Source organism: Amphiprion ocellaris, chromosome 2 (assembly GCF_022539595.1).
Source record: "Amphiprion ocellaris isolate individual 3 ecotype Okinawa chromosome 2, ASM2253959v1, whole genome shotgun sequence".
Classification (NCBI taxonomy): Eukaryota; Metazoa; Chordata; class Actinopteri; family Pomacentridae; genus Amphiprion; species Amphiprion ocellaris.
In genome coordinates, this window is record NC_072767.1 from 23,412,568 (window position 1) to 23,534,465 (window position 121,898).

Below are 121,898 nucleotides of genomic sequence, written 5' to 3' on the forward strand. Positions count from 1 at the left end.
AGGAGATATTGTTGGTTCTTCTGTCGCTCTGCAGTTTCCTTAGACTGAATACCAAGTTTAAATTTTAAATGATTTACCATGTGAGCCCAAGAAGACTTCAATAAACTCCCTCCATCCCCTGGACACAACATATTTTATTACCATGTTAAATCTTTTTTTTTTTTTTTTTAATGTTTTTGAGTTTTAATCATAGTTTTTTCTCTTTGCTTGTTTAGTTTTGTCATCTGTGTAAAAGGTGCTAAACAAATAAAGTTGAATTGATAAACTGAATAATTGACTAACTCATGATTGTGACAACAGAAGTATTTTCATTGTGATTTAAGGGTTTATTTCATTTTTAAGGTTGGGGTTAAAGTCTTGACAGAAAAAGAAGATTAAAGAAATAAACTACAAAACAAAAAGCAATTAAATCAAACAAAAAAATTAATACAATAAAACTTTTAAAAAGTTTTACTGTTAAAAAGATTTAAGAAATTTAAGATGTAATTTTCTAATTAAACATTTAATTTTTTAATTAAATGTTTTGTCTTTTTGAGGATTTAATAATCTAATTAAATGTTTTGCATTTTTTAAAATGTTTAATGTTCTTGTTTAATTTTATTTTTTAAATGTTTACTTATGGAAAATATTTTATCTGTAATTTTTAATATTTGTATTTTTAAAATTTTGTTTAATTTCATAATGACATGTATTGTATGTTGTTGAATTATCTAATTCAATATTTTGTCTGTTTAATAGAGTTAAACATTAAATACAATTAAATTATATGTACATATACCACCTTTTAATGTTTAGTTTTCTTTTTAAATGCTTCATTGTATTTTCTGTTTAATTCCTATTTGAAGTTTTATTGTCTTTATGAGGTAATTTTCTAATTAAACATTTAATTTTTAATTAAATGTTTTGTCTTTTTAAGGGTTTAATAATCTGATTAAATGTTTTGCATTTTTAAAAATGTTTAACATTCTTCTTGTTTATTGTATTTTTTAAATGTTTAATGATGGAAAATACTTTATCTGTAATTTCTAATATTTGTATTATAAAAATTTTGTTTAATTTCATAATGACATGTATTGTATCGTGTCGAATGATCTCATTCAATATTTTGTCTGTTTAATAGAGTTAAACATTAAATTACATTAAATTATATTAAACAGACAAAATATTGAATGAGATCATTCGACACGATACAATACATGTCATTATGAAATTAAACAAAATTTTTATAATACAAATATTAGAAATTACAGATAAAGTATTTTCCATCATTAAACATTTAAAAAATACAATTAAACAAGAAGAATGTTAAACATTTTTAAAAATGCAAAACATTTAATCAGATTATTAAACCCTTAAAAAGACAAAACATGGGTGCCCATATAGCTCAACGGGTTAAGCGGGTGATCCATGTACAGGGGTTGGTCCCCAACGCAGCGTCCTGGGTTCGAGTCCCGCTAGTGGCCCTTTGCTGCAAGTTTTCCCCCGACTCTTCTCCCCTGTTTCCTGTCTGTCTCTCACTACACCTCTCCAATAAAAAGACAAAACATTTAGTTAAAAAATTAAATGTTTAATTCGAAAATTATATCTTAAAGACAATAAAAGTTCAAATAGGAATTACACTGAAAATACAATGAAGGATTTAAAAAGAAAATTAAACATTAAAAGGTGGTAAAACATTTAAAAAGAAAAACCTTAAAGATTTAATCGAAACATTAACAGACTGTCTGAAGGGTCAAACTAACAGAGAACTACTCAAGAACTTTTAAGATTTCAGTCCTCAGACTGTGTGAAGGTTGAAACTAACAGAGAAGTACTCAGGAACTTAGAAGATATCAGTCCTTGGACTGTCTGGAAGTTCAATCTAACAGAGAACTACTGTGGGACTTAGAAAATTTCAGCCCTCAGACTGTGTGAAAGCTCAGGTCCTGAGGACTCGGGAGGTCTGGAGGCTTTGAAAGTCTTGGAACTGAGGGTTCCACCCTCCAGCACAAAGGCTGAAGTCCAACCTCCTGAGAAAAACGATCGACTCGAGACTCAAGTTAAAAAAAACTCGAAAATGGCAAAAAAAAAAAAATGGATGCTAAATGCGCAAAAAAAAAAAAAAAAGTATCGCGCGCAGCTTAGAGGGAACAGTGGTCCCAAAACTGTTGATAAATTATTTCTCAATAAAACCTCATAACCAGTTACATAAGCACACCCTCTTTACTGACTCTTTACCAATAAACCCCAAGACATACTTTGCCAAAATCCATAATAATCCATAAAATCTTTATTTGCACCAGCCCCATGTGAAAATGACATCAGTCTGTATTTGTAGAGCATCTCATGAATGTAGCAGCACCGTTTAAATGTTTCATAACACAGAATATAAGCAAAGAGTATATAGGGATACAGACAAACATGGGAAATAAGAAACGTGCTCTTCAATAGTTATTGTCATTATTATTACTAGTAATATTCTTTTTGTGTCCACTACAACCCATACAATCATCTAGTGTAGTCAAACAGGAATGTGTGCATGGCGAATCAAATCCAAAACAATCCATGAACCAACGACCACGTCTTGATTGCACTTCATATTATTGACCACTAGATGTCCTACTCGAGCACTGTGTGTCATTGAGGCCTCGAGTAATGAACCATGTTTTGAATGAAGTGTCGAAGCTTCAACAAAGCCTCGATCAGCCATCACTATCAGCAGGTTCTCAGGTTAGCAGCTAGCTGCTGGCTGCTAGCTCCACTGTGGGCGGAACCAGCAGCACAAAAATAGCCGTTGTCCTCCACAAACACAGAGAGAGAAGTTAGAGCACTCACTCTGTCCCACTTCACATCAAGAGAAGTGTTATTGATTTATTTATTGAATACTGCTTCTTCTTCTTCGTAGTAGTAGTAGTAGTAATAGTAGTTTTATGATAATAATAATGATAATAACAACTATTATTATCATTACATGCATGGCATACACACACTCTACACTCACATATTCGTACATCACAACAACACTACAAGAGTCACTTCATATTTGAATTCTATTCTGAATCCACTTTATATTTAAGATATTTAAGATAAGAAAATCGTGTATTTCTCCCCACACCAGGGGAAATTCACATCGTTACAGCAAGCTTATTTAGCAATAAACACAGTAATAGTAATAAAATAATAATAAAATAGTAATAATATTAACAATATGTACAGGGATAAGAAACAAAAATGAATAAGTATGATATTGGCACACTGTAAACAAATAAGTGCAAAGATGCAGCAGTGCAAGAATTGCCATGCAAATTTTATGGGATGGGATGATACGATATGAGTCCGATTTATGTTACCGTCAGCCAGTGATGCTGATGTTGTAGAGTCTTACACCAGATGGGATGAAGGACCTGCGATAGCGCTCCTTCTCCTGGTTTTAAATACTGATTCCAGGCGGTAAATACTGCTTCACATTTTCTGGATATGTTGTCAAGAACTATGCAGACTCTTTGTTCTGTCTCTTTTGAACTCTTACTTTGTTGGTATGTCCAAGCCAGATCGCATACACAAAACATTTTGCTGTGCACTGTACCATGTACAACTGTATATGTAGCAAATACATTTAATTGTATTTTATTATTATAAAATCAAAAATAAGAAACATAATGGTAAATAAAAGTAGGCATAAAACAGAATAACAAGTAATATCAAAACACATTGTGACTACTACCACTATAAAATGTATATTTAAGACCACATCACATGCACACAAATCACACAAAGACATGCAAACACTTGTTGACATGAAATACTTTAGTGGTAAGTTATGTCAGAGAAATATAATTAGGTGTAGAACTATTCAGGCCAATTTGAACTATGTGTTTACATAAATGTAATATGTGTGTTGAAATAGATAATCACATAAGCCAGATCAGGATGTGTGAGGAAATTCTATATGTAACCTGTTTTGTAAAGGTTATTTTGTCTGCTCTGAAGATATTTTTAAGGCCAGAATGTTCATAACAAAAGACAGAACAGAGATTGTACGTGGGTTTAATATGACCGGGACATGCAGCTCCTGCCCATGAGCGCAGAATCAGGAGATAATGATGTATTTGAGGACCTATGATGCATGTTGGGCAGAGCAAAGAATAAATTAATGGATTCTGTGACTATGTTTAGTTCAGTTTGTTTAAACTCTCTGTGTAGTGGACAATAAACCTACTGCTGGACGGAAAATCACTGATTCTGCTCGTTTTCTTCTTTTCATATTTGTTAGAAAACCTATAATTCAGCTAATGTGTTAGTGTAGGGTTTGATAGTCTTATTCATTTTACTTATCAATTTTAAAAATGTATTTTTCAGTCATTTAATGGCAGCTGAACAGGCCCCAGACTCTAATATTTTTAAAACAAGAATTGATTATATTTGAGTTGTTGGTACCTTTGAAAAATTCCCCACATCTTACGAATAATCAGCATGAAAAGGGTAATGTCATTATTAATTTTTTTAATTGGCTCGTCATCCATTTTAAATCTAACATAGAGATGCAAAGGTGTATGAGCAGAGTGTGAATGAGGCTTTTTCAATCTCCCGAGTGTGTCATCTTGCTAATAGACAATCTTTGCCTCACCTCAGCAGACAAAATTCCAGGTAAACTTCAAAATAAAGCCTCTGCCACATCCATCATCTTTTAAATCCATCATCTTGGAGCAGCTCTAGTTCTGACATTTATTCCTGCTTTGATTTAACTCGACCTTTTTCTGCTCATTGAGGGTGACTGGAGTTTGTGTGCATGTTACCATAACAGCAGGTTTAATAGGGCTGAGTCCTCTCATTGTTGTGAATGTTTCTCACGCTCAGAAAGAGAGTTTGGCCTGATAGGTCTGAGAGAGACGCTTTTGGTTTTATAAAGTTATAAAGAGATGTTTGGACGATATCAGAGATTATTCTCAACAGTATTTTTACATGATTTATAGTATGAGGAAAGAGAAGAAGATATGGACGGTAACATTAGAAAAACCTGAACCAGACTCTGGTCCACTGATTGTGAGTAAAGTGAAGAAATCAACGAGAACTATGAAGTCAAAGGAGAAGATCAAAGAGACAAACAGCAGGTCCACCACAGACAAAGGCACTACTACATGTGAGACAGGGAATATAATGAGGCTTTGTGTCAACTTAATGCCTGTTTTGGCCTCAGCAAAGGAGCCTGTGGAGGAGGAAGAGAAGACAAAAGAAGGTAACAGCTGCCAGAGCGAAAAGGAAGCAGAAAACAGCAGCAAGAAAGACCCATCTGTGAGCAAATAAGAGGAACAGAAACAAGATTCTGGTGATTCTTATTTAGGAGTAACTGCAGAGGGAACAACAGAAACCAAACCATCAGTGAGTCCTCGGTTTGTGCTGCCGCCGATGACTCAACTAAAAGCAGCTCCCGAGTGCTGTGAATGTCAGAAGATTAAGAGGAGTCACACACCGCTTCCTCCCATCGTTTCATGCCAGCAAGAAACGCACATCTTGCACATCATCGTCTCTTAGAAGAATCTTTCTCTAAAAATACCATGTGGTGTTTGGGTCCGTGTACGGAGCTGGAAATTGGATTTTCCGTTCTGAAACGGGTATTGAAAACCAAAAACGAGTGGTTATTTGATTTTTGTTTTAAAATACAAACATTAAAATTGAAATACAAGGTGTTTTTCCTTTTCATGATCAAAAAGGGATATACGAAATTTTAAAAATGCTTTGATTTTCATTTTATATTTAGAATAACAAAAAAAATGAAATCAGTAAGAGACAGAAACGAAAAAAGGTCCGTTTTTTTTTCATTTTCTGAGACCGCAAGTGGTCATCAGCAAGTGTGGAGCCAAACGACAAGATTCTCAGAGGGCGGAGCCAGAGAGCAGTGATTGGTCAGACTGACTGAGAGCCAAAGAGCAGTGATTGGTCAGACCATAGAAGACAGCGCGCTAGCGGATCTAGTCTGTGTTTATCTATGGTCGGCAGGTCTGGTAGCATTTCTGGCTGCTGTTGATCTTGTTTTTGGAGTAAAACACGGTAAGAAGATAAATACTTCTAACCAGTAGCGTTGTTTTGTTGTACGTTAAGTCAGCGACTTGTGAAGAGTTGTGTTTTGTCGTGTTTGAGCAGTTGGTCCGGACGCGTTAGCTAGCGGGCTAATTAACACAGGTGGCTAACTTACCGCTGAACACCTGTGTTAGCTGCTGCTGCAGCTGTCCGTCATTAATCCAATTCAATTTTAATTCAGTTTTATTTATATAGCGCCAAATACAGTCAAATTGTCTCGAGACGCTTTACAGAACCCATATGCCTGAATTATTAGAATGAACTTCTCAACCTGTATTTCTCTGCTGTGTATTTTAGCTTTTAAAAAAGTTATTTTACTTTACGGTTAACTGAAACCCGTTCAGCTGCACTGAAGTTTAACATTCAGCTGGTTTGAATTAAACCGCGCTTAACTTAACATTGCGCAACATTAACTCTCTGAATCTCCATAATTTCATTAAATTCCTTCTCTCTTCCACTGCTCAAGTTCAATCCCGTATATAAAGTGACATTAATAGTGAATAAACTAACAACCAGCCATTGTATTTATTTATTATTGCACGTATTTGTAGTAAAACATGAGATGAAACATCCTACTTTTGGATCTAGAACTGCACAAGCCGTTCATTTTCAGTCACCTGACGAGTTAAACTCCCCTTTTTATGTGAGGTTGAAGCAGAAAGTTGTTTATAATTTGTGATACCTGTTATCTCTGACTGAGGCTTTAGTTTTTGTTGAGCTGATTTACACGTAGAAACTTTGTTCAGGAAAATTTCTCAATAGCTCAGAGGACAGGCTGCTTTTTACACAACCTTGTAAGAGAATGTCTGTCAATGCTTTCAGTAGAATTTAGAAACACAACACTTCCTAAACAGATATTTTGAGGCTGTGAGGTTGAACGTTTGAGAGTATATCAGTGTGTTTGTTTGTGGTCTTTGTGTTTCTTTTTGTTTCTTTACTCTGACATCCAGTTATACAAAAGTGTATTATGTGTGCAGTGCAGAAGAGATTTACTTTATTGTATGCAGTTTTAGTGGCCCGTTAGAGAAAATCATATCCATATATAGATTTTTATTAATTCCAGGGCTGATTCAGTAAAGATTATAATAATAACTACATCAGATAATTCTTTGTCGCAGTTGGACTTTTGCAGCCTGAGAGATGGTTGAGGTTTGCAGTTCTTGTTTTAGCAAAATATGTTATAATAGAAGATCTTTATTTTCATTGTACATGAAATTATCTGCAAACCAGCAAAGTGTATCAGTCTGAGGTATCTAAAAATAAATAAGAAAAATGCTTCTAAAGTCAATAATAAACAGAATATTTTGAGGGAATATTCTAAAAAGGAAAGAAAAGCTCCATTCTCACTCCTCTCAGGATAAACTGTCATTAAAATTGACTTTAAATTTAGCTTCAACACAAGATAAAAACATTTACTTTCATTACTGATGTTGTCAAGTTTTAATAAAGTTCATGCTACTTTTATAAAATGATGAAAGTGAATAAATTGTATTTCTGTGATCTGCGTTTGATTTCTGTCTTTTCTCCTGTCATCCAGATGTTCAGAGGGAGATGATGCCACATCTGGTCCAGCAGATGGAAGGTCTTGAAGTTCTCTGACTGGCCTCGACTGAAGATGGTCGTCTCACTGGATTTAAGGTTCAGATGCTCAGTAACAAACTCCACCAATGTGCCAACAGGGAAGCTTTAGGTTTATTAAATGTTGCTATGAAGGTTTCGCTGTTTTTCTTTGTGAATGCAATGTGCTCCAACTGAAAGTTGAATTAGAATTTAGAAGTAAATCCTTCCATCTGAAAGGATCTAGTTGCATTAATAACCTCATAACATTTTAATTTTTATTCCAGTCTTGGTTGAAAATAGAATCTCTGTATTGATTCAGGTAAAAACTGAACTTCACAGCATCTTGAAGCAAAACAACCAGATGAAAACTGTGATGGTGTTGGATTGTCAGACTGTAATGTTGCAGCTCAAAGCAGCTTTTCTAGCTCAGTTCATTCTGACATTCAGCTATGAATCAACACAGCAGATGGTGATCCATGCTGTGGAAGTCTCACATCTCCTGATTTAATGGAGCTGCTTTGCACTTTTTACACTGTTTATTCACCAACACTTTATTTAATAAAAGTCCCATCTAGTTTTTATGAGGAATGTGATGTTTTAATTTCTCTGTGAATAACTGCAGTCTAATGCAACAGCTGGAGTTGTAACATCTGTCCTGATATTGATCATGAAGTATTGATCAGAATACTTATGGTTAGCAGTCATCCCTGAAGTTTTACATTAAAATCTTTACTTGTGTTGTGAACTTTGGTAAGAAGCAGAAACGTTAGCGTTGCCATGGATACATGTGTTAAATTCTGTCCATGTTTCCATTTTGGGAAATTCAGTCCAGTACCAGAATGTGGAGGAATTTAGTCTCACAATCACAGACAACAAATATTATCTGAAAGTCAGGTTATTCTTGTTTATCAGCACAATACAAAAAGATTAATGTTAGAAATATTCCAGTTAAGACTCTAGAATATCGTGATTTATGTAAATTTACCTCAATAATATGAATGTTCAGGTTAAGATTGTACAGTGATATTTATTATGTAAGTTTAGCTGATTAAAGTTTATGACTCTGCACTAAAATATTATTTAAATTGACATCATTATTATAATATTTAGGGTCAGACCCTACAGTATTGAGATTAAGAAATCAAATATTCTATAAAATATAAATACACTGAACTCATTTGGAGATATTTAAGTGAGACTCTACAATATTATTTGACACAAATCTATCTAAATCAAAATTTTAATAATTTTCATGCCAAAAATTTACTGGACTGATTTAAATATTAAAATCACTCCTTTCTAAGCTTCTGCTGTACGTTCAAACCTGAGGCCTGAAATAGAAACACACAAGTATCTGTTTGAAGGAACTTCTGCAGAGTCCTGGTTCCAGAACATGATGATAGAATTATAGACAAACTTTAACAAAAGCTGCCTGAGAGTTTACAGGTTTTTATGTTGGATTTCTTCAGTAATTTAATGAGCGTTATCAGCAAAAATCAAGTGTTCATTTGATGAACTTCATTTCCTAAAACATCCAGAATTGGAGCTCATATCTTTGGCAGCTGTAAAGTTTCTGCTCCTTCAAAGTTCACAACACAATGAATTAATTCCTAAAACACTCTCAGTGCTGGAGAGCGTTTGTGATGCTGAAGCAGTGAGCAGTTTTTCTGTTTCTTCTCTGGAGATGCACAATGAGGGACGTCTGCAGAGACTGAGAAAGAGTCTCACCACATCCTGACATGAGGAAAAAGACTTTATTGAAGACTACAATGAGAAAAACTATCAGACAGCAGACGGCTGCATTCAAGGTGAGCTCTGAACATTTGATCTGGAACAGGAATTCAATAACGGCAGCATGAGCTTCATTTCAGTCTGTAGCTGCTGAATTCATGGATGAATCATCTGGCACTAGAGAGGAAGACCATCAAACATCCATGTCAGCTGATGGAGGTCCAAGAGTCTCACCAAACAACCAACCTACAGAGTGAAGACCTCGAATCTGATTGGACGGCCTCCTATTCAGCCACATGTATGGACAAATGCCTCTAAGCTGATTTGTTTTCTAAAATAAATCTAGTTTGAGTCCTAATCTATGCTTGTGTGTTTGCTTCTTTACACCGCTGTTAACAGTTTAGGCTGTTAGATTGTTCCAGATAAGACAAATACAAGATTCTTCAGAGCCGTTCTACCACTAGCCTGACAGGAAGAACTCCAACAGCTACTGAATGTTCCTGTGGTTCCCTCAAGGCTACAGGAGGAGCCCTACGAGGACGAGCCGGTCCACCTGATGGAGGCCAGTCGCTGCAGTTCAAAGCCAACACCGACTACGTGGACTTCTACTGGACCACACGGAGGCCTTCAAACCGGACCAACAAGTTCAACGACTCCCCAACTCGTGGGTCTGAGGATGCCGCCGAGTCTCGGTCCAGCCGGCCTCCTGTCTGTGGATGTTTGAGTGCTGAGAGGTTTGTGGATGCATGTGAACATGTCTGTGTTGAAACAGCAGCTTTTGACTCACTAACGCTGGTAAAAACCAAGAGGTCCTTTATTTGTGAATTCCACTAAAAAACTGATGAAAATAAGTTTGCCAGGGTTCTGACTGATGACAGATTATTAAATAATGAAAATAATAGTTTAAATATTCCTTTAAACAATCCTTTTAGGTCTACATTTCCTTTACACTGACTTCTTGGTATATGTACAAGTATTTTGGGTGGATTATACCATTAAGCCCAATGTTTCAGGGTTCTTCTGGGAATATACCATTAAACCAGCCGTTTAGGTAAATGTTCCAGGATGTTGGGTAGAATATACCATCAGATCAACCTTTTAGGTCTACATTGGAAGATTTTAGAGAAGAATATTACTCCAAACCATCCTTTAGGTCTACATTTAAGGTGGAATACTCCTTTACATCAAGATTTTTTGGTCTAGGATTTTGGATGGAATACTCGGTTAAACCAACATTTTAGGTGCATGTCCAAGGATTTTTGGTGGAATGTTCCTTTAAGGTGGATGTGTGAGGACCTTGTAGGTGGAATACTTCCTGAAACCAACCTTTTATGTCAACATTCAAAGATTTAAGGTGAAATATTCCTTTAAACCAACCTAAATTTCATGTTTTGATCATTATCAAGTGAGAAACCTCAATCCAGACTCCTCATAATGATGTTTGAGATTTATGCTGCTGTTATTTGTTTAGTCCAGACTAAATGACAGAAATTCACAACTGTAATTTTATTTCAGGACTCGGTTATTAAATGTCAAAACAATCCATGTGACTCTAAAAACTCAACGGCTTTACAAACTCTGAGATTAAACTCTCCACAAGGATCTAAAATAAGTTGGACTTCTACATGAGAGCTTTAATTATTCTTCATCTACTTCCTAAAAAGTTTGGTCAATAAAAAAGACAAAAACCAATATTTTCAGTTGAACTAAAGACAGACTTTGTGACTTTTCTGCTCACATGTTGTGTTGTTGTAAACTTTCAAATAAATAGCCGCCTAACCCCCTGGAAACCAGCGTTTGTCCTGTTTTTGTGTTGCTCCTCGGTGACCCTAGACCAGAGGTGGGCAATTAATTTTCATACGGGGCCACATGAGAAACTTTGACGGCTGTTAAGGGCCAGACCAGTACACGTAAAACCTCTGCTCAATATATATCTCAATAAAAACAATAAATGAAACAATACAATGATATAATCAAAATGTGGAACACAGAACACAACTATTTAATGAAAGATTTTGTTTTTTTATTCAAACTATGATTGCTGCCTATTGAGTTGTAGATATTTACTATCATAAAGACATACTTAAAATGTGAAACTGATTTTCCAAGTGCTATAATTACTTTTCAGCAGTCACTGTTTTTACAAATGAAGTAAGTAAGCAATCACTCAGAATTTATTCTTAATCAATATGACCATCAGCTGGCAGAGATTTGAAACTTGCCTTATCATGTCAGTTTTTGTTCATCATGAATGCTATGAGGTAACTGCTACAGCTTATCTGGACTAACAGCTGCTGGATGTACAATAACACTGCAACCATCTTGTACCATTATAGTGTTGTCAGTTTTTCTAAATCTACATTAAGATGACTGTGAAGCATAAAGAAAGACAACAGCTCCCCGCTACACTTACAGCAATGTTCAATATATCTCAATAAAAACAGTAAATTACACAACACAATGATGTACAATGCCCAAGTCTTGAATCTCTGCTCTCATATCCCAAACTCGTTGAAGCATCTTGTCCAGGCTGATCCATCTGACAGCTGTCTAGTAACCAAGGTCACCATGTTCACTATCATCTCCTCCAAAAAGAACGAACTGTAATTCAATGCTCTTGCCCTGATGAAGTTAACTACTTTAGTTACAACATCCGTCATGTGGTTGATTTTTAGCACTGACTTACACAACACCTCCTGATGTATAATACAATGCAAAAATATCAGTTTCTGTTATGGATTTATTTCAGTCACTTTATCTTGCATCCGTTTCAAAAGTCCAACATTTTTCCCTGTCAAATTTGGACAGCCATCAGTTGTAACACCAACCAAATTCTCCCATTTTAGTCCCAGCTAGTTCATGCGTGTATTTACCTCAGCGAACAAATCACTCACCGTCGTGGTTCCCTTCATTGGCTGCACAGCTGCCAGCTCCTCCGTCATCTCAAAGGTTTTTGTTAGTCCACGTACAAAGAGGAGTAACTGGGCTGTGTCACGGACATCACAGCTCTCGTCCAGAGCCAAGGAGAAAACGTCAAAATTGTCCACTTTGTTGTGCAGCTGAAGCTCCAGATTCTCGGCGCTGCTCTCCACCCGCCTCGTTACGGTTCGCATCCTAAGGGGCACATTAACGAACGCTCCTTTCTTCTCCGGGCATATAAACGCTGCAGAGTCCACCAGACATTCTTTTATAAACTCTCCATCAGAGAATGGCTTACTGTTTTTGGCGATTTTGTAGGATATTAGAAAACTCGTCTTGACTGCTGCATCCCTTGATGTGAGCTTTGGTAAAACAAAGTCATTGCTGCTTTAGCAGTTTAGCTAGCAAACCTTCAGATATCCTCGCCCGCACTGCATCACTCAAATGTTTGTACTTCTCCGCCATGTTTGGTCTCGTAATGTCGATTCAGATTATAATCCTTGAGCACCACGATCTGTTCGCCACAAACTAGGCACACAGATTTACCTCTGACTTCAGTGAAGAAATACTTGGAAGTCCATGTCTTGTTAAAAACTGCATTCGGAATCGATCTTTCTTTTTTTGCCATTCACCAACATCTTCCCGGTTTGAAGCTGACCAACAAACCAATCATGCATAAACCTTATGCTTAGTACGGAAAGCACGCGCGAAAAAACGTTAACTTAGCAGACCTTTCAAAATAAAAGCAGTGCAGGCGTATTGCTTGCATGTATTGTGATGATATATATTTGCATTGACTTTTAATATTTTCCAATGACCTCATACGGGCCAGTCAGGGTCGTCCGGCGGGCCGGATGTGGCCCGCGGGCCGTAGGATGCCCAGGTCTGCCCTAGACAGTCGGGTTGTAATGTTTTTTGAGCAACACACCATACTATGACGTTTTTACAACGATGGTTCTACTATGGAACCAGTTTGACATGTTCAGGTGTTCTTTGTGTGAAAACTCAGAGATTTCAGGTATCAGAAGGTGGTTTTCAACTTTCTTTGTTAACTTTCTGCTTCAACTTTAAACTAAATTTCCTTCACTAACCCAGCCCTCTGGACTTCCAGTAAGCTGTGTTCCTATTGGCTGTCCAGGTGGCTGCTTGGTGTTATCAGGAACACCTGAGCAGCTCAGTGTCTTCCTGCTTTATTTAGCTGCAGTCAAACATTTCCTCTGCTTCTCTTCACCATTGAATCGGGTTTGGCTCCGTTGCTGTAGTTTGTTATTTAGGCGTTGGCTTGCAGCTTCCAGCAGTAAAATCGTCTTTAATGTGTTTCTTGTTGTGTTTTAGGGCTTTGTACTGGATAGTCGTCTTGGTACATGTGGTTCTTTGGCCACAGTTAGCACATGGTGCTGATGTGTGCAGTGATTAGTGGATTTGGTACAGCTGAGTTGTGTCATTATCTTGCCTGTAGTGAGTCTTTAGAGGTTTTTGGTTAGACACATTCTGTATTCTTGTTTGAGAACCAACGTTGGTTGTCCAGAAGGTAAGAGTTCCTGTCCTGATTCTCTGTTCTCAGAGGTTCTCTGGTAGGCTGCAGGAGACTTTAGCGTTTGGGTTGTACTAGTTTGGTTTTTGTATGGTTTCATTTGGACGACTATCTTGAGGCCCCTCCATGTGGTTTAGTGAGGTTTTCTGGAACAGTTCTACAAAGCAACCTGCAGCAGAAGAGACTTTGAGAGTTTTTAGGAAGTTCTGCAGACCAGACTTTAGAGCAGCAGAAACATTTGTCAGCAATTTGAGCAGGAGAAGGTGAGCTTCAGAGTAGAAATGAGACGGAAACCTTCTTGACCCATGTAGTGAGGTCTTGTACCAAGAGTTTGAGCAGGTTGTCTGTAGTTCTTTGGTCTGAAAGCACAAGAAGAGTCGACTCAAAGGAGAAAACAGGAGATGTTGTTTTTTCTGTCGTTCTGCAGTTTCCTTAGACTGAATATCAAGTTTATATTTTAAATGATTTCCCATGTGAGCCCAAGAAGACTTCAATAAACTCCCTCCATCCCCTGGACACAACATATTTTGTTACCATGTTAAATCTTTTTTTTTTTTTTTTTTAAATGTTTTTGAGTTTTAATCATAGTTTTAGCATAGTTTTTTTTCTCTTTGCTTGTTTAGTTTTGTCATCTGTGTAAAAGGTGCTAAACAAATAAAGTTGGATTGATAAACTGAATAACTGACTAACTCATGATTGTTACAACAGAAGTATTTTCATTGTGATTTAAGGGTTTATTTCATTTTTAAGGTTGGGGTTAAAATCTTGACAGAAAAAGAAGATTAAAGAAATAAACTACATAACAAAAAGCAATTAAATCAAAGGAAAAATAATACTTAAAATTAATACATAAAATTAATACAATAAAACTTTTACAAAGTTTTATTAAAAAGATTTAAGAAATTTAAGATGTAATTTTCTAATTAAACATTTAATTTTTTAATTAAATGTTTTGTCTTTTTAAAGGTTTAATAATGTAATTAAATGTTTTGCATTTTTTAAAATGTTTAATATTTTTCTTGTTTAATTGTATTTTTTAAATGTTTAGTTACGGAATATATTTTATCTGTAATTTTTAATATTTGTATTTAAAATTTTTTTGTTTAATTTCATAATTACATGTATCTTGTTGAATTATCTAATTCAATATTTTGTCTGTTTTATATAGTTAAACATTACAATTAAATTACATCTGGAAATCAAATCAGACATTAGAAAAGAATAAAAGGTGAGAAAAGAGCAAAACTAAACGTTTAAGAAGAATCAAATTAAAGACAAAACATTTGAAAAGACACCAGTTAGACTTTAGAAGATCAAATTAAACAGAAGAGACAATAAAACCATCAAAAAGCAAAAACACATAAAGGTCTTAAAGGGTTTTCTAGTCTGAAATGAAAACATCACGTTGTTTCTTCAAACATTTCCTCTTTCTATGTTCTTGGTTTGATTGTGGACAGATTTACCAAGAACTCATTTAAGAAAACTGCTTTCTGGATAAAGTCTACTAGTTGTTGAAGGCATTGATCAAACTAATGCTACCTTCTGATCTCCACAAACTTTACTGTTCAGTGAAGAGAATCAAAGTTTGTTCAGGATTTCTAAAAACCCACAGGTGAAGGTCTGAGAAGAACTCAGATGGATGGTCTAAACGTGAAATCAAGACTCATGGTCACAAGTTTTAAGGCTTCTGTTAACCATAAAGTTCAAACTAATAGAGAAGTACTGAGAAACTTTTAAGATTTCAGTCCTCAGACTGTCTAAAGGTTCAAACTAACAGAGAACTACTCAAGAACCTTTAGGTTTTCAGTCCTCAGACTGTCTGAAGGTTCAAACTAACAGAGAACTACTGAGGAACTTGGAAGATATCAGTCCTTGGACTGTGTGAAAGTTCAATCTAACAGAGAACTACTGTGGGACTTAGAAAATTTCAGCCCTCAGACTGTGTGAAAGCTCAGGTCCTGAGGACTCGGGAGGTGTGGAGGCTTGGAAAGTCTTGGAACTGAAGGTTCAACCCTCCAGCACAAAGGCTGAAGTCCAACCTCCTGAGAAAAACGGTCGAGCCAAGACTCAAGTTAAAAAAAAAACTCGAAAACGACAAAAAATAGATGATAAATGCGCAAAAAAAAGAAGAATTAGTATCTGAGCGAGTAGCTCAGGGGATAAAGAGACAGACTACCGACTGGAAGGTCGCAGGTTCAAGACCCACCACCGGCAATTTTCTTTGTTTGTCTTTGTCAGGATTTTGAGAAAATTTAAGAAGTGTCTGGTCTTGAACCAGCGACCTGCAGCTCCACAGGCAAATCCTTAACTCACTGAGCTACAGATCAGATACAAAGAAATAATTTCGTCGTCCCTTTGGCATCGTAGTTCCTCAAGTGACCACGTGGGCAGAGCCGAGGCGGAGTCTGGGTGGAGTCAGGGCGGAGAGTGGGCGGGGAGGTGGGTGGTGGCCTCCCCCCTCTACTTCTCCGCCTCCCCCGACCACCCACCACACCTTCCCCCGCCCCACGAGTTCTTCGAGTCGCCACGAGTTCTTCGAGTCTCCACAGGTTTTCCCCAGTTTCTGGAGTTTCCAACAGGTCCGAGGCACAACAACTTGACATGAAGAGGTGTTGAAGTCAGCCAGGATGGACTGACTTTTTACAGCCACTGGAAGGAAGACCACTAGAAGAGCAGGTCTTTAACCACCATCCAGAAAATCCATGGAGTTGGTCAACTTTTAGCAACCTCCATCCAGATGTTCAACTTCATATCTTTGAGATTTTTAGCACCACAAACCTTTAGTATCACACTTTATTATCATTCATTAGGACTTTAATGGAATCCACCAGCAGATTTAGTTTTTGTTGACAAACTTTATTCTTGCTGTCGTGGGACTGCAGTATTTAAAACTGTTCCTTCTATTTTACCTCGTTTATTAGTTTTAGTGGGGAAAGTTATTTTAATTGTCGATTAGTCTCTTAAAAAACAAATAATAAATTGGATTAGTCAAGAGGTTAAAATTTCTTACTTTGTCATATTTTAAATGACAAAAAAATATAAAAATAAAGCGTCTTGAGACAATTTGACCTGTATTTGGTGTTATATAAATAAAATTGAATTCAAATTGTATGTATCTTGTAATGTTGGAGTAATTCAGCCATATATGTTGGAAAACACATTTTCTTTGTCCATTAATCTGTTGATTGTTTTCTCCAGTAATTCATTTCTTGCTTTGGTTTATAAAATGTCAAACCCAAATATATTCAGTTTACTGTCATAAAAACCAAAAAGATTTACATTCCTGATGCAGGAATCAGGCAGTTTTTCACTTTTTATCTTAGTTTAGTCAGAAAGATAGTTGATAATGTGTGAATTGTTGCAGCTTGTGAGCCGTACAAGGTTTTAATCTTTGGGGCCGAGTGTCAAAAAACATTTAGAAACCAACATCAACAAAACACTCAACAAAGATTTGAACATCATTTCCATGACAGTGTCAAATTAAAGGACATTTATTTCCAACGTAAATGTGTGATATTCATCCTCTGGAGCTTTCTCTTCACATCGTCTTCCACCTGGACTGGTTTGGTCGGGAGTATGTGCAACAAACATTTGAAAAACTGCACTTTAACATCAATGAATGACACTGAAGTTTAATCTCTACATAAATGAGACTGAGTCTGAACGTGCTGCTCTGTCATTAACTCCTAAGTTTAGGGAAAGTTCAAACAAAAGAGGACAGTTCAGATAAGACTTGAGAATGAGCTTATTTTGAACAAACATCTCAGACTTTCTGAGCTTCAGCACCTCTAGCAAGATATTTTAACAACAAGCAACTCAAGAGATCCAGAAGTTGGAGAGAGTTAGCTTTAGCTGAGCCAAAGAACATGTGGGACACTAACCTAGCAAACATTTCAGACTTTTCTCTGTGAATTCTGAGAAATAATTTACTATTTAATGACAGCTACACATCTTAACTCAGTCTCATTAAAACAGACTCTAATTCAGTGTCATCCATCCATATTAAAGTGCAGTTACCCAAAATGTTTGCTGCATGAGCTCCAACAAAACCTGTCCAGGTAGAAGGCCACTTTGACAAACAGGAAGTGGACGATTCCAAGCAGATTTATAGAAGGGGGAACCGGACTGTACTAAGTGTGGTGGAGTACAAAGGGGTGTTTTATGGGTTTTTAAGGCTGATAATGATTATTAGTGAGACATTTGGAGGTAGATATTCATTTGCAGTAAATGAAAGTATTGAAAATCTTGGAGTTAAACTTAGAAGAACACTAACAGAAAACTTTGATACGTTTTTGTTTTGTTTACAGATGTTAAGTTAAAGGAGTTTTATTCGTGACGTATAACCAATCAAATCACCCCAGAAGACAGAGCGACCACAGGTAGATCAAGGTTCAGAGCCAAAGTAGCGCCACTTTTAAATTGATTTATTACCGTAAATCAGTAAAAAATAAAACACTATTAATCAGTAAATCAGTCAGCCCACAATTACTACAATTCTACAATGTATGTCTCTTTGCTTTGACTTGTTATTTGTACAATCTACGATGTATATGATGGCGTTTTTTCATACCAAAGGCTATACTATGATGTTTTCTAAGAGACATACCATGCTACTCTGGTTGTTCTGGGTCTGGGCCACTGCACTCCTCCTCTGTTGTTTTCTGGATTGTACTCAGCTGCATGCCTTCGTCCACCCGGCCTCCGTTGACTCGTCCCACCTGCCGTCTCTGGAGCTGAAGCTGGATTGGAACAGACCAAAGTACAGTCCAATCACGATTCCAGCTGCCTCTCAAAAGGCTCCTTCATCTGGCAGGTGGCAGCACTTCTTCTGAGGGGAAGCTGAGCTGGCCCGGCAGAACTTTGGAGATGTGTTCCAGTGGTTGGTGGATGTGTGGGGAGATAGAGAGGGACCTTTGAATTGTTCAGAAAGGAAAACAGGAAACCCATTGGTAGTTTTAGTTTAGGGTGCTGCTGCGGTGTGTTTTTGGGTTTTAAGAGGTGAACAGGAAGAGTTTCTTTCGTATTGATTATCTTTTACTTTGTTCATGGGTGGAATGCCCATCAATGTCAACATGAAGTTCACTTTTAGTTCTGTTGATTTATTTTTATTTTACTAACACCCATTTGTTTTTAACTCCCTCACATGTTGTGTTGTTGTAAACCTTTCAAATAAATTCTCGTCTAACCCTCTGGAAACCAGCGTTTGGACTGTTTTTGTGTTGCTCCTCACCTACTGACAGCTGTGGACTAAAGGCTATACTGTGACGTTTTTTAGAGCGACATGCTATACTATGATGTTTGTTGAGCGACACGCTATACTATAGGCTTTTTTAATTGACATATTACTGTGACGTTTTTTTTGTTTTAGTTTTTGTTTTTTGAGCAACATATAAGAATTCGAGGGCTGCACAGTGGTGTAGTTGTTAGCACTTTCGCCTTGCAGCGAGAAGATCCCTGGTTCGCGTCCCGGCTTTCCCGGGATCTTTCTGCATGGAGTTTGCATGTTCTCCCTGTGCATGCGTGGGTTTTCTCCGGGTACTCCGGCTTCCTCCCACAGTCCAAAAATATGCTGAGGTTAATTGATTACTCTAAATTGCCCGTAGGTGTGAATGTGAGAGTGATTGCTTGTCTCTGTATGTAGCCCTGCGACAGACTGGCGACCTGTCTAGGGTGTCCCCTGCCTTCGCCCGAGTCAGCTGGGATAGACTCCAGCCCCCCCGCGACCCTAATGAGGATTAAGCGGTGTATAGATAATGGATGGATAAGAATTCGAACAGTTTTAAAAGTTACTATACTTTTACTTGTGCAATGAAATTATTATTCTATGGCATTTTTTAGACAACATATTATACTCATGTTTTCTTGAATTACATGCTATTTTGACAATATACTGCACTATGACATTTTTTGAACCACATATCATACATGACAATTTTAGGCAACATCCTATCATTTTGCGCTTTTTGAACCACATAATAATCTATGTTTTGTTTTTTTCTTGCCAACATGCTGTACTATGTTATTCTTGAGTAAAGCATACTATACTTTGTCATTTTCTGAACTACATCCTATACTATGGCGTTATACACAGAGTGCTTTGGTTACATGTTGATTTATAATCTAGATTTTTTTCTGTTTTTTTTGTTGACAGGATTACCACAGATCTGACCATGAACACCGTTGACACCCACCTGAGGGAGACGCTGCCTAAGATCTCAAGGCTGCTTGGTTGTGGTCTTTCTGGTCCTGCTCCAGAACGCCTTCATCAACTACGTCTTCTTTTGAAGAGGCCCTCAGATGCTGCAATCTCTGACCTTCAGGAGCAACTGCTACTTTCACTCTGTAACGAGACGGCGGTTATTTTATAGACCCAGCTCCTGGCGGCTTTGAGTGAAAGTTTAACACCCATCAAAACGGAACTACAGACAGGTAAATCTGAGCTGTCTGTCAGTGTTTCAAACATCAAGTTCGACCCGGCTGTCCTAAAGCACGCTGTAGATGAAACTTCACTCTCCACATCACCGACGACATTGTCACACTCCAAAGCAGAGCACCTGTCTACTGAACTTTTAAAAGTGGACTATAAATGTGAACAATGTGAGCAGCAGCAGACTGTGAGCAGCGGAACAGATGTGATCAGAAAGAAGTCATTTTCTTTTTTCTTTTCTTTCTGGTTGACTTGATGCTGTTAGATGCAGATGTTGGAGCTGATTCTGATCTTTCAAGACAAAAAGCTGCTTTTCCTTCACAGACTTTTCAGGAAATTATTCTCTCAGGTTTTCTCTGCTATTTATATTTTTATTATCTGTGATTATTTCATTATTTCTTTATTGTAAAATAAAGTTTGAGGCATAAAGACTCATTTAGTTATTTTATTCCTGAAATCTTTGACGTAGCAGAACTAAACTTCCATTTTCCTTCTTGTACTTCTGATACTAGAACTAAACGTATCTTCAACACGGATCATCTGCTTTTAATGAATCAGCAGCAACATCACAACAACAAATGAGACAGTTTTCAACCAATTAATGAAACTGATGTCATTTAAAAATTTCAGAGTCTGTTTTAGTGTCAAATTAAAGCTGATTACTGACAACTAGAACATTAACGTTACTGTTTTAATCACATTTAAGTTTCCTGAACGTTACATTAATGTCAACCAACCACCGTTTTATGAACTTAATGAACCACATTACATGAACACAACACACTTCAGCTGTTTACATGAAACTCAACACATTAGCTTGATGCTACGTTAGCTTTAATCAGACTACGACTGAGCAGCTAGCTCGGTTAGCATCGCTAACATTAAAGCTAATATTTACTATGCTAACTTTCTTCTCTGGTCAACACACACTGAAACAAACTCCACCAACATCTGGAGTGCACGGCACACATTAGATCTGACACTAAAGCTGCATATAAAGTGCATTAAAAGCGGCACCGATACGAAAATAAACATTTACTTACCAAACTATCAGAGTCCTTTCAGTGTCTGCTGGTAGAATCAGCCGAAGGTAGAAAACTGGTTAAAACAAGCCAACGGGCAGGAAAACTGTCTATGGAAAATGTTGTGCTGCTCCACCGATAAATAAACGAACAGTTATTATATCAGAATTTATCCAAACGAGGAGAGCAGAGTCTCTGCTTCCTCCTCCATAGGACCTGTCAATCATTCCAGACCAGACTGTCAATCAAGTAGTCCCGCCCTGGCTTTGCAAAACTTTAACGCTCTATAAAAAAAATCAATATTGATTTATTTTAAGATCGGCCACCTGATCTCTCATTTTGACCATGAAAACTAACGAAAAAAATGTATATACAGTTTATGCACCGTACTCTGTTTGGCTCCACACTTGCTGATGACCACTTCCGGTCTCAGAAAATGAAAAAACGGACCTTTCTTCGTTTCTGTCTCTTACTGATTTTACTTTCTTGTAATTCTAAATATAAAACGAAAATCAAATCATTTAAAAAAAATCGTATATCCCTTTTTGATCATGAAAAGGAAAAACGCCTTGTATTTCAATTTTAATTTTTGTATTTTAAAACGAAAATCAAATAACCACGCGTTTTTTTGTTTTTCCATACCCGTTTCAGAACGGAAAATCCAATTACCAGATCCATACACGGACCTGTTTGGTTATAGGCGGCCATGTTGATTTTAGGCCTGAAAACAGCAAAAATGTCAACTATGGTGCCTGTCAACTATGTTACAAAAAGTCCCGCAATTGTATATTGACCCATTCATGTTTAATGGAAAATCCCAAATGTTAGCTCCTGGTGACACACCTCTGCTGAGGATCTGACATTTTATTATTTAATAGATAAATGACATTGCATGACATGAAAATTACATGCACATTGCCTCTTGTCTTCCAAATTTCGCTTGGTACAAGTGGAAATTAATCTCTTTTATGGCATTTGAACCCATTGTAGGAATGTCAACTATTCTACAGAGGTGTAAATACTCTGTATTTAACCCTCCTGTTGTCCTCATTTACGGACACCAAAAAATATTGTTTCCTTGTCTGAAAAAAATTCAAAAATTCAACAAAAAAAAATTCCCTAAATTTCTGAAAATTTGCAAAACCTTCAGGAAGAAAATTCCAATAATTCCTTAAAAGTTTCCCTTAAAAATTTTATTTTAAAAAAAATCCCCCAAATTTGGCAAGAAAATTCTTGTATACATTTTCAAAAAATGAGTAAAAATCTTCCAAAAAATCCTAAAAAATATCTAAAGTGATTACATATATATCAGTAAATCTTCTAATATTCTCTTAAGAACATGCACATAAAAATCAACCAAAATCCAGCGAATTTCGCTGGATTTAGGTTGATTTTTATGTGAATGTTCTGAAGAAATGTTCTTAACATTTCTTTTTTCCACCAAAAAATGTTCAAAGATTTCCCATCAGAAGTTTCACTGTGAAAATATTTTTTTTCCCCACATTTTCAAACTTTAAAACAGGTCAATTTTGACCCGCAGGAGGACACGAGGGTTAATAGCCTCGACAGAAAGATGTCAAAAACTGGACTTGGTCTGATGAAAATGTGTGGATGTCACTATTTACTATTATTATCCAAGACTTCATTTAAAAGCAGTAAAATGTCCTATCTCATGAACTAAACACAACCTTCTACTTAATAAAAAAAAACCACATCAGCTATATCTTGTATTTTTATGAAAATGTTTCAGTCTAACGATAATGTTCCAAATATTGGTCACTGAAGTCTGAAAATGTCCATCGTTACTGAATCTGCACAGGTCAAACCATATAAGTGGTTTAAATGTTATTATTGGAAGAGTTTTGACAGTTAAGTGTCAAATAAATGATTCAGTGCTAGCAGTAAATATGATTTCTTTTTTTATTCAGAGGAGCCGTTCCAGGAGCATCAGCTGGTGGCTGCAGAGTGAACAGACAACAGAGGCTCCCTCCACTTTTCCCTGCAGTCAAACCTCCACTAATCCTCTCGATGACTAAGACAAACTTCCTGACTTCCAACACGCTGCAATGACTTGACAAAAAAACAACAAACTGAATTCATAACATGTTTTAAAAATGGTACTGGAAATCAAACATTTTTATTTTCTTTCAGGACAAAACATTCACAACAGACATTGTTTTCTATATTAGCATATTTTCACGACATAAAACACATCTAATGATGCATAGATAAATAAATGTTCAAGTAGAACTGTACATTCACTGGTACAGATTTTCATTCCAAAATGACACATCCAGCGTCATTGGATCCAGCAAAAAGTTTAGGCTGAGCGTTTTTTCAGCACATGTTAATACATTTAACCAGATAATGGGGACAGAAAATGTGGGAAAGAGGAGAGTAACCACAGCTGCTGAGAGCCTTTCAGCCCTCATGATATCTGCTGAGTCAGTCATCACATCGCCCCACAGTTAGAAAACTGTTTGCATTTTGGAATGAAACCCTTCTGATATAATTTATACTTTTTCATGCCTACAGCGACTATAGTAACAATCTTGTAAATATATATCAGTGCATTACAGTGCAGTAACAACCTGCTTTGGACATTCAGCAGTCAGTCGTGTCTTTTGTTTTACAGAAACAAACAAATAAATAGCTTATTACAAAAACAACCGTTGACCAAAGGCAATGTTGTTGTGTCACTGATTGTTCAATGTTACTTCTATGACATAGTTTTGAGTGTTTGGCATATTGTATTTGAATTTATACTACAGCTAAAATAATGTGGAGTCACGCCTGTGTGTCTGCAGCTTTTTCAGTGAGTTTATATTTTCACAATTCAATGAGGTTTCCAGAAGTTTTAGGTACAGTGCAGGAAACCTGCATGTCTGATTGCTGAACAAACTGCCACACTGAAAGGTGAAAACTATACATGATTGAATACGAAACAACTAAATTACCAGACAGACTCTTTTCCCCTCAGACATGACAGCCTCCAGTGGACAGTGACAATGTTAACCAGCAACATGCCGGAATTAAAAAACAAACAAAAAAACATTTTCTTACAGACAAAAGACAAAATAATTTTGGGATTTACAAAACAATAACACTTGTAAAGTTCATCATGAAGTGTTTAAGGAGTATTCGACAATGAACTTGTAGTTAGAATTCTCTCCCTATTAGAGATACTGTATATTGTTCTGAAACAACCCCTCCAACGCTTTCTGATCTATAAAATCATCTTAACACATTTGCAGCATTTTTGTTTTTAAAGTGCTTTTTGCAAAACAAAGATGAGATTGTAAGAGGTCTAATGATTTGAGTCCTGAGGAACACCGAGTCCTGCATAATATTCATTAAAGAAAAATAAACCGTAGCTTTGGAGAGATGAGGCTGACAGAGGTGAGAGAAGACACAGTGTCAGCTTGATCAGCCCATAAAAAGGGTATAAAGCTACAGATGTGTGAACAGGTGAATAAAACACCAAAGCCACAATTATGAGGGACTTTTGGTTCTTTCTCCAGAGGCTAAACTGACCCTTTAAGACTAATTTTCTCTAACAGTAACACTTGAGTCCATTTTTTTTCCACTGTTGACTTCTTACTGACTCCGAAGAGCTCACGTTGCTGCGTTCAAATGAACATACAGGAAGTAATAATAAGCTTTAGTCAGTCTTTGGTCCGCTCGTTTTGAATCGGCGCACTTCACATTTCACTGTCCTGTGAGGTGGTGCCCACTATAAAGAGAGCAGAGGGATCTTTGCTCGAGCTCTTTGCTTTGTGTTTCGACCCTCGAGGTTTACTGGATACTTCCTGAACACTGCTGTTGCTGCTGCTGTCTGATTCGCTGCTGCCTCTGCGACTCGTCCGAAGCGTCTCCTGGGCCTTTTCCTCTGGCTGAGGTAACCTCACCATCGCCATACTGTTGCTTTTTTCTTTATTAGATTTGACCTTGCTAGCTTTTGCCTTTTTTGGTTTTGCTGCTTTTGGATTGGTGTCGGGTGATTTGCGAGGCAGCTGAGGAGAGTTGCTCGGCTGAGGAGGCGTGATGGGCGGTTGTGGTGGGACGGTGGGAGGGTTCATTCGGCTGGGCAGGCTCGGTTGTGCTGTTCCGTTGCTGACGACCACATCTGTCAGACGGTCGTCATCAGTCTGCTCCTTGGCAAAGCTGACGAACACCTACAAAAATGAGGCAGCTTTTGTGTCACAGCGTTTTTGTGTTTACATGTTTAACCAAGGGCTGCACAGTGGCGTAGTGGTTAGCACTTTCGCCTTGCAGCGAGAAGATCCCTGGTTCGCGTCCCGGCTTTCCCGGGATCTTTCTGCATGGAGTTTGCATGTTCTCCCTGTGCATGCGTGGGTTTTCTCCGGGTACTCCGGCTTCCTCCCACAGTCCAAAAATATGCTGAGGTTAATTGATTACTCTAAATTGCCCGTAGGTGTGAATGTGTGAGTGATTGTTTGTCTATATATGTAGCCCTGCGACAGACTGGCGACCTGTCCAGGGTGTCCCCTGCCTTCGCCCGAGTCAGCTGGGATAGGCTCCAGCACCCCCCGCGACCCTAGTGAGGATTAAGCGGTGTATAGATAATGGATGGATGGATGTTTAACCAAGGGCTGCACAGTGGCGTAGTGATTAGCACTTTCGCCTTGCAGCAAGAAGGTCTCTGGTTCGCGTCCCGGCTTTCCCGGGATCTTTCTGCATGAAGTTTGCATGTTCTCCCTGTGCATGCGTGGGTTCTCTCCGGGTACTCCGGCTTCCTCCCACAGTCCAAAAATATGCTGAGGTTGATTGATTATTCTAAAATTGCCCGTAGGTGTGAATGTGAGAGTGCTTGTTTGTCTATATATGTAGCCCTGCGACAGACTGGCGACCTGTCTAGGGTGTCCCCTGCCTTCGCCCGAGTCAGCTGGGATAGGCTCCAGCCCCCCCCGCGACCCTAGTGAGGATTAAGCGGTGTATAGATAATGGATGGATAGATGTTTAACCAAACGTTCACTAAACTTCATATGACGATTTTTAACAGACTAACTGGAAAATTGTTTGGTAACTGGCCTGATGGCAAACTGCCCTATAGTTGCTATTTTTTAAATCTAAAAATGGCATGTATTGCTCAGAGCAAACAGTTTAGTCGACCTTTTATATGTTACAGATAATGCTTGTATAATTTATTTGCATATTCATGCCATTTCATCATATACATCTTTTTAACTATAGATCAACTTCACATTGTACTATGGTGCATAAATATTTGGTCCTCAAGCATCACGTTAACACTGACATTGTGCAACTGACTTTTAATTATTGTGCTGCACATAAGTGGAACAATCTGCAGAAGCTACTGAAATTAGAGAAGCTATTAGCTTTTAATCCACCGAAATCCTTTCTGCCGATGTCCTTGGTCTGTTTGTTGCATAATTTGTTGGTGTACACATTAACTTCTGTGTGCTTTTTTGTTTTATATACTTTCCCCATGGTGTCCTTGTAAAAGAGAATTTGCTCTAAATGTTTAAGTAAAGGTTAAATAAATGACACAGCTGAGGAAACTAGTCTCAAACTACAACTCAAAGACTAATCTGGAGTTAAATCTTGCTCTATTTCTGTATAGAAAGTGGAAACCCTGCATTATAAACTTTGAAACTACAAATCAAATCTACATTTTTTTGACTGAACTCTCCTTTTATTTTGTTAGGACTGTCAAAGTCCTTAGAGTCCTTCAACTAAATAATTGATATCTGTGTGGAGAAGAATCAAATTGGTCAGTTTGTTGGAGAAAGAGCTGAGCAAAGAGCTACACAAGATTATATGTCACAGAAACATGCATTGGGAAACTAAACACATATTCTTTTGAGTCTTACCTGCAAATTGCTATTAGTTGTTAATTTAACAGACTCAGAGAAAAGTCTGAGGTGAAATATCATTACTGGACCTCATCATGACCATTACACCCTTTATCGCCGCCATCATCGCCCTCACCTGGTCCAGCGTCGTCTGTGAGACTGAGAAGTCGATGATGCCCAGCTCCTCGTAGTTGTTGGCCAGCACATCAAAGACGCGAGCCAGGCAGCAGGTGTGTGAGGGCAGCTGGTACTGCAGCACATTCTGGTGCCGCTCCTTCAGCTGGATGCTGGGAAAAGACTTCATCATGTAGGCATTGACGGGACACAAGTCCGGATCAACTTTGGTGTCGGCCAAACGCAGGATGATGGTGTATCCATCGCCAAACCTGAACAATAGGCAGAAAGAATACACATTTCAAGATTCAATACATACAGTTTAACTCTCTGATCGCAGCAGTTTTCCCAGTCACATTTTAACTCACTGTGGCCTCATTTTTCACAACAGAATAAAGTCCTGCCTCTATAGAAACAGTACAACCATGACTAGAAGTAGAGAGAACTCAAAAATGTCTTTTGTGCAGCATGACAAAGCTATAATACCTACAGACAGAAGAAACTAAAGTTGAATTTCTTTGATTACATCCTTCACCAAAAATGAAAAACCTGGAATGAATATGTCTTTATTGCTAAGTATAGACAGCATGTGGTTACCTGTTTTTCAGGTGTTGTACAGATCCGAGACACTGAAACCTGCCATTGACCATGATGGCCATCCTGGTGCAGAGAGCTTCACACTCCTCCATACTGATCATACACAAACAGAATAAAACCATTAACATCCCTTTAACGAAACCTTCAGCTGTAAATACTTGTGTCGTTGTGGTTTTTATTGCTCCACTGATGGAACAAGAAGCTCGTCTTCCCCCATCTCGGTCATTATGGGCTTGTTTTGGATTATATTCCCCTCATCTTACATATGTTTATGTTAATTTCATATCCATCTCCTCCTCTCCTCCTACCTGTGTGAGGTGAGTACAACTGCTCTGCCCTCTTTGGTAACACTGAGGATGCAGTTCCACAAAAACCTTTTGGCTTTTGGGTCCATACCAGTGGTGGGTTCATCCTATCAACAGATACAGACGTGAAACAAGGAGTAAGATGTCAGTTAAGATGATTTACTTTATTGCCATTCCTTTAAGGCTCATCCTTGGTGGTAAGAATCAAGCTCAGCGTTGCTCCTCAGCTGCTGAACAAATTTAATCCTCACCAGGAAAATAACAGGTGGAGCTCCGATGAGGGAGATTGCTGTAGAGAGTTTCCTCTTGTTGCCTCCACTGTAGCCTCCAGCCTCCTGCTCTGCATACTGAACCAGCCCCAACTTCTTCACCCCCCACTGCGCCACCTACAGTAGGGTACAGAAACTACTTCACTGTGACACTGTTTGGTGCAACATTTGAAATTTCCCTATGAAGAGCAGAACATTAAACGCTGAGTTTTAGAATGAGCTCTATTTCATTACATTTTGCCGCAGTACATGGTAGCTACATAAAGCTAAATAAAGGCAGCATCTCACCACCACTTCCTTCTTCATTAATTTCAGTTTTAGGGTCTTCTTTAAGTTACCTTGGTGACAGACTCCTCCGGCACCCCCCGCAGGCGGGCGTACAGCTCCAGGTGTTCGCGGCCGGTCAGCAGGTCACTGATGGCGTCAAACTGTGGACAGTAACCCATCAGTTGGTGGACTCGCTCCATCTCCGTCTGCACGCTGAGAACCACACAAACAGTTAAAGACAGTGGTTTAGATGATAAATCCTTTGTAGAGGTTGAAGTGACTTCAGCTGTGGAGAAGTTTTGTACCTGTATTGGTTGAGGAATGCCTCTCCGTGTGTGATAGGTGTGTCTCCAGTCAGCATGCGAAATGTAGAGGTCTTCCCTGCTCCGTTTACCCCGAGCAGGCCAAAACACTGGAGGGCAGACACACAACGGCAGTAGTTTACAAATATATGTACATGCACAACAGAGGAGACTTTGTAAAGGTACTTCGTCAAAACTTAACAGATACTTTTTATCTGCAGAAGCTACTGCAGTGGTAGATGAAACACTATTATGAATAGCAGTAGTAGAGGCAGTAAGTAGTAAGGGTATTTGTAGAACCTGCAGCACTAGTTGTAGAAGTATTAAAAGCTGTTATGTCAATGTAGAAGCCACATGTGAAGCAATAGTAGCAAGAACAATAGTAGTAGTTTTATCACTACATAATTGCTGTAAATAAATTACCTGAACGACGATAACTAGCAATGATCTCAGATAATAACTGGTAGACACAGATAACAAACAAAGAGCTGATTTGATGAGAGATACAAATGTGTGACTGTCTTCACAGTACTGTGGCATAATCAGTATTTGGTGTGTACATCTCTCACCTCACTGCGGGGAATCCCGAGGCAAAGTCGATCTACCGCTGGCTTTCTCCCTGCTTTATAGACCTGACAACAAAAAGTACTCTATTTTTTATCAAATTCAGATAATAAAAACAAATCTTGTATATATACATCCATGCTGATTCCATTATATTCAGCTACACAATTGGCTGTATAACTTATACAAGAGTGCACATGTTGCTATGTATTAAAGCGTTTTTTTTAAGTGACCAGAAGGCTGAGTGTAGCTCTTGTTGTGTGAACTTGAAGATCACCAATAAAGTAGTTGTTGCTTAACTTCATACGTGTGTCTTTTTGTTGTGCTTCTCTGACACATGATGCATTGGTTGTAAGTTCCAGTAGGGAAATTAGGCATGATGTCAGACTAAATAACTGACAAAAACACACAAGCACAGCTCTTACAAATAGGATTTAAATATGTATTTTGAATGTTTTGTGCGGGTTACTTTTTAACCAGAGTTGCAGATGTCTAATTACATTAGCATTAGAAAGGTGAATTACAACACAAACAATTTCAGTTTTACATTTGTATACTGGTGGTACCTTGCTCAGGTCTATCATGGTGAGGATGTCTGATTGGGCTTTACCACTTTTGACCCTCTCTCTCTCCTTGGCAATATCCTCGTCCTCTGGACCGAGAGGAGCCATCTCAGGCTCCACCCACCACGGCCTGACCAGAAAGACGACATCCATCAGTCTTATTAAGATTTACTACAGTGGAACTGTGTAATGGTGAGATCTATCTGTCTCATGTTTCCACACAGACACGTTTACTGATCTTACTCATTAATGTTGAAAAACATGAAGGGAGAAAGGTAGTTTTACCTGAAGCGAATGAAGAACTTGTACTGCAGAAGGATGGTGAAGATGAAGAAGATGACACCTTCAGCTGCCATCGCAAACAAGTTCTTCCCTACAAAGTCCCACTCAAGAGGGTCCAGAGTCTGTTTGGTGCCTGCAGGAAGACACAAAGCCATTCTTTGCACACATATACAGTACAATTATACATATGTATTTAGCCCTGTGTGTTTAATGCAGTCTAACATGGAGTTTAGGTGTGTAAAAATGCATGCCATGACCCTCTTCACAAAAACTTTCCTTGTCAAGAAAGGAAGTGAGCAGCAAGCATTAAAAGCAGACAAGTTTTGGTTTCAATTTTGAAATACTGTACAGATTTTTGGACAGCAAACATGTCTGTAGAGGCCGATATGGACATACCCAGTCTCTGGAAGGCATCAGCCATGGCCTGGTTTTTGGCCATGTCAATAAGTCCTCGTCCCAGGCAGAAATGAGGGAAAATTAAGAACACTTTCTTTAGGATCCTGTTCACCTCATTCAGATGCTGGAAAGACAAAATCATCCACAAGTCATGGACTAGATGAAGCATCGCTAATTCACATAACTTTTAGTTGCATTGCACAGAATAATTCATTGATGACGGCTCAATATATCATGATGTCTGGTTTAGCTCACTTCTGTAACACTTCCCCTATAAATCTGTAAAGCCTATAAATCCCAAATGTCTCATCTTACATATATTTGGGTCTTACTTATTTAATTTCATTCATTTTTATGATGTTGACAGGAAGTAATTCCATTCTCCGCCCTGCACAGATCAAAATGCAGTTCGTACCTCATCTACAAACAGCTCCAGAACGAACGTGGCGATGCTGCCGTTAATTCCAATGAAGAGATTGATGGAGGTCAGGACAACATAAGCTGTGCTCGGGACGGTGAACACAAAAGATGCTGGGTACATTAGAGGAGTTATGGACCACCTAAAAAAGGATAATTAGCAGTAAAGTTAAGCCAGATGTATTTCTTTTGTTACAGACCATCATCCAAATGGCGAAGTGGGATGACAGACAGTTTACAAAGAAACAATCCAATGAGCTCATTTAACCCTGACAGATTAAAAATGTTTATAGTTATGCAGGGAGCAAAAAGATGACTGAGGGAATGACTGAAAAAGAAGGTCAAGCACATGGTGTTTCCAGACTCTGATGGTAATCCCAGTTAACAGTAATTTGCTGGTAAGTATAACTAATTAACTGTGTTGAATGAGAGTGAAATGAGATTAAAATATTGAGACAATCAGAGCAAAAGAAAAGAGCAGATCCTAAAACAAACACGACAAATTTTGATTGTTTATTCTGGTCAGCTGTGTAATGAATCTTGTTGCGTGAAATGTGTGGCAGCAGGGCAGAAATCAGTGAAGTCTGCTTAAACGTACCCATAGAGCAGGAGTAGCAGGACAAGAGCAGGCAGGTTGGTTTCAGAGACATACGACTGCTGCTGGAAACTGATGAAAATCAGCACCACCATGGTGGCCGGGACAGTGTAGTTCAACTGAGGAAATACCAACAACCAATTCAGTACAAAGAGCCTAATATTTTTTCTGAGCCAAATCTGACAGTATCACTGACAAAGAGAGGAAAATACATCCTCTCCTTTCTCTTGAGTACTAACCATGTCCCAGACAAAGTTGGCCATCCAGTAGAGGATCGGTTTGACTCCGCTGACAAACTGCAGGTGTTTGGCTTTGCTGACTCGCTCCTCAATCAGAAAAAGCACAAAACTGGCCGGCACAAAAGACATGGCAAAGATCACACAGATGGAAACCAGAACATCCACTGACGTTGTCATCCTGAAAGAGGAAGCAGGGAAAAGCAAAAGTTTACATATTCAAAACATTGTTGTAGATCTGTGTGATGTTACAACTCAAAAATGCGCAAATCAACAATTACTGACAATATTTTGGTCCATTTACTGCCGACTCTTTTCAATTTATCTTAATATGCAGTACAGTAATAATGTATGCATTTTTTGCCTTCCAGAAAAACAGTCTTTTCCTCTCAGGTTGGTATAAAGATGAACTTTACACCACAGTCTTTTAAAGTCTAAATCCACTATGAACTTTCTTCAGATTTTAATCCATTACACTTCAGTGTCAGATACCTGACTAAACTGAATTTACCTCTTGGGACAAAAAATAGTAACATCAAAAGCAAAAGAATATAAATCTATTTGAATCATCCTAAAATTTCCACAGCTATGAACTCACATGGCCATTTCAGTGAGCTGCTCCTTGGTCAGGTTGAGTGGATGATTATAGGCAGTGATTCCATATTTTTTCCTCTCTGGCCCAGGTGGCAGACTCGCTCTCAGCAGGCCGTTGTTCATCACGTTAACAAATGACACCATGGCGTGCCAACCTTTGTTGTTGTACCACACCTGAGCCAGCAAAAAAAAAAATTACATTGAAGCTGATGGATATGTCTGGGAGAAAAATATTTTTATTTGGACAAAAGACAGATAAGTACAGCCAACTTATACAGAGAGTCTGATAAACAGACAACAAAAATGAAGACATCTGCATCTAAAATGTGGCAGCATTTAAGGCATGATCTTTAAAGGTTGTGGAAAACAACCAGAGGGCATAAAGGCAGAAAAACAAAAAAATATTCACCTTGACATTGTTCTGACTGTTCAGTCCTCCTACAAAACCTGGCAGTCTGTTTAGCAGATGATCCAGTGAACTGTTCTGTGAGGGATTAAAGAACATTAGGGCATAAAAATATTAAGTACGGAACATATAACGGACATTAACATAGTACTTAAACAACCTCGAAACCTCACAGTACCTGTGGGATTCGGTAACGAGTCCTGATTCCCATAACCGATTCTTGGAGATGTTGGACCTGAGATACAGTCTGAGTGGCGCTGCCTCCAAGAGAGAAGCCTCCGTATCTGCAACACAGAAATTACCTTTTTAAAATAGTATAACAGTAATTCAGCTGAATGAACTTCAAAAAATATAAGGGACTCAAGAAATTTTTATTACAGCTATGAGTAATGCAGATATTTTGTAACTTAACAGCTTACCTGAATTCATTCACCCACTTCTTGGTTTTTAAGCTGTTAATGGCACAGAGGCAGAAATGTTCAAGATTACAAAGTATGAAGGCTTCAAATGATGATGGAAAAATGTCAGTCAGTGAAAGTTTTCTTAATCACATGAAAGGCAGATACAGGAAAAATCCATTTAGTATTATTCATTATAATTTGTGCAAATAAATGACAATTAAATATAAATTATTATCCTCATGTCCAACAAAAATAATACAATGAAAACCTTAATGCAATTTATTAGTTTATTAGAGTTAGTAAGGTACCTTTTCTTGAGGATTTGAGAATAAGTCTTCACCAAGTAATCAGAAATGTTGTAAGTTGTCAAGTTTTGGAGAATGTCTCCAGTCAGCCTCTTAATCTGAAAAATAAAACTTTAAAATTATTAAGCTGAGAGCAGTGGGGCCTGATAGAGTACAGGCACATGCTACAGAGGATTTCACTATCGACTACTATAAAAAGCAAACAGTTCATTAAAATATTACAAGACTTCTGCTAACTTTAATTTTGCTTTGCCTGTAGATTAATTTCAAGTCAACTGAAAGTGCACTGGTGATATTTTCCGTCCAGTATGCAATCCCAGATGCAGTACGAATGATGAATTCTGCACATACAGTAAATTGATCCTGATCTGACTCCACACTGACCTGTGGAGGTGGCAGCCCACCTGCACCCTCTGGGCACTCGGGGAGCATTCGGCGGACGCTCTCTGTGCTGCACTGACATTCAGGTGAGGGTCTGTCTCTGCTCCAGTTGCCTTTGCTGAACATCTGCCAGGTGGAGAAGGAGACCTGTGGCCTCATGAATGGACTACTGCGCTCATTTCCACATTGTGGATTCCTGCAGGGATAAACAGTTTAATCACTGTACGCCTGTCCGAATGTCTGATACTACACCAAAGTGCATTAACAAATTATTTTTTAAACAAGGTGTACAGGTTCCCAAAATTCATGTTTGCTAATAGCAGATGCTGCAGTTTCTCATGAATACCAGTGGAGGTTGTTGATTGCTCAATATCCCCCCAAAATTGAACTTTTTAATGAACCCAGGGAAACATGCCTACACACTTCTATCCAAAGTAGTATTGTCTTAGTAAGGAAAGCAGAATGAATGTTGTTGAGTCTGGTCGTCTATCATGTTTAAAATCATGATGTCGCATGTGTCCCTCTACCTTTACTATGACCTTCACTAATGCCACTGAGACAAAGTGTTGTATTTACAGAACTAGTCTTACGTGCTGTTTTCCTCCAGCTCTTTCTCCATGCACTTGGTACCAAAACCTGGCTGGTCCAGCAGCGCTTCCAGCAAGTTCTCAATTGCTGGGTTCCCTGGAGCATCGTTGCTGTGTCATCAGAAATGAGGGAATTTGTTAGAATTAAGTGCAGAATAGAGCTGTTTCATAGCTTTAGACTTTCAATCTGACTTTGGTTATCTCTGAGTGAAAGAGTAAACCAAATGAATGCACTTCAGACTTTCATGTGCAGCTTAAGGTTACCTCATGAAGGTGTACTGCTCTCCGTACATCCAGGGCTGCAGCTGCAGGGCAGGGTACTTTCCAAACGGAGGAACAATGAGGCTGAAGAGCAGAGCAATCAGCACGAACAGAGCAGGCAGAACAATCTGAAACACAAACCAGATCAACTTTGAGATGACACGTCTTTCTCTAATGACTAACAGCTAATTACACAAAAAAAAGAAAATAAAGAAATATGAGCAGTCCACAGGCAAAACATTTCAAGTTAGCAATCCTTCAACTAGTGTGAACTAGTCGTCTAATTACGGAAAACATAACCTTCTGCTGACTGGTGGCTTTTGAACGTAGCTGTCTAACCTGAGCCAAGAACCCCCTTCGGCTCCTGCGAGCGTAGAGCCAGCGTTTGATGAAAAGCGCTCTCAGCTGCTGCCACGTCAGCCACCAGCCGGTCAGAGGGACGCCACCTCGACCATCTCCACTCAGCAGATCTGTCTCCTGAGGTTCTGCCGCCAGGACAAACACAGAGTGAGAACTGATATATGTGGCTGACAAATACACAGACATTAACAAAGATATTGACACATTTGACATGATGGAGACAAAAATCAAGAGTGGAAACTTGACAAAGCACCGGACATTGTGTGTCTATTACAATTTATTGTCATTTTACTTGTTTAAAATTAATTTCCCTTTTCCTAGAGAACAGTTGTGGTGTGTGCTTCCTCAAACCAGCACAAAGGGCTCCAGTGCTAACACTAAACACCAATAATCAATTATTTTTTAGCAATTATTTATTATAATTTAGCGTGAAAAGCACAGGAAAATACATTTTCCAAAGATTGTGAATTCAAATTAAGGGATAAAAACGTTTGCTGTTTATTTAATGACAACTTTCAGCAAGTGGTAAACTGAGGGTACCTTGTTTATGAAGTCTTTTCCTTCCTGGCAGCATTATGGAAACAAACAGTCACAACGGGACACAAAACAGAAGACCGACTGTACATGATACATGGTGTGTACACAAATCAGAGTGTCTCTGAGTGTGTGCTCACCTGTCTCTGGTTCCTCTGCTGGTTCCCCCTGAGCTCTCTGCACTGATGGCTGCTGGCTGTTGGGAGATTCAGCCTGCTGTCCTGGTTCACTGTCCACGCCAGTTTCCTCTGCCACCCGCAAAAAGATCTAAAAAACAGGATTGTCATAATAAAAGATATGATTTTACTTTTTGACAGAATGGGAAAAGAAAAATCCCTTGAATGGGTGAAGAATTCTGTTTATGGAAACAAGGGTAAATATACAAGATCATATTTAGCGGAGACATAATACTCCTCTCTGTAGCAGGCTCAGGATGAAGGAATTTCTAATGAACACTCTCAACCATGTAAAATTGGAACTAAGGTGTTCTTACAGTTAAAGCTACAGGCAGCAGGTGGCAGTGAAAGAGCATCCAGTATCTTCACACAGACGTCAGCACAGCATTTGACTGGCAAATTCAGAGTAAACTTATCAGGCTCCACAAGTCCACTATCAGTGCTAATCTGATGGCAACGTTAAGCCCATAATGAACTCGGCTCCTCCACAAATATCCAGCCTTCCAGATAAGACCTGGCTGAGCTGCAAGAAACCACAGTGGTGGGATGACTAATGCCTCACTACTGTAAAATGCTGAATCTTTCATGTACACACAAAAATATAAAAAGAAGACAGGTTTGCAGCCTCTGATGGCTTACATGTGTCCCTTGATGGGGTAGTTCAAAACACAGAAAAACAATATCCAGGAAGTCTTGCTTACTATTAAATGGTGCAGACAACAACTGGGAAAAAAAATACAACGTGATCTCAAAGAGAAATAATACAGTTTTTTTTTCTTTGAACATATATGGAAACAAACAGACTAATGCGCAAAATAATTAGTCTGAAACAAATAGCAGCTAGTGGGCTAGTCAACACATGAGGCCTTGTGGATCAAATATAGAGGGCACTAAAACAAAAGTACGAATCCTGCATTTGCCAAAAAAACGCAAATCTGTAATAAGGCATAATAATAAGTACTGTGCAAAATGTGGAAATGAATAAAATCCTGAAAATACTCAGCAAATACTGAATAAACAATAACACTTCATATTACTACTACTACTATGACTACTACTAATGATAAAAATAAATTAAACAAAAGTTTGAAAAAAGGAAAAAACAAAAATAACTACAGACTGAACAAGATAAAGTTAAAAAAAATATGTCTATGCAACAAACTGTATAATTCTGCTTCCCATATTATGAATGAACACACCACTTACTGCATCTACTACTGTAAAACCACCCTGCACTACACAATGGCAAATTGTAATATTTGAGTAATTCAACCGTACATGTTTGCACTGGAAACAGATTCTGAAGAAGAATAATGATAAAGAAAGCTCCACCCTGCAACAGGACTGGTTCTTTACTTGTGTTTTTTTTACATTTAAAATCTAAAAAGTCTAAATATATGTGTTTGAGACCGTCATCAGTACACTGGAGTTTCAAGTTGGAATTGCTCAGCCATGGTGTAGACTGCTTATTTCACTCCTCTTGTGTCTTCTGGCTTTAAGATCAGTCTACATCTATGCAAGCTAAAACACACTAGCTACATCATGCTAATAGGTTGCAAATTCTCTGTTGTACTCCAACAGGGAGTTGATGTTGCTCTTTCACTGATGACAGTGATGCATCTCATTTGGAATTTAATAAATGCCTGACCTGTTTCTAATTGTGTAAAGTAAAAATTTTCAAGTGCTCATTTTCACCTTTTTAGAAGTGGTTTAGCTTTAACTGTCGATTTACATGCATAATGAAGGCAAACTATTTCTTAAACCTTCTTATGCCAGTAACAGTCAGTCATATGGAATCACTGACTGTCTCATTGTTTTTCAGTAATTGCATATTTCTTCCTGTCTTGTTAGCTGTACAACGTGTGAATGTAACTGGATCTCACCTCCTCCAGTGTGCTGTCTGACAGGCCGTAGCTTTTGATGCCCAGCTCAGTGTGTTTCTGATCCAGGTCAGACAGGAAGAGAGCCAGACTGCTGTCCTTGGCGGCTGTCTGCGGCACGTTGATCACCGCCTCAGACCGAGATTCTTCCACCAGCCTTGCACCAGGGATGTGATGCTGCACCAGGGCAAGCAAAGCTGCCAGGTCTGACATGGAGATGATGAAGAGTCTGACATTAAACTGGCTCTTGCAGAAAGTGCGGATGCACCAAACCGTACTATTAACAATTAACCACCTCAGCTCATTGACAAGGTAATACAGCAATTTAACACTCACATGAGCTACTCTCTTCACTTCCCAGTCCAGTGTCTTCACTCAGGGATGACTCACTGTCCTGAAACACAAAGCAGTATTTGCAATATATTCTCATAATCTGGAGTTTGTTTATATGTGCACATTTTTTTCTTTGTTTCAATAATGAACTCATGTTAATACCCTAAAGACCAAGTTAATTTTTCTAAAAATAAAAAACTACAACTCAGTTGATAATGTGTTGCTGTCTTATGAAAAAGTACTTGAAGCAATGTAACCAGTCGCTGGGTGTTAATTTTTGTACTGAAACAGTGAAAACAAAAGCAAACCTTAACAAGAGGAGGCAGCTTGTTAGTGCTGATGCTGGTACTGGTGCAGATACTGGAGTTACTGGGAGTGCTGGTGTCCATTCCTTCCCTCTTCACCACAGTGAGGTAGTAACCAGATCCCAGGCGGGATTTCAGGAAGAGCGGTGAGCCGCAGCAGCACAGTTTGCCCTGGGAGATGATGGCGATCCGGTCACCCAACAGCTCCGCCTCATCCATGTAGTGGGTGGACAGGATGATGGTGCGGTCTGATGGAGAAAGGCAGCATAAACACACACATACTGGCAGTTTATTGAACTTGACTTTGTTTTGTGAGTCTCATGTTGCATAGGTGTAAGTAAAGTTCTATAAATAAGAACCGAAAAAGAAAAGTTTACCCAGGTTTCATAGTTATTGTGCTTTGCTAATATTTGCACATACAAATGAAGTGATAAGGTTGACACCCCAAAACAGCATTGTTGGTTTGGCAGTTCAGGTTGACATGCCTTTCCATTAACAGCACCTCGCCTTAGAAAGTAGCTTTTTGGCTTGTGGCCCTTTAAACTATGAATCCCTCTCATCCCCCTGACTCAAAAAAACACTATGAGATCCACGGTTCCACAACACCTTTACGGTATTTGAGGAGCAGGTCCCAGATCCCTCGGCGGGAGTACGGGTCAACACCAGCAGTAGGTTCATCCAGGACAACCACCTTTGAGCCTCCAACAAATGCTATTGCCACCGACAGCTTCCTCTGCATGCCGCCTGACAGACACACAGAGGGAAGTTCTTAAGTGTTAAATGAAAACACTTTTATCACAACAGAGGTGACTCCTTTAAATAAATACAATCTCACACACTGGAGTTAAATGCGTGATTTTACCAGAGAGGTTTTTGGTCTGGTCGTGTCGTTTATGCAGGAGGCCAACGTCATCCAGCAAAGTGTCCAGCTCAGCCTTCACCTGTTCTTCAGACAAACCCTTCATACGGCCATAAAACCACACATGCTCTTCCACTGTTAGTCTGACAGAGAGGGCGGAACATAGACACACAGAGAAAATATGAAAATCTGTTTAAATCAATCCATTCCACTTCCCAAAGCATTCAAGCCCCTTCATTTTATGCATATTTTTAAGTGTTGCAAATTCAAATTAAAACATCTGATACTGTTTTTTGCAAATTTCTTTCTAAAATCTTACATTTACAAAAGTAATAAAACCCTTAAGGGCAGTAAGAGAGTAAGTGCTGTCTTGGCTGCATGCTTTGGTTTGTTGATGTGCTAAACGGTGAACTATCCTCTCAGTCTCAGGTCTTCTTTTTCTTCATTGGAGCTCTCTGTAGCTGCAGTCTCCCTCCATAGTAAGATGCTGTTTCAACCTGCTTAACTGTAGGAACAGCATTAGCAGGTTCTACCCTAATAGTTCAGTCTTTGACTGATCAGATTAGAGAATCGTTTAACTTGTGCTTTAAAGATCGTTTAAATAGTTTGGAAAAATTCCAAGTGTGCCGCTATGTGTCTTTTATTCGGACGGGCTGCTCTACCATAAAGGCGTGCTTAATGAAGTATAGCTTAGAAGGTAGGAGGTTCATCTACGTGGAAGACTTTTATATCTCAGAGTCTTTCAAATTTCTTCCGTTATTGAGGACACTATGCTCCTGGGAACACTCAGATTTTTAAAAATGGTTTTATAACTGATCAGTGGCTCACCACAGTGTTACGGTGGAGGTCTACCAAAGTTTCACAGATTTCAAAGCTGAGTTCTTTGTCTTGACATGCAGTGTGACTTATGTGATCCTATATATACAGTTGTTATACTATAAAAATATTTGCAGACTGATGGAAAACTGAGAAATAAATCTTAAGGACAATCAGTTGTGCATGAAGTGAAAGGCGCTGAATAGTTTCTGAAGTGGCTGTAAATCTGGGCAATTGCTGTTAAGCATAAAATGTAGTTGTTTATTTGTTTAATAATGTGACTTATGTGCTAATTTCATTAAATGATCCGTAACAGTCAGTGACAGGAAAGTTTAAGGTATGAACAAAGCCATCAAACACAACATCACAAGTTGCTAGCAGGAATTTCAACAGTCTTACATGTCAAACAGGACATTGTGCTGTGGACACACTCCTAGTGTCTTTCGGATGATGTCCATGTCGTGGCGGATGTCCATCCCTTTGATGTACACAGTCCCAGAGGTGGGCGGGAACAGGCCAGTCAGGACAGATCTGACAAACATTCACAGAAATAGTTTTTCTGACACACTTTCCACATAATAGTAGATAATTATCCCTATCACAGTGTGAATGCAACTGTATCAGTTCTGTCATTTGTTTACTGTGATTATCAAATCACCTTACAATAAAAAAAGGGCTAAAAAAGGTAAACATGATGATTATGTGTATGATTTCACATACAGTAACAGTCATTTAACATTGGGTAAGTCTCACACAGCCAGTTAGATTACTTTAGCTTCTAATTTTATCTGTAAATATAAAACTGCCCTGATATAAATAATGATCGGGCTCATCAGTGCTGGTAATTTTCCTCTTTCTGCCCACAGCTCTTACATGGTTGTGGTTTTGCCGGCTCCGTTGTGTCCGAGAAAAGAGGTGATCTGCCCCTCGTAGAACTTCAGGTTCAGATGATTGACAGCTAGTTTCCCTCCCTTCTTGTAGATTTTCACCAGGTTTTTGATACTGACACCCAGGATCAGATTACTGGGTTCTGCTTCAATGTGATCTAATTACAGACAAAAAGAGACAATATAAAATCTATGAGCATGCTGGGTGATATCTGTGGCTAAATGTTTAAAAGTAATTGTGCTCTAAGATAGTCAGTAAATAATATAGTTTGCAGCAATGCTCACAATTCAAATTTGGAAAAAAACTTCATATGACAGGCATTCTGGACCGAGACAGAACCCGTCTGTCTGCAGAACAATGTGAAGTCTGGACCGATGCTAAAATTGCACTGCAGTCTCCTTGTTTCCTCAAACCATGTAATAAATGGGCTTATAGTTTTAGCTCTTTAACTTGATTTGCACTAAGTGGTCTTAAGATTACAAAACTGTCGGTATGGTCTTTAGACAGGTATGAAGAGCAGGACTGAAGATGGCTGACAGCAAAATCTGTCCAATAAACAAACTACTTATCAGTCATGTGTCTTCTGTTTGCAAACTAGAGTTTCTTCCTTTCTAAAAATTGTAAGAGAAAAGAGTGTAATCTAGAAGAGAAACAGCTGTTGATGTGCAGCAGCATCTCATACCTTCATCCTGCTCTGTAGGTGCAGGTGGGATGGGCATGCCTGCTTCAAGAGGAATTCCACCCCAGTAGTTGATCTGAAAGATGAAGTACCAGGGCCTGGGGATCCCATATTCACCTGGTGTACAACAACGCAGACAGACATTCATTAAAAGGAAAACGTTCGTACTTCAGAAAAGAGCACAAAAACAGCTTTTGATTTTGATGAAAGAACCAGTTTGACCAGTTTACATTCTTCTGTTCAGCTGTTTTCCACTAAGCGCTAATATCTGCTGTTACTGCAATGCCAGTGGCAATAATCCTAACCCACAGGTCAAAACTAAGACAAATCTGAATTTTTCTTTGCACAAATTCTCAGAACAGAGTTTCGATTTTACACAAAGTATATTTCACCAAACTAAAAGTTGTATTTTGAAAAGCGACTGTTGCTATCTTGCAATCACAGCAGCTTTTCTCACAATCATACATAAAATAATAATAGCCAAGATAAAGCTCCAGTTGCCCTACCTGGAAACACTGCTTCGATGTACCAAGCAGCAGTGGCATAGATAAAGGCGTCCACATAAAGCATAATTATAGAGGTAGTGAAGCTGTATGTGTCTCCTTCCACAGGGCTGGAGCGCAGGTTGTACCACTGGATGCCCACCCCTTGCTCCTCATACTGAGAGAAATACTCACAGCCAAAGCCAAAGGCCACAGGAGAAAGGAAACTCTGAAGGACAGTTACATAAGAAGTTGTTAAATATTTTTCTGACATTTCCAAATTTTGTTTCTGTTAAATTTCAAGATTAATTTATAACATGCAGACATAATTACTCCAAAATGCCATATTTGATGATTTAGGATGGAAACCTATGAGACATTTTCAACTTTTCTACTGCACCAATAACTACTTCACTCACAGCAAAGACTCGGTGTGTGGTGTTGAGGCGGTCTCTCCAGGCGACACACAGTACGTAGGGTAAGTAAAGGCCAAAGTAGATGAGCCCCCCACAGGCAGCAGCCAGGTTCGCTTTGGAGAAGAAAGTACTGATGAGGAAACACTGCATGATGGTGGCAGTGGCAAAGGCCATGAGGAAGAAGAAAACAACAGCCGGGTCGCTGTATGGCAAGATGTCACCCCACTGCAAAGAAGAGAGAGGATGAGCATCAGAAGAAGAGCTGATTACAAACAAATGTTACTGCTAGACTGTCAGCATCAATTGTAGTATCACAAGAAATCATCAAACATCTAAACATGTTTTATTTCCCACCTTATAATCTGTCCTCTCATTACTTTTACAAATTTGACAACCAACATTTACCTTGTCATTTTGCGTTTATGCTCAGCCTACTGCACTGTAGTCTAACATGTAATTTTACTTTAAATTATTTTGTGCAGTCAGTCATCTTGCCTTGAGCAGAGCAATAAGGAGAGCTGCAGAGATCAGGAATGGAACCAGACTGCTGATGAACCAGCTGAACCACAGTGTTCCTGTTCCCAGACCCATAATCCTCATGGTTTCCTTCAGCCTCGCCTCCTTCTCGTACACCACACCTTTGATGATCATGGCCACCGAGTAGATCCAGGCCAGTGTCATGAAGAGTGGCAGGGAGCGGTTGAGCACTCGAAGAAAACTGTCAGAAAGATTATCAATAGTTAAATGTATGTGCTGATAAAAAAAAATGGGCAGACAGCGACTGGGGTAGGTTTCTAAACATGAATCAGATTAAAATACATCTCGAGTGGTTCCCATCTGTTTTGTCTTAGATATTCAGACAACCCTGTCAGATAAACTTAAGTACCCCTTCAATGACAACACCTGATGTTCCAAACAGATTTGTTAAAACAGTTTTTTGAACTGTGTTAAATAAATAAAAGCTGATATGATTATTGTGAAATTATTCATGTTTAGCTTTGGTCTCCTTTATTCAGTAGGTTCATCCTGCAGATGAACTATGACCACCTGTGTGTGTACCATTTTAACACATTTTACTAATACCATTGGTGATCTATTTTATCTTCTGTGAAAACTGATTCAGGTTCTAACACCCTGTTGTAGTGTAGCTGATAGTTTACTGGTTATTGGGACAATTAATATACCAAAGATTATCCCTTATATATTCAATTCATAATAATAATCATAATCCCACAAGTGTGTTTATTTTTTCCTCTATAAAGTACTTACATGTTGGTGAATAACACATGTATGTGACTAATGTGACTAAATACTGTATGTATTTTATACTATATACCAGTGGTTCCCAACCTGTTTGGCTTGGAGCCCCCCCCTATAAGTTGCACCCCAGCCCCAGCGCCCCACACAGCGAGTCTGTTACTCTGATTTTATCCAGAATGTAAAAATCTATTTTATAACATCACAGCCTCAGAGCAGACAAAGCTTCACGCCCCCCCTCAGATCTCTGGTGCCCTCCCTTGGGGGGCGCGGACCCCAGGTTGGGAACCACTGCTATATACCATTAATATTTTTTAATTAGCTTACCTACTCCACATGTCTGACAACAGCAGAGAGCACAAGCAGTACAAAAAGTGCTTCTCTGGTTGCAAATTATTGTTGGAATTTAAAGAGAATTCATAAAAATCAGCTTCTTCTCAGCTTTTCTCCATTTTTAAGGAGACTCACTGATTCCCAATAAGGACCACGCAATGATTACAGAATCACACTCACCAAAACAAAAACCACAGGAACAGGTCTAAAAGGTCAAGGTCAGTTTTGTTCTGACCAACAGGCCAGGTGGACACTAATGAAGAGCAACACCCTCGCTTCATCTACAGCTGATTACATGACAAGTCACTGAATGGCAGATTGTGGCAACACTGGCTTGTTCACTGTGTGCTTTGTTTACAACAATATACAGTTAGTAACTGAATGTCACTCACACATCATCCACATAACAGGGGTAGGGCATCTGCTGGACGTAGATGCCGGTTGTCTGCTGAACTCCAGTCAGCACAAGGCTCACGGCTCTCTCCACCAGGTCCTGAATGTAGACGAAACCGCCCCAAATGTAGCGCATGTCACTGAATGGGTGGGCAGCTGGACCAGGATCCCAGAACCTGAAGGAAAAACATCACATTGTTTAATATAAATGAAATGTGTTTATTTTTTTCTGATAACTTAAATGCTGGAGAGTGAAAGTTAAAGCTTTATTAGAATATTGATTTTTGATAAGACATTCACAGTATTTCATAAACCCATGTGTTAAAATCACAACTTAATATACATCTTGTTATCTAATATGCTCACTCTTAACTCTGCACGACGTAGCCTGTCATCCTGTTAGACGTTCCCAGGAAGTTATATAACCCCACCCATCTGGCTTGCAAAGCCCTTTTACCTTCAAACCATTGTACAAACAACAAAGAGAGAACCACTGTCAGTTAAAGAATGGACTTTCTAAGTTAATCCTGTTTATTCAGCTAATGAGAAGTCATGAATGTCTCACACTTGTTTTGAATGTCTCTTTTTTGTGTGACATTGCATTAGATTCCTATGTTTAATACCTTGAAGACAGCGGAAATGCCAAGATAGTGCATGGAGGCATTAATGAGTAAACTGGAATAATGTCACTGTAATAACTAGGAACTTCAGTAGAAATCAACTGGACTTCTCTTTTAGGTTCTTGAAGACAACTAATCTCTCATCCAAGAGGATTCTTCAGTTCTAAGTGATTGATGGGGAGTTTCAGAATTTTATAGTCACTCCAGCTGACATGGCTAATGGCCCATTAAAATTATGAAACTCCCCATCAGTCAGTGAGAACTGAACAAGTCTTTTGGATGAGAGACAAATTGTCCTCAAGAACCTAAAGGAGAAGTCCAGTTGCTTTCTACTGAAGCTCCTAGGATTACCATGACCTGGATGTCTGAGAATCTACACAGATATAATGTGTTTGATATCACATTTATGTCTAAAAATATCCTCCAACCATCCGTACAACCGTCATATTATTTTCATGAATAAATTGTTGATAAAGCTTCTGGATCCAGTGCTCTGTGAGCTTATGCCAACACCTGCACTGTAGTTTCTTCATCAACAGTTTATTTTTGATTTTTTTTAACAGAGGACCAGATCATCCTTTCAACACTAATAATGACAAAAGCTCTCATTTTTTCACCTCAGAGTGACAAGTCCCATAGGAGAATGTATATTTACTCAAAGTTAAATTATTTTAAAGCTGAAACTTTTCTCATTCCTTTCGTGATTTCTGTAGATTACATTGTGTTTCAGTAGGGTTTGTGAGATTCTCTTTAAATACTCAAATGCTGTACATCTCAATGTGTGAATGCATAATCACATAAAATCAAAACCGTTTCTTCACAATTCTAACAGAAAGCTCTATAACTGCTGTAAAAGAAGGCTTTAAGAGAGACGTCTGGGTAGACTTTAATACCTGTCCTTGATCTTGTTGGTTCGGGTCACATCATCAATGTCCATTCGGATCTTGTAGGTGACGTGAGGCGGCAGGTCAGATGATGAAGTGTTGGGCAGCAGGAAGACCACACCTGCCCAGAACTGCCTGTCCTCCAGAAGTTCCAGTGCTCTGTCAATCAGCTGACCCTCAGTCTCCAGCCCCTCCAGTTTGTTCAGGGAGAAACACTGCAGGAGAGGACAGAAAATGCACAACATATGGACAGTAAATAAGGAGGACAACCTGCCATTAAATCAGAAAAACTGTAAGTGTTCAGTGAAACTGATTGTAGCTTAAAATCTCGCTCACTTCTATCATTACTTTGCAAAACTACAACAGCAGCAGTCACAAAGCAAAAGAAAACCAAACAAATAAAAATAACATCTTTGGCAATAGATTAGCTGTCTTTGGACTGCATACTGTAGAATGCCCCAAGACAAAAAGCAGATTCACTTTTCAAAGTAAAATATTTTCTAACTATATCTTTACCACATAGTTGTTCAAAGTATTTGAACATTTGAACACATACTTTTGAAAGTATTTGGGATTTCTTAAATAAAAAGAATCCATTCTACTGTGCAACCTGAAGGCTGAAATTTCTGAGTTTCTTATATGTTTTGAGAACAGCATAGATGTAAAAAAAAAAAAAAAAAAAAAAGAAAAGACAAACCTCAGTGACTTGTGCAAGAGTAGTGATAGTGTGGTTGACGTCATTGTAGACGTCCAGCCAGGTGGGTGGAGCTCCAGGCGGCCTTGGAGTGTCTGGTGAGCGGGTGGACAGGAAACGTGCGATCCGTGAGGCTGTCCAGGGCGTGTTTTCCAAGCGCAGGTTGACCAGCACGGCAATCTCTGGACGCCTCAACATATCCTATTTCACACAGCCACATAGACAGGCACTATACTGTCAATGAAAAGAGATTTGAAGGTATCGAATGTATCATAATGCAGTCATCCCTCCTGTCCAGGGAGAGCAGCTACTCAGTCACACCTGCAGAAGCTGAATCTCTACGCTGGTCTCCATGTAGTTCTTTATTCGTGGTCCCACCTCAATCCAGGCTTCATTCAGCTCTTGGATGATCTGCAGGTCTTCAAAAGTCTTGTTCACCTTCAGCAGACACAACTTAAAGTTAGCTGAAGCAGACGGGTCACAGCAAGCATGACGGCAGACTCGACATTCAATCTAAAGCCCATTAAGATTTTAAAATGTTGGTTTTAAGTATGCGTTCACTGCAGTTACGCTTCCTCTGATTTCTCTAGATGAGTGAACAGAAAAGGACCAGAGAAAATGTTTCCTCTTGAATCACAAGCTATCACACTTGTGTATGACAAGGGATATTGATTGATTTCAGAAAGAACAGCTTTCAGTAGCAATGAGGCATGATTTTAATGCATAAAGCAAAAACTAATAAATGTGTCTTCCACTTCAACAGTTTTCATCACAAGCAAATATATCAATTATCAGCAAAGACCAAGAGGACTTGTTGGTGATATCAGTCAGGTTTTCAGTCTTGATGATGTCATTGTGAATAAAAAGTTAACTTCATCACTGATTATATATAAAACATACAACAGGTACTCAAAGACAGTCAACGAGCTTTGGCTTGATGTACCTCTTTCATGACTTGTCGTACTGCAGGAGTGTCTGGCGTGTAGAGGAGTTTTCCGATAAACAGGGGTTTGATTCCTCGCCACACAATGCGTGACAGAGGGTTGGACTCCAGACCCTGGATCAAACTTTTACAGAACGGAGCTGCCAGGAGTAAAGAATGGCCAAACAGGACAAATGTTAGTATAAACAGTGCATATAGAATGGTATAACACCGGGGGCGTGCTGCTGCTTGGTGTTATATGTAAATTTTTATTTTTTTAAAGTAATGTGCAAAATCCAAATAACCTGAAAAGGTAGAAAAAAAAAGCTCTTACAAGATTTTATTTTTAAAAAGCAAATTAATAACTCAATAACCCAATTTGAGCAGATTTCCATTTGTATACTGGCATAAAAACAATCACACACTAACTCTGATGTGCACAGCTTCTTACTCGTGTTATTGTCGCGGTCCGGGTCCAAATCCTCAGTGCCATTTTTGCCCAAGAAAGATTTGATGTCATTGTCTTCATACCAGTTGAGCGATGGGATGCGCTCGCCGCCAATCTCAGGGTGACCGCACATGATTCTTGTAAAAGCTCTGAAACTTTCTCGGGGCAGCGCTGAGCGATTTTCTGGAGACAGAAGACGAAGAGCTGCACTCATCTCTGCAAAACTGGAGAGGTTGGAGAACTGAAGGAGGACAGAGAAGTAAGAGCAGAAGGTTTGGAAGAAGAGAAAGGAAACACAGGAGAGCAGAAATAAAGGGAAGAAACGGAAGGAAAAAGCATCAGCAGACAATCTGAATGTACGAAAAACATTGTGTAAGCACAGACTTAAGACAATACAAATTCACAGCAACAGCAAAAAGGGGAAAAAAGTGTAGAAGAAACAGCAAAGCCATTAAAAGTTCCAAGGTTGGCCTCATTTACTCATAAAAGTCCAAATGTGTAGCAACTCTAAAAAAAAATATGTCCATTACGTCAATTACTTGAGTCAAACACAAATTTAAAAATACAGGAGAAATAATGTGTTTTCTTACATCATCCATGAGGATAGCTAGTTCCTGGGAAACCGAGGTGACGGCCTGACTAATGGTCCTGAGCTCTCCAGCATTGACCATCAGACGCTCTCTCTAACAGGGAGGACAGACAGCAGCTCATCAGATACAGTACAAGCACCTCACAGTCACAGTATACAGGCAGAGAACTGTAAGTGAATTCAGCGAATGTTGTACTGCAAACAAAGCACAGGTTTCCTTGCCAAATGACACCTACCGTGGCGAACTTGGTCAAGTCGAGCTGAGAAAGGAAAAGGCGCTCAGCCTCCAGCAGGAGGTCAGCCGGTTGGTCACATAGCTGAGTCTGAAGATTAGTCATGGCGGCTTCTCCTCCATCTACTATCAGCAACTGTCCCAGCATGCTTGCATTGCACACTAAGTCCTTCATCTGCATCTGAGCTCCAGTCAACACAGGCTGGGAAGGACACATTTGATGCAACACATACTTTACATATGTTTACATATTTTTAGCAGAGAAGAAAAATGCTATCACCCATCACCTGTAACCAGTGGTATTCACTGCTTGGTCTGGTTTATTGTTTAGTTGTGTCCTTATTAAAGTAACATCCACATGAAACCAAGAACCTAAAGTTGTCCAGCAGAACATTGCATTGTAATAGGATGATCAAAATTATTCACCTCACCTATCAGTGGTTTTAGTTTTGTGGGTCATTTATTACAGCTTTCTGCACACTCAGACCTGTTAAAACCCTGTTTAACCTGGTTCTAATAAACTGGCCCTGTTTAACCTGGTTCTAATAAACTGGCCCTGTTTAACCTGGTTCTAATAAACTGGCCCTGTTTAACCTGGTTCTAATAAACTGGCCCTGTTTAACCTGGTTTGTATCACCAACAGTGTTCTGCTGGACAACTTTAGGTTCTGTTTTCATAGACAGGGCAAAGGTGGCGCAACGGTTAAGTCTCTGGACTACTGATCAGAAGGTTAGTGGTTCAAACCCTGATGTGGCCTCTGCTGGGCCCTTCAGCAAGGCCCTTAACCCTTCCTTCTCCAGGGGTGCTGTACTATGGCTGACCCTGTACTCTGACCCAGATTGGGATAAGCAAAAAGCAACATTTCACAGTGCTGTAATTATTTGTGACAAATAAAGGCAAGTTATTATTATAAAATGAAAGATAAAAAGTTAACTTCTTCGTTGAATGCATGAAAACATGTTACTTGTAAATATTCTGTTTTCTAGTTTCTGTTTTTCAATGATTCTTCATTTTGTTGAATTCAAATAAGTTTTACAGAATCAGATAAATCAATTAAGAGCAGTTAATTTTCTTTCTTTGCTATTTGTCACCCAATATCTAATTTGATGCCTCCTATTCATTATAATAAATTCCATTTATTTAGTTACTACCTGAAAGCGGAAAGGGCTTTGTATTTTCCGCATTTGCCAGAACAGATTAACAAATGTAAGAAAACTCAGATTCTCAGAGTTTTAGTGGGTCATTATTCAAAACAAGTTGACACAGTAAAGTTTGTCAAAAAAGGATCAAAGCCGGTTACTTGCCAGTAAATTAAGACGAGCGTTCAGCAGCTGGTCCATAGCCAGAGACGACAGACTGACATTGGTCAGGAGGAAGGTGGAAAATGTCTCATTGGCTCTCAGACATTCTTTTACTGGGAGATCTACAGTGGAAACACAAAGGTGAAGTACTGCACTTGCCAACACTAAAATTACTAACTAGAACAGATCACAAAAAACACTGTTTGTAGGTTAGCTTATGTGCTGTGGACACTAATATACAGTTTTTAAAACTTCAAGTACATGTAATACATTTGTTTTTCAGAGAATATACAATATACACACTTGTTTCTTAAATAGCTTTTTCCATTTTTATATCTTGGACTGGCTAACTTTAGGCTTTAAGGTAGCCACCACGCCATAATTTCTTTTTATTTTTTAAGAGTATTTTTTATCTATTTTTATTATTTGCACTGCTGCTAATTGTCGTGTTCTTCACACAAATTTCATTGTACTTCTGAACAATGACAATAAAGTCTCTTTAATCTTTAATAATTTTGTTTTCAAATCTGTGTTCTTCATATGTAAATAACCTGCTACCATTCAGAACTGAAGAGAATAAATTGCACTCAGATATAGAGGCAAAATATTCTGGTTCAGCTAATTTATAACTCCATAATTTCTGGCTCTGATTTTCATCTGGTAGAATAACACACTAGCTTTCCTAAGATGCTTGCTTGTATGGCTTATTTAAACATGGGAAATTGATTATTTATACAAACCACAGTTACAGGATTCGTAATACTACTTCATTTCTCTCTTATCTTTGGGTGTTTAGGAAAAACTGTGTCTGATTACTCCTGTGAGGTTTAAAGACACCATTTAATCATTACCTCCTCCCAAATTGACAAAGAAAAATCTTACTTTAAAAAAATAACATTTCCCTTAATTAAGAAGCACTTTCATAGCTTAAACAAATATTTAAAATTAGCAGATGATATTGTGGGGTTTGTTACAGAAAAAAACACATTGAAAATCTGCCTTCATTCACTCAATTGTTTGCCAAAGGCAGTCATGTAACTCAATCCTGCCACAGCAGGGAGAAGCTGAACAAACACTGTTACTTTCACAAACAGCAGCGACACACACTGAGCTGCTTATACAGAACAGACACTGTGTGCTTCTGTAAAACCCCAGTCTTGCTCAGATAAGTGTAGGAACAGAAATAATTTAAAATATATCTGTATGTTTTCTTTATGGCCTGTCTGAACCTTCTCCTGGTGTACTTGACATTTCTTTGTTTGTAAGCATGTCTTTTTTTGTATTTTCTGATTCAAACTGTGTACCATTTACACTTCTTGTCCTCCACCACACAGTGACTTTGTTCAAGCCACATCTACAACTTCTCTGACAGAAGCCAGGGCTGTAACGAATTTCTTCATATACATTATTTATTCTTATTCTTAGAAAGCAAGCTATAGATCCAAGTCCATTTTGTGTGCATCTCTGTCACATTCATGTCATCTGTAGTCTGAGAAATCTATCAAACTTGGAGGCTCACCCAAAGTGTAAAATCAGGAAGTAAATTCTCAACCAAATAAGGTACCACTTTACAAAGCTTCCTCTTCTTTGTTTAAGTATCACTATGTCATACTGGCAATGCATTGCTACAGATTGATGCTAGAAATATACAAATAAACTGTGTTACTTGGCCAGGCTCCAATTCTTTCTCCTAGATTCTGGACGCTTTTCATCAGGTCCTGAAAGCCAGAGAAGCTTCGGTTTCCACTGTAGGACAGAACAGTCTGGGCGTCCACAAAGAGTCGAGATAGTCTGGAGGAGAAGGAAAAACAAGAGGAATCCTTACTGGGACAAACAGATGCAGTTCAATTCTATGAATCTGCTGTGTTTTATCAGACTTTTCACTCAAAAACCACTGACTGTGTTCTAATTTAACACGGGTCAGTTCAAGAAATGTGATTTTGGTTCTTTTTTGAATTTCAATCATTTCTGTTTTGACACACATATCCTATATGTAATCAAAAAGAAAAAATACATTAGTTCTCAGAGCCTCATCATCGTGCAATAATAACGTAAATAACATCAGTAAATGAGCATTAAAGAAGGAAAATAGGAAAAAAGCTCACAGTACAAACAAAACTCCAGAAAGATTCTGCACCTGGCCAAGAAATAGTTCAGTGTACGACCACCCACAAAACCACAACAAAAAGTTTTTAAATTTCAGGGTTTGTGCAGATTAAACTAATAAGATGCAGGATAATGTGTTAATTGCTGAACTGTATAGTTGCTGGTAGACAGAGCCAGGCTAACTGTTTCCACTGTTTTCAGTCTCTAGTGCTAGGCTGAGTTGCTAGTTGTAGCTTCATATTTAACGTACACACTTAACAGTGGTATTGACCTTCTGATTTCATTCTTGGCAAGATGGTATTTTCCAACAACTCAAACTATTCCTTTAAGTTATGCTCATGTAAAGCCATGCAAAGTACACAGATAAGGTCACTCCACTTAGCAACAAACAACAAAATTCAACAACAACACGACTAATTAGGAACATTTTTATTTCTAAAATATACTCTTTCAAACAGTTGGTCTGTTTATCAATATGAATACTGTATCCTATGAGCAATAATCTTTCCACAACTCCACCACTCTAGACAGTCAGCCCTGGTTTTACTTCCAGTCTACCTACATGGAGTTGTCAAAGTTGCCAGCTTGGCCTGGTGTCTCCCCTGGTGTAGGGCTGTGGAAGCAGGGGTTGTTGATGTTGCAGATAATGCCCTGAATCCAAGGCAAGGTGCCGGCTGAAGGCAAGGCTTTGTTTGGAAAGTGACCTACAAGCAAAGGAAAGAGAAACAAACACGAACAGTTTAGCACCAGGAGATTAGCCTGAGATACAAAACAATGAAAACACTGTGTGTGACCCCAGATATAGTTGACCAGCACCTGATTGAACAATAACTGTAGCATAATTCAAGCTGCCATTATATGAACAACTACTGTATTTTTTTGTTTCAATCCTAAATCTGATGTTAGCTGATTTTACATGCAAGACCGATCTAAATAAGACAAAAACAAGAGAGATGAAGAATGCTCCTGTCTTTATGTACAAAAGTCTTGAAAACATGCACAATAAATCCTTATAAAGTATAAAGTATAAAGTATTTTTTTGGAATAAAACAAATCTTCAAAACCATACATGTATAGTGAATACAAGTCCCTCTAGTAATTTAACATTCAGTGAATAAATTTTCCCAGTGTGTTACTGTCCCAGTTTTATCAAGCACAGAAAATGTAACGCACCGACTAACTGGCTTACAGTATGTTGTGTTTTCTTACGTTAACATGTAATGTTATATCATCTGACGCTAATGCAGGACCTCTGGATGAAGGTCAAGAAGGTTAGCAAATGTCCGTGCGTGACACAAGAATCACTGTCAGTGAGTTAATCCTCTTTAGCGGGTTGGCAAAAGGCCATTTTTCAGACCTGTAAGTGTGTGCGAAAAGACACACATTGCATAATGTCACTCACACTGGCTCTGTTTGTAAGGACGGTGTGAATGACGAACAGAGATGAGGATGACGAAGAGGAAGAGCGGCCAGAGGAGTTCAATGACCAGCTGGATCTGCACAAGAGGAGAAGTTGGAAGCTGTCACTGGTGCATTAAATGATCAGCGATCTTAACTGCCTAGTGAGCAGGACTACAAATGAAACATGTTTTTACAAAAAACTTCACATGGTGTAGTTATTATAGCAATGTAATATGTCATGCGATGCAGTTGTAAACCAATAATAAGTTGTTTCACATGGTATAAGTTTTCTTACAGAATCAACTAAGTATTCTTTTTCTTTCTGGAAAGCGAAAATGTGGTCACCTTGTTTCTTCTGCGGTATGTGATGTTCTTCCACAGCAGGAGGTAGAGCTGTCGGAAAATCCCCATCGCTGCCTGCAGCTACCTGGCCATGATGTGATCCTGAAAACACGCAAGATGTGGTGAGAAAAAAGATGAGTTCAGCAGAGCATCTTAGTTGCCAAACTGTGCGGGACACACGTGTTTCAACAGCAGGAGATATTTATTGCATTTTGCCATTCTCTGAGTCTTGCTGTTTTGTCACTGTTTTGTCTGTAAAAAAAAAAAAAAAAGAATCATCAGTATGTGCAGCGATGAGAAACTTGATCCTGACCTTTACCCTCAGTGACAGGACTTTTGAGCTTAATTCTCACCAGAAACACCTGTCTTAAAACTTTTCTTTTCCACTCCCTTTCCTTTGACAAAATGTGCCAAAGAAAGAGAAACCTCCTGTACAAGAGAGGCCCAACAGGCTGTTTTTGTGTGTGCGTTAATGAGTAAAGGTTGTCTTTTGTGCCTGCTGTGATCTGCTCACGACAGACAATCCTCTGCTTTATCCTGAAATCCTCCTGATCCAAACAGCTTACCTGTTTCACTCTGAGACATTCACTTTTGCTCTGCCAGTTCCTGCAGAATACGGTCTCTTGTACTTGTAGTAAACAATCTGAGGCTTGGGGTTTGTGCCAGGCTAGAAAGAAATGCCCAGACTAATTTCCTTTGCAAATCTACCAGAGTCTCTGCATTCATGTGTTTCCAAGTCAGGGCTCAGCAGTTGTCAGGATTCCGTTTTAGGGACCATTGAGGCTTACAAACGTTTGACATGTGAACCCTCCTTAAAGTATGTCTACTTCCTCTCTCAGAGCCTCGCCTAAAGCAGGAAAACATTAGCTGGTTGTTATTTCAGTGTGATATATTTGTCAGGTAACGTAGCATGCTAATGTAAAGATTCACCGCCTGAAACCATACAAGCTGCGCACTTTAAATAAGGTACAACTTTGTATTGTTTGAACAAAATGAAAGCATTTCGGCATTTAATTTAGAAAGCAACTTGTTGAAACAAATGTACAGTAAATAAAATAATTTAGGTACTCTAATGAGCAGTTTCCTTCGCAACACGGCTCTGCTTACGAAAATAATTTGCTGTGTTAACAGTCAAGTAGGAAGCAAAACAGTAAAAACCGGATTCTGGTGTAACGTTAGCATCCTTTCCTTAGCATCTTACACAGTGATGCTGTTATCGGGTACAAGGACTCATTACGTAAACAATAAGTAACCGTATCAAGTTACTAACTCTAAAACTATTGTTAATGATTACCTTTCTGTGATAAAAGTGCTTTTAAAACTCCTCTTCAGACGCAGCAGCCGGTAGCTTGACATTGACTCTCCAATGTTTGTAACGGCAGGTGTTAGCTGAGAAAGTCCCGCCCACATGGCACACTGATTGGTCACGGTGCATAGTACGGGGCGGAGTCATATAAGCCGGTTAACAATCTGATTGGCTGTCATCAATGTTTTCGTAACGGAGGAAGTTTTCATTGGCCAGGCGTTGACAGCGAACTGACACGCTCACAGTGCCTTAGATAATAACTATTTCTTATATTTCAGTAGTAATAAAAAGCAGTATTTATTAGTACAAGCAGCGCATTATTATATATTATACCTGTAACTAATTAAAACCAAGTTGCAATATTAATGACATTATCAATGCAATCATGACATTAATATTCTAAAAGCAAATTGTCAACTTAAGCATTTTTTCAGTACATATTGCATATTGTTAACTCAGTTCATCAGTGTATATGCATGTGATTTGTTTTCAAATATTTAATTATATATGAAGTCAATAGTACAAAAAACCCAAATACATCTGAAATTTATACAGCAACCACTAGCTCTAAATAAATAACAGCAAGAAGATATCGTACAGATTTGTTTAATGAACAACCAAAACAGGAAATTCTTAAAAATATAAGCATCTCTCTATCAAATAAGGCAGTTACCTTTAATTCTGCATGATATCTGCTTCATGTTAGGCACAGTCAGTGAAGCATGTGCGAATGAACCAGAGAACTGTGGTAAATAGCCGTCTCTGAAGCGTCTGGCAGACACTCGTAGATATGTATGCATATGTGAGGGACTGGAAGTACATCACAATGAAATATGCAGACCGTTTGTCCTGATTCAATAAGGTTCCATCTTCCAACATGTTTACCTCAGGCATACAGGCAGCACACACCAGGCTGGAAGACTCATGAAGTGGAGCATACATGATGCTATTCACCACTATTATATTATAGCATCTCAGCTACTATTTGAATAGTTAAATATCTGATAAATATAAATGGAGAACTATCATCTATCCCTGTCATTTTAAATTACGCTTTCATTTCAAATGTATTTTACACCTTAAAAATATATAACTAGTCTAGTTTGTTGTATTCAGTGGTGTGACAACAGCTTAAAATATGCTGTATGATCAATTGCATAATCTTTTCTGAGTTTGGCAAAAGCTTCTGTAGCTTTAACACTGTGCAGTATTTTTGTCTTTGTGAAGCAGGAGGTGCTCAAAGAAACACTGGCTGCTCTTGTCCTGTTAAGAGTCGATACGTTGAGGCTGGCATCGTCTTCAAGTGAATCTGTCCAGGGAGAGAAGTCAAATGTTAAACTCTGGCAATATGTTGGAAGGGCATTTTAAAGTGTAAAAGAAACCGAGTGAAATAAAGAATAATACGTCACAAAAAGGTATTTAACTGTGTATATACGCATTTCATCGCTTCTCACCTCTCCGACCGCATTTGTCAGGATCTGGATGATCTTGTCGTGTGGCGTTGCAACCACACTCTGCCCGTTGATTTCAATGATACGATGCCCGACACGGATTCCTCCTCTCTCCGCTATACCACCTCGCATCAAACTGCAGATCTGCAACAAAAAGAGAGAAACTTTGAGATTTCATTTTCACTACAAAGGACTTGGTATGTACTGTAGATTTATTTAGTAAGATTCCCAGGTAAAATAAGTATTCCTCTTTATTAACCAAAGAGGTAACTGAGGGCACTGGGCTCTGGTTTCTAAACACATTCATAACGTTACACACATTCGTACCAGAAAGAAAACCACTAAAAAAAAAAAAATCACTGTCATGTTCTACTATTGGTCACTGAGGAGTTACTGGTTCATGCAATATGAAAATTGACATACAATGCCATCTTCCACACTGAAGCCCAGCTGAAACTTGGGTTCTGGTCTCCTGATAATCGCCATGGTGACCGGAGGACAGTGGACTATGCTGAGCTTCACATACTTTTGGCTTTTCAAATCCTAGATTGGAGAAAAAAAAACACATAAAACAAGAAGTTAGGGGGACTAGTTATAGGAACAGTTGATTCGCCTAAAAGTGTCCATAAACATATGGATAATAACAAGTGGTTAAAAACCAGCAAACAGAGGATGTACGTCACATAGGTTCACACAAGGCCAATATCCCACTTTGAACAGTATGGAAACACAGTGCCACCTAGTGCATCCTAAGGACAGCACACCGTCTGTGAAAAAGCAAGCTTACTTGGATATACAGTGATTATATTTAGCCGGAAAGCATTTTATCAGAAGAACTAGAGCATACTACTACTTTTATATAACTAGCTATTATTTGTTGATATTTTTCTCCTTATTAACATGATCAGGATTATAACTTTGTTCCCCTCTTACCCGGATGATGTTCTGGCAGGTGGTGATGGGCAGACCCACCAGGCTGGTGCCGTTGACGGACATGATGCGGTCACCGATGCTGAGCTCCCCACTGCGCTCAGCCGGACCTCCATGAAGGAGGTTGGCCACCACCACCGTGGGCAGGATGGAGCCCCAGCCGGACTCCACCACTGCCAGTCCCAAGATATCTCCAGGAGCCTTGGTGATGGCGATCTGAACCACAGACATACAGAGATTTGGTAAATCAGTGATCTCGTTCCAATTATCTACACTGGAAAGGTATCATTATTTAGTTTAATTTATACTTGGATTATCGTGGATGTTTCATGCAGTGGTCAGTGTGTGGGCGCATTTGCAGATTCAGAACATATAATTTCACCTTTAACCACCATTACAGCAGCCAGGGCACTGATTTTTTTTAACCATGTAAAAGCCTTGAAGGTGGAGGTTTTTATATACTTCTTTCTTGTGTGATCTGCAGTTAAGCAAAAAATATGTCTTAATGTTTTTGAACATTCTGCACTGTTGAGTTCACGCTCTATTTAAAGGGTGATGAACTCAGACAGGCAAAATATGAACAAGAATGTACTGAACAGGCAGATGGACAAAGTGCAAGTGCAGATTATGCCACAGGAGATGATGAAAAGTTTATTTAAACATTCTGATTTTAAATTTGCAGCGAACTATAATTCCGAACTGGCTTTAATCCTGTCCCACCTCAGGACTAGATGCTGCTTCATTATGGATTTTACAAGATGGATTTTATATGAGTCTATATGGAAAAGCTGAAACATGATTTTGAGGTAATTAGGTTAATATTCTAAGATTAATAAAGTGCTTTTTTTCTTGCATTCAGTAGCTACACCTGCCACCACTGTCTCACAGGTTCAGCTCTATGTGAATGACAAACCATCGCCACGACTAAGGAAAGATTGCAGGATGTTTTGTGTGAAAACATGTAGACAGGATCACTCTGCTTACATCTCGGAGGTTCTGGGAGTCAGAGAAGTGGGCCAGATCTCCGTTGTAGAGCTCCTGACTTTCCAGGTAGTCACTGTACTCGCCCGGCCTCAGATCACTGGCCTTGATGCCGCTGGCCTGGAGGAACTGCTGGTAAGCCACTCCGAACGCCTGCCCGATAGCCTGGGCTATAACCTGAGCCTGAAACAAAACAAACCAAAGGGATTCATTTGCAGTAAACTAAACAGTAAAGTCAAGACAAATCAAGTCAAAAATGGTTCTTCACTGTCCTATTAGAGTTGTATTTTGCTTTTTTCATCAATTTTTTTTTTCACTTGTTCATGCCCATTGTAAAACTAATTTCATCTAATTTTCATAAACTTTTTCTAAGCAAAAGTTTTAATATTACATGAAAGAGTTCAGCTGGAAACACGGTCAGCAGAAGCAGAGGCCTCATGGCCTTCAGTATCCCACAGCTAATTAGTTACTAAAAGAAACTCTTCTTCCTCCTATTCACTGCTGCCAACTTTGGAAAACTGGGACGACAGCCAGACCACTTTTATATTCAGGAGAACTCGCTCACTGTCTGGGGGAAGGAAATCAGGCCAAAGTGAGGCTGAAACTGTTGTCCCGCAGAAAACGGCACATCTGATGTGAAATGCAACATTGTGTGCTGCGAAAGACGCCCTGATATTCCCTTGAATCCTCAGCCTGTGTACAGTATATTGCATGAACATGACAAAAACAGCAGGAAATCAAATCACAGGAGTCGCTGAAGTCCAGAATATCATTCTTATAACTTTCCTCCACTATAAGAACATAAAAAACCAGAAATGGACTAACTCACATCCTCAGAGGAGAAGACATGGCAGATCATTAAGCACTTCTTCTGAGGCCCCGAGGATGATGAGGCTGGATCACCTTCTTGCCCTTTGCGCTTCCTTCGAGCCATCAGGACCACGATGTCGCCAATGTCAGCTATGTAAGAGATCATCTGCAGAGCGTGATCCATCATGGCTTCCTGAGTGGAAACAGGACATGAGGGGGTTAAAAATACTAGAAACAGAGAGAAGACAGGAAGCTTTAGTTGACAACCTGCTGAGACTTGAAACTTACTGGAGACTGAAAAGTAATCAAGAGAACACAATGAGCAATGACACACCTGTTTTTATTTTTGTCAGTAAGCTGCCCGGCACTGAACTTTCAAGCAGAGACCATTTAAACCCTTGCCTTAGAGAGATTCATGTTGAAGAATTCATTAATTTAAACCTGATTATTATTATCATCCTCTTGCATATTTCAAGCTGTTACATTACATATGATGGAACCTTGCACATTTTCAGGTGATTCATTTGCACATTCCTGCACACCGAAAGTACTTCTATTATCTTTTGGGGTTTATAAACCTTTGATTACATTTACTGCTAATCTGACCTGTACTTCTGCTTCTTATTTGTCTTATAATACTTACTGCTGACTGGCAACAGTGTTTTCAGTGACTATGTTGCTGTTACCTCTTATGTACTAAGAGACCAAGTCAAATTCTTTGTATATGAAAACCTATTTGGAAATAAAATCTGATAAACATGTTCTCCCCATGTTTAACAAAATCAAGCTAGCCAATGTCCTGAAACAGAGCAGGAAGGTTTGTGCAATTTCCAGTTCATCAAGATTATTCTTCTTGCCGAGAGGCTTCCCAGCATAAAAAAGATGGTTTTCAGTAAATTAACATATTGGTTCAAACTTATGGCCAACACCCAGAGCAAACTGGAACCCTGACATTAAAGATTTAATTCATAACTTAGACCAAAACACTCTTCAACGCTGGACTCACAAGCAATGTTGTAAAAAAAACAATAATTCATGCACAGACATCAAGATCATAAAAAAAGATTTAACAAACTTTCATGTGATGAAAGTGTTGCTGTAAAGAAGCCGACAACTGAATCTAAAATATGTTTTCTAATGCAACAAAAGAGAGAATTTTGAATCTCATTAAGTAGCTGAAACCCAAGGACCCCGATGTTAGAGAGAATGTAAAAATTAAAATTATGCTGCTCAAACATTAAATATATTATTTACAAACAAGAATGTTAAAAAAGAAAAGTGTGTTTATCTTTATGTCCTTGTTTCAGTGGGGAGCAATCGGCCATGCAAAGAGACGAGATGACAGCAGCTGACCCACTTTGAATCTCCTGACAATTCAATCACATAGTGGAAGAAAATAGACTCTACTATTACTGCAACATTGCTGCAGAGGCCTCGTATTAAATCACCACCCAGTTCTATATTAAGGATTTACTGCTGAGAGAGCTCAACTTGAAGGTGAACCTTTAGAAGTGTACATGCATCCTTGTAATATAAAAGGTTTTTCTAAATAATCGAATAAGGTTTTACACATTTACCTGATGTTAATGCTTACAGAGCAGGGAGTGTAACTTAATCAGGAATAATAACTATTCGAAACACTCAGTATGCTAGTTTCTTTTTCTTAACTCTTCTAATCAAACAGTAACAGTGCTGCTTGATATTGGAAAAAGTTACACTGCAACATTTTGCTTTTCTGTGGAACATATTACAATGTGAAAAAATATAGCAATTTTCACCAGAGGACATATTTATCTGTATTTGGAAAGACCTATTAATCTAGAACGATTATGGTGACTTTGTAGGGGAATGTATCTGTATGAAAAAAAGAGATTTTTTAAAAGCTATAAGAAGTGTTTTGGAACTTTTCTAATACAGTGCAACACTGCCAGATGCATCAAAAAGAGTGTTTTGCTTTAGATGTCATTTCCATCTGGCCTTGTACTGATCATACAAGGTTCTGAGGTGCTGATTTAAATAGTCATTCAAATTTGTTGCCTTGTGCCTTGTCTATTTCCATACAACTGAAGCTGCGTTTCTCCTAAAAGCCAACTCTTGGGTGCCCAGATAGCTCAGCTCAGCTCAACTCAGGTTTGAATCCGATCCATGACCATTTACCATTCCCCCACTCTTCTCCCCACGTTTCCTGTCACTGTCTCTCTCCAGTGTCCTATATAATAAAAGCAAAAAGGCCAAAAAAATAACTTAGAAAGTTATTTCTCTCTTGTTCCTCCCTCACTTTGCTATGCACACATGGAGCCTGCATGTCAACAAACTCTGTGTCTTGTAAATAAAGTAAGAAATAAATAAAAACCTTTGTGTATCCTGCAGCTTTTCATTTCTTTCGTATTAAGAAGTAAAATTGAAGTTGCCTGACTTCACACTGCATTGCACGTGATTATTGCATATATTTGCACATGGTGACGTTGATGCTGACAGGATATAAACACAGCAGCTCTACTTTACAACACACTTAACTCACAGACACTATTAAAAATCTTATGTATTTTCAGATCAAGTTGTCCTAACACTTGAAGATCTGAAACATAAAACCATATACATCTGGATTCAAACTTCATCCAGCATCCAGGAGTAAACTGAGATCCCACTGATCATCAGTTCTTGCTCGGTAAAAAGACAGGAACACTTCTTTATATGGGAACAAAATGGTAACAATTACTAACATATGACACTGATTTATTTTGAGCGACAGCGATTCTTTAAGTGTCACAAGAAAAGGCTAATGCAATTATAAAAGTGAGCAACAGGCAACAGAAAAAACTAAATTTAAGTGGTGAGCTGACAGTACCTGTGTGTCAGCAGTGAGCACTTTGATTCGCTGAGTGGAGATGAAAAGATCCACTTCTGTCATTGGCTGAGATTCTCCTTCTGGAGCCTAAAAGAGACAAAACACTAAGTCCAATGCAGTCCTTTAACAACAGTGCTCTTTGTTATTTTTTGCAGTACTGAGATACAAATGTGTGTTGTGCTGTTTCAAAGCATTAGTCAGGGTAATCCAACAGCTTTGGTACATCTCTCTTTTTAAATTCACCTTTATTCGGTCCACAGCCTCCTGAGCCTGGGCCATGCGAGCGTTAGTCGATGGGTTCTTCTCTGATTTGATCTGAGTGGAGCCCAAATATTTGGCACCAAATATGACTCCATCCAACAAGTCTTCAGGGTCACAAGGACCAGGCACTAAAAAGCAACACAAAACAGCGTATAAATATTCTTTCAGATGTCAGTGAGATATTTGACAGATCATTCTTCAGTGAAAAAAGAAAGAGAGTGAAGTTACTCACCATTTTTATATGAAGGTTGTTCATCAGCACTCTGCAATGACAGCATAAGGATAGAAAATGAATGAATTTAATTCCAGGATCAAACGCATGCTATGAAAAGACTAATGAGCTAAATAACTGGATAGAAGATGCACAGAAAGTTAACTTTAGCTAAGTATAGCTAGTTTAAAAACAAACACAAAGGAACCTGTTTTTATTTGTTGGTTGAACGTTTACAAACACAAAACGTAAGCTATGCCACTTTTCTTAGGAAGCAGTGTTATTAGATAATAAATCTGACAATCTGGTAACTAGTGCTAGGTTTTTTTTTTTTTTTACTTCTGATGTCACGTTGATACAATAATTAACTGATGAAACAATAAAAAGCACACATTGGATTCATTAACTTCTCATTAGAAATATTATTGGTTGTAACTCCAACATTCCACGACGTATACATGAAATTCATTTTGTTTTAATTCAATCTTAACTTTTGTTTTTGCACTGACACAGATCTTTTGCTACAAATTTAAATCATACAACTGTTTAAATAGATTAAAAATTACGAGTTACATCAGGAACAAGGTCTGCTGTAGCAAACAAGATTAATTAATTTTTATACCAACCAAAAGTCCTGCAAAAAATGGTTATTTTCATTGACAATTAATCCATTAATTGATTATTTTCTTGATTACAGGTTTATTTGTTTGCTCTATAATATGCCAGAAATGTTTGAAAAATTCGGAAAAGTGGTTGTCAAAGTCTCAGACCCTCAAACATTTAATTTACTGTCATAGAGCAGTAAATTAAACAGAAGATATTCAATTTTAAAAAGCTGGAATTAGAGAATTTTGACTTTTTTTAGCTTTAAAAAAAGAAACATCGCTTAAACCAATACAATCGTAATTGTTGGCATTGATTAATCGCTGCAGCTCTACTAACTAATTTGTGTTTTAGCTGACCGACCTGCTCGCTCTCTGCAGCAGCTTCTCTCTCTGGAGGATCCTCCCCCAGCTTCATCCACACCGGCTCAGGATACTCATCATCAGGCAGGGAGGTGAGGGAGTCCTCCCTGTGTCGCTGCCGTTCATGGTGCCCATAATGACCCCAGAACCTCTGAGTGTCCTCCTGGCTGTAGGAGACCGACACCACAGCGTCCACCTCCCCTCTGTGGGGGAGGCAGGTGGGTCCAGGTGTAGTGCCCATCTCAGTGCACTGCAGCAGCCCCAGCAGGTCTCTCTGGTGGCTTTCAGAGAACAGAAGCCCTGTGGTTTCTGTGCCGTCGCCTGTTAACAGGGAAGGAGCACATGCCTCCAGCTCTGACAGGTTGGAATAGTGACCATGAGGAGGAGTCTGGTGACTGAGATGAGGCTCTTCACCCATTAGCTGGAGCTGGCTGAGCAGGGTGTGGATGCGACTGTGGTCTTCATCATTTGATCTTCTGTTAGCAACCTCAACTTCCTCACTGATGTTTGTCTCAGTCTCTCTGAATGTCACCTCCTCCTGCTCTTCCTCTTCACCCTCTAAGCCATCAGCCCTCAGCTCTACCTCAACTGCTTCATCCTCTTCTTCCAGTTCCACCTCAGCATCTTGCACTGGCTCAGCAATATCCGCCACAAGCTGCCGGTGCTTCACGTCGAGTGGAATCAAAATATCTCTCACGTCCAAAGGTGACAAAACTGACTCGCCCAGACTTGTCTTGTCCAGGCTGTCAGCCGAGGGAGGCAGGCTGGGGTCGTCCAGATCATCTGCTGAACCTGCTTCACTGGAGGAGTCCGACCTCCAGTCTAACGGAGGAGGCTCAATCGGGTTGTAGGTATCCACATCCTCTGCCTCTGAACCTGGAGGAGCTGATACTGTCAGACTGCTGACCTCAACCTCAGAGGCTGCATTAGCAGGGACTGAGTCAGACAGTGTGGATGCTGTGGGTGCAGAGGCTGACTGATCAACAGGGCAGCAGTCTGAGTCCATCTTGTGAGAAAGTCTGTCAGAGGAAAACTGACATAACTGAGTCCTTGCTGAGGTCACGATGCAGCAGAATTATCCGGAGTTTTGTTCACAGGATTTCCGAGGACCTGAATGGCACTGTAATTAAATATATCAAAAAACACATTATTACTATTATTGATCCCAGCAGAGCAAACGACAACACCACATGTGGCTGCATCAGTCAAACCAAGCATTATCTGACGTACAATCTTTCACCCTTTGGTCCTGATGACGTCCCCATGATCATCAAGATAGAAAAAGCAGCCTAAAGCTCAAAGTACATGAACAACATGCACAGTGTTATATGTGCAAACATCAAACAGACTTATTATATACACCATGCTTCACATACTCTTAATCAATAAACAATCTGCTTTAAAACATGGACAGCATAGTGGCATAGTAATCCTGCTCAAACGCTATTAAGATAAACACACCATACTTCATTTCAAAAATGCTAAATTTGAGAATACTCTCCTTATTCTTAAATAGTATTGCCATCAACAAGGCTGAACACACGTTAGTCTTTACATTTAGGTCTTTTAATAAATTCGGCAAAGAAATGATCCACCAGGAAGCACAATGTTAAAAGAAATCTCAGTTTTGGTATTTGTTCATATTGCTTCATAGCACGCACTAATGTGTGAGTTCACTGCAGAAAAATCCACACAACCAGACAAAGTATACATTTTATAGATGAGCACGGAGCCTGGATCTGTTTAGCAGCTTTAATGGGGTGAAGAATGAACTGTTAGATCGGGTGATGTTAGTATATCAGCTGGCTAATATGGCTGCAGGACATTAAACAACAGGCTAATTTTAAATACACGACATCTAAATGGAAACTGGAAGTAGCACATAACTCGACCAACAAACTACAAGGAGACTCAGAGGAGGTGATTACACTGATTGGGCTGGCAGTAGGGAAACTAGTGCTCAGCTAAAAACGTAAACAAACAAACAAACAAAAAACAAAAAGTCCTGAAAAGATACCCATTTCACACTGCACAGCTGAGTTTGGCTAACTAAAGTTAGCAGTTGAAGTAGCTTGAAGCTAACTACTTAGCTAATGCTAACTGAAACTGCAGCAGCCGCATTAAGAAGACGTGGGGATTAAATAGGTAATATAAAACATGGAAGTTTCAGGGGCCATTAGAGGAGCTCTCACCTGATGTTTTAAATCTTCCTCGGTTTCTTTGTGTCCAGACAGAGACTCCTGTGGCTGCCACGACAGATGAGCTGACGTGGTTTGGAATCTGAACCTTTTCCAAAACTTTGGTGTAGTTTTATTCGTCATACTAACAACAACAGCGCGGTTAAATGTTGTATTTTCACATATTCCGGTAGTTAAAAGCACTCACAGTGTAAAGCAGTTTTCCCCACATTGCTGCTGCTGCTACTGTCGACTGACAGCTTTTATTTATTGGTTGATCCCACAGTTGTGCTGCGTTCATGTACCAACGTACCTTCTTTAACGATCAGCAGTTTTTGGTTTCCTCTTTCTCTTCTGCACGTCGTTCTGCACGACTGTATATATGATTGAACCACCGGCAACACATAGCAAATTCACTCTTTCTGTTTTTATAAACAAAACCTTTATTTTCTTAAAATTAAATATCGTGTCACATTTTAAAAACATAACAATCCACCTTATACATAATGGGGATATTCTTATAGTATCTAGAAAAACAATTTATAAAGATTAAATGAGGCTGTAAACTCTACTCTGATGGAATGAAAGTGTGTCTGGCATCTTATATACGGTCAATAACGGCCAATAGCCTCTTAATTACGATACATTTGTTGGTACCTGAAGGCAACAATTGGATACGTCAACAGCCAACGTGTTGAACGTTCAAGTCCTGCTCAATCAAACGTCGATCAAAAAAAACAAACTAGACAAGAATCAGTAATTTCATATTATTTATATTATCAAGTTTTATTTTTTTTTACACTTTATACAATTCACATTTCAGGAAGTTTTTACCTGACGTAAACCCGTAATAAAGACTCTTACTATATAAACCTTCATCAATGTGCTATAGCATTTATATTTTGGATAAGAAACAGCGCAGACAAAAAAAATGAACGGGATTCGTTAATTTATTTTACCAGAGGAGTGTAACGTGGAGGACAATAACATTAGCTTACGGAACGTCATAACCATTAAAAAATATGTCAACAGAGCATTGATCGAAATGCGCTTTATGAATTATTGATCTATTAAGACAATAAAGAAAATCTTGTCAGATCTGTATGATTGAAACAAATCACCCAAACCTACGTAAAGAGGTGACGATCGGGTTATTGCTTGTTTCGAAGAAGTTTTTTTTTTTTCGACAATTAGCTTAGAGCTAACCAAGTGCTACAGTTGGTGTCCTGTTGCCGAGCAACAGCATCGAAGGCCGACATGTCACACCACATTATGATGTCACAGCACATATGGACGTCAGTTAATACGTCATATTTGTCGTTCTGAAACTTATTAATCTGTCGTCTTTCTTCAGACAGTCAGAGCGATCCCAAGAACTTCCCAGAAGACAACGGAGCACTTTTCTCCAACCACTGAGAACTGAAACACTTGAACACGACTTGAGTACAATGGCCCAACGCACTGAAACACGCAGCAGTGCATGCAGAGCTGCATTCCCATCTGTGGAAAGCAACCGTCCAAAACCAGACGAAGCTGAAAAACTGAAAGAGAAGATAAAACAGCTTCAAGAGAGGAACCAGAGGCTTCAGCAAGACCAACTGCTGTATGAGAGAGAAATCTCAAGACTCCAGAGGAACAACCAGAGTCTTTCCTCTAAACTCAGGACCATTGAACAGGAGCTGCAGACCCAGAGAGACCAGGTAACGGCCCTGGAGAAAAGGGCATGTCTGCAGAGATTCTCCAGACACATAGAGCTCCAAGCACGTCTGGACCAAGCCAGAAAAGAGGCAGCAGAACAGCAACTGCTACTTCAGCTGAAGCACGAAAATCTTCAGGGGGATTTTCAAACACTCCTGTCAGAGAAGGAGGCCCTTCTGGAGGAGAACCAACGGCTGCAGCAAGAAAGTAGCCAGATCCTGGAGGAGAAGGAGGACCTCTTGCTGGAAAGAGATGTGCTGCTCAAGACCAAAGACGGAGTGGACAAAAAGGTCAGATTGCTGATGGCCGATAAAGTCCAAGTAGAAGCTGCACTAGAGGCTGAAAGAAACAACAACGCCAAGTCTAGCCAGCTGCAGCAAGAGGAAATCCAACGACTCCAGGCTTCGGTGGCTGGTCTCTCTGCGCTCCTCTGCGCATTTCAGGAGGAACATGGCAAAGAGGCCGTAGAGAGACTGGACCTACAGCAGCAGAAGATCACGCTGCAGCAAGAAAAGGTCCACCTCCTGAACAAACAGAACGAACTGCAGAAAGAGAATGAAGCCATGCAGGAGTTGCTGACGAAAAAGAAGACGGGATGCTTCAGCTTCCTGAGAAGGACCAAGAAGCCTGGGCCAAACATTGAGCAGAACCCAAGCAAAGACGGAGAGCAGAGAGCAGAGCAGAAAGACAAGACAAAGAACAAAGAACACAAAGATGACAAGACTGAAAGGAAGAAAGGTGGCTGGAGCTGGTGGCACAAGAAGAAGTGAGGCGGCTGGTTATAAGCTGACAGCCAGCCTAATGTCTCCTCCTTTCTCCCCCTTCTCCTCACCTTTTTTCCCCTCTGCTCTCACTCCTGCTTCTGCCCTCATCCCTCTCTATATTTTCACACCTCTCTATTTCACCTCTAGCCTCTATCTTCCTTTTCTACTCTCACACCTCTCTATCTTTTCACACCTCTCTATCCTTCCCACTCTCTCTATCCCCCTCTTAATAATAAAACTAAAAAAAAAAAAAAAATGAACAATGACTTGGAATTTTAACATTTTCAAAATGACAAATATGTTCCTAAATGACATAAACCTGTCCAGAAGGATGCGAAAAAAGGGTGCAACATAACAAATACTGTATGAAATGGTTTTAAAACTGTCCAAAATGTGTCTGAAATGAATCACAGTGTCTTAAACTTGTCTCAGGTAACAAAGACTTGTCCAAAATACAATGAAAGTTGTTTAAAATAATGACCCAATAATTGTCCATAATTATTTGAAACTGGTCCAAAATGACACCAGATTTGTTCAACATGAAATTAACTCAAAATGATATAGGACACTTGATAGAGTTTAGAAATAATTTTCAAATTTTAAAGATTACTTTTCAAGTATTTATTGCTGTTTAAGTCAATTATTTTTGTGTCATTTCTACTTTTATTTGTCATATCTGTTTATTATCCACTGATGAACATAAAGTTGCTTTTCATTCTTTGCTTTAATGCAATTACCAGATTGCAATTATCAGACATCCAGAGCTGCCTGAAACACTTAGAAGCCATTTAAATGGTGGAGTTGTGGACATTCAAGTGTGTGGCTACAGCCTGAACTGACATGCCAGCATCCATCACACAAACAGCTCAATCAAAGCGTCTTTCTTTTGTCTTCTGAATACAACCACATTTTACAGTCACTGGTTACTGGTCACACCATCTTTAATCCCAAACTGGCATTAGGGTTAGATTAGTGCTAGATTGTTCATATTCTTCTGGATGTACAGGTGACAATATTGCACATTCTTTCATGAGTATAAATACTGATATTTAAGTATTAACACTGAGCAGATTTGATCCATTTTGCACAGATTGGTCCATTAGGACCAATGTGATTATTATAGAATGTCTGTGCACCTTAGGTGGTTTGATACACCTGTTTTCCTCCTACCTGTCAGTCACTTTAAATCACTTTAAACCACTGTGCCTTGAAATGTGTAAATATTGTTGAGTGAATTTTAATTACAGTTGGTGTTCTATAGATTTTACAATTAGAAGTGCTTTTAATTTAATTGTACAGCAACTTTTTGTCAGCGTATATACTAACCTTTAATGCTAATGTTACTAACCTGCCTCTCCTGTCCTTTTATTTATGTTGTTGTATGTAAGCTGCTGAACATTTGAATTTCCCTTGGGATTAATAAAGTATCTATCTATCTATCTATCTATCTATCTATCTATCTATCTATCTATCTATCTATCTATCTATCTATCTATCTATCTATCTAAAGTAGAGGGAAATACTGATCTTGCACAGACTATTGTGTATGTAGAAATACTGATACTGTACAGTTGTAAAATGTACAAAATATTCACAATTCACTGCTTTGGATGGTTGATATTGCATCAAAAAGAGATGTGACAGTTTTTTGGTAACCTGTAGTATGAGCCATACTCCCAATAACTGAGGGAACAATGGATATACCTGCTATTGTGCATGGTACCGTTTTTTGAGGGAGGCTGTGGTGTCAAGCTTCTTTTATAACCTTACTCATACAAATACACTTAACTGGCATTTCCATGTAGAATGCTGCATTTAGGTTACGTTTTGGGTTCCATATAGTAGTGAATAAACACTTAGGCTTAAAAGAAGCCAGTAAGTGTACAACGGATTTTAGTGATACTGCACATGGATGCACTCAGCTTTGTTGCATGTTTCATTGCATATGTCTGAAGGAGGATCTGCAGTAATAAAACTGCACAGTAATGATGCAGTAACAGTGCAAGTTACAGACAGATGCTGTTTCATAACCCTTCCCATCTTTTAACTCATCATCTCTGATCAACTAGTTTGTCGTATCATGCACTGATGTGGGTGTGATATTTGTTGCAACAGTAAGGCAAACAAAGTAAATAACAGGACCAACAATGAATTCATTGATTCAATAATGAAATTTGTAGAATGTAAGCATCACCTAAGTGGGGGTCGTGACCCCCTCTTTGGGAAGCCCTGCTCTAGACTAAAGCATTCTAAGGTTTACACCAAATTTTAAATGAATTCCTCATCGACGCATGTTGTAATGTCATCAGCAAACAGAGAACAACTTCCTTTTTCTTCTAGTAAGTTCAGTCTGCACACGTTCCACCGGGCATAAATGATCCAAGACAGGACTGTCAATTCAAAAGTTTATTTGAAAAAAGTTCTTTAGTTTGTTTTTACACCATCTACAATTATTTTACATTCTATTCTGAATATATTTCAGGAAGCATTTGCGTAATTTCATCAGTAATACAGACTGCTTCTCTACAAAACGTCATACCACAGTCTCAAATTTTACAACTTGTATATAATGGAATGCCATCAAACATTAAAGAATGATTTTTGCTGTAAGTCAGAATTTCTTCAGATTTAGCCTAAACACAATCCACCGGTTTTGCACTGGTTGGTTTATGCAAATCAGATATCACTGCCGCTAATTTCACAAGAACAGTGTCAACAACAGAGGACTTTATTTATTCACATGCCTAGCTGCTGTAGTGTATCTGAAGAACTGAACTCATTTTTAAGCATGAATTTGCAGGATTCCAGCTGACCAAGTATCACAATCATACCAAGGCACTCAGTTCATCAATCAATGCATGATTTAAAGCCAGCAGCACTTAATGTGTCTCTGAGGCAACAATTTACTTCTCATTCCAAAGCATCACTTTCCTTCCTAATCCCAACTATTATCATCCCTGTTGGAGCTACTTGAGCACTGAATTTCAAAGTGACTGACTGAACACGACCAACTTTAAACCTGCTGTTAAACACTGTGTTTGTTACAAGAATTAACCTGTGACCTGAGAGGAAGAGGTTGCAGTCTTGGATCCACTTTGCACACTGATAAACACACTTGTACAGAGTCTTGCACTCTTTAGGCAAAAGAAGTGTGTACTGAGGACGACGTACACCATAAACTGCCTCTGTTTAACCTCAGAATCATTATGGCTTGAACTGTCATTTATGACCTGAAACCTGCTTTCTGAAAACTTCTACACTGGACTAAAGTGGCTCATAAAAACTTTCATCTGTGTGTAATTACACATAAATTGAAAAAACAGACAGCCAACTAAGAGTTAAACAACAGAATATTTGATCGATCATCTCCACTAAATTGAAGATTATTTGTCTTTTTTCCAGAGGCTTTTTTCAGCCACATCTTGATAAGTGCATGAATGAGTGAATTTATTACTATATTACTATTCACTTACTATGCAGTGATAGATCAAGATGATTTCGATTTTATTTGTATTTCAAGCTACAAGACTGAAATCAGCATCAGTCTGATTGGAGTCTGATCAAATCAAAGCTCTGCTTTGACTCATTCAGTCAGCAGTTTACACATTTATCGATCAAAGCATCAGATTCTTCCTCACTGCGGTGAAGATTACGTGCTGCCTGACTGGTTACTGTCGCCAGAGTTCATCTGGATCAAAGCGATCAGGGAGGACGTGGTGCCCATCAGGCCCACCAGCCAGTTGGGGAAGCGTCCCGCCCACAGGAAGCCAGGCGGCATCCAGTGGACGGCGTTGCTGAGGTCAGCCACGCTGCTGAGGATGGACAGTATCTCCCCTCGCATCTGCTTGACGAGCTGAGAGCGACTACAGGACAAAACACAGAAAATAACTTTCCAGCTGCACAACCATGTCACAGCAAAAACAATCCCTGTCTACATTTAAGTGCAAAGAAAAACAAGACGTGTATCAAGAAAACTGCAGACACAACACCTTCTGCCTTCTCCTTCCCTCTCGTACTTCCTCAGCTTCTTCTTCAGTAGCATCAGAACTCGGAGTGATCTAAAGAACAAAAGATTCATAATATGACACTTAGACTCAGGCTGAAGGTGTTTGACGGTTAGTTGGGACTAAAACTTCGAAAATGCTCTAGAATTTTGTGACGGAGCGCCTCTAAATGCCCCGTCACTCTTAAGCCCTGTGCGCCGTTTCTCCTCTCGGCGGCTCCGGAGGGGGCGGGGTGCAGGAGCGCGCCGCGCTCCATTATTCTCACAGCGCGCGCTGAGAAACTGTTTGCCGAGATCGCCCGCACGCTCCCCGGCCCTGGACTCATAAACTGCCTGTCATAATCCACCCCATATCTGGACTCAGCTCTTCCTTGTTGTAACGCGTCGAGGGTGCACACTCGGCGCCTACACGTCTCCCCTCACCAAACACACACGGACAATAACACTCACCTCTCAATGACTGTGCAGCCTCTGTGTCGTGGGCCAAACAGAGGCGCTTCCGGCTGTGGGATAAATGGGGCAAGTGGCGCGCAATGGGGCCACCACGTGACCGCGACGTTCTCATTTTCCGGTTCTGTAGTTATTTTGTGGTTTATTATGCTTTCAGAGTTGTTTCAGTTACCATAAGTTGGGTAATTTGTTTTGTGTAATTTTGGGTTAATTGTATTATGGATTTTGTTATTCTTTATGGTTATTTGTGCCTTTTCTTATTTACCCCCCCCTACAAGTAACTTTTGGTTTGCCCGGGGGAGGGGCTAGGGGGTATATATAGGGGCCCTGAGTTGAACAGGGAGAGAGAGAGTTGTTGGTGCTAGAGGTTCTCTAGGTGATGTGGCTGCCTGCGGAAAGTTTTCGAGCTCTTTGTAAATACTTCTGTTTTTTTTTCCTGCTGTGTCCACCCGTTTTTGGTTTTTTTGCACTGTAAATATTTATATACACTTTTAAAGGATTTGGTGCAAATAAAAGAATTCACTGTTTTGGGACTCTTCGGCCTTGCCATCATTTTTTTTTTTTTTAATTTTTTTAAACGAACCCGTGACATTTGGTGTCAGAAGTGGGATGGCTGGTCGAAGGAAGAGACGCTCGCAGCAGAGAAAAATGGAAGAAGAGGAACTTGCATCCGAAGAAGCATCGGAAATGGCCCAACCTATGAGTGAGTTCCTGGGGCTCATGAAGGACTTTATGATCGGGCAACAGAAGAGAGAGGAGGGGCTCCTGGCAGCAATGAGAGGACTCCAAGCTTCTTTGCCTGCTTCTCAGCCACAGCAAGCCCAAGCAGCCGAGCAGAGACCTGGAGTATCCAATCCAGCACCAGAAGGGGCAGCGTCGCCGTCTGCAGAGTCAACGCTGAGCCTTAGGGGTCTACCTACTCCCGCTCCACGTCAGCGGCGTAGCTCCCCCATAGCCACACCTGAGTCTCGTGGGGGCGGTGGAGAAGAACATTCCCGTGCAGACGCCCGACCCTATGGGGACCCAAAGATCCCTCAGTATGTGAATGGAGAGGACATTGAAAATTACCTCCTGCGCTTTGAACGCATCGCCAAGACATGGGCATGGCCACAGGAGGAGTGGGCCTGTCGCCTGGTGCCATTACTCAGTGGGAAGGCACTGGAGGCCTACACAGCGATGGACGAAGAGAGGGCCCACCTGTACCCCGACCTGAGGGCGGCGCTACTGGCTAAATTTGACATCTCGCCAGAGACGTATCGTCAGCAGTTCCGGTCCAGCACGGTTCCGCCTGGAGAGAACCCAACTGAGACGTACCACCGCTTAAAGGGGCTCTATCGCCGATGGATTCGTCCAGAGCAGCACACGAAGGAGCAGATTGGTGAGCAGATCATCCTGGAGCAGCTGCTGCGTGTCCTTCCTGCCGACATCCGCACCTGGGTGAAGGAGCATGAGCCTGCAGATGGGCTAGCTGCATCCAAGCTAGCGCTACAGTACATCAATGCACGGAGGGGAGGCCCAGCCGCACACCCTGGAGGTCCCAGTCGTCAGCTTGTGTCACAGCCCAGGCCAGCAGGGAGATCCACTTACCAGCCTCCTGGAGACTTCAACACAGCACCCAATCAGCGTGGGCCTGGTAAGGAGCTAATCTGTTTCTACTGCCAGCAGCCAGGCCACAAGGCATCCTTGTGCCCCATCAGAAAAGCTAAACTTACGGGGGCCTGTTACACCCCACGTGCTGAAGCTGTAAATGCTGTAGGGAGACGGCAGCGTTTTAAGGACATTACAGTTAATGGCCAGCCTGTGACTGCTCTCCTTGACTCTGGCAGCTTCTTAACCCTAGTCCGGAGGGACTTGGTGCCAACTGGAATGGTGGATTTTAGCAGACAGGAAGACATTTTGTGTGTGCATGGAGACCGACATGCCTACCCCACAGCTGATTTGACTGTTGGAGTGAATGGACAGGCCTACTTGCTAACTGTGGGGGTGGTGGAAAAGCTGCCTGTTGCTGCCATCTTGGGGGGGGACTTACCTGTGCTGCTGGATGTACTGTTGGAAGAGGAGGGCAAGGACACAGACTGTGAAAAGGGCATGTTAGGTCCGGTGATCACCCGGGCTCAGGCTAGAGCAGGGGTGACGTCTAAACCAAACCTAACCTGTGAGCCTCAGACAGAGCCATTTTCCACCCTGGATGATAGTCTGTTTGAGGGAGGTACGAAGGGCCCACGGAAGTCTCGCTGCCAGCGGCGCTTTGAAAAGGGTCTGAAATCCAGGGAGCCAGACTGTAAGGAGGGGCTTATAAAGGACAGGTGGGAAGTGCCAGAGGACATTGGGGCCGTGCAAAGGGAGGATGCATCTCTTAAGCCTTTATTTGACAAGGTGGTTGGGGGGTTGGACTCTGCTAAAGGGGACAGGGAATGTTTTGTTCTTGAGAAGGATGTCCTGTATGCAGTGGCTGACGGTGTCAAGCGCCTCGTGGTTCCTGTGTCCTGTCGGCCTATGATTTTGCACTTGGCACACTCCTTGCCTTGGGCAGGTCATCTGGGCCGCAATAAGACTTTTTTGCGAATGTCGTCCCGGTTCTATTGGCCCTCCATGTACGCAGATGTACAAATGTATTGTAAGACCTGTCCCATCTGCCAAAAGACTTCCTATGTGCGCCAATCAGATCGTGCTTACCTCCAACCAATGCCCGTGATCTCCACCCCATTCCGGCGTATAGCCATGGACATTGTAGGACCTTTGGTCAAAAGCAGTCGGGGTCACCAGTATATTTTAGTGCTTTCAGACTACGCTACACGGTACCCCGAGGCCTTCCCCTTGCACACCGTCACTGCCCCTGCTGTGCTGCGTTGTTTGGTGCAATTGTTTTCCAGGGTTGGAATCCCGGACGAGATTGTGACGGACCAGGGGACCAACTTCACCTCCCGACTTCTTCAGCTCTTCCATCGCCAGCTGGGGATTTCACCACTGAAGACTACGCCTTACCACCCACAGACAGACGGCTTGGTCGAGCGGTTCAACCAAACCCTCAAGAAGATGCTGCAGAAGTTCGTGGCCGATACGGGGCGGGATTGGGATAGATGGCTGCCTTTCCTGCTGTTTGCATACCGTGAGGTGCCGCAAGCCTCAACTGGTTTCTCCCCGTTTGAGCTGCTCTACGGCTGGGATGTCCAGGGGCCGTTGGACCTGCTGCGAAAGGGCTGGGAAGCTCCTTCCTCCACAACCAGTGATCGAACTGTGGTCCAATACGTGCTCGAGATGCGGGAGAGGTTGGCGCAGTACCGTGACGAAGCGGAGATTAACCTTCGCAAGGCCCAGCAGTCCCAGAAGGCGTGGTACGACCGTCAGGCCCGACATCGAGAGTTCCATCCCGGCCAGAAGGTCCTGCTCCTGTTGCCATCCTCCACCAGTAAGCTGCTCGCCAAGTGGCAGGGCCCATACACAGTCCTTCGGAAGATGGGTCCAGTGACTTACGAGATCCACCATCCAGACAAGAAGAAGACGAAGCAGACCTATCACATAAACCTGCTGAAGGAGTGGAAGGAGGCTCCTGTCCCGTGTCCAGTGACGTCCTTGTTGGTGTCCGAGGTGGACAGTGAAGGGGAGGAGGCGTCCGTGGCAGCCAGCTTCCACCAGCCTGTCGAACCTGCCCTTGACCACCTCTCTGCTGTCCAGTCCATCCAGCTCAGGGAGGTTTTTCAGCGTGTGTCCAAGTTGTTTGCCGCCAACCCAGGGAGGACTGTATTGGTTGAACACATCATCCGCCTGAAAGGGAGAGGGCCAATCCGCCAGCGCTCCTATCGGGTGCCACAACATCTCGTGGAGAAGCTTCTGAAGGAAGTGGAGGAGATGCAGCGTCTCGGGGTGATTGAGCCATCCCAGTCCGAGTGGTGCAGTCCGGTGGTCATCGTGGTGAAGAAGGACGGCTCACTTCGCATTTGCATTGACTTCCGGAAGCTCAACGCCATGTCGGAGTTCGATGCCTACCCGATGCCCCGGATCGATGATCTCCTGGAGAAGATTGGGCGGGCCAAGTTCATCACCACCCTCGACCTTTGCAAGGGCTACTGGCAGGTGCCCCTGGAAGAGTCCAGTCGCCCTTACACGGCCTTCCAGACACCTGCAGGCCTCTTCCAGTTCACGGTGATGCCTTTCGGTCTCCACGGAGCACCCGCCACCTTCCAGAGGCTGATGGACCGGGTCCTGCAGGGGTGTGGGGACTGCAGTGCCGCCTACCTGGACGATGTGGTCATCTTCAGCAACACCTGGGAGGAGCATCTGCAGCACCTGGAGCGGGTCTTGAGCCAGATCCAGCAGGCCGGCCTGACACTCAATCCTGCCAAGTGTCAGTGGGCCAAAGAAGAAGCGAGGTACCTAGGCTACAGGCTTGGACACGGCGAAGTCCGACCACAGATGGACAAGGTGGAGGCCATCCGCAGCTGCCCGCGGCCCCGCACGAAGAAGGAGGTGAGGTCCTTCCTGGGCCTGGCCGGCTGGTACAGGAGGTTTGTCCCGCAGTTCGCCACCATTGCTGCTCCGCTGACCGCGCTGACTGCGAAGGACCAGAGGAATCCTGTCGCCTGGAGCGAGGACTGCGAGACCGCCTTCGAGACCCTGAAGACCCACCTGTGTTCCTCACCCGTGCTGAGGAGTCCTGACTTCAACCAGAGGTTCCTGGTCCAGACCGACGCGTCCGCCGTGGGACTGGGAGCTGTCCTGGCCCAGGGTCCGCCAGGAGAGGAACGTCCGGTTCTTTACATGAGCCGAAAGCTGCTGCCCCGTGAGACCCGGTACTCTACTGTTGAGAAGGAGGGCCTCGCGATCAAGTGGGCTCTGGAGAGCTTGCGATACTACCTGTTGGGGAGGGAGTTCGACCTGGAGACCGACCACCGGGCTCTGACATGGATGAACTCTATGAAAGACCACAACAGTCGTCTCACCCGATGGTACCTCGCCCTTCAGCCGTTCCAGTTCCAGATCCGTCACCGAGCCGGCAGGACCAACGTCGTGGCAGACTATCTTTCCAGGTTGCCGCACATCGCCAACCTCGGGGAGGAGGGGGATAATGTGACGGAGCGCCTCTAAATGCCCCGTCACTCTTAAGCCCTGTGCGCCGTTTCTCCTCTCGGCGGCTCCGGAGGGGGCGGGGTGCAGGAGCGCGCCGCGCTCCATTATTCTCACAGCGCGCGCTGAGAAACTGTTTGCCGAGATCGCCCGCACGCTCCCCGGCCCTGGACTCATAAACTGCCTGTCATAATCCACCCCATATCTGGACTCAGCTCTTCCTTGTTGTAACGCGTCGAGGGTGCACACTCGGCGCCTACACGTCTCCCCTCACCAAACACACACGGACAATAACACTCACCTCTCAATGACTGTGCAGCCTCTGTGTCGTGGGCCAAACAGAGGCGCTTCCGGCTGTGGGATAAATGGGGCAAGTGGCGCGCAATGGGGCCACCACGTGACCGCGACGTTCTCATTTTCCGGTTCTGTAGTTATTTTGTGGTTTATTATGCTTTCAGAGTTGTTTCAGTTACCATAAGTTGGGTAATTTGTTTTGTGTAATTTTGGGTTAATTGTATTATGGATTTTGTTATTCTTTATGGTTATTTGTGCCTTTTCTTATTTACCCCCCCCTACAAGTAACTTTTGGTTTGCCCGGGGGAGGGGCTAGGGGGTATATATAGGGGCCCTGAGTTGAACAGGGAGAGAGAGAGTTGTTGGTGCTAGAGGTTCTCTAGGTGATGTGGCTGCCTGCGGAAAGTTTTCGAGCTCTTTGTAAATACTTCTGTTTTTTTTTCCTGCTGTGTCCACCCGTTTTTGGTTTTTTTGCACTGTAAATATTTATATACACTTTTAAAGGATTTGGTGCAAATAAAAGAATTCACTGTTTTGGGACTCTTCGGCCTTGCCATCATTTTTTTTTTTTTTAATTTTTTTAAACGAACCCGTGACAAATTTATTGAACTTTTTAGCAAAATCAGCATTTTCCAAACAAAATAAAAACAAACTGATTCATAAAAATCTATACAATTTTCATTTTGGTATTTTGGCTACTTTAAAACGCTGAAATTTTTTATTTTTATATATATATATATATATATATATATATATATATATATATATATATATATATATATATATATATATATATATATATATATATATAAAATTATAAAACAATAAACAAATTGAAACTAATTTCTGTCTCAAATTTACATATTTAGATTTTTTTTTCCAAGGAAAATAATCCCTTCCTGCCTTAAAAATGCTTAGATGCAATTCTGCACTCCTTTACAATGTGCAGATCTATGAAATCCTCTCCTCTCTCTCTATCCACCATTCCCTGTTCGCTGCACCTCAAGAACACCAGCTCACATACAACTCAAACGCAGTCAAATTATTCCATCCGACACAATGACAGGCTGTAATATTGGAGTAATTCAGTCATACAGCCAGAAACTGACTGGAAAGAAGAATACAGCAAGTAACAGTAAGTTTATGGGATTTGTTCCTTATGTTTGCTGTACATGAAATCTGTGTTTTAAAGTCTGTCATTGGTGTAGATACTCAGCCATGGTGATGACTGATTATTTCTCTCATGATCTGTCTTCTATTATATAAATAAACAGCCTGGGACATGTTAACATGCTTGAAAAAACTGATTTTCACCAGAGGAGATCTTTCAAGATTAACGAGGTATTCTGTTTTTTACTTTCATGAAATTTAATGAAATGACCAAAATTAACAGTGTGGTACTTTATCTCTCAGCTAATTTTGTCTTCACTGCTCTGTTTTAGCATTTCACCCTTTGGCCCCTTTAATTCCCACTGTCAACAGAAATCATTCAATACAAGTCACAAATACATAATTTCAATTTATTAAAAGGTAAATAACGTCTAAAATGGTTGGATATCGTAGTCTTTAGCAAACATAACTGAAATAGGTGCATTGTTAGGAATTATTTTCAGTTAGGGATTAATATGTGCTGCTAAGTGTTTATAGCTACAGAATAAACTGCACCTAAACATTGCAGCTTAGTGGCATGTTTGTAACTGTTTTTGGACAGAATCCATGGCATAGAGAAAAAAAGACATGTCAAACTGAGAAAAAGGATTTAGTAGCTAAAATGATTACTATACGGTTACTTTTACACAAATGTCGAAATTTTGGCAGATATAATACTCATTGTCAGTAAGTAAATATGAACTCAGAGTAAATTTGAATGATCACCTAATACCATCATCGTAGCTTTTCATCAGTGCACCCGGTCAGTAGGTGAGATTTGATGTTTGTGGACGGATGATCCCACCTGAGGACTCCCAGCAGCAGCGAGGTTCCCCACAGCACCGTGCAGAACAGCCACCACTTATCAGACTTCACTCTGATGAGCTCGGCGTCGGCAGCCCAGGCGATGTGTTCGCAGGGGTAGTACAGCTGGTCAGCCACATTGGTCAGCACTGATATCCAGCGAACGCCTGCATCCTCCTCCTAGGAAAGACGTGCAACATGTGTTAACGCTGGATTGTACACAGTAGAGCTCTGCATTCATTTGTTACATCAGCTGCTTGCTTTCCAGGTCACATTATTTGTATCTACAGAGAAAAGAAGAAGTGATGTGATCAAAGACATGTTACTTTTATTCTCCATATTGTACTGCAGTACTGGCCGGTCAAATGTTTACACCTCTTCATTTAAAAAGATTAACTTACAATTATTTTGTTACTTTGAATGAATCAACAAGAGTATTTTATCTTTACTACTTTTCATATCTTGCAATTTCAGTGGAACAGACCCCGATCCATCCTTCGTTGACTGATCTAGTGAGACTGATCAGACTTGTGAGAGAAACAAAAAGTGAGCTTCGTGTTGCAGTGTGAGTCACCTCAGCTCCGAGCCCATAGCTGTGAGAGTAGGCCAGCATGGAGAGGTCATCAAACAACCTCAGCACCGTCCGGCAGTGACTGAGCTGAGCAGAAAACAGCAGCAGACTCTTCCCGAGCTGCTGGGATGAAGCGTTTGTTTCTGCCTTCCGGGAAAGAGCTCCTCCGACCAGCTGAGAGCTGTAACAGAGCGTCCTGATCTGCAAAGACAAACACAGAGGAACAAACACAGTGACTAAACGCAGGGTGAAAAATAAAAAAAACTTCAAGGAGTCAGGAGCATTTATCAGAGACAGAGCGAAAGATGAAAGCTAACAGAAATCTCTCAGGCGTACAGTATGGATGTAAACAGAAGAATTCTGAAATACAAACATGTTTTTAACACATCAATAACAAGGAGGTAAAACATTTGAAAAGTACCAAAGGCTAAAAAGCACGGCTTGATTTATATTACTGAGTAACACTGTAATACAGTCAGCACTGACAGATCATTTACCAACAGTTTTCAAAGTAAACATCTGGGTTTCCTTTTGATAACTTACATTACAGGAGACAGCATCCAGATAATAGTGTGTATAAAAACAACCACGTAACACTTACACCTTTTACAGAACTGATGGACTGTTACAAGTGAAAATTCTTCTTATTTTAAATCAAACTAAATAGAAGGGTTGCGAGCTAATCTTGGTCAGTAATACATCAGGGGAAAAAAGGCCTATAGAGTCAAATGTGGTGTCCTCAAATAGCTTATTTAAGTTTGTTTGTAAGAGTGAAAAACCAAAAGATATTTATCTTAAAAGTACATAAGACAAGAAAAAAGCAGCAAAAGCTCACAACTTGTGAGCTTGAAGGTATGTGTGTAATAACAAGTATTGTAAAGGCAATTACCATAAGCGCAAAAATAAAAAAGACTGTATTCAACATTAAAAAGTAATTTTGTGCAAAAAAACTCAATGTAAAATGCATCTTAATTGAACTTTTTAGCAAAATCAGCATTTTCCAAACAAAATAAAAACAAACTGATTCATAAAAATCTATACAATTTTCATTTTGGTATTTTGGCTACTTTAAAACGCTGAAATTTTTTATTTTTATATATATATATATATATATATATATATATATATATATATATATATATATATATATATATATATATATATATATATATATAAAATTATAAAACAATAAACAAATTGAAACTAATTTCTGTCTCAAATTTACATATTTAGATTTTTTTTTCCAAGGAAAATAATCCCTTCCTGCCTTAAAAATGCTTAGATGCAATTCTGCACTCCTTTACAATGTGCAGATCTATGAAATCCTCTCCTCTCTCTCTATCCACCATTCCCTGTTCGCTGCACCTCAAGAACACCAGCTCACATACAACTCAAACGCAGTCAAATTATTCCATCCGACACAATGACAGGCTGTAATATTGGAGTAATTCAGTCATACAGCCAGAAACTGACTGGAAAGAAGAATACAGCAAGTAACAGTAAGTTTATGGGATTTGTTCCTTATGTTTGCTGTACATGAAATCTGTGTTTTAAAGTCTGTCATTGGTGTAGATACTCAGCCATGGTGATGACTGATTATTTCTCTCATGATCTGTCTTCTATTATATAAATAAACAGCCTGGGACATGTTAACATGCTTGAAAAAACTGATTTTCACCAGAGGAGATCTTTCAAGATTAACGAGGTATTCTGTTTTTTACTTTCATGAAATTTAATGAAATGACCAAAATTAACAGTGTGGTACTTTATCTCTCAGCTAATTTTGTCTTCACTGCTCTGTTTTAGCATTTCACCCTTTGGCCCCTTTAATTCCCACTGTCAACAGAAATCATTCAATACAAGTCACAAATACATAATTTCAATTTATTAAAAGGTAAATAACGTCTAAAATGGTTGGATATCGTAGTCTTTAGCAAACATAACTGAAATAGGTGCATTGTTAGGAATTATTTTCAGTTAGGGATTAATATGTGCTGCTAAGTGTTTATAGCTACAGAATAAACTGCACCTAAACATTGCAGCTTAGTGGCATGTTTGTAACTGTTTTTGGACAGAATCCATGGCATAGAGAAAAAAAGACATGTCAAACTGAGAAAAAGGATTTAGTAGCTAAAATGATTACTATACGGTTACTTTTACACAAATGTCGAAATTTTGGCAGATATAATACTCATTGTCAGTAAGTAAATATGAACTCAGAGTAAATTTGAATGATCACCTAATACCATCATCGTAGCTTTTCATCAGTGCACCCGGTCAGTAGGTGAGATTTGATGTTTGTGGACGGATGATCCCACCTGAGGACTCCCAGCAGCAGCGAGGTTCCCCACAGCACCGTGCAGAACAGCCACCACTTATCAGACTTCACTCTGATGAGCTCGGCGTCGGCAGCCCAGGCGATGTGTTCGCAGGGGTAGTACAGCTGGTCAGCCACATTGGTCAGCACTGATATCCAGCGAACGCCTGCATCCTCCTCCTAGGAAAGACGTGCAACATGTGTTAACGCTGGATTGTACACAGTAGAGCTCTGCATTCATTTGTTACATCAGCTGCTTGCTTTCCAGGTCACATTATTTGTATCTACAGAGAAAAGAAGAAGTGATGTGATCAAAGACATGTTACTTTTATTCTCCATATTGTACTGCAGTACTGGCCGGTCAAATGTTTACACCTCTTCATTTAAAAAGATTAACTTACAATTATTTTGTTACTTTGAATGAATCAACAAGAGTATTTTATCTTTACTACTTTTCATATCTTGCAATTTCAGTGGAACAGACCCCGATCCATCCTTCGTTGACTGATCTAGTGAGACTGATCAGACTTGTGAGAGAAACAAAAAGTGAGCTTCGTGTTGCAGTGTGAGTCACCTCAGCTCCGAGCCCATAGCTGTGAGAGTAGGCCAGCATGGAGAGGTCATCAAACAACCTCAGCACCGTCCGGCAGTGACTGAGCTGAGCAGAAAACAGCAGCAGACTCTTCCCGAGCTGCTGGGATGAAGCGTTTGTTTCTGCCTTCCGGGAAAGAGCTCCTCCGACCAGCTGAGAGCTGTAACAGAGCGTCCTGATCTGCAAAGACAAACACAGAGGAACAAACACAGTGACTAAACGCAGGGTGAAAAATAAAAAAAACTTCAAGGAGTCAGGAGCATTTATCAGAGACAGAGCGAAAGATGAAAGCTAACAGAAATCTCTCAGGCGTACAGTATGGATGTAAACAGAAGAATTCTGAAATACAAACATGTTTTTAACACATCAATAACAAGGAGGTAAAACATTTGAAAAGTACCAAAGGCTAAAAAGCACGGCTTGATTTATATTACTGAGTAACACTGTAATACAGTCAGCACTGACAGATCATTTACCAACAGTTTTCAAAGTAAACATCTGGGTTTCCTTTTGATAACTTACATTACAGGAGACAGCATCCAGATAATAGTGTGTATAAAAACAACCACGTAACACTTACACCTTTTACAGAACTGATGGACTGTTACAAGTGAAAATTCTTCTTATTTTAAATCAAACTAAATAGAAGGGTTGCGAGCTAATCTTGGTCAGTAATACATCAGGGGAAAAAAGGCCTATAGAGTCAAATGTGGTGTCCTCAAATAGCTTATTTAAGTTTGTTTGTAAGAGTGAAAAACCAAAAGATATTTATCTTAAAAGTACATAAGACAAGAAAAAAGCAGCAAAAGCTCACAACTTGTGAGCTTGAAGGTATGTGTGTAATAACAAGTATTGTAAAGGCAATTACCATAAGCGCAAAAATAAAAAAGACTGTATTCAACATTAAAAAGTAATTTTGTGCAAAAAAACTCAATGTAAAATGCATCTTAAAAGAGCATTTCCTATTTCAGTGACAAAAGCATTGTACAAATATTGACCAAACTAGCAAAAATGAACGCTGTTTAAGGAAGTTTTCCCTCACATTGTCATTTCATAGCAAGCAGCTTTGTCATTTGGCTCGAAAAATTACCCAAAGAACTAAACAAGTGTCAATAAAGAAGCCAATTAGTCTTTAACAACTAGTAATTAACTGATCGAGCTATTTAACTGTAACAATAAAATATATGTTAAAATAAACCATTTCTAAAGTGCTAGCACATTTTATTCATACTTCAGCAGCCATTTTCAACAAACAACCCCTTCTAAAGGGTTAAAAGAGGCGACTATTGATCTGACTGATGGTATGATTAACAAATAGAAGCAGTTTTAACAGATGTAATGTCACAATTTGTCACTAATTCAACAGTAAAACCCAAATACAACCGACAGTAATCACTAAACCCGTGATAAAACCGCGCTGACACTGATATATAGCTAACCTACGAGCTAACCGTGTCATGTACTTAGAAGGGAAAAACAGTTATTTTATTTACGGGGCTGTAAATAAGTAAACACTCACTACTTTGTCTCTTCCTCTGTAGGACTCCAGCAGTCGGACCAGAGCCTCCACAGACTGCTGCATGTCTGCTCTCACACTCACACAACAACGACAAACAAACAAACAAACAAACAAACAAACGCTAGAGTGTGAATCTTCTGCACAACATCTCCTGACGTGACTGTTTTCACCGCAGCAGCTCTCGGCTGGACTTTGAAACAGGAAGTGTCCGAAGAAGACTCGAGTAGACGAGCGCCGAGTCAATCGAACTTCTTCTTTTCCTACTTATGCAGTGATGATGTGCTGCTGCCCTCTTCTGGCTCTACTCTGCCTCTAAACTACTTCTAGTCTCCGCAGTCGGGGTGTCAAACTCTTTTTAGTTCTGGGACCACATTCAGCCCAATTACATCTCAAGTGGGACCAGTAACATCAGAGCATGATAACCTATAAATAACCACAGCTCCGAATTGTTTCCCTTTGTTTTAGTACAAAAACGTAAAAACATTACGAACAACGTGAAGGTCCTTAAGAAAAATGAGTGCAATTTCAAAATTATGCCTCAGTTTACACATTACAACATACAGATCACAGTGAGTCTACAAAGGAACAAACATTTAGTCTCAGGTATCTGGAACTGAACAATATAGTGTAATATTTACTTTATGATAAAAACAACTTGCCAAGATCTAGAAATTATTTTACATTTACAGTTCTACAAATTTACAATTTGTGGTAAATGTCTTTGCTATAATTTTCCTGCGGGCCATATGTTTGACACCCTTGCTCTGCAGGCTAATAAACTGTAGTTGAAACCAAGATCATCAGACTTTATGCACAGTCCATGTTCCATTTTTTGTCTCACATTATAATGACTAAATGAAAACTGTGCCTCCTGATTTAAATTTCTTACCATCACCTTCCAGGATTTTGCCAATCTTTCCTTCAGTATGGCTACTTTCACGAACTGGTTTATAATCATCTGCAAATAGGTTTATATTCCACCTCTCTCTATACCAAACAATGTATTTCCAGCAGTTAGAATTTACTCTTTTTAAACCAAAAAAAAAAACCAAACACCCAATCAGAAAAAATATTTTATTTTAAATAATCTCTGCGGCTGAGAAATACACAAAGCAACAGTGATAGTGTATTTTTTTTTTTTATACAAGCAGTTTGACAAACAGTATAGTGGTGACAATGTTATTCTCTTCTATGTGTGTGTGTGTGTGTGTGTGTGTGTGTGTGTGTGTGTGTGTGTGTGTGTGTGTGTGTGTGTGTGTGTGTGGGTGTGTGTGTGTGTGTGTGGGTGTGTGTGTTTGTGTGTCTTATTCATTTTGTGGAGACATTAATCTATATACATGGCCACGTTGTCCAAAACATGACTAAATTCTAGGCTCAAGAACTCAGGTTTAGGTAAAGTCTGCAGGAAATCAGTGTAACGTCTCTGAACTGCTGAACAGGACTGTGTTGTTTCCACATGGATCTCTCTGTATACCACGTGCTGTTTTCCTGTTCAGTTTTGTATAACTATAATTAGTTTGAGCTCTAACAATGCTTAGTTTGCTTGTTTGAGAGGTGGACAGAAATCCTGTTCATTTCTTCTGTGTAGCACAAAAGAATCGATATAACCTCTGTGAGTTTGTGAGTTTTCTTCACTTGCATGCAGTTTGTAAAATCACATAAAGCATTTATATCCAGAAGGGTCTCCGTCTTCACTTGGTGTTCAGTTTGTAACATCCAGGTTTAGTTTGAATACAGCTTAACGTTTTAGCTTTGTATAGTTTGTTTGTTTCTCTCTGCTACTGTGTGAGTGTGTGTTCAGTTTGACATGTTTTAATAATCAGTGTGTGGAGAGTCGTTATCATAGACATCTGAAACAAGAAGAGAAAGATAATTTTCTTCTTTTAAAATGGATTTAAACATAAGACAAACACGAGGGTGAATATTTAAGATGAAATTACTGTAGTATATTTTCCATTGATTTCATTATAGAACATGAAAATTCAAACTTACCACCTGGATAGTCAACATCATCATAAATATCTCCTTCCCTGCAGGAGAAGATTCAGACCAGAGAAACTATTTGTCAGCATTTATTAATGCAAAGAGATTGAATAGATTTAATATGTATATATCTTTTTAAAATGTTTTAAACAGTTTATTGTTCCCAGTTTTCCTCACAGGCTGGTTTGTATCTTGTTCGCCACTACATTGATATATCTATTTACTTATTATTTTGACAGTAGACACTGCAAATCTTCAAATAATCTAAGGCAAGGATAACCTGTTACAATAACATAATGGCATGTTTTAACACAAGGGTTGTTTGTCATATATTTACAGAGTATAGACTAAATTAATATCATGCTTACGGTGAAAGAGTCATATGAAAGGAGGAAAATTTACTTACATTGGAAGAAGAAGAGATCTGAACACATAACCAACTGTGAGACAAAACAAGGATGATCATTTAGAATTAATATGATATGACTGTCACTCAATTTATTGCACCATCATTTGTATTTTATGTACAGTAATATTTAGTGTACTATTGTCTCAAAATACAGTTACTGAAAATTACCTGTTCAGAATAGATCCCCAAATAAATATCCAATTTCAAAAGCTTTTAAAGCTTTCTGAGATCTCTGGTGAACTCACAGAGTTCAAGTATCTTTTGGACATTAAAAACATCAGAATCACAGGAAAAATAACAGAAAAAGTTCCAGTGTCATCTGGCAAAGTTATTGGTTCATGGGCAGGGGGGAAAAAAGAAAGTACAATCCTCAGCAAAATTGAACATGCACTATTTCGTTAAAGCGCAAAAATGAATCAACTGCAGACAAATGTGCAGGAATAGATTGCGAGCATGCTGAATTTAGCCTGAAGTATGGTGAGGCTGCTTTCTGTTTATATGGCTGTGTTGTGGTTTCTTAGAACACCAACCTCCCTTGGCAGTTTCACTAAAAATTAACACAATTGTTTTGTATTGGACTATTAATTAGGGAGAATTGTATTTATAATCACTGCAACGTTTTATTGTTTTGTTACAAGTAGCAACCTCCAGTTTTGAAAAGTGAAGGCCAGTACAGAAGTTCTATAAACTGCAGTTCCTCAAACGGCCACTTGAAGCTGCTCTAAAAGCGAGTCAATCCCCATAGATCCTCATGGTAAAATGTTTAGCCTTCCAACAGAAATAAATTCATTTACAGACTGGAATGAAAAACAGTTTTGGTCTCTATAGCTAATCTCCCTGTTCATGAAAATTGTAAGAGGGTGATTTATTTTTTTTTTATATATAAGTCACCCATTTACATAGTATTGAGGCTTAAAATTAGACAAAATTAAGGGTGTGGGAGTTTTGGAAATACTAATGCGAACACCCTCATTCACTTCCTAATCAGGTCTTATAAGTCACCATGTGTCCTTTCCTGATTCGTTACACCTCTGTCATGTGACTGTAAAGTAAGCAACCAGCCCCTTGTTCATATTTGCACCAGCAACCACATGACTAGTGAAGTGAATGGCCATGTAATATGCGTTTTCAGGTATGTTAACATGCATGAATATAATGTCAGACTTGGCGCTAAAATGCCTGTCTGAATGGAGGTTGCTTTTTTAATGTTTAAAAGAAAATGCATTAATGTAGCTTAACTTAACAATCAAAGATGAGAGCAAAGTGTTTACGTACATTTTCCATACTGGTTGCGACACAGAGCTTTCTTGCTGTTGGTGAGCTGGATGACATCCAAAATTTCTCCATGAACAACATGCAGGTCTTTTGCTCCTGGTTTCTTGATGACGCTGTTAGGATCCACCATCATGGTGTGCAGCACCCTGAGTGACCCTTCATACTGAGAAACAACAGTCACAGCGACAGGTTTTTGTTGGAATAGGGCTGCAATTTTACATGTTATATGCAACTTGTGCATAGATTAATCTAGGACCCTGTTCTTTTCTCCTTATATATGTCTCCTATTGGACAAAAAACATACATACACTATCAGAAACAAACACTATAACCATCTGATTTCACTGCAATACAGATGACATATTCCTTTATCTAACAATAAAGTAAATAATCTGGTGTGAAAGAGTACAAACTGTTTACCTTAAATTTTTTTTTGAGCTCCTTCTCCACTCTGGGATTGATGCTGCAAAAGTATAACAATTTAGTTAATTAAGCACACTACAAATGCTTTTATCAACAAAACACTTCCCCACTTAAATTATTAAAATAGATGAGATAAATTATTTTTCTTATTCATCTTGGACATCTTCTGGTCTTATCACTAATGAGGTCTACAAAAGTGAAACTTTATATTAGAGTGTTACTGCAGCCACACTTAGCTGCCGACATGCCAACTCCTTTCCTGTCAGTCAGTCAGAAGTGACTAGATACCTGATTTCTGGAGGTGGCGGAGGGAAATCTTCACTTATTGCTTCAACATCATCATAGTCATCTGAGAACAAAATAAAAAAAGCTGTTGTCTGCTTACATAAAAATAGGTTTTAACATTATCTGCTGAAATGAACAGTTTAAACACTGATTATTAAAGCATATGAGAAAGAAAATAATACAGTGTCCCTAAAGTCTGGACACAAAGGAGATCTCATTAACTATAATTTTTTTTTGCCTCCACAGATTAAATATGGTTTTGTCAAAAGAAGAAAGAGTTGAACTGATACTTGTCGGTGGACGTGAAGGATGGATATACTGAAAGATAGCAGATGAATTTAATCTTTCAACAAAGTGAGATTTCCTATGTGTCCAGACTTCAGGGACACCCTGTAGAATATTTTTTCTTGCAGGTAATTAGGGAACTTCTTTATGAACAATGACAATTTAGGAATGTATTGATTTATTATTCTGCAACTGTTCACCAATGATTGGTGTCGTATATTCACAAACACTATTTATTGCTTTTAAACAAAAGGCTTCTGCATAGAAATGAATTTATATCGCATTCTACTGTTTGTGGCAACATTTGTAGGTAAGTACATGGTAGAAGTGCATTTTATGTCAACCAGAAATGATAAGTTTGCAAGAACCGAAGACTGGAGACACCATAGTGACACAGTATGGTGAATGGCTGAAAAACCCAAGAAAACTCCAAGGAAAGTTTCTGATGCTGCAGATAAAAAAGAAACCCAGCATTCAGAGGACAGATTGCAAATGAAAGCGACCAACAGTGTGATATATGTGTCATAATTCTGTTGACTGTATTTGTGTAATTACTCTCACTGCCAGAAGGTGGAGACAAAGGTTCTGTAGTGCAGGTTTTATAAAAGCAAAAAAGTCAAACTAAGCAACAAATATGTATGACTGTGTTGCTTCTGCTAAGCAACTGTGAAGTGACGTGTGAACTTTGAGATAACTCATGATGTTCATCCCAGTCTGCTGATAATGTGCGGTGGGATATCACTCACCATCGTCTTCAAGCATGCTGCAGATTAGAGGCAACACAAACAACATGTTAGCTGGAACAAGTGAAACTAAAACAGCAATTCAGTCAAATAGACATGTGGAGTTCCAGAGCAACAAATCATGAAGAAGAATTGGTAAAAGTGTTAGAACATTTTTCTCACAATAATAAAAATACAGTATACAATCCATGGCCCTGTACCTGTCTCTGTTGTTGGGCTGCACGTTTAACATCAGTGGGGGGTCGGGAGGTGGAGGAGGTAACACTGACATGTCAGATTTTCTGGACTGCAGCACTTTGCGTTTCACCGCCTCATAATCAATATCCACACATGTGTTACTTATGTATCCATCTGCAAGGAAATGCAACAACAAAATAGTCAAATGAGACTTTATTGTGACAGTTCAGTGTGTAGTTAACAGAGAATCTTCTTGTCTGCGCATTCACAGAATAGAGTCCTACTCAAGATTTTTATTTCTTTTATTTCTCCCTGTTACTGACATGTTCCTGTGTTGTATGAGGGACAAGCAGCCTAAATGACATGTTCATGATCAAGATGCTAGGAGGCTAGGAGCCACCAATGTTTTCTGGTCTTATAAGCACAGATGAGTATCATCTGCATAAAATAAATCTGATTATCTAACCTTCTGCTTAGTGAAGTACGGGGCTGAGGTAGGACCACACAATCAAAGGAATACTCACTGCTATAGTAAGGCATATTTCTTGATGTGCCAAACATTATACTAAAGCTGATTTTAAAGAATGTACTATTTGAGTTTTTCTTTTTTCAATTTGTGATATTTCCACTTGAGTTTTCAATATACAAGTTGGGAGAACAGCAAAACTGATAGATAGATAGATACTCATAGTGTCGTGATATGACACATCATGCTAGTTTACATACTGGCAGCTCTGTTTAAAATGTAGAATATCAAAACAGCAGTAAGCGCCAGACATCCCTGCTGCGTCTACCAGGTTGATGCAGGTAAGTTACTTTGCTGTAAGGCGAGAAGAGAGAGGTTCAGATTGGAAGGCTTACTTTAACGGTTTGACTGAAATTTAAATTGAAACTCACAGTTTCCGTTCAGAGAGCGGGCCAACCATTTGCCTCCTGGGTTATTCTTCACACGGAGGATCTCCACGCTCTCTCCTTGTCGAACGCTGAGGTCCAGTTTTCCTCCTCCACGCCAGTCATGCCGGACTCTGGCTGTGTGAAGAACTTCGATCTCACCTTGCAACTACCGAGAAACAACAACAAAAAGCTGTCAGAGGGGGGAACATAATGACTGAAGATGAACTGAAAGTGATGTTTTCTGATGTGCCTTCTCAGTGGGTGTTTTTGTTTCTTTACCTGAAAGTTCTTCTTCAACTCATTCTGTTTTTTCTGGCGTTCCATCTGCTCTTTCTTCTCCTGCTCTTGTTGCTTCTTTGCTTCTTTCTTGTGCTTCTTCTCAGCTGTAGCTTTGTTCACCTCCACCTGGTCCCTAAGAAGAAATGATCAAAACATAAAATTACTTATAAAGTTCATTCCCCACCAGTATTTTCTTCTCAGGTATTATTACTATAAATTCCTCAGAAATGTGTATTTTTACGAACACATCAAAATCCAGATTGTAATATGATAACCTAATTATGTAATATACTATAAAAGCTGAACATAAGCTTCACAGCTGTTAGATTTTTTTCCAGTCTGCCTACATTTTTAAAGCCCCTCCCTGAATTTCGTCACAGCATCCTGCTTTAACAGAAAACACTGTTGAATCACAGAAACAATTTACTGTGGAAAATATTGTTTAAGTTCATCCTTTGAAGCTTTATTTGACTCCCCAAAACTTAAATGTAACACCATATAACTGAGAAACTTAAAAGATGTTTTAGTTCCCAGTATACATTCTGCAGCAGTAATAGCAGGAGGTACAAAAATAACGGTAGCAGTAAGAGAAACAATGGAAACATGTTCATGCAGCCGCGGCTACTCTTCTCTTTTGGCCATTAGAGAAGTTACTATATAGATACAGTGGGTGAATGGTGAAGACACAAAGTCTATACTTACTCATCAATAAACTCGTAGACATCATCTTCATCCTACAAGAGAGAAGATAATTGTACTTTTAAAGAGAGAAGAAAAACAAACATAGCATACACGTATACAGGAGTTATAGATTCAAAAAGGATGCCACCCGATCGAAGAATTTACTAGTTTCTAAATAGAATACTGCATAAATTTCCCAAAGCTAAAATCAATTAAACAAAAAGAACATGCAGTTACTGACAGTAACTGAAGTTTAATTGCCATTTTCCAGCAACATAGAGCAAACTGGAATCTAAACTCCCTTTATTTTTAGTATTACGGGAAACATGCAGCATGTTCTCTTCAGAGGAGCCACCTGCTCGACTTGTTAAAATGGGTGGCACTCTCACTTCAGAGTAAGTCACACTTTAGTTTCTGTTTTTTGCACTCACCCCGTCCAAACCCTGTGAACCGTTGTCGCTGTGGGAATCTGTAAATTACACAAAACACAGGCATGTTCTTCATTTGTAAACACATTGTCCAACAAAATATATAAAAAGCATTCATTAAAACAATTTAATTAGTTAAAATAAAGCGTCATGTGTCAGAAGAAGAGCTTGTAGAACAAACAAGCTGTAATATTTATTTATTTATTTATTTATTTATTTTTTTACCATTTTTATCAAAGCTTGCAATATCATCATAGGGGTCCTGTTCATCCTCAATGTCCCTGTAATCAATAAACAAACATGTTTTCTGGTCATCAATCAGCAACAGTGTGTTTTTTGTTATCTCTATATTGATAATCCAAAATGCTAAACATCATCATCTGGACAGCATCATATTTCTTATAAAACAATATTCGCAGCTACAAATTAGTTGTACAAAAATGTCCTTTTCACAAAAGTTGCAGCACTTATATCAAGACAGACAGACAAACAAACAAAGCACCAAGCAAATAGACACTAAAACATATATAGATATATTTAAAAATATCAGGAGTTATTGTGACACTATGTCTTCATGTGAATAATCTGATTCTGACTCTACAGTACATACTGACAGTTTTTAATATTATATTCATTTTTCTAAGGTTTCTTTAGGGTTGTGTTAATGGTTACTGCTCTGCTTTTATTGTATTGAATGCAATTCAGAGCAACACCTGGCAGATGCTTTGTTGAAAAAGCTATAAGTAATGAAAATTAAAGTGTCATAAAAGTGCAAATGCTCCCGTTTTTCTTCATTAAATAGTAGCAACTGAGGTGTATCAGACATCATGGTTATGTGACACAGATCTTAGACCATTTTACAAAAGGATATTGCAGAAGTGTCAAAAAATGTCCCCACACAGTTCTTATTTTATACTAGCTGTAAATTAGACTCTGAGTGTCTCATGATTTACTTCAACACCATTTCCTGCCTGCCACGATGAGCCATCTGCAGTTAAAAGCTGTTTGTATACTCAAAGATGTAAAAAAAAAATGACATGACAAAGCGTGTTGACTAGTAAATCCTCACATGGAGGCGATCTGGTGTGGCAGTCCGTAGGGTTTGTTGGATCGCTGTGGAGGGTTTGGAGGAGTAATCACTCCTGGTAAAGACAGCCTTTGGTCTGATGAGCCTGGTGAACCTGCAGGGAGAACCAGAAATGAGACGCGCAACCAGTAAAGAACAGTCACACCTAATTATTCGACTGTCAATGAAACGGCAAAAATTCAGGAGAGATTCGCAGAGATTTTCTCTTTCTCTTCAATATAATTTTTCAGGGTTTCACTGCTATTATTTTTGCACATTTCCAGACAAAGATGAAGCGCGCTGTGACTTCTCAGTGTCTTATTAAACACTGTCAAACAATTATTCCTAAGCATCTTCATGCTTCATAAGCGTTTCTCCTTCCTGCATTTGATTTTCTGTAAATCTACTAATAATGTGTGTAAATTTCCATTGACACTTTCAGTTCTGAACTGAAAAAATATTTCCATAAAAACTGCACCTGCGATTATTGATCAGTTAATTCAGTAATATCTTAGAAATTGTTTTTTACATGGAAAAAATGGTAACGTATAATTTCATTGGCCTTTTTCATGGCAGGCATTCTTACTTGTCATAGTCTGAAAATCAAAAGTAATATCACTAACAAGCCATGGCGGTGTGACAGCGAAGCAGTCTGAACAACACCAGTAACCTTAAAATTAAGCAGTTAAAAAAATCTCAGAGATGATTAATATTACTACTTATGTGTGCTAAAATAATGGCAGAACAAGAAATAAACTAGTTTGTCCAATAATGGCTTATGTTCGGGTACGACTTACCGTTGCTTTTCCTCAAGGCAGGAAGGGCAGGTCCTCGCCTGGTCCTCTTGAAGAGCTCCAGGTTGACATTGGGAGGCCGTTTGGGTTTCAGAGGTAGGGGTCCTTCAGGCGGCAGGGGCCTCCTCAGAGGGGTCACGTCCCCTGCGCTCTTTTGACGGGGCTTCTGCTGGAGTGGAAGAGGGCTGGAGGTGGGAGCTGGAGCTGGAGCTGGAGGCTGATTGGTGACTGGAGGCCTTTGGTGCCTCAGCATCATGTTCTGTAGCATCTCCCCTCTCTGCTTGACCTTACTGACGTCTGGCTGAATGGGTGCTCTGACCACTGAACTGGGAGGTGGTCGAGGGAAGGAAGCAGGTCTGGAGGGGATGGGTGCTGCCAATGGTTCTGCCTTCGGAGGCCTCACCAGGCCCGGGCCAGCCAAAGGAGGAGGAACTGTGGGTGTGACCCCTGGCAGCATCACTCTTCCATATCCAGGTCGTGGAGACTTCGGTGAGCCGCTGTCCCGGCTGCTGTTGGTGTCCGAGGTGCTGGTCTTGCTGTTGAACCTGGCCCTCAGAGCCTTTACGTCAACACTCTCCTCCTGAAAACAACACAGGAGCACAAGTTTAGCTGCAGCTGCTCTGTTTCTGAAGCAGGATGTTAGCAGCTCAGCACGCAGCAAAGCATGACCCCCACGCTCACAACACTCACCGCTTGTCAAACCCCTACGCTATCTTTACAAAGTGAGAATGCACCGTGCAACAACACAGTTTCCTGGTTGTTTTGATCTTCACAGAGCTGATAAGTCTTTTTGCAGCACGCAAACCTTCTCAGTGCAGTCAAAACGGCAAGAAAAACAAAAGCAGCAAAAAGAAATTGTACATGTAAATATATAAATAGATGTTAATCATAAAAAACTAATTAGGCTACAGTAAATGATACATTAAAAGTCTTCTTTTATTGGTAAAAAGATAATAAAAATGTTTTATCAGGAATTTTCATGCAAATCATATGCTAAATCATAGAAATTTCTAATGCCAGTTCTAATACCAGTCCTCTGTTTAAGCCCATATTTAAAATTTGTTTGATTCTCTGCAATTGTCATTTTCATGTAAGGTAACATGGCATTGGAAAAGAAACTGAAAGAGTCACAATACAACCCAACTCACATAATAATGCCAGCATCAGAGCTGAAACCCATCTGATATTTCGCTAATACAGTCCACCCTACACTAAGGCTTGATTTCCACTTATTTAGAAAACTATAGCAATGAAAACTACAGCTTACTGCACTGATTCAAACAGTTTCATTCAGTTCAGTTTGGTACAGTTCAAACATCTGTAACTACTGCCAGTGTAGTTTGTTCAGTTTTCAGTCACATTAAAGGTCATTGCTGTTACTTTCAGTTCAGGACCAAGCTTTGAGGTTAATAGTTCAACAGGTAACTATTCGTTGCCTGAAACATATCATGCATCAAATATTTCTGCTGGCCTCAGTAAGACGTAGTAAATAAAAGACTTACGACTAGACATAGACATGCTATCTAGGAATAAAGTACCTTCTTTAATTTTTCACCCAATTTCCCTAAACGAATGGAATCATGTTTAAAAGGAAGATGGGAAGATTCATAATCTGAAATCCATCATAATCATAGACCTTGTGTGTCCCAGGCAGGATCTATATTCAGACCACCATTATTTAGTTTCTGTGCTTATATAAAACTCAAACAACATGCCGATGATACAGTGATTTATGTCCAAGATTGTGCAAAGCTACAAGATGTGTCAAAACATACCAATGAAATCAAATATATTACAACATGACTAAATCAGTCATGTTTCAAGCTAAATGTAACCAATCGATGATGTGATCCTTTAAAAAGGGCCATGTACCACTCCAGAGCCAGATATAATGACATCCAGGCAAAAGTTTAAAGTTCTGACTGAGTTTAAATACGAGGGCATCTGGATTGATTCCAAGCTCTACTTTAGAAGTCATGTAAAGAAGTAGGCCTGTCAATTCAATTTCTTTATTTTTACATCGATTAGAAAGTCACTTAGAAAGAAAGAAAGTCACTGAAATAGCTATGAAATACATAAATACTATGATCATGACATTTCACAGGTTAATAATTCTATGGTCATGCTATTTAAATTGTATATAAACATGCTCCATCTTGTAGTCTGGCTCTGGTAAAAAAAAAAAAATCCTCTTTGTGTAATAAACTTTAAGAGATTCTACTATGAAAATAGTCACTCACTGCTTTAAAATGGCCTAAAAAGCCCCATTGGCAAGTTGACAGGATTGGTTTCTCAAGTTTCTTACACATGAAACCCTCGCTCTCGGAATACATGTTTTTCCTGCATTTTCAAGGTCGAAATAGTCCACCATGATATGTCTTCCAACATATAGAAGCATCACATTGACGTGACAAAAAGGTTTAAAAAAATCCGAAAACAAAAATCAAAACTTGATTTTACCAAATGAAGCCTTTAATGTTCTAGATCAGAAACTCTACACTTTTCACAGTCGTCAAATTCTAAATAAACAAAGACTTATGAGCCAACGTTCCCCCTCCACTTAAAATATTTATTGCACAGAGAGAAAACACTAAAGTCATCAGAAGTACCACAAGAGGAGACGTTCATCATTTCCACTGGACGAGGTACTTTAGGTCAGTCAGGATTTTATGTAGCAATATCTAAAGATTGCAGCAGTCCGTCAGTTATTAACAATCAAACGTGAACATTAGAATACTATGTTGCTGCTTGTTGACTTTTTTCTGCTGTTTTTTTGTCATCTGTGTTTCTCTGTTGTGTGTGTTTATGTTTGTTTCTAATCAGCAACAACTGAGTGCACAAGTGCTTAACAAACTGTATGTTTTATTTACCATTATGTCATTTATGGCTTGAAGCTAAAAATAATGATTCCTGACTTTGACCAATGTTTTTTGAGAATTAAGAGTGGATTTTAAGAGGAGTCACACCAAGAGATGTTCTTTTATATTTATATAATTTAGGATCATTATGGCAACAACATGCAAAGCAGAGTCTATAACAACAGTCACATGACTTGAAGGTGAGAATGCTCAGGAAGAGAATTCTGTATCTATATTTTATTATAAAATGAGTGTGTCCCTTTGTGAAATATCACTTAAATGGCAAATAATTACAAATTTTATCTCAGTAACTGCAGGATTTTAAGTCAAAGGAAGTAGTATGAACACCTAGAAACAAACGCCTTTTGGAAGACTGGGTGCAAAATAAAGTTCCCAAAGTAGAAATTCAAAGCAAACAAACTGAATATGTGATTTCAAATTGGTCTAACTGCATGAATGAGATTATAAAATGAGCTGTGAACACCGGAACTTTCTCAGTTTTGGAAATATGGCCTGTGTCTATCTGCATGTCTGCATCATGACTCCATAGGGAAATGAACTGCCAGAATTAAAATGATACAAGGACTTCTGTGGGCCACTAACCATCAGTCAGCAACACAGCTGCAGCTGTAGTCTGGAGTTATAGACAACACCACAGTGCCACTAATCAGAGTTGCAGTAGCTGTCCTCCTAAATTGACACCACAGTGTGTTTTTTGACAGCCTAACTCTAAAGAAATGACAGCCAGGCTTTTGCCAGGCTTGACACTGGGGTTTTCAATGGATACTAGAGTTTCTGTGACAATGTGAGGGATACTGCATAATGTCAATCTCTATGGACAATACCAAAGAAAAAAAAGCTTCCTGTTTGGAGCAAAACTACAAGACGAAACTGCAGAACATGAAAAGATACCTGATGAATGTTGGAGGAACATTCCGAGGTCAGATGAAACCCTCAGGTTTGGCTCAGGTGGGGTTAGATTTGAACCTGGCCATGTTTAGGGACAGTCCCGACAGTGAAGAGGTGGGAGTGTGATGTTGTGGGGCGAAGTGCGAAAAGTGTTTGGGAGGTGGCATTTACAGGTGGCACCATGAAAAGCTGTAAATACACCAAAATGCTGCCTGAAAAGTTGACTCTCTGTCTGCAGGACTTTGGCAGAAGAGGATTACTCCATCATCACAATGATTCAAAGCACAAAATCACTCAAGAGTTCCCAAAGGAGAAAATATGAACCCATTGACCCGGCCAAGTAAGTAACCTGACTGGGAGACAGCAGAAAACCTTTGGGGTATTTTGTGAGACACGTCTCAAGTCTGTCCTCAAAAATAAAGGTGGACAAAGTATTGAAAAATAGCACACTCCAGTATTGATTCACTCAGTAATGAAAGGTGTTCTGACTTATCTTAAATTGAATTTCTACTGCAAGGCTAAACTTAGAAACAACATAATTACTGTAAGATGATACTTTTGAATCCTTTGATATTTAGGTGGTGTTGCACAGGGTTCTGTTGCATATTCTATGTACAGTACATCACAGCTCATGTGGTTTCAGCTGGTGATCAAAGACTCATCGGCCTCTTCATTCTTATTGAACTGGATGTCAGATGTTATTTCCTGTCTGATTTCTCACACTGAACTGCTGCTAACTGGAACTCCTCTGTTTATGTCTGTGAGTGTTTGCCCACAGTGGTTCTAATCAGTGTCGCTCAGCTTTGTTTCCATGTCTGCGCTGCTGCATGTGTCTTATTGTGGCTATGGTTGCTGTTTGACTGAACTAATATCTTGCCATTTAATGTTGACTGGATTGCACTGAGTATGTTTATTTTGTTGGCAGTGCTGTCTTCATGACAGACTGTTCTTCTTGTGTAATTTTCAGCCTTCTCTTCACTGGTATAAAATAGTGAATTTGAAAATCCAGACAGCTGATCCAGTAATTAATTTGCATTGTCCTTGAAGTCAAATATACCAAAAAAAGCACTTGTCACCAAAGTTTTAAAATGTATTTACTATGGAGTGTTTTACAGGAATACATTTATCAGCTCTGTCTTTATATCACAACTAAAATTGTAATTTAAATTTATATTTTCTGTGACACTCCGGCTTCCTCCCACAGTCCAAAAATAGGCTGAGGTTAACTGATTATTCTAAACTCTCTGTAGGTGTGAATGCGAGCATGATTGTTTGTCTGTATATGTAGCCCTGCAACAGACTGACGACCTGTCCAGGTGTCCACTGCCTTCACCCTAAGTCAGCTGGGATAGACTCCTGCTCCCTGCGACCCTAATGAGGATTAAGTGGTGTATAGATGATGGATGGATGGATTTTCTGTGACATTATTTGGTTTGAACATTGAACCAAGAGAGGGAAGAGAGTTTGAAGCGTTCGGACTGGTTTTACTAAAGAAAACGACTACAGTTCACAGACAGAAATATCCTCATTGGTTTACATGAGATTCAACAGATGGAGACAGTTTTCCAGAGCACTTGTTAGCTGACATTTAAAATGCATCAGCAGGAAGAGAACTGGGAGACATGCGCAGAACAAGATGAATGAGTAAAAATCTCATAAACTCTGCCGACAAAATGAAGACAGTAAGGCAATCACACCATCTATTGAAGATCTAAACTTGTAGCCTTTTCAAAGTCAAACAGGGGATGAAGAGCAGGAAGTGTCACAACCACACACCTCTGTACCTCAGGCAGCATCCTGCACCGGTTACCATAGTAACGCCTTTGCTGTCACTCCTGCACCAATAAGCTGCAAGCGCTGCTCGCTGCTCTCTTATTACAGAGAACAGTGGAAGCAGTCACAAACTTTTTCTCTACACCACAGAAGCTGCACACGCAAACACACGGGGTTCCACTTTCAGTCAGTGAGAGAAACTGTGTGTGTGCGTCTGTACATGTCTGTGCGTGTGCATGCGTACGTGTGTGTGTGTGTGTGTGTGTGTGCTGCCTCCTTTCTCAGATGGTTTTAAAAACGGTCCCACCACAGACTGTGCAGGTGTGCTACAGAGAGGACCTGACAAAAAATTTAGCAACTATTGACAGAGTCAAATAAAATATGAGTTATTTAAAGTCAGAATTATTTTTTTCAGAATATGGATTATTGTGTCACTGTAACGTTGTGTAACTACTAACTGTACTTTCCTAAATCAGCTTTTCAGTCACATTTAAAGCATCTGTACACACATTTGATGTACTTAATAAAGTAATATCACTGAGCTGCAGAAAATCCAAAAATTAGTTTTAATCTTCAGTGATGCCCGAGAGTCAAAATGATTGAAGCTCAACACACTCTAACTAAAAGAAGCAGATGAATGTCTCTTTTTCCAATTCAACAACAGAATAATTGCTATCTTTTCCCCCTTTCTATGTATCGAGAAGTCTTAAAATGCAATTTACACGTGTAATTCAGGATGAATAGTGGGAAATCCCTGGGACCTTCTCTCTACACAGTAGATAAACTGATAAGTGGAAAAGCAGCAGCGAACTGTGAATCATTAACCAGAGAGAGCTCTGTAATAAAGCTCTCTTTCATCAGCGGCCGCATCAACATTTCTTTTTTTCAAACTACAATTTCCTCCTTTTTTTGTGTGAAAATTACTCAAATTGTTTACAGAACAACTGTAACTGAACATACTGACATTTTATTGGATGTATGGATGCACTGTTAGTCAGCTTTTGTAAACCAGCTTAAGTTCTAAAAGTGGTTCAGTGATTCTCTTATAGCCACGGGGCAAAATGAAGCTGAGGTTTGACACTTGGTGAATCTTTTAAGGGTCTTTCTACAAAAGTCAGGTTATTCATAGATGACACATTGGTTTACAAAGAAATAGAAGTGTGAAAGGTGGAGTAGAGTTGTTGATCAGATTGATACATTAAAAACTAACAACAAAACCTTCTAAATAAAATTGTAAATAATAAGCTCTTACCATGATTGCCTTTGGTGATGGTTTATTAATGGATAAAGTGCTCCATGTCCAGCAGTTAGTCAGTATCCAGGCTGATGCTGCTGCAGCAACGACAGCTACATGACCTGTGTCACTAAACTTACTGCAAATGAGGAAATGCTCAGTAATTCAGCGTGGGCAACACAGTGACTGACAGTGACACAGTGAGGGATTCAGAAACATTGACATGATATCAGCCAGTTTGTTTCATTTCCTCTTTAAAAGTCAGCTTTTTTCATGATGTGTCTGATAATGTACAGAACATGTATCCAGATGAGCGACAAGAGCTCATTTCAAGTGGCGTCCAAAGCAATATGTCTTCTAGTGTCATTAGCAGAGTGGGCATTCACTGATGTTCTCTCCTGTTTGCTTTATTGTCTGTTTGCATCGAGTAAAGAAAAGCAAAAAAGGAGCAAAGGAGGTTAAAATAATTTCACTCAGAAAAGAGAAGACAATACGAATCTACACAGACCGCTGAACAATAAAATTATGATCAAATGAAGAGAAGTAAATGTGGGTATTCTCATACACTGGGCATTTTATTTTGCCTGTATGAGTCAAATTAATCCAATTCTCTTTAAAGGTACCATATTACACTCATTTTTAACAAGTTAATGTGAGTCTTATGTCTACAGCATGCGTATCTGTTACAGTTTCAGCTTAAAATACTACACAGATTGATATTCTGCAACACCTATGATACCTCTAGCTTTAGTCCAAATGGGCTGTTTCAGTGTTTGTAGCTTTAAATGTGACTGAGCTGCTGCTGCCAACGTATCTGTCAGGAAGAAGGACACATGCTCAGCTCTTTTTGCTGTTCTGACATAACAGCGTTTATACATTTTAGCAAACTACCCAAAGTCAGGAAGGTCAGTAACACATGGAAATCCTATGTTTGACTGAAAATACAAACAACTCTACAAGCATCCAATAAATAAAAATGAGCAGCCGGTTGCTGTTGGTACAGATAATCTTGGTGAATGTCTTCCTTGATGCAATCATGCTTAGTTTGTGCACATTTTGGTGAGTGCCTGACAAATATGTTTATACGTCTCCAGGTTCTTTGTGATCCGTGGGTAGTTCTCTCAGAAATCCTCACATACAATACTAAACAGAAACCTGCTTCAAAGTCAGTAGATCTGGGACTGTGAACAAAGGGATTGGACCAGTGAGTGACAGATTGGAGCCTAGAGGAGGAGGAGCATGGTGGGGGCGGGGCTTATCCTGAAGCAACATAACAACAGGCTGCAAACCTGAACAGCTCATTCAGAGAAACACTTTCTGATCGATGGACCATGGAAAAATAGACATGGACATGTTTTTTCTCATATTTTGTGGTTCTTTTAACTCACTGGAGACACATAATTATGTTGAAAAACAAACAAAAAAAAACAAATTTCACAAATTATTATCTTCCATATGGGGCTTCAGGGGGCTGCACAGTGGCGTAGTGGTTAGCACTTTCGCCTTGCAGCGAGAAGATCCCTGGTTCGCGTCCCGGCTTTCCCGGGATCTTTCTGCATGGAGTTTGCATGTTCTCCCTGTGCATGCGTGGGTTCTCTCCGGGTACTCCGGCTTCCTCCCACAGTCCAAAAATATGCTGAGGTTAATTGATCATTCTAAATTGCCCGTAGGTGTGAATGTGTGAGTGCTTGTTTGTCTCTGTATGTGGCCCTGCGACAGACTGGCGACCTGTCTAGGGTGTCCCCTGCCTTCGCCCGAGTCAGCTGGGATAGACTCCAGCCCCCCCCCGCAACCCTAGTGAGGATTAAGCGGTGTATAGATAATGGATGGATGGATGGATGGGGCTTCAGGATTTTTCATTTTGAACCTTTATTTAGATCAAGAAAACTCTGGTAAAACACAATACAGCATTTGAGCCAGCCTTTAGAAAATAGTACAAACTGTAGTTGATTCAATATAGTCGAATATAATAATATGCAGGAACCAAGTAAGGAGAGGAAAAGTCATTTCAAAGAGTAACTGTGACGGAACAAAAAAAATGAGCAAACTCTTTAAGTGCAAGTGATCAGGAGAAATGAAATATAATTATTTTCAGCTGTTTTTATTAATGTTATTACTACTATACAGTTATAAAGTAATAATAATAAACTGTAGATGTATTTTATGGTAAAATGATCAAATCCATATATTTTCCACTTTAATAAGACAATAAATGTTTTTATTTCCTTCGAAAGCAGCATAAATATCTGACTGTGTAATTAAGAATGAATGTCTGGATTCATGCAAATTCAAAACATCTGAAATTAAATTGTCAATGAGCAGCTATTTACTGCATCTGTTTGTTGTTGACAGGAGTGCAAGTTGAACCTCACTGCTGCCGTTTTTACCTCATGCAGTACTAAAGTATAGTAGCGTTACATGTGTTACTTGGGAACTGCACTACAGGTGTCTGGTTCTATTTTCTAGTGATTAAAATTATTTGTGACCTTCCAGAGAATCAGAATCACAAATTTTTAGTGGCCGTAAATGAAATTACAAGCTTGTTAGAAACACATTTACAGGATGAACCACAGCTGAATGAAATACAGAAAAAAAAAATGCATAAATTCAGACATTCACATCCATTTTGAGCACATCCCAGTCAAAAAAGCCTCCATCGGAGGGTTTGTTGGAGGTGGGGGACACTGCCTGCGGAGCGCCTGTAGTTCCAGCAGGAGTGTGGAGGGAGTTTACAGGGACGGGGTGCCCATGAAGGGGGGAGGGTGTAGTGGGGCAACCCGCTGTGTTCCCTCCCATCATGACCCTTGGCTGAGGGGTCACCACACTGTGAGTCTGAGCTTGGCTTCCTGCAGGGGGCGCTGTGACGCCTGGTGGTGCCCATGCTGACATACTGCCAGGATATGGTTGGGCCCACTGGTTTCCCAGAGGCCCCTGCTGGGCCCAGGGCATAGTGGTGGGGGAGTATTGGGGGGAGGCGAATGGAGAGCCCCCTACTGGCTGTGTTTGGAAAATGGAGAGAATCTGAGAGGTGGAGAGCATCGGCTGTGGAGACTCTGAGAGAAAAGAAGATAAATGAAATAAAATGAGTCTTTATATCTGAAACTACAAAAAATGATCCAACTTTGAAGCACCTTGTTGCCCGAAAAATGGCATCCTCTATTACGTCTTTGAAAGAAACATGATTTTGCGTTAAAATATACTTTGAAAAAGCCTCAAAGTCCAGGAGACTTGGCTTAACATCCCATATGGGAACATAATTCTTAGACTTATGTTTCCTTTTTACTCACTGTTTATTTTCAGTCTTCTCTTGCTGTTTAACAGACTAACAACTAACAGACATAATCGGCCAGAAAATGTGTTTCTTTAAATTGAGAAAACAGTTGAGTTGTACAGAAACATAATTTAAAGAAGACAGGGCTGTGAAAAACTGGAAAAGTGTACCAAGAAGAATTGGTTTTAAAAGCTATTTTTTTAAAAACAGGGTGGCCACTAAAGTATTTATTTAAGTTTTTCCTTTGAAGTTAAAAGATAAATGAAAAACTAATCAAGGCATTGCATTGGAACGTATTCTCATTTTTTGTTTTAGTGCCTAAAATTTTTGCCAGTAGCTGTATTTGCCACAAAACCAAACCAAAACAATTAGTCTGTTAATTGTTTGGTCATTTAGAAAGTTGCTGCAACATTTCCTGGAGTTAGTTAGCTAGTTGTCAGCTCCTCTAATATAGTCAGATCTGTCTCCACAGTGCTGGAGAATGGTCTGACTGCACCTCGTTAACATTCTGCTGTATGGAAGAAAAATAGCGCTTTGGCTTGTTTGCTTGTCTTTAAATAAATCCTAATCATCTTTGGTGATAAGACTAGAACAAACAGCCTCCTTGCACAGTAGTGTTGGGAACAGCGCCATTAAAATAGATTATTTACCAAAGAAGCCAAGCAGGGCTGCCTTAATGCGCAGTCCAGATCTTTAACTAAACTTTCCATTTTCAGTTTTCTTGTAGTTTTCTGCTTGGTCCTATTTATTCACAGTCTGCTTTCGGTGTATTAGCGGTGTGTTAACTTTAGAGTGACCACAAAACTCCATCAGGTCACTCCTTATTGCACAGGAAATGTTCCAGCACAAAACTCCCTGCAGCACTCCAACATGCTGTTTTCACATTTTACATTGAATTGCCTTCAGATGAAATATAAATTACACAGTGAGTCAAATGCCTTTCGAGGTGCTGATATGTGGTTGATGATTGGTTCATGTTTTATGAAAAGATATAACAGTCAGATTGGTTAAATCTCATTCTTGGCAAGAAACGACAATAAATGAATAAAAGAAATCTGAAGGAAGTGATGATTAGATTCTTAGCAGAAGCTGAAAGTGTGTTTTTGATTTTTTTTTTTACTGACATTTAAAATAGTAAAAATGAATCACTGAAAAAACAATGACTAATTAGTAACTATATACAGACATTAGTTGCAACTCGTGCTCATGCTAATATTTTTTCAGTGTTTTTGACACATTTTTTCCATTATTAATATGTGGTTATGGTTCATCAAAGACAGAAGCCCTATTCTCATCTTTTTTTGTCTTCTAAATTTTTCTAAAGAAACTGCTTTTAGGTGTTGGTTATTTATGCCGTACCCTTGCTGTTTGCCCTCGTTATTGTCATGTATGACAGTTACAGTGTGTTGTACTGTTTGAACATTACGAAGTGAGACCAAAAATCCTTTCGCATAATAAAGTTCCAAAACCACATGACTGAGGTCAGGGAACGACTGCTGTGAGGCACTCATAGTCACTGACTCTTTCACTTATTATGTAAAATATCAAAACATGGCTGGAACTTCACTCTTTTTCAGCAGCATCATGGGAATTATTGTTTGGTTTTGTGACCAGAATATGTATTAAAAAGGTCAGCAACTTACACAGAGTGATCATGGGAACATATGAACATTTTTACCTCCTGGGAAAATAGTATATTGTAAAACATCAGAGGCCATTTCCAGAGCAGACGTGGAATCAGGCTTCTATATGAATTATTGTTGCTGATAGTTTCAATTGATCAAGACGTATTCTAGTGTTTTTCAGAGTAGTCACCATACCTTCTTTGGCCTAATAATGTTGTATAACAGTGATGAAACGTGAGAATAAAGGGTTCAATGTAAAATAGTGAGTAATCCAGTGTTGTGGGTGTGGTCAAGCTGCTGATGCTCCGACGTTTTTAAAGATATTGATTTGCATGAAAGACAAACAAACAGATGAACTCTGAGCTACAGCTCCATTTTTTTTGTGTCCAGTCTTGCAAATCACTGTTTAATCAAGTTGAAAACACTCTCAAACCAGCATCTATCATTTAAAAATCACTCAAAATAAATGCTACCTTAAAAAAAAAACTACCCTCTTCTTCATTCACAATATTTAAGATTTGTTCTGAACATTTGCTGTATACTGCAGTTTATCACAATTTATTGCAAAATGACACAAAGAAGATTGGAAATGCACAACATTCAGGAATGTATTTAAGCAAAATAAAAAAGGCAAGGTCGGAGAAACCAAGCAAGAAAGCAAAGCTGTGTTCTGCTTTGAGATTTGACTAACAGGCGTCACTTCCACTTAGGTTGTGTCCCAACTAGCTCAACAAAATACTGTTTTCACCTAACAGCTTGAAGTAAATGTTCTTTGGAGGGGCTATTTAGCAAACTCTGGTTTAAATCTGAGCTGTTTAAAACTCATCAGCTTAAATCTTTCAAGGTCAGCTTTGGCACTTGAAGGTAAGTTTTTGTTTTTTTATGACAATATTGCATTTTATTTCTGCATCTTTATGATATTCATGTCATTGACTTCTGATTTGTAAACCTCTTGTTCCTTAAGGCACAAAGTTTTCATCTCATCCTTTGTGTTTTTATGTATGTTGTGATTTTGTAATGAGTAAGTTGCATTAAATGTTGTCATTTCTGTCCTGCTGCACTGTGAACTCAGTAAGGCATTTGTTTTAATTGCAGTAAAGTGAACTAAACTGGATCATGCGTTGTTCCACCAAATCAGCTGTTTTAGGAAGACAACCTGCTTGACTTGGCTTAGCATAAAAAAAACAACATAAGCCATGCATTGTCTTTGTCCAGTGTTAGCACTAACCTGGTTCGCTGGCCTGTGACACCTCTGGGGATGCCAGAGGCCCCAACATCTGGGTGGGGGCCATCGGCTCCTTCATCGGGGGAGCAAACACTTCCATCAGCTCATTCGTGGAGGAGGTCTAGAGATAGAGAAAAACAAGAGGATACATTTCAATTTTTAATCTACAATTTAACCAGTAGTAAGGTGTTGGACTGTTCTTAGAGCAGGAGCTTCATCACTGTGCTCCCATTGCAACTGACTGAATAACAGCATGAATGACAAATTTTAAATACGTACAAACAATAAATGCAAATCTAACTTAAATACAAATACTGTCAGTCAAATTTATTCTCATTGTTCATGATCTTAGAAGACGAACTTCTTTTATCTTCATGAGTTTCACTTCATGTTAATAAAATAAAAACAGTACTACTTAGCCGTGGAAACTGGGAGGTTTAATGCTACTCCAGAGAAGGACAGACTTTGTTTGCTGTGTAATTTAGGTGAAGTTGAGAATAAGGTTTATTTTATGTTTTACTGTCCTGTACACACAGATATACACTGTCGTTCAAAAGTTTGGGGTCACCCAGGCAATTTCATGTTTTCCATGAAAACTCACATTTTTACTCATGTGCTAACATAACTGCACAAGGGTTTTCTAACCATCAATTAGCCTTTCAACACCATTAGTTAACACAATGTAGCATTAGAACACAGGAGTGATGGTTGCTGGAAATGTTCCTCTGTACCCCTATGGAGATATTCCATTAAAAATCAGTAGTTTCCAGCTAGAATAGTCATTTATCACATTAACAATGTCTAGTCTGTATTTCTGATTAATTTAATGTTATCTTCATTGAAAAAAACTGCCTTTATGTCAAAAATAAGGACATTTCTGCATTTTGAATGGTAGTGTAAGGGAGGTGCTTTTCAGTAAGATGTCCTCTGTTTATGCTGATGTCTGTTGGTTGGATGACCATGAACAATTTGGGATAGAAGGCAACATATTTAGTTTTTGAACTGAGCAGCAGAATAATGTACGTTTTGAATGTTTTGCTGCAGTGCTAGTATATTGGTGTCCCATGAGGGTTGGGCACGCTAGTGTGCACGACACAAAAATAAAGAAATCGATCAGTCAATACTTATTTCCTGAAATTCTGAAATGCCAATTAATGTTTTTTCTTCTTCTCTTTCACTGGTGTTACTTACTGTCTCTAGGCGACTAAAACACAGGTATTTTACTTTTCAAAACTTACCTCAAATGTCAGGATACCTGTATTTTTTCATGGCAGCTTTTTGACTGTAATTATTTTGCCCTCCCTGATCATTATTCCCTTCAGTGAGCACTAGTGTCACTTCTCTCTTTAATCTATTTTCTTGTTGTCGTAACTATAGCGCTATGGATTGGTGGTTAAATTCCCAGTCGGACCATAGTTCTAGAATTATTCCCTCACGGTTCTGTGAGGCATAAACACGATGAATATATATTTTGTTCTACCTGGTTTGATGGCTCTGGTGGAGTTTCTGGTCGTGGACTGAACACATTCTCAGGATCCAGTTCCTTAAACATAACAGGTAACACATGACTTCCACTGTTCATCAAAAAAAGAACAACATGTACAATGATGATCCTCAGCAAAGCAAGTTTTCTAAAGATTTCTTCAACATTTCCGACTAAAACTGAGCTTCTTTGTTCTTCTTTCATTACCTCAGCAGGAGCGGCTAAACTCTCATTTATAACCAGCAAGGGAATATTCTGTAAAAAGAAACAGATTAGGCAGGTAATAAATAAACAAGCAAACAAACCAAAACCCTACTGACAAAGACTTGTGAAGGTTTCTCTGACTTGTTTTGGTGTCTCTACAGGTTCCTGTGGCGTCTCCTGGTCTGCACTCTGGCAAATCTCCATGATGTCAATCAGGACCGGAGCTGCCTGATAGACACAAATAAAACATCACACTGAGCATGAAACACATTCAGTGCAGAGCGACACAATGACATGAGACTTATTTTACTGTAAGAATCTTTCAGCTCTACTCTCCATGTTTAAGCTGAACACGGAGAGACTGGACTTGTTCCCTCTCTGACTTTACAGCTTGTGTTCCGTCCAGTAGCTAAATACTGAGGTTATAAATGTACACAACCACTAAACATGGTGGTTGTTCAGCACATCATGGCTTGTCATTACTGCTGGAAATAAACAGAAGTTTTATAAACGTTTCCTGCCACAGCAGATCTGCACCGACTCTCCTCTCCACAGGTATTAGCTTTGAGAAAATATGAAAGCCCAATACAAACTATAGGATGTAATTACAGGAAATGTGTGCAGTTTTGTTTTGTCTAAGGCAGTCACGCAATTGACTCCATGTAATGTTAAAAAAACAAGTGCCATAATGCTGTGAACTCACCTCGTACAGAGCAGAGTACAGGAGGAAGGGTGGGATGTTCCCAATGTTGTTATTATTATAATTTGTCCTGGATTATTGTTCTTGTCATTTTATCTTTAGCTGGCTTCTAATTGCCCAAATTATGTGAAGGAAGTGGAAGGTAATTGTTGTAGTTGTTTGCATGTGTGATAGCTGTTCACTTTAAGTATTGTGTTTATGAATAGCAATATAAAACAACTGATAGTAGTGAGACTTAAAGTTTAATAATTTATGTACAGTTCATCTCAGTAGTAAAGCCTCTGTAGAAATCAACTGGACTTCTCTTTTAGGTTGATTTCTACTGAAGCTCCTGCAATTACTATGACCAGGATGACTGACAATCTACTCAACCAGTAGCAAAGGTTCCCCCTATATTTGCATTCTCATCTTTGACACTCATAAAAAGAACGTATTCCTGTGATCTAAAGGACTACAGTAAACCCCTTTATTGCTTTAACTGTTTTGTTAACTGCTTATTTTTTTGCCCATGCTGTGTCTTATACATATCAAAACCATTATACGGACATGTTAACAAAGTAAAAAACAAACAAACAGAAAAAAAAAACAGTTTCAGAGTTACAGTGACTTGCACAAGGAGGACACTGCAAATACTAAGCAAAATATGGTAATGCATTTTTAGTTAACATAAAACTGTATATTTTCAGAAATGTTGTGCTCCTATTTAGCATTTATGAATGCTCCAGTGTTGATTTACACAGTATATGCTTATAAGCCCTCCTATGAAGACATATTTTATATCATTACAACAGTGTTTTAATATATTGCCATTGATTAGCTTTTATTATTATGATACATTTTTAAAATAAATTTTATATTTATGTTGTTTAAACACAAACAAACAAATTACAGGTGCTGGAAGAGTTATTGTTGTTGCATAAATAAACCTTTCGTTTCACCACTACATCATGTAGTGTTCATAAAAGATAAATACGGGAAAATAATGTGAAATATGGCCAATTAATCATTACTAATACTAACTGAGAGCACCACTCATATGTTATTAAGACACAGACCACCGATGTGTTTCTCCTCAAGCAGTGCGTGTTGTTACCAGGTAGGCCATCTTGATGTAGAAGAGCATGCAGGCGTCTGTATACTGGTAGATGTAGGCCAGCGCTCTGGGGTCGGACTCATCTTTTGTCAAATAACTGATCTTACTCTTCTCGTGGTTGTGAACAACAGCCTGAAAATGGTAGAATGAGGAGAATTTTAGCTTTAAATAATGTCACACCATATCTAACTATCACATGGAGATAGAGCAATTCTTTTCTGTAGATTGTGGTTTTGTGTCTTTTGTCCTTCATCACTATGATTATTGAGTCTTGAAGTTGATTATAAATCCTACAAATGTCTATTTGGATGAAATTGCATAACTGGAACTTGTTGGATGTGACAGGAGAACACAGAAGTGTTCAGTGAAAGTAAAAATCTGCAGTTTGAGAGTATTCCTACGTTACTACACCTAGCAGCTGAATCGGAAACATGGCCGAAACAGAGAAAGATGTGAAACCAAACCTTTAAACACCAACTTCCACAAAAAGTGCTGCTTTAATGTCATATGGGGAGCACTGCTTCCTCATTCAGTTCACCAGCACTTTCAGAAAAAGTTTCACAGAGTTTTATTAGAAGAAAAACACCTTGAATTACACGATGTTATTTGCATTATATTATATTACATTAGTGGACTAAACCAGCTCAGCACAGTGTAGGAATATCAGTTTCACCTCCCAAAGCCAATCCTAAGAACTGGCCAATTCTGGATAAATGAAAAAGAACATGACACTCTCTGGCGCTGATCCAGGCAGGAAAGTGTTTACTGATAAACCACAGTGGTTGTTGTGTTTACACACAATGATCAGAAACTTTAGAGGGTTACTGACCACGTGAGGGAGGCGCTACAACTTCAGGACAACACAATGAGGACAGAGGAAGCTGAGACTCACCCCAGTCTTCTCATCCACTATTTTCAAGCCGCCGTAGGAAATTTTCAGCCAAACTCTCTGCTTGTGTTTCCCCTGTTTCCTAGCTGCTTCCTCCAAGCCCTTCACCACACACACACACACACACACACACACACACACACAGAAATATGAAGCGAACATGAAACTAAAGCCGTTTCATTCTAGGAAGCAGCTGAAATATGTCAAAGCAGCTCTTGCGGGACCAGATGGGATGAAAACATCTGATGGGTTTAAAATAGGAGCAGAGTCAGAAGAGCAGAGTTCACTGTGAGGTGAGACAAAGCAGCCATATGTAAAATTGCAATTATTGTTATACTGATGACAAGTTATGAGCATTTCGGTCACATTTTTCAATCTTTTTCCTGTAGCGTTTGATGGAACAGATGATCACCAGTGACACAGTCTATCATCCTGTATCTCTCACGTGTTACTACAGTGTCTGTAGACAGCATAACTGTAGCTTAATACAGACTGAAGACTTGTTACTGTACTTCATGTGAATATGACTTTCAACAAGGCTTTTCTTTATCTTTAGCTGTTGCCATGTTGTTTTGTCCTGGCAAGAGGACCAATGCAGTCTGACACCTAATCTTTACTGTATTCCTTCATTTTAAAACTGACAGCTGCTCTAACTGTGTGGTGTTGTTTAAGGTAGCTATCATGTTACTGTTTATTCAGTTTCCAATAAATACTCCTGACATATACAAGACTGATCAAAGCCCCAATATGTTGAATATTTACACAAAGAAACACTTACAGTGGGCATGAATTCATGCTGATGTTGTTCAATGTTTAACCCTCCTGTTGTCCTCATTTACAGGCACCAAAAAATATTGTTTCCTTGTCTAAAAAAAATTCCAAAAATTCAGCAAAAATTCCCCAAATTTCAGAAAATTTGCAAAACCTTCAGGAAGAAAATTCCAATGATTCCTTAAAATTTTCCTGTAAAAGTTTTATTTGAAAAAAAAAAATCCCCCAAATTTGGCAAGAAAATTCTTGTAAATATTTTCAAAAAATGAGTACAAAAATCTTTTTTAAAAAATCCTAAAAATATCTAAAGTGATTACATATATCAGTAAAACTTCTAATATTTTCTTTAAGAACATTCATGTAAAAATCAACCAAAATCCAGCGAAATTCGTTGGATTTTGGTATTTTTTTTTGTGAATGTTCTTAAAGAAACGTTTTTAACATTTCTTTCTTTCCCACCAAAAAATGTTCAAAGATTTCAAAAGTTTCACTGTGAAAATACATTTTTTCCCCCACATTTCAATTTTGACCCGCAGGACGACACAAGGCTTAAAAAACTCCAATTCTGATTCTTTCAATGACATGGCGGACCTCCCTCTGAGAAGTCTTCAACCCCTGTGGATGATGCTGATGATGATTTTTCACCCGTTTGTCTTTTTAATTTGTCTCCACTTAAAGCTGTTTCAAATTCCTAGATAACAAAATCTCAGTGGAATAGGAAAAGTCCTGTGAGATTAGAGGCTCTGAAGTCACACTGACATGTCAGGAGTCAGCAGGATGTCAGAAGTATTTGGAGTCGATTTTCCACTGAAGGAATTTTCCCACAAGTGCATTTTGAACTGCAGGAACCAAATTGTTCATCATAGCTCCAATTCCAGGGAAAAGTAGCAGTGATTCAGGTAAACGTTTTGATGGAAGCAGTCAGTGTGCAACAAGGGTCACTTTTGGCTATTGCTGGTATTATCTCATCATTTTTTCTCATTTTTTATTGAAATACTCCAAGCTGGCAGCTGCTTATCTGCTGTTTGTGTAATTTATTTATGTTTAAGAACAAAGCTTTAACTCTGAAGACCAGCTGAAACATACAAAGACTGACCAACCACACATAAATATTTTTTCCATCAGCTTTCACTGATTTATAGTGTTTGACAGTCTTGAAGGAGCATAACTTCTGACAACACTGAACATCTGTAAGTTAATAACGAGCTCTGTCATCCTGCAAGAATGCTAGTTTCACATGTTCTTTTACCAGAAAACATGGTTGGGCAACCAGCAACTTTTTACATGCATAGTTTATAAAGAGCAATTTGCAATTAAACGGCCACAAGAGGAGAGAGTGAAGAGAATGCTTAGTGACAAACTACAACCAGCAGAAACTGGATCTAAGACATAAGACTGGAATCTTTCAGCATCATACACTGTAGTATTTTATCTGCCGTCAGTGCCAATTGGTCCAAACCTGCTCCAACTTGATCCAGTAAGTTGTTACAATCAAGTTATAGAACTCCCAAATGGATAAATAAAGGTTTGCTATTGTTAACATTAACGACACTGGCATGATGATATTTATTTACAGACTATGTAAACAGACAATGTACTGCATTCTTCCTACCAACCAGCAGGGGGCGACATCACTAGCTGCCAAAACAAACCAAATAGAAGTCTATGAAAAAATTTGTTGTACATGATTTTTTTTTCCTTCAGTAAACACTTTGCTGAAAAATTTATGGTCTCAAATGCTAATTTCAAATCTCCTTCAGTAAGGAATGGTGTTCATTTGATAAATTATGCTCCCATTTAGAGTAAAATAAAAGACTTGGCTGGGTATGTTTTACGGAGGGGCGAGCTTGTGAATGACTTCTGACTGCTTGTGATAACACAGCATTTCACTGTGATAGTTGGAACGTAATATTGACCTCGGAAAATGAGCTACTTCAAGCAATAAACTCGACTGATGACAAATCTGAATTCCACTTGTCATTTGATATCAGACGTCTGGCGTTGATTTTTAATTTTCTCTTGGGTCAAATGAACGCTGAGATCAGTTTCACAGAAAATGAATCTGCTTTAATTAAAAGTAGACTGAGATAAGTTTATTTTGGCGGTGGAAGACAGACTACCTTCAGTTTCATCATGGACTCATAGCACATCTTCTCCCCCTGGACGTCCGGCACCGTGTCCATCCCGATCAGCTTGGCCTTGTAGCGAACCCCGTCTCCATGGAAACGGGATGTGATGTAACTGGGCGCTATGATAGCTCCTGGGAAACACAACGAAAGGAGATACAGGGTCAAACTATGAGGATAAATCTGTGTGACAGCAAGGAAATGTGTGTATATTTGGGTTGATTAGTTTGTCTTAATAATACCATAATTTAATTAAAGCACAGTTTAGTTTTTTAGGCTTTAAATATGTTTGCACAACTTTTATTGTTATGCCTTTGTTTGTGTGTCTGTATTTGCACAGCCTGTAGTGTCTTTTGTGTGTTAATACGAGTAAATATTTGTGTACATGTTTCTAAATGACTCGTCAGCACAAGCATGTGTGTGTTTATGTATGTTTTCTGTGTGTGTAAGCAAACTGCAAAACGAGTGTATCACTGATTCTTAGTCAATGTTTCATCTCATTTCCTGGAATGATGGTAATTCAGTGATTATGGAAATGTTAGTATGTGTTATTGTAGCAAAGGTCGCCTCTTAAACAGCTTCACTAGCATCATGCAGCAGTTTACTGGCTTTCAGTCACTGTTTAGTTTAAGGGTGAGCACAAATGCAAGCCTGTGTTAGACAATCCAGCACACAGCAAGGTAGCGTTGTACAGTAACAAGCTAAACATCCATTGAAAATCTGAAAAAGGTCCTCAGATGTGGATCAGGGCAGATGGCCATTACCATAAACATGCAGGGTTTTTTTGGTTTTATTTGCGTACTTTATTGTCAAAAGCTTCTTCATATAAATCATTTATGCTTTTTTGAAGATTCTTTTATCTTCCAAATAACTATACATATGCAAAAAAGTAATAGATGAATAAAAATATAGCTACAAAAAGTACATTGTATGTGAGACAGGCAAGTTAGAGATGTGAGTACCATAAAGATGTTTTAACTATATTGAACCATCTTATTTACAATTGTTACTTTTTGAATCATGTGACAAACTCCTTGTGTCAACCTGGCTGAACATGACGAATGTATTTTATAGGAAAACTGAACGGTATTAAAACAAAAATTAAAACAGTAAATCACATTCATACGATATAAATACAGAAACTTTGAAAATTTTGAATATATGAAGGTATTAGTCAAATTAAAAACAGCTGCATTTACAAAAATAAAAAGCATACCAATTTTTAAAATAGTATAGAGCAAAATGGTCAATATTTCTTTTTTGAGGTGCTTTATTAAACAAGACACAAGGGGGCATCGGTTTATGACATCCTCGACCTACAGTGTTTTGTAGTTTTGTCGGAACTGGTTACATGAAACTAGTTGGCGAGCAGAGCGGATGAATACGTCGTCATGCGGCCCTATAAGAGGAAGACGGTTTTGTTTTCATGATAGTGTTTTTCTGTCCTAGATTATGATTTTACCACTGTCTTATTCACAGCAGACAGGTAGAGTGTGAATTTTGACTTACACCAAAATACAAGTGGGGATAAAAGTGATTCAAACACAAAAGGATGCAAGTGAAGATTAAAACTGTTTGTGACCCTAGGTCTTGTGTAGATACCTGGAGCTGTTGCTGCTTTCACTTCCTGGTGGATCTTTAATGCTTCAGACTACAATAGTCAGACTAAATAGCACCTGATAAGATTGTGTGAAGTCAGATGAGTATAAAATCATAAAGATTTGCCTTAACTTGGACAACAGACTACATGTTGATCATCGACCAATCATAGCCCGTCTTTCAAAACCTGCGAAACGAGGTGCCAGGATCTGATGACTGGAAACAAGGCGAACAAAGAATGATCACAAACATATCACCTCTGTATATAAAAGTTCTCGGCCTCACCTGGAAACAAGTGGCGTAACTCCATTTTGGTGAATACCTGTAAACTATCAAGCCTTTTATCACTGTACACAAAAACCCAATTGTTTGTCATCATTTCTTTATAGGTGATTAATAGGTGGGGAGGACACCAGAAACGCACCAAACAGGTGGCAGCATACTGCTACTGTAATCTGATGACTGACTGAATCACTCCATGAATTCTCACCATTATATTTCCCCTCTGGCCTGAACAAAACTCCCACCATTCTCCCTAGTTCCTGTTGAGCTGGGTGTTTACTTTCAGGTGGCCATCAAACAAATGTCTTTTCCTGTAATTTGAATATTCTCTGGAGAGGACCGAACTGTCAAAATACACAGCAATGAAAGCCTTGATTCATCCATGAGAACATCACACTGAACTTCTTTATATTTTCCCTTTAGCTTCATTGTTTACACCTCAGATAGAAAGATTTCTGCCTTCCAGGAAAATACAACACTATTTCATTATCTTAGACAACATCTTGAGCACAAATGAATGTCTTATCAGGTACAGAGAACTCGAAAGATCTTTCCCAAACCTTGAATAAAGTCAGAAAAATGGTTCAGTCTCCTATTTTTCCCACAACTGAGCAACAACTGAGGTATGTTTTCAGTGTAGTTGGTTTGTCTTCCTGTCTAACAGACTGAATTACACAAAAACTCGGTGGAGACGTGGACCATGTGAAAAGGAAACATTCTAATTTTTGGTCTGATACAGATCACATTATTGTTTTTCTTCTTTGTGTGTTTCTGTGCTGACTGTGCTTTTGGGTAGATGTAAAATGACTCTCAGCATCGCGATAGGGGATTAATTTTATCATTCTATCTTAGAAAAAGTCTGATATGTTGTACTTTATAAATAGCCTAAATTGTTGTCATTAAACCAAAAATGAACTAGAAAACAAAGCAGTCCCTCAGATATTCCACTGACACTATGAGAAAATACCAGTGCTGAGTAGCTATGGCAGAGTAAAATGAGTGTTCGATAAAATCAGGTGGTATAAATACGTTAGTTTCACTTGGCTGAGGCAGCAGACGTCTCTGGATTCCTGACAACTGGTCCAGACTGTCTCCTGATTTCTTCACATTTCTCACAGGGTTTCATAAGAAACAAATCTCAATCTCTAATCATTATTCTTCTGAATTGGTTTACAGCTTGAACATGTATGACTGAGCATATTTACAGCATTTGAGTGGAGTCGTAGGTAAGCTGGTGTGCTGGAGCTGCAGCAATTAGTGGAGGATCGGGTGAAGAAAGAGGCAGCCACATCATAGATCTGCACCGTTCTAAGCAAAGGTGTAAAGTTTACATTTAAGCCATTTTACGCCAGAGAGGGATTGTTTTAGTGGTTTTTTTTCTCCCCCTGTAGTTATTTTTATTGTAATTTTGATGCATGGAGAGGAGGTTTAGGGATGAAATCAGTGACGTCAAGGACTTTAAATCTTTAAATCAAGCGCTGTGAGTTCCTCAACATAAAAAGGTCCAACAATGCTGTATTCATGACGACTGCATATTGTACAAAAAGATTTAATATTTTGGCAAAAGAAGAAAAAAACACTGTCTGTGAATGAATTACTGGCATTTTCTTGATCTACCTCTTTGTTCTGTTGCAAATGTCCAGTGTTTCCTCATTGTGCTAACAGACTACATCACTGTAAAATTTGCTATTTAGTTGTCCAAACAATTTCTAGGGGCAAGACTTGTCTATAAAAATAACTTTAAACTCAAAAATCAGTCTAAGCAAGAAGACAGCATCAGATTCTGAACTGTACTTGCTCTTAAAATGCTTACTTGAGTACTTTATCATAAAAGTTGACTCCTGCAGGTGCACTTTGGGTTTTATAGGCAGAGAATTACAAAATGAAGCGATCACATTCTCATAAAACCATCATTGCTCACAGTAGCTAATGGTTAACGTGTCAGAGGTGTATAAAAAGGATTATGTAAGATGTACACTCACATTTGCACTGACAGTTTATCACTTTGTTGATAAAGTTGCTGTTCCTGCACATCTGAAAAGAGCTGCTATTTACAGCTGACTAACAGACATTTATCCAGCTGACACAAAAGCTTCTGGCGGTTGGTCATTTAAAGCATTTCCAGTAAGACGCGACTGTACAACTCAACAAGTGACATCAACTGTGTTTCTCTAACAACTGGAACAGCTGGACGCCTTCCAGTGGTGAATGAAGGGGGAACAAGGAAGAAGAACAAAACAAACAGTTTCACCTGAAAATGCAAAATTTCCCATCAGATATTAACTTACTGTCCCCGAGTGGATGAACAGACACATTGCGTTTTACCAGCACAATTTCCAGTATTTCCATTTGGAATACAGCATCATTTATCCTCACGAAGTTAAAATAAACGGTGGAACTTTACAGAATGAATATTCTGGTGTAAAAAGTGACAATATTGTCAGCTATTTAACTGTTAAACTTATAGTGTATATACAGCAAAATATAGTTTGTGGACTCATATGAGACACATTTAAAAAAAAAAAGTCTAAGTCAAGAAGCACAACCCAAGAAATCCCCACTTTTCTTGAAACTTTATGTAATTGGGAAAAGAAGCAACTGGTGACTTTAGAAGAAAAAGTTTCAATTTGGGTGAAAAGTTTCTGTGTTTGCCGAGACTCTCCGTACAGTCGATGTCAAACATGCAGAAGAAGCTGAAGCGAAATAATTGGTGAATTCAGGGCAAATAAGAATAAGAAATAATGCTGTCTATCTGAACACATCTTTAGTCTCTTGTTTGACACTGGATCCTACATTTAATTTTTTGCCCTTCCTCTTGATTTAGCTCTGTTTTGGAGGGAACTTTTCCTAATGACGTTAGTACGACAATTCTGAACTCGGGTTTTTTTTTTTGGAGAGTAAACTCTGACAGTAAACAGCAGCCAAGAATTCATACCTCTTGTGCTGGAGGGCAGCCAGGTCTTGACAGAAGTTTGGGTCGGTGCAGGACAACTTCCAGCCATTTGCTCCATCATGACAACGTCTGTTTGGAAATTCAGGGCCAGCGATCCCGTGAAAAAATGAAGCTGTCACCTGTTAGCTGCAAAGGATCACGCGGTTGAGCAGGTGGAGAAAATCAAAGGATTAGAGTTTAGTTATAGTGCAAGAAAAAAAGACATTAAAAGTTCTGATATTAATTAGCATTTTTCCTTTTCAAAAAGCAGCAGAGAATATTTGATTCATCTCACCTGCTGGGAGTCTGCCTCGGCTCTGACCCTGCACTTAGATCGTCTCAAAGCCAAACGTCTCAGGCAAAGGTCAGGCTGCAGACTCACTGGTGATATATTAACATCCGCTGGGAGGACATAATACATGGGAATGCTTGCAGAGGACCAAAGAGGCTTTAGTAGGATGGACAGACAGCAAAGGGTGCTTTCCCTCTCAAAGGATGAATTTAAGGTCATGTATTTCCCTCAAGGACTAGCTTTGGGTATGTATTTTTTTTTCCTAAAAATAACAACCAAACTAAATGTGTGTCGCTGCCAAAAATTCCAACCTCACTGAAAACCTCTGCAGGAAAGATGGTTAAAGGAAACCAGAAAATAAGTGCTGAAAAGCCCTTTAAAATTTTTTAATCACAAAAGGCATCATGTGATAAGATTTCTAATGATTTTGACGCACACCACTATGTTCATCGTATGCCAGATCCATGCTAGCTGTAAGTCAAAAGGTTCTGCAAATTCACCTGGTAGATGAAAATATGTCACTAAATTAAAAGAAAAAAAGTTGAACAGCTGCTACAGTAAATGTCACAGGATCAGCAAAGTTATCTTCTTGAGAACACAAATATTTGTGTTCATTTTAATGGCAATTCGTCCACTAGTTCAAACGTTTGAGTAGACTCTCAGGCTCATCTATTAATAAAATTCCTTATAATTAACAATAAAAAACTCTGTTCCCATGACGCAGCTGTGTATTTCATTAGGTAGATCCCCCAAACTACTAAATGTCATCTTGAATTTATAATCCTGGTTCTCTGTTAAAAACTGCAAGGCTGTATGCACTGTATACTGCTCTACATTTACTCTCTCTCTCTTTTTTAATTTGATTATTTCAGGATTCTGGAATTTATCCCAGCTGACTTAGAGCAAAGGCAGGGGACACTCTGAACAGATGGAGACAAACAACCAAACACACTATGGACAAGTTAAAATCACAATTTAGCCAAACTCTACACAGAAAGATCACAGACCCAGGCCAGGACGTGAACTGGAGATCTTCTAGCTGGTAGTCATGGACATGTACCCTTAAAAAGTCTTCCAGGATCAAGAGTCCAAGAGTCAACGGAACCTCCACTACTTTCTGCTAACAATCCCACAAGATAGATAGATAGATAGATAGATAGATAGATAGATAGATAGATAGATAGATAGATAGATAGATAGATAGATAGATAGATACTATTTCCATCCCTTTGTGAAAATACAATGCAACACGACATTTTATAGATTTGACATTACAGATGCATAAACTCAACACCTGACAACAGCAATGCAAAATGATGATGTTTAGTAAGTGTCTAGACCAGAGGTGGGCAAACTTTTTGGCTCAGGGGCCACATTGAGTTTTGAAATTCGACAGACGGGCCAGGCCAGCATCAGATGGATGGAGATTGTGCAAACTAATATGAATTACATGTTAAAGACATTACTGACAAAGTAAAAGAATACTCACATTCAGTTTCAGTGGGAACAGTGTTGCTGGTTACCCTTTTTTGCCAGTGCATCAAAGTCGTGTCAATGTGGTTGTGG

At 39.3% G+C, this 121,898-nt stretch overlaps 7 protein-coding genes across 10 annotated transcripts; 1 reads left to right on the forward strand and 6 right to left on the reverse strand.

Moving 5' to 3' along the window:
• Window positions 1-23,356: 23,356 nt before the first annotated feature.
• abca7 (ATP-binding cassette, sub-family A (ABC1), member 7) lies at window positions 23,357-55,581 on the reverse strand. 2 transcript variants are annotated; one of them, XM_023293724.3, is made up of 50 exons: window positions 55,474-55,581; window positions 54,183-54,281; window positions 53,839-53,932; window positions 52,999-53,140; window positions 51,997-52,121; window positions 50,334-50,452; window positions 49,034-49,231; window positions 48,799-48,891; window positions 48,212-48,449; window positions 47,782-47,921; window positions 47,160-47,276; window positions 46,842-47,039; window positions 46,154-46,359; window positions 44,640-44,816; window positions 43,153-43,375; window positions 42,661-42,882; window positions 42,266-42,470; window positions 41,763-41,876; window positions 41,066-41,237; window positions 40,592-40,723; window positions 39,380-39,519; window positions 39,124-39,261; window positions 38,521-38,765; window positions 38,216-38,273; window positions 37,883-38,085; window positions 35,964-36,090; window positions 35,830-35,853; window positions 35,269-35,414; window positions 34,933-35,057; window positions 34,672-34,779; window positions 34,085-34,277; window positions 33,704-33,798; window positions 33,414-33,446; window positions 33,173-33,278; window positions 32,998-33,072; window positions 32,593-32,762; window positions 31,998-32,175; window positions 31,762-31,877; window positions 31,162-31,306; window positions 30,747-30,870; window positions 30,354-30,483; window positions 30,072-30,198; window positions 29,511-29,573; window positions 28,945-29,051; window positions 28,711-28,852; window positions 28,355-28,489; window positions 28,107-28,210; window positions 27,799-27,891; window positions 27,224-27,473; window positions 23,357-25,425 (listed from the first exon to the last, which is right to left on the reverse strand). In XM_023293724.3, the coding sequence occupies exons 2-50, from the start codon at window positions 54,246-54,248 to the stop codon at window positions 24,952-24,954; spliced, it is 7,155 nt and encodes a 2,384-aa protein (XP_023149492.2). In that variant the 5' UTR covers window positions 54,249-54,281; window positions 55,474-55,581; the 3' UTR covers window positions 23,357-24,951. The 2 variants fall into 2 exon arrangements, with proteins under 2 accessions (XP_023149492.2, XP_035796624.2); XM_035940731.2 differs by lacking the exon at window positions 35,830-35,853.
• Window positions 55,582-55,967: 386 nt separating this feature from the next.
• Window positions 55,968-66,395, reverse strand: si:ch73-40i7.5 (amyloid-beta A4 precursor protein-binding family A member 3). Of its 2 annotated transcripts, none has more exons than XM_023293717.3 (11): window positions 66,135-66,395; window positions 63,944-65,062; window positions 62,999-63,029; window positions 62,749-62,894; window positions 62,506-62,592; window positions 59,677-59,850; window positions 58,851-59,030; window positions 57,870-58,082; window positions 57,360-57,479; window positions 56,940-57,080; window positions 55,968-56,794 (listed from the first exon to the last, which is right to left on the reverse strand). In XM_023293717.3, exons 2-11 carry the CDS (start codon window positions 64,946-64,948, stop codon window positions 56,723-56,725), a joined length of 2,169 nt encoding a protein of 722 aa, XP_023149485.1. In that variant the 5' UTR covers window positions 64,949-65,062; window positions 66,135-66,395; the 3' UTR covers window positions 55,968-56,722. The 2 variants fall into 2 exon arrangements, with proteins under 2 accessions (XP_023149485.1, XP_035796621.1); XM_035940728.2 differs by having other exon boundaries at window positions 66,328-66,380.
• Window positions 66,396-67,416: 1,021 nt separating this feature from the next.
• LOC118469138 (protein Daple-like) lies at window positions 67,417-69,933 on the forward strand. The gene has a single exon (XM_055004883.1). It carries the CDS (start codon window positions 67,568-67,570, stop codon window positions 68,585-68,587), a length of 1,020 nt encoding a protein of 339 aa, XP_054860858.1. The 5' UTR covers window positions 67,417-67,567; the 3' UTR covers window positions 68,588-69,933.
• A 1,039-nt stretch (window positions 69,934-70,972) lies between these two features.
• LOC111584562 (peroxisomal membrane protein 11C) lies at window positions 70,973-82,265 on the reverse strand. The gene is made up of 5 exons (XM_055005747.1): window positions 82,221-82,265; window positions 80,920-81,228; window positions 80,347-80,525; window positions 72,571-72,639; window positions 70,973-72,444 (listed from the first exon to the last, which is right to left on the reverse strand). Exons 1-5 carry the CDS (start codon window positions 82,263-82,265, stop codon window positions 72,231-72,233), a joined length of 816 nt encoding a protein of 271 aa, XP_054861722.1. The 3' UTR covers window positions 70,973-72,230.
• An 884-nt stretch (window positions 82,266-83,149) lies between these two features.
• Window positions 83,150-85,533, reverse strand: LOC129347556 (peroxisomal membrane protein 11C-like). The gene is made up of 3 exons (XM_055005071.1): window positions 85,345-85,533; window positions 83,808-84,005; window positions 83,150-83,413 (listed from the first exon to the last, which is right to left on the reverse strand). Exons 1-3 carry the CDS (start codon window positions 85,405-85,407, stop codon window positions 83,165-83,167), a joined length of 510 nt encoding a protein of 169 aa, XP_054861046.1. The 5' UTR covers window positions 85,408-85,533; the 3' UTR covers window positions 83,150-83,164.
• Window positions 85,534-86,404: 871 nt separating this feature from the next.
• Window positions 86,405-102,041, reverse strand: si:ch73-40i7.2 (FYN-binding protein 1). Its single transcript, XM_023293716.3, has 16 exons — window positions 101,859-102,041; window positions 95,070-95,646; window positions 94,276-94,387; window positions 93,432-93,487; window positions 93,210-93,247; window positions 92,800-92,831; window positions 92,098-92,230; window positions 91,822-91,984; window positions 90,948-91,098; window positions 90,751-90,767; window positions 89,723-89,783; window positions 89,432-89,474; window positions 89,012-89,174; window positions 87,734-87,767; window positions 87,337-87,374; window positions 86,405-87,194 (listed from the first exon to the last, which is right to left on the reverse strand). Exons 1-16 carry the CDS (start codon window positions 101,859-101,861, stop codon window positions 87,157-87,159), a joined length of 1,659 nt encoding a protein of 552 aa, XP_023149484.2. The 5' UTR covers window positions 101,862-102,041; the 3' UTR covers window positions 86,405-87,156.
• A 1,648-nt stretch (window positions 102,042-103,689) lies between these two features.
• Window positions 103,690-120,423, reverse strand: LOC111584567 (disabled homolog 1-like). Of its 2 annotated transcripts, none has more exons than XM_035940733.2 (10): window positions 120,336-120,423; window positions 120,044-120,187; window positions 115,222-115,361; window positions 112,334-112,432; window positions 111,442-111,573; window positions 109,790-109,876; window positions 109,652-109,699; window positions 109,442-109,504; window positions 107,965-108,082; window positions 103,690-104,893 (listed from the first exon to the last, which is right to left on the reverse strand). In XM_035940733.2, the coding sequence occupies exons 2-10, from the start codon at window positions 120,120-120,122 to the stop codon at window positions 104,448-104,450; spliced, it is 1,212 nt and encodes a 403-aa protein (XP_035796626.2). In that variant the 5' UTR covers window positions 120,123-120,187; window positions 120,336-120,423; the 3' UTR covers window positions 103,690-104,447. The 2 variants fall into 2 exon arrangements, with proteins under 2 accessions (XP_035796626.2, XP_054861036.1); XM_055005061.1 differs by having other exon boundaries at window positions 120,044-120,156; window positions 120,335-120,363.
• Between the last annotated feature and the right edge of the window lie 1,475 nt (window positions 120,424-121,898).

Coding starts and splice junctions, on each gene's coding strand:
- abca7 (XM_023293724.3), bottom strand. CDS start 54,248: ATGGGGATTTTCCGACAGCTCTACCTCCTGCTGTGGAAGAACATCACA. Junction 42,471..42,660: donor CCACACACCGAGTCTTTGCT/GTGAGTGAAGTA, acceptor ACTGTCCTTCAG/AGTTTCCTTTCTCCTGTGGC. Junction 25,426..27,223: donor CACAGACGACGCTGGACCAG/GTGAGGGCGATG, acceptor TCATTTTTGTAG/GTGTTCGTCAGCTTTGCCAA.
- si:ch73-40i7.5 (XM_023293717.3), bottom strand. CDS start 64,948: ATGGACTCAGACTGCTGCCCTGTTGATCAGTCAGCCTCTGCACCCACA. Junction 63,030..63,943: donor CTGCTGCAGAGAGCGAGCAG/GTCGGTCAGCTA, acceptor CTGTCATTGCAG/AGTGCTGATGAACAACCTTC. Junction 62,895..62,998: donor ACAACCTTCATATAAAAATG/GTGAGTAACTTC, acceptor GTTGCTTTTTAG/TGCCTGGTCCTTGTGACCCT.
- LOC118469138 (XM_055004883.1), top strand. CDS start 67,568: ATGGCCCAACGCACTGAAACACGCAGCAGTGCATGCAGAGCTGCATTC.
- LOC111584562 (XM_055005747.1), bottom strand. CDS start 82,265: ATGGTGGATAGAGAGAGAGGAGAGGATTTCATAGATCTGCACATT. Junction 72,640..80,346: donor CTGCTGCTGGGAGTCCTCAG/GTGGGATCATCC, acceptor TTTGTTCTTTAG/ATCACTCCGAGTTCTGATGC. Junction 72,445..72,570: donor AGGGAAGGAGAAGGCAGAAG/GTGTTGTGTCTG, acceptor TTTGTCCTGTAG/TCGCTCTCAGCTCGTCAAGC.
- LOC129347556 (XM_055005071.1), bottom strand. CDS start 85,407: ATGCAGCAGTCTGTGGAGGCTCTGGTCCGACTGCTGGAGTCCTACAGA. Junction 84,006..85,344: donor ACAGAGGAAGAGACAAAGTA/GTGAGTGTTTAC, acceptor TTGTCTTTGCAG/ATCAGGACGCTCTGTTACAG. Junction 83,414..83,807: donor GCTATGGGCTCGGAGCTGAG/GTGACTCACACT, acceptor CGTCTTTCCTAG/GAGGAGGATGCAGGCGTTCG.
- si:ch73-40i7.2 (XM_023293716.3), bottom strand. Junction 91,099..91,821: donor CCGCTCTCTGAACGGAAACT/GTGAGTTTCAAT, acceptor ATTTCCTTGCAG/ATGGATACATAAGTAACACA. Junction 89,475..89,722: donor CCGCCACCTCCAGAAATCAG/GTATCTAGTCAC, acceptor ATACTTTTGCAG/CATCAATCCCAGAGTGGAGA.
- LOC111584567 (XM_035940733.2), bottom strand. CDS start 120,122: ATGATGGAGCAAATGGCTGGAAGTTGTCCTGCACCGACCCAAACTTCT. Junction 112,433..115,221: donor AGTCCATGATGAAACTGAAG/GTAGTCTGTCTT, acceptor TGTGTGGTGAAG/GGCTTGGAGGAAGCAGCTAG. Junction 109,505..109,651: donor GTTTAGCCGCTCCTGCTGAG/GTAATGAAAGAA, acceptor GTTATGTTTAAG/GAACTGGATCCTGAGAATGT.